General features: G+C 43.2%; 1 protein-coding gene across 1 annotated transcript; it reads right to left on the reverse strand.

Moving 5' to 3' along the window:
* Positions 1-31,412: 31,412 nt before the first annotated feature.
* Positions 31,413-108,647, reverse strand: LOC124612631 (tensin-4-like). Its single transcript, XM_047140969.1, has 6 exons — positions 108,481-108,647; positions 103,034-103,049; positions 98,419-98,571; positions 59,498-59,673; positions 40,307-40,478; positions 31,413-31,797 (listed from the first exon to the last, which is right to left on the reverse strand). The coding sequence occupies exons 1-6, from the start codon at positions 108,645-108,647 to the stop codon at positions 31,588-31,590; spliced, it is 894 nt and encodes a 297-aa protein (XP_046996925.1). The 3' UTR covers positions 31,413-31,587.
* Positions 108,648-144,179: the final 35,532 nt, after the last annotated feature.

Here is a 144,179-nt window from a genome sequence, read left to right on the forward strand (position 1 = left end):
ATCTATTTTCCGTGTCTTTAATGCTCAAATTTCCATTGCTCATACTCCTTTCTATCCCTTGAATCCACTGAATGCGCGGTCTTCCTCTGCACCGGCCATTTTCAGGTCTATATAATAATAATTTTGGGTATTCTATCTTGTACAATCCTCATTAAGTGTCAAAATGAAAAAAAAATTGGCGGCTTACTATCTCATATATTATGGTATCTTTCTTGACTCTGTTATTTCCCTGAAATGTCATTTGGTCTGTTTTCCAAACGGAAATCCATCTTTGTTCCACTAACATTTCTCCAGAGGAACTAGTTTTCTTGGGCGTTTCTCTTAAATACACACGCTTGTCCATTTCAAATCTCTGCCTGGAAGTTTCACTCCATTGCAACTAAGCAACTAAGGTGTAACCTGTTGTGTGTGTGTGTGTGTGTCTAGTGCAAGTCTTTTTAGTTAACGGCACTTCCGCGACTTACGCGTCGAGGAGGGTGATATGATGATGCAGACAACACACCACCCAATCCCCCAACAAGAAAATCTTCGACCCAGCCGGGAATCGAACCCGGGCCACACGCATGACATTTTGCCGCTCTGACCACTCATCTATGCAGGCTGTAAATTTCATGTGTAGGTATCTATCAACAAAAGCTTTTACACTGCCAAAACTAACTGTACTGCATGAGCTGATGTCGTATTGGTTTCAACATGAGCTCAGTAAGAAATGAAGGAAACGTGCTGTTGACCGTTTCATCGACAACGTAGGCACTAGCGATGGAGCGCGAGCTCCGATTGATTAAAGATTGTGGGAGGGAGACAGCTATGTCCCCTTTCGAAGGAATCATCCCAGCATTTGACTTTAATGACTCAAGAAAAATCAAAAAGCCAACTAATTCTGAGCTATACTTTTCTATTCAGTCACCGAGCGACTTTGTTTGACCATTTTATGCGGGTGTTGTTTGAAGCGTATACCAATATTTTTTGTAACGCTACGTACCTTATTCATGTGGAATGAAAAATTCCACAGCAGCTGAAAAGTTATTCTTCTTTTGCGCGCCACGAATTCCTCTAGTATGCCAACCTCTTCAGTTTGGAGTCCCTCTTGCAACATACGTCCTAAATTATTTGCTGGACGTACTCCAATCTCTGTCCCTATGTACAATTTTCACCGTCTGCAGCTCCCTCTAGCACCATGGATGCTATTCCCTGATGTCTTAACAGATGTCCTATCATCCTGTCCCTTCTTGTTGGTGTTTTCCATATATTCGTTTCCTCGCCGATATTGAGGAGAGCACCCTCATTCCCCACCTTATCAGTCCGTCAACATTGTCTGTAGCACCATATCCACAATGCTTCGATTCTTCTTCTTTTCCGATTTTCACAGTCTATAGACTATTACCATACAATGCGGTGATCCAAACATACATTCTCAGAAATTTCTTCCTCAAATTAAGGCCTATGTTTGATACTAATAGACTCCTCCTAGCCAGAAATGCGCTTTTTGTCAGTACTAGTCTCCTCTTTATGTCCTCCTTGCTCCGTCTGTCATGTGTTATTTTGCTTTATAGGTAGCAGAATTCCTTAACTTCGTTTCTTTCTTGATTTCAGATCCCTTAAGACCCGTTCTCAGTTGTGCTACTTCCCGTTACTTTCGTCTTTCTTCGATTTACTCTCAGTCCATATACTGTACTCATTACACTGATCATTCCATTCAGCAGACCCTTAAATTCTTCTTCAGTTCCATTGAGGCTAGCAACGTCATCAGTGAATCTCATCACAGATATTCTTTGAACTTGAATTTTGATTCAACTCTTGAGCCTTTCTTTTCTTCTGTCATTGCTTCTTAGATGTTCAGCTGAAACAGATCTTAGTCTTAAACTGTTATTTTTCTCTCTTGTGACTCTTGACTCTTGTACTTCTTGTGTATTAGCATCTTTCCCTATAGCATACCCCAGTCTTTCTCAAAATTTCGAATATTTTGCGTTTGACATTGTCGAACGCTTTTTCCAGGTCGACAAAACCTATTAGCGTGATTTGATTTTCTTTAGTCTTACTTCCATTATCAAACTCAACGTCAGATCTACCTGCCTGATGCCTTTACCTATCCTACAACCAAACTGATCATCTAACACATACTCAGTTTTCTTTCCAGTTGTTCTGTCAGTTGTTCTCAGAAACTTGGGTGCATGGGTTGTTAGCTGATTGTGCTATAACTCTTACACTTGTTGGATCTTGTAATCTTGGGAACTATTTGGATGATGTTTATTTGAAACTCAGATGGTATGTAGCCAGACTCATACATACTACACACAAAAGTGAATAGTCGTTTTGTTGCCACTTTACTGCAACGATTTTAGAAATTCTGTTGGAATGTTATCTATCCCTTATGACTTGTTCGATTGCAAGGTTGGTTGGTTGTTTTTGGGGAAGGAGACCAGACAGCGTGGTCATCGGTCTCATCGGATTAGGGAGGGATGGGGAAGGAAGTCGGCCGTGCCCTTTCAGAGGAACCATCCCGGCATTTGCCTGGAGTGATTTAGGGAAATCACTCGATTTCAAGGCTTCCAAAGCTCTTTTAAATTATGATTCAATAACTTGGTCTCCTATCTCGTATATATCGACAGCCGTTTCTGATTCTATCATGGTATCATACAGGTCTTCCTCCTAAAAGAGGCCTTCAATGTACTCTTTCCGCCTATACGTTTTCTCCTCTTCATTTAATAATGGAATTCCCATTGCACTCCTAATGTTACCAGCCTTGCTTTTAATTTCGCCTTAGTTTCCCTGCACTTCTTATTTAATTCATTTCTAAGAGTCTTGTATTTCTGTATTCCTGAATTTCTCTGAACATTTTTGTACGTCCTTGTTTCATCGATCAACTAAAGTATTTTTTCTCTTACCATGGTTTCTTCACAGTTATCTTCTTTGTATCTATGGTTTTTTTTCCAACTTATGTGACTGCCCATTTTAGAAATGTCTATTCCTCTTCAACTGACCTGCCTGCTAAGCTATTCCTTATTGCAGTGTCTGGATACTTAAAGAACTTCAAGCGTATCTGTCTTTAATTAGTACTTCAGTATCCCACTTCTCTATGCAACAATTTTTTGTCAGAGTGGAAAGGTGGAACGAGTACACTGAAGGCCTCTATGACCGGGAAGACTTGTCCGATGTGACAGAGGAAGAAACAGACAGGTGATTATGTATTTAAGAGAGCTTTGTAGGACTTAGATCAAATAAAGCAGAAGATAACATTCCACTAGAATTTCTAAAATCACTGGGGCAAGAGGCAAATAACAATTATTCACGTTATTGTGTATAATGCATGAATCTGGCTACATACTTCTGACTTTCTAAAAATTATCATCCACGCAATTCCGAAGGCTGCAAGAGCTGACAAGTACGAGAATTATCGCATAATCAGCTAAACAGCTCGTGCATTCAAGTTTGCTGACAAAAATAACACAGAAGAATTGAAAAAAACATTTAGGATGTGTTAGATGACGATCAGTTTTGCTTTAGGAAAGGTAAAGACACCGGAGGCAGTCTTGACGTTGTGGTTGTTAAAGGAAGCAAGACCAAGAAAAAAAATCAAGACACGTTTAGAGTATTTGCCGACCTGGAAACAGCGTTCAACAATGTAAAATGGTGCAAGATGTTCGGAATTCTGAGGAAACTAGGCATAAACTACAAGGAGAGACGGGTAATACAGAATAAGCACAAGAACCAAGAGGTAATAATAACTGCGTCATCCGAACAAGACACAGCCAGTGCAAACGCACCACAGGCGCAAATATGCGAGCTGATGCTAGTGCCATTGAGACTAACCACTTGCGCGAGTTCCACCAACGCAACAGGCAACGCTGAGGATGAAGATATCGACTTCGCCTCTGTCAATTGTCGGCCGAGTACAGACCACCAGTGACCAGACGATAAAGGACAGAAGCCATCTCGGAAGACAGACCAGCCCTCGCCCACTGGGTTATATAACTTAGACAGGGATCGTGGTTTAGTGAACTCCTGGAAGTTAATAGACAGTTGTTGTAAATTGCATTTGCTATGTACTGTTAAGATTTCCTCGTATTATTTGCACTTAGCCACTAATGACCTTTTTTGTGTTATATTACATGTAGTGTTGCAGACTCCATTATTGAACTAGTCACAAAGATAAGTGAACCATTTAACTCATTTGTGTGACTTTGTGAAAGAACCTTCTTTGTGAAAGATCATACCTATGTAATAGTGGGAGGGAGAAGTTGTCATAGTGGTGTACTGCACCAGAAGCCGTTTCACGAAGCCACAGCCCCGGCCTACCGTAACAACCGTGGCAACTCGACCTCCACAGCTGTAGCGACGAGACCGTTACAAAACTGACGACGAGTGTTTACGAAAACAGGAATGTAGTCTTTCGCCCCTACTGTTCAATCTGTACATCAAAGAAGCAATGACGGAAATAAAAGAAAGGTTCTGAAAGCCGAAATGAAATGCAAGGTGAATGATACGATCCGCTGATGACGTTGCTGTCCTGTTTGAAATTAAAGAAGTATTACGTGATCTGCTGAATGGAATGAAAAGTCTAATAAATACAGAATATGGATTGAGAGTAAATCTAAGAAAGACGAAAGTAATGAAAAGTAACAGATATGAGAACAGTGAAATACTTAACATCAGGATTGATGGTAACGAAGTTGATGAAGTTAAGGAATTATACTACCTAGGCAGCAAAAAAATCAGTGACAGACGGAATAAGGAGGACATCAGAAACAGTTTACTACAGTAAAAAGAGCATTGGGAGCCAATAAAATTCTACTAGTATGAAATATAGGACTTAATTCGAGGCAGAAATTTCTGAGAATGTACGTTTTGGGTACAGCACTGTATGGTAATGAAACAAGTAATGTGGGAAGCCCGGAACAGAACAGAATCTAAGCATTTGAGATGTGGTGCAACAGACGAATGTTGAAAATTATGTGGTATGATAAGGTAAGGAATGAGGAGGTTCTGTGTAGTACCGGTGAGGAAAGGAATATGTGCAACACAAGGAGATGAGACAGGATATAGGACATGTGTTAAACCGTCAGGGAATAACTTCCATAGCACTTGAGGGAGCTGTAGAGTGAAAAAGCTCTAGATAAAGACAGAGATGGGAATATATGCAGCAAATAAATGATTTAGGTTGCAAGTACTACTCTGAGATATAGAAGAGGAGAAATACGTGGCGGGCCGCATCAAACCAGTCACAAGACCGATCGCTCAAAAAAAAAAAAAAAAAAAAAAAAAAGCCTCTTAAAATCTGGCCTATTCTTCGTCACTACTATATTGTGATCTGAGTCTATATTTGCTCCTGCACTACAATCCAGTATTTGATGTCGGAATCTCTGCCTGACTATGATGTAATCTAAATGAAATTTTCTCGTATCCCCTGGCCTTTTGCAAGTACACCTCCTCCTCTTCTGATTCTTGAATATTGTTTATTACTAGCTGAAATTTACTGCAGAGGCCAATTAATCTTCCTTCTCTCTCACTGTTAGTATCGAGCCCACATTCTCCCAAAATCCTTTCATCTATCGTTCCCCTACAACCGCTTTCCAGTTTCCCATGACTTTCAGATTTTTATCTCTCTTATCGTAATGGATTACCCGCTCAGAATCCTCATATACTTTCTATATCTCTCCGTCGTCTGGTTGCGACGTCGGAATGTATATGTGAACCATTGTTGTCACTGTTGGTTTGCTGTAGATTCTAATGAGAGCAACACTATCAGTGAACTGTTCACAGTGAGTAACTCTCTGCCCTACCTTCCCATCCATAACGAATGATACTCCTATAATACCATTTTCTGCTGCTGTTGATAGTACCGTATACTCATCTGACCAGAAATCTTTGCCTTCTTTCCATTTTACTTCACTGACACACACTATATCTAGATTGAGGATTAACATTTCTTTTTTCAGATTTTCTGGCTTCCTTGCACGTTCAGACTTCTCACATTCCACGAACCATACTTGTAAAATGGTATCCTTTTGATGGTTAGTCAATGTTTTTCACATGGTCACCTCTTACTTAGCAGATCCCCACCTGGAGATCCGAATTGGGGACTAGTCCGCAATCTTTTGCCAATGGAGAGATGATCATGACATTTCTTCATTTAGGGGTCACATGTCCCATGCATATAAATAATGTGTCTTTAATGCAGTGATTTCCATTGCCTTCTGTATCCTCATGACGTTAATCATTGCTGATTGTTCCTCCTTTATGGGCAGTTTCCAACCCTAAGTGCAAGAGAGTTTCCTGAAGCACTGCCCACTCCTTCGCCCTCTTTCAGAACACCTTTGGCAAAATGAGGGAGACTTCTTATACCACAATTTTTGACTGCCGTTTCTGATGTCTTTTCTTGAACCTGCAGCAGAGTAATAACGTCATCCACATGCAACAGCCTCGTATTCGTACTAAAATGAAGAGAGGAATGTTTGTCGAAACGGTAACCTCACAAGTCGCCTTAAACTCAATAAATTTCGGAAGTGATAGTTATCGAGCAAGATACCATTGTCATGTATTAAAACCTGGCCTTCAGCTCGCTGGAAATTTCAATATAAATGTTCCGAAGAGGTAATTAAATAACGTGCATCTAGACTCAACAACAGACAGTACAGCTTGGGAAAGGGGAGAATATTGATAACTGGCGTACTAAGTAAACAAAGCTAGATTACCCACACTATGTTTAACAACCAATAAAATAAATAAATAATGACGTCATCAGTGATCTGATTGGTTTGATCTGGTCCGCCACAACTTCCCCACCTGTACCAACTTCTTTAGTCCAAGATTCGCTTCTGTACAATATTGTACTGCAGACGTACAATCTCAGAAATTTCTTCCTCAAATTAAGGCTGATGTTTGAAACTAGTAGGCTCTGTTAAGCCATGACTACCCTCTTTCTTTGACCTGATCTGCTTTCTGTGTCTTCCTTGTTCCATTCGTCACATGTAATTTTGCTTAAAAGGTAGCAGTATTCTTTCACTTCTTTTACTTTGTGGTTGTCAGTTTTGATGTAATTGTGTCACTGACCTCATTTCTGCTGCTTTCTATCACACTCATCTTTCTTCGGTTCACTATCAGCCCATATTCTGTTCTCACCTGACTGTTTATTTCGTTCTGTATGTCCTATAATTTTTTCTCGCTTCCATTGAGGGCAACAATATAATCAATGGCACTATTGAGGGACAAAAAGGAGACTGTATCAACAATATAAGAAGACCTCTGATGTTAGATTTGTAATGCATTACAAAGAATACAGCAAAATATTGAAGCCAGTAATCTAGAAATTGAATCAGGTTTATTATGAGAAAAATGAGACTTTGGTAACAAGTGCATGTGGTGTTGCAAACCGTTAACATGTCAATGAAGTTAGTCAAAGAGTGCTCATGTGCGCTGAGTCCTATCTTAAGTTATTTGTGTAATTAATCTCTTAGCAGCGGAACATTTCCAGACTGGCTCAAATATGCTGAAGTGAAGTCTCTTTACAAGAACAGGGATAAAGAGATACCGTCAAACTGTCTACCAATTTCACCTTTGCTTTCTCAAAAGTATCTGAAAAGGTTGTGTTCAAGTATCTTCTTAAACAGCTGACTGGAAATAATATATTGACCAAGTCACAGTTTGGATTTATTAAGGGTTGTGATATAGAGAAAGCTATTTACAATTAGAGTGAGAATGTACTTAATTCATTAGATAATAAATTAGAGACTACTAGCATTTTCTGTGACCTTTCAAAAGCCTTTGACTGTGTGAACCACAGCATTCTCTTAAGTAAATTAGATTATTATGGTGTCACTGGCAATGTTGCGAAATGGTTTCAGTCTTATCTATCTAATAGGAAAGAATGGGTGTCATTGGGAAGTACCTGTGCAGTAAGCAGTCAGTCTTCATCTGACTGGGAATTAATTTCATGTGGTGTTCCTCAAGGTTCATTCTTGGGTCCATTGCTTTTTCTTTCGTACATTGATGACCTCTCTCATCTGTTACATTGCCTGATGCCAAGTTTGTTTTTTTTGCAGATGATACAAACATTGCAATAAGTAGCAAGTCAAGTACACATTTAGGAACAGCTGCTAATCAAATTTTCACTGACATTAATAAATGGTTTAAAGCTAATTCATGGTCATTAAACTTTGAGAAGGTCCACTGCATGCAGTTCAGAACCTGTAAGAGATTTCCTTCCAGCATGTGTATAACATCAGCAGAATTGCAGATCGAAGACGCTGATAGATGAAATTTCTGGGATTTCAGCTCGATAATAAATTCTGTTGGGATGGGCATACCACAGAATTGCTTAATCGTCTAAACAAGTTTGTATTTGCAGTAGGATAGATGTCAGATGTGGGAGATATGAATATAAAAAACTTGCATACTTCGCTTACTTTCATTCTACTATGTCATATGGTATCATAGTCTGAGGCAAACTGTCAAACTGAGCAAACGTTTTAATGGGGCAAAAGTGTGTGATAAGAATCATTTGTGGTGTAAATTCAAGAACGTCATGTAGAAACCTTTTCAAAAGACTTTGTATTTTAACCAGTGCTTTTCAGTATATTTATTTCTTAATGAAATTTGTTCAAGTAATACATCTCAATTTCCAACCAATAGCTCAATACAAAGTATCAATACTAGGAAGAAGAATAATCTACATAAAAACCTAAAATCACTTACCTTGGTCCAAAAAGGGGTCCAGTATTCTGGAACATACATTTTCAATAAATTGCCTGCAACCATTAGAAATTTGATTTCACATAAAGGACGGTTTAAACAGAGTTTGAAAGACATTTTGATAGGCAACTAAATCTGCTCTATAGATGAATATCTTAACAGAGACAGTTCAGCCAGCTTAAGCAAAAAGTCTGTTAGATTTCAGTTTTGAGAGCACTTGGTCACAACAATCAAGATTAGGTACTTTGTGTATGATAAATTTATTAATAGTGCATAACAATGTTTCATTCTGACACTGTGTCGATTCTGTAAATATTAGCTGTTCCAGTTTGCCTCATTGTATTCACCTATTTCAACTGTCTCCTGACAAATTATCAGGTAATAAGTATTATAGTCAAATGCTTTATGTTTTTATGTTATACTATCAAACATGATCTACACCCACGAGAATCATCAAACTTTTTTACTCTATAGAACACTAAATGAATCTAATATAATCTTATGATTGATATTCGTTCACCCTAAAGCTTATTATCATTTTGGAAATTTCTTTTATTTCCATCGTTGCTGCTTCTTTGTTCTTATACGCGTGTTAAATTAATTGTCTTTTCCTACAGATTAGGCCTATTTTTATGAGAATTTCAAACACCTTGCTTCATTTTACATTATCGATCGCTTTTTATAGGCCAAAAAGTCATTCGAATACCTTCATTTTTCTTCAGTTTCGCTACCACTGCCAAAAACAAAGCCAGAACTGCCCCCCCACACACCTTTTTCTTTTCCTAAAGCGAAACTGGTCGACATGCAACACAACCTCAATTTCCTTTTCCATTTTACGATGTACTTCTGTATTCATGTCAGCAGCTTGGATGCATAAACTGTTAAGCTGACTGCACGATTGCTGAATAGAAAAATAAGTGATGGTTCGACGATGTAGTACATGAGATGGGGTCTCGCTGTGATGTAATCAAGCAACCTGCATACTATGAAAACTATGATACCATCTGTTATCGATCTCTTCACATGAATTCTGTAGAAATTTTGTATAAAAATTGATCTTTATAGCTTGTGAACTATCACTGAAAAATATTTTTAAGTGTTGTATCACTAAAATTAACTAAACCAATAGTACGTTGAGTTTGTAAAGCTATTTGCATGATTAGGAACGCAAAATTTATATGTAAATGTCAATTTATGTAAGAACAATATTAAATATTGTTGCTGAATAACTGTGACAATCACTAAATTATTTGAGTTACAAGTATACTAGAATCTTTGTCGTTCTTCTTACTCACTCTTTGTGGGAAGCGTTTTTGTGTGAAGGAATGTTAGAAAGACAATCGTAAAGTGTAGTCATGTTTAGTTGTTGAACCGTCTTGTGGAGTCTTTTGTGAAACGTATTCTGTGAACCAGTCTTCTACGAACTTTTGAATGCAGGAGATTCAATGAAGAAACTGTTTTATTTTGTAGTAAACAAACCGACAACTCTACGAACCTGGAAAAAGCATATTCAGTTGTGCAGCCAAATCTGCAGACAAGAGTAATAACTTTTAAAAGACGGCAACGAGGCCAGAAACAGAATCAACTGACTCATAAAAATTTTATTTACATTAGCGATCACGCATATCAGTTACTCTTAAATTTGACGAAAATCCGGAATTGGCTAGGTCATGATAGTTATTCGTCAATTTAAAGGCGCGTAACAACCAGTAGCTAAAAGTAACAAAGCAAGTTAAGTCTTTGTAACAGTGTAACATCCAGGTGTCGCTATTTCAGTGGCCAGCAGTGTAAATTTTGATATGTTGTTGTTGTTGCTGCTGCTGCTGCTGTTGTGGTCCACACTCCGAAGACTGGTTTGATGCAGCTATCCATGTTACTTTTTCCTGTGCAGGCCTCTTCATCAACGAGTAACTACTGCAACTGACATCTTTTGAATCTGCTTACTGTATACTTGTTCTCCAGCATCAACTTCTGCACCCCCCCCCCTCCCTCCCCCACTTTCAACCAATACTAAATTGATAATCCCTTGATGTGTCAGAGCGTGTCCGATTAACCTACATCATCTTCGACTCAGGTTGTGTCACAAAATCCATTTCTTCCCATATGTATTCCCATATGTATTCAGCATTCTCCTGTAGCACCACATATCTTCTATTCCTTTCTTATTTAAACGGTTTAGCGTCCATTTTCCATTTTCATACGTGGCTACATGCTTTCAGAAAAGACTTACTAGTGCTTTAATCTATAATCAATATTAACAAATTTCTTTCTTCCTCCAGGAATCCTTTTCTTGCCACTGCCATTCTACACTCTATATTATGTCTACTTCAGTGATCGTCCGTTATTCTGCTATTCAGGTAACATAACTCATCTACTACTTTATGTGTGTCAGTTCTTAATTAAATCTCTCAGCATTACCCGATGTAATTCGACTACATTCCATTATCCTTGTTTCGCTTATGTTGATGTTCTTCTTATATCCTCCTTTCAAGACACTGTCCATTGAACTGCTCTTCCAGGTTCTTTGCTGTCACTGACAGAATTACAGTGACATCGGCAAACATAAAAGATTTTATTTCTTTTCCCTAACCTTCAATTCCTTTTCCAACTTTTTCTTTCTTTTCTTTATCATACACTTAAGAGTCAAAGAAACTGCTACATCTGCCGAATATCGTGTAGGGCCACAGCGAGCACGCAGATGTGCCGCAAGACGACGTGGCAAAGACTCGACTAATGTCTGAAGTAGTGCAGGAGGGAACTGGAACCATGAATCCTGAAGGGTTGTTCATAAATCCATAAGACTACGAAGGGGTGTTGATCTCTTCTGAACAGTGCGTTGCAAGACATCTCAGATATTCTCAATAATGTTCATCTCGGGGGAGTTTGGCGGCTATTGGGAATGTTTAAACTCATAAGAGTGTTCCTGGAGCCTCTCTGTAGCACTTCTGGACATGTGGGGTGTCGCATTGTCCTGTATAATTGTCCAAGTCCGTAGGAATGCAGAGTGGACATGAATGGTTGCAGGTGATCAGACAGGATGCTTAATTACGCTTAACTTATCAGAGTCGTCTCTAGACGTATCAGGGGTTCCATATTACTCCACCTACACAAGCCACACACTATTACAGTGCCTGCAGCAGCTTGAAAAGTCCCCTGCTAAGATGCAGGGTCGATGGATTCATGAGGTTGTCTCCACACCCGTACACGTCCATCCACTCGATACAATTTGAAACGAGACTCGTCCGACCGCCAAGATGTTTCCAGTCATCAACAGTCCAATATCGGTGATGACGGGCCCAGGCGAGGCCTAAAGCTTTGTGTTGTGCAGTCATCAAGGGTACACGAGAGGGTCTTCGACTTCGAAAGCCCATATCGATCATGTTCCGCTGAATAGTTTGCACTTAAAGGCCCAGCATTGAAATCAGCAACAATTTGTGGAACGGTTGCACTTCCGTCACATTTAACGATTCTCTTCAGTTTTCGTTGGTCCCGTTCTTGCAGCGTCTTTTTCCAGCCACAGGCATGTCGGAGATTTGATGTTTTACCGGATTCCTGATGTTCAAGGCACACTCGTGAAATGGCCGTACGAGAAAATCCCCACTTCATCGCCACCTCAGAGATGCTGTGTCCCACCGCTCGTGCGTAGACTGTAACACCACGGTCACACTCACTTTAATCTTGATTAATTGCCACTGTATCAGCAGTAACCGATCTAACAAGTGCGACATTGTTGTCTTATGTAGGCATTGCCGGCATCAGCACCTTATTCTACCTGTTCACAGATCTCTGTACTTGAATAAGCATGTCCATACTAGTTTCTTTGGCACTTCGGTGTTTATCAGATGCTAAAAATGTACCATAAGTATTGATGGTAATGAATCGTAACTTGTGTCTGTGTAAAGGGGAAGGGGTCCCATATTATGCGACAGACGTCGTGCTCGGCGTCACTGGAATAAGCGGCGTCGGCATGGTGTTAGTCGGCTCTCGATACGAGCGCCTGCGGCTGGTAGCGAGACGAGACTCCTCAATGATTCAGGCTGCTCAAACACCCGACGATATCGATCACCGTAACCGTCACAGCAGCCCTGCACCTACAAACGTAGACCGCCCTCATTGCCTTGACGTTATGCCTCGCGCCAGAATCGAGATTACCAGGAATAGGGTTCTGTGTCACGTTTGTGATGAATAAAGTAATGTTTATATATGACGCTGTTCACGCAGTAGAAACTGGAAGAACAGCGGCACTAATATTCCTGTGTCGAGCACACATAATCACGGTGGTGAGAGCCAGCTGTTACACGGTAGGCGACATCCCGTAGATTCATTCGGAATGATTCCAGAGGTTCAGCCATAATTCGATGGGAATATTCACTGTAGATTTAGCTATCGTCCCTGTGTGTGAATAACACTCTTGTTTGTCCCAAAAGTTTTTGCAAGATTTAGAATACACTTCTTTCACATGAACATTATACGCAGGATGTTTGTATACGTGTGGTATATTTTCTTCCGGACATGTCCGAAAGAACGACACCACATATAAGATTAAGGTGAGAGCGAAGAGTTTGTCACTTCAGTGCAGGTGTGTCCACGTTCGAACTCTTGTGGAAATCGTCGAAATGCTACGAGTTACGAGGATAATTGGCAAGGGGCGCTACACAACAGCGTGTGGGTAAGTAATTTGGATCTGACGGGAGGCTTGCTAGGGTTGTCCGTGCAGTTGCGATGATCACCGTGTCTGGTAGGCGCAAAGGCCAGCGCATCTGTGTTTCGAATCCTGGCCCGGTAACAGATTTTCAGCTTCCTTAAATCAATGCCAATTAGCAGCTATTGCCACTAATTCCTTTTTGCCCAGAATGTTTCTTTTTCAACAGTGTTGAATTCGCCCTAGCCTGTGCCTACAGTTCTCAATAAAATGTTCGTAATTCTTTCTGAATATTGGCTTTCCTGAGCGTTTTTCTAGCTCAAGAAGCTCGCCGATCACTACTTCTCATGAAGGACCGATTTTGAGAAAACTCGCCACTGTGAGGGTGGAGAGATAACTTACATGTCGTACAGTAAACGGAACATATCGTATCTGGTCAAAAGCGTACGATAATGTCTCTATAATGCGGAATTAACCAGTAGATGTCAGGAGTATGAAAGGAGGCGGGAAGTATTGTAATAGGCAGTAACATCAGAATAGGTCGGCCAGAAGCGCCTACTGACTCTGAAAATAGACTCGTCCTTGGAGGTAACCAAAGTATCATGTCCAACAGGGATACTTCAACCTTCCTATAGCTGCAGAAGTCGACTGTTGGTGACATGACTGTGAAAGGGAAAGGCGAAGGAATAATCACAGATGAGCGAAAACGAGGCGGACTTCATGTGTTGGCAAACATGAACGATCGTGCACTGTGGAAAGTGGTTGTAAGAAAACCCCACGCAATCAGCGGCGGAATCAGTCGCAAGTTTCAAAGTGCCAGCAGCAGCCCAGCTACCACATCTAGCACAACGACTCAGTCGAAAAGAATGTGGTGCAGTGGTTGAGCAGATAAGCCACACATTTCTGCAGTCAGCTCTAACCAGTGCTTGAGTTGGTGCAAAGAGCGACGCTGCAGACTGTAGGTGACTGGAAACGAGTGATTCGGAGTGACGAATTAAGTTGTATTCTGCGACTACAAGATGGAAGAGTTTCGATTTGGAAAATGCCTGGAGAACATTAACTGCCCTCATTTGAAGTTTCGGAGGAGGTGGTGTTGCAGTATGGGGGTCTTTTTAGTGATTAACATGTTGTGTCCTTACTGCGCTTATGAGAACGCTACATGCGGGAAGAGATGGCCACATTTTACAGTGTTATTTACTGAGTATAGCAGCGGAACATTTCAGACGATGGATGATTGTATTAGCATGAGAAAATTTGTCAGGAAATGGTCTGTGGACAATGCAATGGACTTCCCTGTCCGAGTTCTGAGCTGATGGCCTGGTATTCCTCCATAGACATTCACACGCGTCCCTGAAAGTGCTCTTGTAGAGCTGGAGTCGTCATAAAGGTGAAAGGTAGAGGCACCCCATATTAAAATTCACTAAGCCTTCCTTCAGACAGTATAGGCAACGATGTCATCACAGTTCTGTCACACCGACCAAGTGTTCAACGCGTGGTGGTACCAAACCATCCAATGGAGAGAGCGATAAATGGCTGGTGCGAAGGGATACAAAAAACAATTATGGAACATGTTCTATGCTCAAGAATTATGACGTTTTTGGAAAATGAAGATCCCCTGTATGAAAATCAAAATGGATTCCGAAAACAGAGATCCTTCGAAACTCAGCACGCTCTGTTCCTCCATGAGATCCACAGCGCAGTGGACAACGGCGCTCAGGTTGATGCCGTGTTCCTTGACTTCGGGAAGGCGTTTGACACCGTCCCGCACCGGCGTTTAGTGAAAAAAATACCAACGTGTCGAATGTCGGAGCAGATTTGCGACTGGATTCAAGAGTTCCTTGTAGAAAGAACTCGACACGTCGCTCTTAACGGAACAAAGTCGACATATGTAAAAGTAATTTCCGGAGTACCTCAGGGGATTGTGATAGGACCATTACCGTTAACAATATGTATAAATAATCGCGTAGAAATCGTCGGCTGCTCTTGATGGCTGTTCGCAGATGATGCTGTTGTCTGTAAGAAAGTAGCAACGCCAGAAGATAGTACTGATTTGCAGAATGACCTCCAGACAATTGATAAATGGTGCAGGCTCTGCCAGCTGACCCTGAACTCTAATAAATGTAAGATATTGCGCATACATACGAAAAGATATACTATACTGCACAGTTACACTATTGGTGAACGAGCTGCTGGAAACAATATCCGCCATAAAATATCTAGGAGTAACTATCCAGGCCGACCTTATATGGAATGACAACGTAAAAGAAATAGTGTCAAAGTCAGATGCCAGACACAGGTTCACAGGATGAGTCTTCAGGAAATGTAACTCATCCAGGAAGGAAGTGGCTTATAAGGGGCTTGTTCGACAGATTTTTGTGTATTGTTCATCTATGTGGATTCCCTGCAAGGTAGGACTGATAGAAGAGACAGAGAAGGTCCAACAAGGAGCGGCGCGTTTCGTCTCGGGATCGTTTAGCCGAAGCGACAGCGTTACGGAAACGGTCAACAAACTCCATTGGCAGATGGTACAAGAGAGGCCTTTGCATCACGGAGAGATCTACTATTGAAATTTCGAGAGAGGACTTTCTGGGAAGAGTCGGAGAAAATACGTCTCACGCAATGACCTCGAGGAGAAAATTCGAGAAATTAGAGCCAGTGCAGTGGCTTACCGACATTCATTCTTCCCGAGCTCTATTCGCTAGTGGAACAGGGTTGTAGAGCTCAGTTAGTGGCACAAAAGTACCCTCCGCCACACACCATTAGGTGACTTGCGTAGTATGATGTGGATGTAGAAGAAAGATTGGCAACGAAAGACATCTAAAATTTTCTGCCAAATTATACTGTGAGCGCCAGCCTTGTATTCGGATACGAAACCTCATTAGAAGTGGGGTACCGGCAGAAATAAAGTTGTGACAATAAGTCATGAGTCGTGGCTGGATAGGTCAATAGGCAAGCGAATTGCCTGTCAAAAGCAAGCTTCCAACTTCGAGACCCGCTTGAGAACAAAATTTGAGTCTGTCAGGAAATTTCAAATCAGAGCAAACACCGTTGCACGGTGAAATACTCATTCTGGAGTTACGAAGTTTCTATTTTCAGCGCAGAATCTCAAGAACAAATTGCACCTGTCTCAAGTCCCCGATGATGCCCAAAAATACGTGCGCGACTCCTGTTACTACCTAAAAACATAAACGTAATGATCAGCCGGAAATGTAGTGAGGGAAAATGCCAAACAACATACGCCACAACAAATTTCTTTTACATATGATTTGCTTCTTTAAGAATGTATACGATAGGTTGTGTGTACAACGACGTGATGCAAGACCCAAAAGATTTAAGAAATGAAACTGCACAATAGCCACTCTCTATTGATAATAGTCAGTGTTTTCCCAAGTACGAAACACTACTCTGTAATGAGAAAGAGTAAGGAAATGGAACTTCTTAGCAGATTAAAACTGTGTGGCGGACCGGACTAGGGCCTGGAACCTTTGCCTTTCGCAGAGAAGTGCTCTGCCGACTGAACTTTCCGAGCACGGCTCGTGACTCTCCTCCCAACTTTACTTCTGCTAGTACCTCATGTTCTATCTTCCTTGTGCAACAGTCGCTGGCGTTACCCACTCTTGGCTGCTTAAATACAAAGACCTCCTTGCGCGAAACATTTCCGCAGTCTTAATCACGCTGCAACTTGGTGCAAAAATACGAGTGTGAGTCTATGGCATTATGTGGTCTTATCAAAATATATTTTTGGTGCTCCTGTGTAGATTGGTTCCGTGGACAGGAGACGAATGTCGCACAATCACTTTTCATACACAGTTATAGCTACAAGCACTAGAGCAGGGACACAGACGAAACAGGCTATTTCTGTTTCAATAAAACACCCATGTCAGCTGTACAGACATGTAGTCGGATCCTAGTTACGTCGGTAATAACTGACGTATACGTGGTATCTGTTCTTTCGAACATGTTCCAAAAGAACAGATATGATTTTGATCTGGAAGCCATTATGAATAAAGATACAAAGGAATCCATGAAATCAGCTGCCAGTAAGAACTGATTTATAGTAATGGGGCAAGTAGAAAATTTGTGCCGGATCGGGATACGAATCCAGGCCTCCCGCTTTCTATGCAGTTGTCCGAAAGAACAGACTCCACATATATATAATTCAGGTGATTATGGCAAATGATCCCTTCAGTGCAGATACACCCCAAACTGGAACAGTTATGTGAATCAGTGAGATACCGCGAATAATGAGGCTAACGGGCAAGGGCAGTACGTCAGTAGCGCATGATATAAATAGAAAATTTGGTTCTGACGAGAGGCGTGCTAGGTTTTTTCCGTGCTGTTGTGGTGTCCTTGGTGTCCTGATGGCGTCGTGGTCGGCGCAGCTGCCTCGTAAGCAGGAGACCCGGGTTTGAAACCCAGTCCGGCAGAAATTTTAAGCTTGCTCCCTTGACATTCGCCAGTGACCACTGGCAACTAACGTCCTTAATGCCTTTCTATCTTAGTAAGAGCCGCGCGCCAGAAATCTTTGTCTACAGTTGCCTTTGTCGATGTTGGTGCATCTTGCTGCCTCTTTGCTTGGTTCGTTGGTTGGCTGATTTGGGGCAGAGTACCAAAGAGCCACGTCATCGGCCTCGTCTGGTTAGGGAAGGATAGGGAAGAAAGTTGGTCGTGCCCTTTCGAAGTACCCGACCCGGAATTTGTCAGAAATGATTTAGGAAAATCACGGAAAGCGTAAATCAGGACTGCCGGACGTGGGTTTGAACCATCGTTCTCCCGAATGCAAGTCCAGTATGCTCACAACCGCACCACCTCGATCGGTTGGCCGCCTCCTTGGTTTGATGGACTACGATATTTAGCTTTTCCTGTAGATGGCAGAGAGCTGATATATTGATAGGCCAGACCTTTCCTTATGCACATCCTGAACATTACCGTCGGCTTCTAATTTGTCCCGAATGCGATAAAATTATTGCACGTGTGAGTGACTCAGATCCGTACACATTACGTCATTGCCGTTGTACCTCCATCATGTTTTCGTACTGCCAGTATCACTTGCTTTGTTCCAAAGACATTCTTTGCTGCACTGTCATCTGCTGGTAAACGTGCGCCATGATCTGTTGAGAAAAGAATGGACTACGCTACGGCGAAAAGTAGCAGTGTTGTGGCATTTTGTCTCACACAAATGAACTGTCAAAGGGAGTCTACATATTTCTGGGCACCTCTGTAGTTACAGTAAGAGGAAACTGTCATGTTCAAACCATATTCCATAATATTCAGATTGACAGAATAGCGGCGAGAAATTATACTACGTTGATAGACTAGTTCTTAGCGCCTTGGCTAAAGATAGTTTCTGTGTATGAAACCTCTGAAAGATTCATTAAGTGCTTAAATAACATGCAGTGTTCTAAGTAGTGCTTAAACTTACAGTAACCTGGCTACCGGTCACGTTGTTTGTTGCTCTAGGATAAACTTAATTGTTGTGAATATAGAAACACGGCCAACTAAAGATTTCGTTTCAAACTTGAAAGTGATATTTCTTGTGTCTTCTTGTGCACGGTGAGCATCCAGTCTGGTGACGCTGAGGTGGAAAAAGTCATGGGATGCCTCCTAATATCGTGTTGGACCTTCTTTTGCTCGGTTTATTTCAGCAACTCGATGTGGCATGGCCAAGTCGTTGGAAGTCCCCTGCAGAAATATTGAGTCATGCAGCCCCCAAAGTCGTCCATAACTGCGAAAGTGTTCCCGTTGTAGGATGTTGTGCAAGAAACGACCTCTCGATTGTGTCCCATAAATTGTCGATAGGATTCATTTCTGGTGATTTGGGTGGCCAAAACATTCCCCCGAAATGTCCAGAATGTTCTTGAAACCAATCGTGATCAACTGTGGCCCTGTGACGTGACATTGTTGTACGGAGTCCACCAATGGCTGCAAATGGTCCCCATAACCATTTCCAGTCAATGAACGGTTCAGTTGGACCAGAGGACCCAGTCGATTACACGGAAACACAGCCTACACCATTGTGGAGCTACTACTATCCTGCACAGTGCTTTGTTAACTACTTGGGCCAACGACTTGGTGGGATCTGCACCTAGAACCCCACCATCAGCTCTTGCCAACTGGAACATGGGCTCACTTGACCAGGCCACGGCTTTGCAGTCACTTAGAATCCAACCGATATGGTAACGAACCCAGGAGAGGCACTACTGGAATTTCAACCTGAGGCACTTCCATCGGTGATCTGCTACCATGGCCCATTAATGCCGAATTTCGCCACGCAGTCCTAACGAATATGTTCCTCGTAAGATCCTCATCGATTTCTGATGTTATTTCACGCATTTCTGCTTGCCTTTTAGCACTGCCAACTCTAAGCATACACCGTTGCTCTGGATCGTTAAGTGGAGGCCGTCGGTTATTGTTTGGCCGTGGTGAGAGGAAGTGCCTGAAAGTTTGCATTCTCGGCACATTTTTGACACTATGAATCTCGGATACTAAATTCCATAACGATATCCGAAGCAGAATTTCCCACGCGTCTAGTACCAATTACCCTTCCACAATCAAATTCTGTCAATTCCTGTCGTACTGCTATAATCACGTCGGAAACATTTTCAAACCAATCACCTGAGTAAAAATGATAGCTCCGCCAATGCACTGCCTTTTTGTACCTTTTGTACACAATACTACCTACATGTGTATATATGAATATCGCTATGTCATGACGTTTATCGCCTCAGTGTAAATGACAAATAATGGTCAGACGACAACCAGGCGTCGACTCGCCGCTCCACTGTTGCCGTGGAAATGGTATTGAACCTCTACAGGGTGTTACAAAAAGGTACGGCAAAACTCTCAGGAAACATTCCTCACACACAAATAAAGGAAAGATGTTATGTGGACATGTGTCCGGAAACGCTTAATTTCCATGTTAGAGCTCATTTTAGTTTCGTCAGTATGTACTGTACTTCCTCGATTCACCGTCATGATTTCATGCGGGATACTCTACCTGTGCTGCTAGAACATGTGCCTTGACAATTACGACACAACATGTGGTTCATGCACGATGGAGCTCCTGCACATTTCAGTCGAAGTGTTCGTACGCTTCTCAACAACAGATTCGGTGACCGATGGATTGGTAGAGGCGGACCAATTCCGTGGCCTCCACGCTCTCCTAACCTCAACCCTCTTGACTTCCATTTATGGGGGCATTTGAAAGCTCTTGTCTACGCAACCCCGGTACCAAATGTAGAGACTCTTCGTGCTCGTATTGTGGACGGCTGTGATACAATACGCCATTCTCCAGGGCTGCATCAGGGATTCCATGCGACGGAGGGTGGATGCATGTATCTTCGCTAACGGAGGACGTGTTGAACATTTCCTGTAACAAAGTGTTTCAAGTCACGCTGGTACGTTCTGTTGCTGTGTGTTTCCATTCCATGATTAATGTGATTTGAAGAGAAGTAATAAAATGAGCTCTAATATGGAAAGTAAGCGTTTCCGGACACATGTCCACATAACATATTTTCTTTCTTTGTGCGTGAGGAATGTTTCCTGAAAGTTCGGCCGTACCTTTTAGTAACACCCTGTATAATCCAGCTCCACCACCCATTGCAGTGGACAACCACCCCTGACCCGTACAGTCGGAAAACTGGCCATGAAATACCCGCTTCAGAACAGTTCAGATGTTGACACAAATCTTCGAGAATGGTAAAGATCAAAATCTGGTTTCCCTAGCCTGATGCATAGTGGTAGATATATTGTTGAAAACTTTCTGCTGTCGTACAAGAGACGCTTACACCCAACGAGTCCAATGATTTGGAACACTTTTGGCACTATTATATTACATGTTGCATACTTGGAAGTAATAAGTAATGCTTTATTACGATGTGGTGCTTCTGAAAGGCTGTCGGTGACATTGATGTTCAAAGTTTTTTTTTTTGTTTATTTACCCTTGTACCATTAATTGCTACAGCTAATCATATTTCTTCGGAAAGGAACAATAATAACAGTGAAAACCATAGTGATACAGTCGTGGTGATATATAATAACGAATGTTGACATAATTGTTTCTACCTTGGGACGTATTCTGAGGCCAGTAGCAAAATTTCCTGAAACAACTGCAAAATGCTTCTCTATCTCGTGAACACTGCATTTCTTTCCACTCCCAGTTCTTGTTTTCGAACCTATGTTGAAAGACGCATGCTTAAACTAAAAAAAATGCCTGAACGGCCATTATTTTTAAATGATGAGGTAAAATTTTCTGCTGGCACTATTAATAATGAAACTTATCTATCAGAACCTGGCGTTCATAAAACGTGCTTAGAGCAAGTCACTGCAATTATTTCACTATAATATGATAGACTTCACGTGAAATGCTGTCCAGCTGCCAGTGACGAAGAAGAATTATAAGTGTAATTACTCATATTGCTATTATTATATTGTTATTGATAAATATTTTTGTTCCTAGTTTCCGAAGAAGTGTGATTTGTTGTAGCGATACAAGATATAAGTATTTTGTGGAAAATGAGGAACGTCGGACGAGTAGTAACGCAGTTTTCTGCATAGTTGGTTGGTCTAACACTACAGCTCGACAGCTGGCATGTTTGTAAGATATTTGATATGCTCGTAAGGCTTTGAATATTTCTTCACAACTCTCGGGAGGAGCATCGTGTCTGGAATGGCATTTGTTAGTTCTAAGTACAGATCTGTACCACTGCCTTGCGAGAGGCAAGTAAAAGTGGTGAGCCGTTAGCAACATTTTTCTGTTGTCTGAGGGGAGACAGTCAATACGAGAAGTCACTCTTGAAGAGAAGGGAAAGATCTAGGATTGCCATACTATTACTTGAAAGCAGTTCAATCACATTTTTATACTTAATCGATTTCGTTACCAGTAATACAAAAGTGAAAGACGCCTATAGAGCTTCTACACACTATTAGCCAGGAAATGGGAAAAAGGTGTCGCTTCAAGTTCCATCGACCATAAGGTTATTAAAAAAGGAAGGCTTGTGCAGATCGAGTGATGGGTGAGAAAGGACATCAACCACGTCCTTTCCAAAATTTATCTCTAGATGGCCGCACAGAGAATACGGTCCTCACGAAAGCTGATATATAGCATCTGATGGAACGAATTAGTCGACATTGATATGGGGTGTGCCCATCCTTCGCTTTCATGATGGCTTTTCTGGGGACACTTTCAGTGACGTGTTTCAATGCTTGTGGGGACATGATAGCCCATTCTTTCCCACGACCAAAAACCAGAAAAGGCAGTGGTGTAGGACGCTGAGGGCTGGGACTAACTCGTCCCAACGGTGTTACATTGGATTCATGTCTCGACTCCGGACAGGCCACACCACTTCAGGAACGATACTGTCCACAAATCATTGCCTCGCAGTTTCTGGTTTACGGCAGTTGCATTGACGTTCTGATGCAGACACACATTGTCACCAAGCTGCTCCTGTGCTATTCGCAGCGAACAGTGTTATAAAGTCAATTCATATCCTTCCACGCTTGGTGTCTTCTTAAGGACTTTCAGGGGATGACACCTTGAGCTGGATAGCACCACCATACCATAACATCACTTACTCTGTATTCCACACTTCCGGCACTACACATGACGAAGTAGCGTTGTCAATGTATTCACCAACGCCAAACCCTTCCATCGGATTTACGTAGGATAACGCGTGATTCATCATTCAAAACTCTCTTTTCGAGTAAGCTATTGTCCAATAGTACCGCTCTTTACACCACTCGCAGTGTCGCACAGCTCTGGACTATATCCTGAGGGGTTATCTCCCCTCACTTTTAATTAATTCAAATCATTAATACGGGCGCATGTAACGCACTATTGTCCAAATAGGGAGGCACCAGTAGATTTACGCTGTTTAATATAGCGGGTTGACAATGACTGCTTACTGCTTGCTTCGGCATCTGGCGGCAGTGTGTAGTTAAAAGTGTCGGGTTTTCCTCTCTGTGGAGCTGTTTGTGTTGCCGCTGTCTGGTGAGACACACACACTGCTTGGAGAGTTACCACAGGGCAGGCTTAATGGGCTGCAGTTCACGGAAGGCAGAAGGGCTCAATTACAAGTACAATGGCGAGTTCGGTCACTGCTTTCACGTCACGAGGGAGGCCTGCGGAAGACCCATGCCACCCAGCAACGGACGGTATAGAGCTGTTCATGCACTACAACGCGCTGTTCCCAATCTTAGCTGCAGGGCAACAACTTTCAGACTTTATCCAACAACGTGCTGATGCCCTGGAAATTATTCCCCGTCGGGACAAACTTTTTTCGGAATTGCCGGTATGTGCATGCCGATTTTCAAATGTTCCGTTAATGTATGTAGCACAGTTTCCTGTCACATAAGATACTATCAGTATACTCAAAGCGGGAGGCCTCATAGCCGGCCGCGGTGGCCGAGCGGCTCTATGCGCTTCAGCCTGGAACCGAGCGACCGCTACGGTCGCAAGTTCTAATCCTGCCTCGGGCATGGATGTGTGTGATGTCCTTAGGTTAGTTAGGTTTCAGTAGTTCTAAGTTCTAGGGGACTGATGACCTCAGAAGTTAAGTCCCATAGTTCTCAGAGCCATTTAAACCGACAAACTCTGGAAGGTTGTAGGGGACATCAAAACAAATATTTTTCCCTAATGTCATTTTTTCGTATGAGGAGTATTTAAACCGGTGGAGGTCGTATTACGCTCTTCAGTTGTAGGCAACTGCTGCCTGCCAGTGTAGTAGTGCATTGTCTCTGTTTACTAACGGAGCGATACACCTGGAGTGAGTTCACTGATATGGTTGGTGCGTACTACGAAGCGCACCGCAACGGACGAGCTGCACAGCGGGTTTATCAACAACAATATCCTAATCGCAGTATCCCGCATCAAACGACCTTTGCTGCTGTGTACCAACGTCTGCGTGAGACCGGGTCATTTAGCAGATTACCTGCACAGGGACGCCGTCGCACGGTAAGAACACTGCAATTTCAGGAAGCTGTCTTGCAGCATGTGGAGCGAGATCCTTCAATCAGCACTCGTACAATTGCACGTAACATGGGGACGAATTAGACTAATGTAAGAACAGTCCTTCGAGAGCAATTGTTACGTTCATTTCGCTTACAGCGTGTCCACAACCTGGAACCAGTTGATAATCCACCCAGAGCACAGTTTTCGCAGTGGTACCTGGAACAGTGTGAAATGCATCCTACATTTCCATCCTCTGTGTTGTTTAGCAATGAAGCAACGTTCGGGCGTGATGGAGTCTTCAACATGCACAATGCGCATGTTTGGAGTGAGGATAACCCACATGCCACAGTTACTAGCACTCATCAAGTGCGGTTCTTCGTTAATGTGTGGGTCGGTGTTGCTGGGGACTTTAATTGGGCTGTATCTGCTACCTAGGCTATTAAATGGCAGGCACTATTACAATTTTATCGCCAGAGCATTGCCAGAATTGCTGGAAGACGTCCCGCTCCCTACAAGACAATGCATGTGGTTCCAACATGACGGGGCGCTGGCACATTTCAGTCGTCGTTCCCAGAAACGTGGATGGGCAGAGGTGGTCCTGTACCATGGCCTGCTCGATCCCCAGATATGCCCGCTCTGGACTTATTTGTGTGGGGAGAGATGCGCAACCTCGTTTACGCAACTCCTGTTGCATCAGAAGAGGAACTGGTTGCCCGGATAGTAGCAGCAGCAGGAACAATTCAGAATACTGCTGGGGTTTTTGTTCGTGTCAGACAAACATGATCCGACGGTGTAACCTTTGTTTACGTGTCAATGGAGGCATTTTCGAAAATGTACTGTAAATGAAATTGGGTTGTGTTAATGTGTTGTCTCTTGGCCATAAAAAATGAAAAAGTGTTTGTTGGTTTAGTTAATTTGCCGCCAGAGAAATCTTCCTCTACTGGTTTAAATATTCCTCATAGGAAAAAATGACATTAGGGAAAAATATTTGTTTTGATGTCCTCTACAACCTCCCAGAGTTTGTCGGTTTAAATAGTTTTCACCCTGTATAGTGAATTCCACCCTTCCCATCGACTTCGTCAACCGATCAGCAGTACTTATATGACTATAATTTGTAGGTGCTTAACTACACATAGGTTACCGTAGAGTATCTGAAGGGTAGTTCTGTGTCAGTCGTCATTCTTGTGCAGAAATTAATCACGCACAAGTAACATATTACCATACCACCACTGCATTTCTTGACGTTCTACCCCAACCTTCTAAACTCCATAAACACAGTTATTGTGCAAGCTGGACTACTGATAGCAATTTGGAAGTCACAAGATATTCGTTCCGTCGATTTCATGACACTTTTTCCATCGACCCTCAGCAAGCTCTACAGTCCCTGTCGGTCAGTACATTAGGTACGCCTTCTCCTAACTTTAGCTGCTGGTAAATCCGTCGCGTTTCCACTTCACAGTCACATTATCAACAGTCGACTTGGGTAGCTTTACAAAGGGTGCAATATCCCTGATGGATTTGTCACTCTGGTGACTTCCTGTACGACAAGTACCTGTTCAAAGCCATTGAGATCTCCTGATCAAACTGTTCTGCTGTTAATGCTTCTTTATTGATAATATTACCACTCTGTCTCTCTCTCTCTCTCTCTCTCTCTCTCTCTCTCTCTCTCTCTCACACACACACACACACACAGACACACACACACACACACACACACACACACACACACACAAACCTGTGGAAGATATCAGATGAAAGTTTCTCATATAAATCTCAAATGTATAAGCCTGACTTTTTTCTACTCACTGATTATTCGTACTAGCGTTTCTCTAAATGTCCCTTTCTGGAGTTACGGCCACGAAACAGCATTTTGAAGCAACGTGCATGTGAAAATTAGCTTCTTGAAAAGCTAGGCACAAGAATTGTAGCGGTCACAATAATCATTCTCAACACGATAGGAATACTCTAGCGGAAGAGCTCGTAATTTCTTCGAGATGATCAACTTCGTAGCTATGGTGGAGTTACAATATTCAATCACTTACAATAAAAAATTGTATTTACCACAACAAAATTCTTGAGAAGTTTATCTCCGTTTCCTTCCTCAACAGTATCTTGATTATTTCGTCAACACGTAAAACGTGTATCCGAAAGATAGATTAGACTCCAACAGAAATTAGTTCCATAGAGGTCCAAAACGAATCCTAATGCGAACTGGCAGGGACACGAGCAACCCATATCGGTGAATGTCAATGAGTGATCATATTTTCCTTACATCGTCAGATTCACGCACCTCGGCAGTCGAGTCATTTAAATATAACCTAAATTCGGTAGTTCGGTATGGCACGAGTATAGGGCAGTAGCTGATAGTGTTTTTGACTTTCCACTACCGACTTGAAAACCTACTCATGTTATATAGGCTGTACGGCTGTAACAATTAATGACCTTGCGAAGTAATACGGCTTCATTGTTTGCCAAATTTTCCGGACAACTAATTCGACAACGCAAATCTAAAAAATATCGTGTACCTCCCGGCTACAGACAGACTCTATCTTCTCGAGAATGTCACCAGAAAGGGAATAGCGATGTGATATTATTAAGAAACAATGGTCCCCATATGCAAAACGTCATAAAGAAATATATCACAGTATGTGACGTTGGGCAAGTTCAAAGGTCTAGCTTAGATCCGATTACGCATAAAACTTGTACTTGAATCTGAAAGACGTCGTAATCCGCGGTCTCCGTACATTAGCACAAAATAAAGTAATAAAAGACGGCAAAGACCCGCACTGGTGCAATGGTGCCACTCTGAGAATGTTGCGAAGACCGTGTCTACCGTACTCTCGTTGCAAAACAAACTACTGGGGAACTAATAGGGAAAACGTCATAGCAACTCCTACATAGTGATAGTGATGATGGACCTGTAGTTTAAAAACACTTTGTATCATTGGTTTTTCCATTTTGTAAACTCCATCAATGAAAATGCTTTCAATAATTTACATATTTTCGTATATGTTTTATATTTCTAGTTTAGAAATGGTTAGTTTGGTAGGAAAGAAAGTACGCACATGTCCACAAAAACATACGTTTATTACATCTGTTAAACAATGCTACAAACATTTTACAAGTTTAAACAAACAGTATCATGTCATATACAAAAGTTAAACAATTTCATTCACCTGTTTGTCGATCTTGGGCTATAAATTCTAGAGCTATCTGTTCGACTCCGAAATAAATAAAATATATCTATATACTTTCTTGCGCGAATATTTCCGTATTTTTGTAACGCGTTCCATGAACCGTTTCTTCCGGCACATTTGGTAATCACTACCTGTGAAGTACTTTGTACATCGCCGATCTATTTATCTATACGACCGAATTTTGTATACTCTTCTCGTTATCTTCCACTCTGAAGAAGGCGATAAAACACGACTGTTGCAAATAAAAATCCGAAGCAGTACGTTACGAGACGCAATAATTTTGTTACTCACATACATTATGTTCTGCGCGCTATACCCAATTTTTAGTAATTTAAGCAATAGCGATTGCAGTAAACTATGCCGATTTGTTTAAAAGCACCTGCTGAAGTACTTGTGACATGCTTGCAAGTCAGGGCGAAGAAGTTATACGAACATTAGCAAAGCAAACGTACTGACAATCTGAGTTTCCTTTTGTAACATTGTTTTCTTTAAGATGTCGTTCAAGAGTTCTTTTAAACGTATGAACACATTAACCACATAAACTCCAGGAGGAAAACACGAAACCTTATTACAAATGGTAAGAGCACACTGATTATGTCAACTGGAAGTGATTGTTAATACTGGCTGATACATTAATCGCACATTAATCTTACATGCTAATATTTGTTAAGAACGACAATCATTACATATGACACAATATTGTACAGTTACGGTTTCACAACAACAAATACACAGATATTATCAGCTTGGGGTTGTTTGTGTGTGCCAGCTTTCGGCATGGAAGAAGTAACACTGAATACACATGAGTTATTTTCGTGGATTTTAAGAAAACATGGGAATGGGAAGTAAATGGGGTACCCTGTCATACGACAAACGTGAAAAATTTCACACACGATTACATCAAATTATCACATTATTTTCGAATACATATAATCACATCGTATTACATTCAAACACGATGGTAACAGTACACGACTCTGTCTACGCCCGGGTGGCAATATGATGGTTTCTTGCAAACAACAGACATTGTTTACTGATGGAAAGAGCGCTGCGCTTATAGAGTTACTGTGCTTGTTGATTTACGAACTGACATACGAAGTTGTCCATGTAAGTTAAGTTTTCTTCCCTGAATACGGCTATCCCGTAGACCTCATTTAATGGATACCCTATTTTAGTGTTTTTCTTTTTGCAATGTAAGTTTGTTTTGGAAGTGCAACAAACATTGTCGAAGGAAGATACACTTTTCAAACCACCTGTTAATCAGGTATCTGTTTAAATTGTTCTGTCTTCTGGTTAAAAAAAAAAAAAAAAAAAAAAAGGATGATGTTTCATTCTGATCAGAAGTATGCTGAACTACATTCAATTTGTAAACAACATCAATGATATTGAAACTAGCTCATGGGGTAAAAACTGGTAAGAGGTGGCTGGTTCCTAGAGGTAGCGGTGGTGCTAGTTGAAGAGCATTGCGTAAAGTAACATTTCTTTGCGAAATGAATCACTGCACATTGCAAGCACGATTGCAGAGAACTAGTACTGGGTTTCTCTTGTCGAGGCCCAAAGAAACACTTGAAAGAAAATCCTGTAACACAGAATGTAACGTCACCCGCATTTCTGAACCACGCAGCGCGTTCGTACGTTAATAGAAATGGCATTTCACTGGGGGAAGTAGCAGGAATACTATGCGAGAAGTTTCAGCTGTGAATTGCGCACATACTGGCTCTGCTCTAAAGCGTGACGACATCGGAGAAAGGTTGCAGGGGAGCAAGTCATACGGAATGAGTGGTGAACAACGCTCTGTGCCAGTTGATAATACAGATAGGACGGTCCTTACTGCATATAAATACTGTAAATCCTTTCCTGGGATGATCTGAAGAAAAGAACGGAGAACAGTTTTGTGTTTCGAAGGAGGAACAGCGTCTTTAGCTCGACCAGGAGAGGCAGACCCCTGGCTTTTATGACAGCACTATGGGAAGCAAGGAATTGGAGGAATTAGCGAAATCAGTGTCAATAGGATTGTCGACTAACAGGTTTAACGTTTCCCAACGTATTAATCTCTTTGTTCGGGTTCGATTCCCAGCTGGGTCGGGGAATTCTGTCAACCCAGGAACTGTGTGTTGTGCTGTCCTCATCATCATACTTTCATCCTCATCGACTGCAGGTCACCGAAGTGGCGTCAAATTGAAAGACCAGCACCCGGCAAACGGTCTGCCCGACGGGGGACCCTAGCCATCCGAATAAATAAATTCTCTTTGCCAGAGAAGCAGTAAGATATGAAATGCGCTGTTTATATCAAGAACTTAAAATTTTCCCTCACTATCCTTCCAGGCACAGGTTTCAGATATACTTCAACGAGTCCTGAGTCTGTAAGAAGAAAGGAAACACAAATAGGGTCTATCGTTCCGGTAACATGAGGATCATTAGAATCAAAGGAAGGGAATCAGCAAGGAGGCTTGGAAATTATTTTTGGCAATTAAGAGGAAACCGAGAAAAACCTTCATCTAGGAGTCCGGACGAGGATTTGAACTGTCGTCCTCCTGCGTACGATTCCGGCGTTTCGCCACTTCGTCATCCAGTCATTCGGGCCACAGCTATATACTATGCAGATGTACATATGGGAAGGCCTTAAAGTATGTGAACGTATGTGCAAGGTAGAATTCACAGCTATTAAAGAATACAAGTCTTTGCCTACACAGTCTCGCGTCTGCTATCTTAATGTTACTGTCCACTTAATTGTAAACCTTCAGTCGCTTTTTGATTGACGTAATTAATGTCTTCGATGAATCTTAGCGCTGACACGCCTCCACAGTAAAATATTAGCTTATCGGAAATTTGCTTGAAACAATTTATCTACTAAATCTGTCTGAAGAGAGGGAGACATCTCACAGTGCTATTTACCGTGGTGCATTAAAGTGCGACCTAGCGTATAACTTCGGAAGCTCAACGCAGCCCCTCGCGGGAGATGCTGTCATACAGGGTAGTTAGAAACAGTCTGAAAAGGTTGTAAGGGATTTTAAAGACATGTTATGCTGAAAAATGATTGTTATGAAAAATTTCTATACGCCGCGCCGTTTCCGAGTTAGTAACCATTGAACTTAACCACTCAGACCGTTGTTCATGCAGATTCAAGAGGCTTGCGAGATACAATTTGTGTCAGTTGCCCTGATAAAGCGGATGACGGCGCACGAGACTGCTCACAACCTTCGGTTCGGGTTCGATACTAACCAGTGATGGGGAATTCAGTCTTGGAACGAAAATGCGTCGGATTAGTACATTTCTCCGCTATGCATATGACACGTAATCTCCGCTGATTGAGCAAAGTACACGAGTTCCTTATTCATATGAAGTCATACCATCCTAGGATTTGATACATCATGGAGTTTCAAACAGTACAGTCAGATACTTTTCTTTGAATTCCTGGTAACACGGAAGGTAGTCGGGTCCCTATGGCTTAATGTCTACGGTAAGCTTACGTACCCTAACAAATATCTGCAGGCAGACATCTGTATCCAGAGTGCTGGGGTTAGTGTCGTCCCACACGGTACACAGAGTGTCAAAGGAAGGAAGCTACGCGTCTCAACTTCAGCATTTACGAGAGTTAGCCACAAAAACAACAAATCATTTAAACAAAAATTTCAGTCCTTTTTTTTGTAACTAGTTTGGACTTACGTTAGTTTAAACGGCGTAATGTTCCTGAAAGATTTAGAAGTGTGGTGCGAAGTCTGCTTGCATAGATAGTTGAGCTGAAGGGCTAGGATAATACTCGTCGTAAAATGTCAAAGGAAGGGGTACTGTTCCTGATAGGACGTTTCAGGATAATTCTGATCAGATGGTCTGTGCAACGTCAAATAAATTAAGTTACACATCTGCAGAGCCGAAGTCCATCGTCAAACGTTGCTATATTTTCGTAAAACGACACAGCAAAACAATAGAATGCAGTTGTAGAGCCTCACACCTTCAAGATTACGTCCTGAAAAATCTTTCTTTCCTTCTCGGTTTCCAGAGCTGGTAGAGCTCGTGGTATATTAGCGATTTTGGCTGTCAGACACAAGCGGATATGAAGAGAACTGCGTCGTAGCGGACGTGGAACAGATGCTCCGAAGCAGCCACGGCGGCTACATCTTGAGCTCGGCCAGCATCTGCCGCAGGTCGGCCAGCGTGTTGTAGTCGCGGTCGCAGTCGCCGTCCGAGAAGTCTCGGCTCGAGTCGGACTTGCCCAGCGCGGGGCGGTACCTGCTGAGGGCCAGCGGCACGGGGAGCAGCTCGGGCATCACCGAGTGGTGCGTGATCAGCGACGCCAGGCTCGAGAACTCCTTCGTGAAGCCCTGCAAAACAACAGCGACACAACTTACAGGTTGGTCCTTACATACACTACTGGCCATTAAAATAGCTACAGCAAGAAGAAATGCAGATGATAAACGGGTATTCATTGGACAAATATATTATACTAGAATTGATATGTGATTACATTTTCACGCAATTTGGGTGCATAGATCCTGAGAAATCAGTACCCAAAACAACCTCTGGCCGTAATAACGGCGTTGATACGCCTGTGCATTGAGTCAAACGGAGCTTGGATGGAGTGTATTTGTACAGCTGCTCATGCAGCTTCAACACGATACCACAGTTCAAGATCAGTGACTGGCGTATTGTGACGAGCCAGTTGCTCGGCCACCATTGACCACACGTTTTCAATTGGTGAGAGATCTCGAGAACGTGCTGGCCAGGGCAGCAGTCGAACATTTTCTGTATCCAGAAAGGGCAGTACAGGACCTGCAACATGCGGTCGTGCAATATCCTGCTCAAATGTAGGGTTTCGCAGGGATTGAATGAATGGTAGAACCACGGGTCGTAACACATCCGAAATGTAACGTCCACAGTTCAAAGTGCCGTCAAAGCGAACAAGAGGTGATCGAGACGTGTAACCAATGGCACCCCATACCATCACGCCGGGTGATACGCCAGTATGGCGATGACCAATGCACGCTTCAGTGTGCGTTCACCGCGATGTCGCCAAACACGGATGCGACCATCACGATGCTGTCAACAGAACCTGGATTCATCCGAAAAAATGACGTTTTGCCATTCGTGCACCCAGGTTCGTCGTTGAGTACACCATCGCAGGCGCTCCTGTGATGCACCGTCAAGCGTAACCGCAGCCATGGTCTCCGAGCTGATAGTCCATGCTGCTGCAAACGTCGTCGATCTGTTAGTGCAGTTAGTGCAGTTCTCTTGCAAACGTCCCCATCTGTTGACTCAGGGATCGAGACGTGGCTGCACGATCCGTTACAGTCATGCGGATAAGATGCCAGTCATCTCGACTGCAAGTGATACGAGCCCGTTGGGATCCAGCACGGCGTTCCGTACTACGCTCCTGAACCCACTGATTCCATATTCTGGTAAGAGTCACTGGATCGCGACCAACGCGAGCAGCAATGTCGCGATACGATAAACCGCAATCGCGATAGGCTACAATCCGACCTTTTTCAAAGTCGGAAACGTGATGGTATGCATTTCTCCTCCGTACATGAGGCATCACAACGACGTTTCACCAGGCAACGCCGATCAACTGCTGTTTGTGTATGAGAAATCGGTTGGAAACTTTCCTCATGTCAGCACGTTGTAGGTGTCACCACCGGCGCCAACCTTGTGTGAATGCTGTGAAAAGCTAATCATTTGCATATCACAGCATCTTTTCTTGTCGGTTAAATTTCGCATCTGTAGCACGTCATCTTCATGGTGTAGCAATTTTAATGACCAATAGTGTATAAAGCGAGGACGTACAGCGTATGATGAAAACTTATGTGTATCATGGACATTCGGTGAAGACTAGCACTAGTTCTTTGCATCGAGTGCAGTGTTTTGCAGAGGCATTCACAATTGATCCGCTTGAGTTTCATGAAATTTCTGATGGTGGCGTCGCAATAAGTAGCCTTAGAAATGGCAGACGTAACGGTAGTTGCGTTCCAAGGAGAGAGCTGCCATTGAGTTTCTTCTGGTTCAAAACCATTGAATCTCAGATACTGATGGACGTTTGCAGATCATCTACGGAGATGTGGCAATGAACGAAAGCACGGTGAGTCATTGGGCGAAGCATGTGTCTTTAGCGCAACAAGGTAGCGCAAACATGTCCGAGCTCCAGTGTGCCAGCCGTCCGCACACAGTTGTGACTCCTGCAATGTTGGAACGTGCGGACATTTTCATTCGAGCTGGTTAGATTAGGTTAATTACTGATTCCATAGACCCATAAAAGAGGGAATCCTCCTGGGTGTGGAACATGTCAGATAAACACATTACAAAAATGTAATAAGAAAAACTTGAGTTTCATTAATTTTAATGATACTCAGTCAATAAACAGTAAAATTATGTACATGCATTAAATTTAAACTTCTAATATTTACAGGTTTAATACTTACATCTGCTTTCATTAAATCCATCATTCAGATATTTGCTGGTTTCTTTGCTATTACAACCAAGTATTGTCAAAAATTAAAGTAAATTATTGATTTCAGTGATCCTCAGTTAAGAACAGTCAGATTATGTACAAGATTTAATATTAATCTTCCACTATTTACACACTTATGACTTACATCTGCTTTCCATACATCCATCATTCACACAGTAGGTAGTTACTTGGCTGTTATAACCAAGTATTGTCAAAAATTAAAGTATAATAAATTTTCATTAAAATGGTCTACTGCACTTGTTGAGAAACTCATGGATGGAATAGAAGGAGTTGGCCACCAAAAATTCTTTTAAATTATGTTTAAATTGTGCCTTGTCTGAAACTAAACTCTTAATGGTTGCTGATAACTTATTGAAAATATGCGTTGCTGAATACTGGACTCCTTTCTGGGCAAGAGTAAGTGATTTTAAATCTGTATGTACATTGTTCTTATTCCTAGTATTGATACTGTGTACTAAGCACTTAGTTGGAAAAAGAGATGTATTATTTACAACAAACTTCATTAAGGAATAAATATACTGAGAAACTGTGGTTAATATGCCCAATTCTTTGAATAGGTTTCGACATGATGTTCTAGGATTTACACTGGTCATTACTTTTATTATACGCTCCTGTACTCTAAAAATTTTTTCTCTGTTTGTGGAGTTACCCCAAAATATGATTCCATATGACATAATGGAGTGAAAATAAGCAATATATGCCAGTTTCTTTATATTTGTACCTCCTATGCCTGATATCATTCGCATTGCAAACACAGACTTGTTTAAGCGCTTTAGCAGTTCGTTAGTATGTTTCTCCCAACTGAATTTATTATCAAGAATTTTACACTCTCAACTTCTTCTATTTCCATGCCATCATATTTTATACACACATCAGAAGGAAATCTCTTGGAAGTTCTGAACTGCATAAAGTGGCTTTTTTCAAAGTTTACTGACAGTGAATTGGCTATTAACCACTTATTAATGTCAGTAAAAATTTGATTAGCTGCCCTTTCTAAATTTATATTTGATTTACTAGTTATTGCAATGTTTGTATCATCTACAAATAAGACAAACTTGGCATCTGGTAATGTAACAGATGACAGGTCATTAACATATACAAGAAACAGTAGTGGACCTAGCATGGACCAATCAAACACCACGCTGCTCAACTGGACGTCTTGTTGGTACTGCTAAGACATTGGTCCGTCATTTGGCGTACTCAAAGGCGTGTACCCGTTAGGTTACTTTCCCCCTTACGAAAGAACATAGCCGGCCGCAGTGGCCGTGCGGTTAAAGGCGCTGCAGTCTGGAACCGTATGACCGCTGCGGTCGCAGGTTCGAATCCTGCCTCTGGCATGGATGTTTGTGATGTCCTTAGGTTAGTTAGGTTTAACTAGTTCTAAGTTCTAGGGGACTAATGACCTCAGCAGTCCCATAGTGCTCAGAGCCATTTGAACCAACCAAAGAACATAAAGCGCTATGACGGAATTGGTTGCGCGTTACGAAGCTAAGACAATTTTTGTCGAACGTCGTCACAGGCGATGAAACGGCAATCCATGAAGTGGCACCACACCACCTATTTTGATCCCCTCAGTAAGTTAAAGAAACGATTTTATTGTGTTCATCACCACAAAAGTGCGAACGAACTTCTCCTTCTCCGTGACAATGCGTGCCCTCACATGTGTTTGCGCACCCGAATGGAACTCACAAAACTTCATTGGACTGTTCTTCTTCATCCAACCTACAGCCCCGATTTCGCACCCTCCGACTTCCATCTGCGAAGGATGCACTCGGCGGGAATCAGTGCGTGGGTGATGGGGATGTTACTGATGCACTTCGATGTTAGCTGCGACTTCGACCAGTCCAGTGGTTCCATGCGGGCACAGAGGCTCTCCAAATAAGATGGCGTAAGGCTATCGTACTGAATGGAGATTATGTTGAAAATTAGGGTTTTGTACCAAAGGAGTGGGATAAAAGGCGTATTATAATCGTAAATAAAAACAACTTTGTTTCAGAAAAAAAATGAGTTGCATTACTTATTGAACGCTCGTCGTACGTCCATGCTCTGCAGATACCCGCTGTGCTTTCTCCCCCTCTCTCTGTTGGGTTAGAGCAGTGAATGGAAGTGGCTGGTCACAAGTCGTTCTGTGACCTACTTATCGCGGACGTGAAATTGCCAACTGCAGGGGGAGCTAAAGGAGGCCCCCTATGACGCTGACCGACAACAGTCAATACCGAGACCAATAGTTTTCGCAGTTATCCACATCCAACTGTCGGACAGCTTACATGCCTTCTGTAGATATCTTCTTGATGTTCAAAATGGTTCAAATGGCTCTGAGCACTATGGGACTTAACATCTGCTGTCATCAGTCCCCTAGAACTTAGAGCTACTCAAACCTAACTAACCTAAGGACATCACACACATCCATGCCCGAGGCAGGATTCGAACCTGCGACCGTAGCGGTCACGCGGTTCCAGACTGAAGCGCCTAGAACCGCACGGCCACACCGGCCGGCTCTTCTTGATGTGTTTACCCTCTTTTCAATGAATATTTGCATATGTTTAACTTTTTATTTAGGTCTCATGAACTTAGGTTCAGACAAACTTAATTATGTATACAGGGTGAAGTAAAATTCGCACACTCGGGCTTCGCAGCGCGACCCCTCACACGCCAACGATAAAAAAAGTGTCTCTCGCAAAATTTCGTCCGGCGAGTGCATCCGGCAGAAAAAGGACGTTAAAAACTGGCAATCTGCAACACTGTAACCATATGTATGGTAATTACCTTTGTCAGCACATGTAAACTATGCTACACAGTTGGTGCAGAGGATAGAGTTTTGGGTTAGCATGCAGGAGGGCGTGGGTTCGATCCTGCATTGGGGCACTTTTTTTTTTAATTTGCTAATTTCATTCTGACATTTCATACTGTAGTATACGCCATTTCTTACGTCACATGTATCCTAAATTTACAATATTTTGTAGCTCTGAACGTAACAAATACATGGTTAGACAAATAAGAAATAGACAGTTGAAGCAAATGACCTGTCATAGGACAGAATAGCTACAAAAACAATATCAATTTTGAGATGATAAAAATGCTCCTGTTCCATGTAATGCGCATTACCCCATTGACAGATTCATACCGACATCGCAAATTGTGAACTGTTCTGTTTTGAATTACACTGTGTCCCTAAAGGTAATAATAGACGTGATGTTTCCACAATTTCATAGATAGAATAATAATAATAACAATAATAATAATGCATTGGAATACGTGCTAAATAGCATGCGGCAACCAGACTTAGTCTTGAAAGGCATGGGACCATGGTAATAACAAATAGAAATAGTAACCGAGTTTGGACATTATTCGCAAAGCACCTGGGTAGTCCTATTGGCAACTGAAGGGCCTAACGAAATGTATGGACCTGAACGAGGCAAGAATAATAGATTCTACTGGTCTCTGGGACCATTGGAGGAGGTTACAAAGAAAACAGATTTCACATCTAGTGTATGGGGCAATTGTGAAATTACATGACATGAAAAGGGCTTCTTTCAAAGCTGACCAATTTTCCATTTCTACGATTGTAGTATGTGGTGCAAGTGTTTTCTAGAGGACTCACTGCAATCTCTGTTGGCGATTAAGATGCCAGATACCGGACCACCTGCACTACATTTAACAAAAAAAAACAGGCCTCTACCCAGGATCGAATCATCGACCCGATCGAATCGTCGACCTGCTGCATGCTAACCCAAAACTCTATCAACTGCACCAACTCTACAGCACGAAGGTTGTGTGCTGACTCAGGTAGTTACCATACATGTGGTTATTGCGTTGCCAGATTGCCAAGCTTTAACTTCATTTTTCGGCCCGATGTACTCGCCGGCCGAAATTTTGTGAGAGATCTTTTTATCGCTAGCATGTGAGGAGTTGTGCTGCGAAGCCGAGTGCGGAATTTCGCTTCACCCTTTATAGTTCAAAAAATGTTCAAATGTGTGTGAAATCTTATGGCACTTAACTGCTAAGTTCATCAGTCCCTAAGCTTACACACTACTTAACCTGAATTATCCTAAGGACAAACACGCCCACCCATGTCCGAGGGAGGACTCTAACCTCCGCCGGGACCACGTATAGTTCATCTGTAGGTTTTGATGAGTGAGTTTGCGAGTGTGAAAATATGTGACATAAATGGTTGTACCTCGACTGTATTTGATATAAATTCAACTTTACACATCCTCCTCTCTCTGAGAAAGGGGGTAGACAGACGGAAGGACAGACGAACAACAAAGCAATCCTAGGGAAGTCCCGCTTTTACCGCCAGCGGTACGGAAACCTAAAAATTAGTCTTCTTTGATACCAAATTTGGTTGAAATTCCTCCAAGCATCCCTGATTTACACATAAATGCCACTCCTTCTCACCACCAAACACAGCTTGACGTGTGCTTTGGGGTCTTATAGTAATTTTCTTCCAGGTTGGATGTTATCGTGTCACTTTCTATAACGTGAAAGCATGTTGCACCTGCAGGGGCTGTGATGACGTCGGCCGAGCACGGCCGTCCAGCTGGAAATCCAGCAGGACAGGCGATGCCGCGGTGCTCTGCGTACATCACAGTAGGGGAAAACTACTTTATTCACTACCACCGTCACTCCTAATTTGGGGGGGGGGCGGAAGGGGGGTGGTTTTTAACCCCACAGAGTTTCTCTCCAGACATTTAGTGATATGTGTACCAAGATTGGTTGAAATAGATTAAGTGGTTTAGGAGAGGATGTTGAATATACATAAATACACACACACATCCATTTTTATTACATATTAAGGTTAATGTGTTAAGATTAAGATGTGTTATTCACCCTCATTGATCAGCATAATGGTTCTTATTTGTTACAAAGTCCGTTTTACGACGTTTTGCCCTAAGTTTAGCATTTAAGACTGAGCTTTCAACAAAATACTTGCAGTTTTAAACTATTTCACAATCTTTTCTGCACACGTCTTTGACGAATTGTATATCATATAGCATTTGACAACAGACATGCACTGTTTTATCGGATTTCCAATTTTTGTTTCATACAACTGGTCATAAACACATCTACTCCCGTTACTCAAACGTAATGACACAGAAAGTACATGGGACGGAGCATTTGGGAAATCCACCAGCTGCAGATATGGGACAGCAACGGATTTATGCACTGCAACAACGATTTCGAGCATTTTCTTTCATCGACGGTTCTCCTATTCATTAACAAGGGTCAGTGCCATAGCACACATAATTTTCTGTGCCCCTTTTATTTTACCCACCCTGTATATCCTCAGGAGCTGGAAATTTGAGAGTAAATGCCGATGTATATTCGATTATATGCCATACGTTAATGAATATGGTGCTGTTTTAGTCTGTCACACTCTTCGACAGGGCCAGTCTGTGACGTCGACACCTACTGCGATCTACTCGTAGTTTCAACTGTTCCTAACCGTGGTCAAACATATTTGCCAGACACTCGCAGGCCATTCGTTCGTTCCTGACTCTTGCAAAAAGATGTTCACCGGGTGGGCGCGATGTAATCGTGCACTATCGTCTTGAAAACCCAAACGTCTGCCGAAATGTTGACTGGAGGGCTTCACAAAAGCTTGGACGACCCTTTCCGAATAGTATGCCACCTTCAAATTACCCCTGAAGGCGGAGAGGAGTTCTATATGCGTATATGAAATGGGCCCAAAATATGCTGACCTACTTCCCTGCTGAAGCTGTGAAACTGGATGCGTGACACATGCATCGGTACCTGACCATCTGCAAACACTTGTATCACCATCACCAGGCATCATAAGTCTACTGTACTTGTCGATGGAAAGAATATGGCACAATTTATCCAGATATCATCCCGAGTGCCACCTTGCACCATTATTTCTGGCCCTCCGGTTCGCAATAGATGTCTCTTTATGTATTTACATCATTAGTCTTTTGACTCGTTCAGTGTGACACACCAGAACTACCACTTCTACGTCAACCTCTTTTTTTCAGAGTTTCACTTACGCCCAACTTCCTCAATTATTTGTTGGATACAGTCCATGCTCTGTCCTCCCTTACGGCTTTTTCCCCTCTACGACTAGCTCTAATACCGTGGGAGCTATTACCTGACGTCTTAGGTCCTACCATCCTGCCCCTCGCTCTGCTCAGGGTTTTCCATATATGCCTTTCCTCACCTATTATAAAAAGATCCTTGTCGTTCTTTATCTTATCAGTCAACTTAGTTCTCAGCACTTTTCAGTAAAATTTCTCACTTACTAGTAGTTACTACACACTCTCTGGGTGTGGCAACTTTCACAGACGCCAGTGTAACTCCCTCACAACACACGAGGTTGAACATACGGTGTCACTGGGTGACTGTAGACCCACCTTGATCTTGTATCCCTTGGCGGTGCGCAGGATGAGGTAGTGCGCGATGCCGGACGGCTGGAAGTCCCTGGGGACGCGCAGCGACAGCGCGTAGCAGCCGGGCTTGCTGGTGCTCTCGCGCACCATGAACGCGCCCTCCGGTTCGTGGTCCAGCACCTCCAGAGCAGTCTCCCTGGACAAACAAAAATTTCATCACTACTGGATAAATCCTTGAGCGCAGTCCCTAAACCATATTAGAGAACGGGAAAGGAAATAAATCTGTATCTACATGTACATAAATATTCCGGAAGCCATTGTGTGGTGTATGGTGCCGGGTATCACGTAGCACTGTTAGACATTTCCTTCCGTGTTCTACTCGTAAACAGAGGAAAGGAGAAACGACGTTCTATAAGCCTCCTTTCGAGTTCTACGAGGGTTGGGAATGTAATAGTGGCAACTATTCATTTACAGCTCGTACAAAATATATACGTGTTTAAAAGTTTTACTGACCTTCAGAGTAGTCACCAGCACTGTGTATAACCCGTTGCGAGCGATGTGGAAGTCGTAGGATACCCTTAGCAGTGCCAGTTGAATTGACGGTTCGAGCGGGGCGTTCTGTTGCCCGACGAATTTATAGCAGTTCTGAAGCGAATGCCATCAAGTGTTTTCTTTAGTTTATAAATGAAGTTAAACTCACAAGGGCTTAAGTCATGGGAGTGTAGTAGGTGGTATAGCACTTAGCAACCCCATCAGTCAAACAAATCAGTAACAGCTTGCGCTGTACGTACTTTAGCAACGTCCTGCAAAATGATGGTCAGGTCCTGCAGAAAGTGTCATCACTTCTGTCTCTAAGCTGTTCGTAGGTTGTGTTCCAAAAATGAACAGCACAGAGCCAGAAGTGTTGCCTCTATCTGTAGGACCTGACCATCATTTTATAGGACAATGCTCAAGCACGTACAGTGCAAGCTGTTACTGATTTGTTTGACTGATAGGGATACTAAGCGCTATACCACCTACTAACTGCAACCTCTGACTTAAGCCCTTGTGAGTTCAACTCGATTTCTAAACTGAAGGAAAACACTTCACGCCTTACGCTTGGGAACTGCTACAAATTCGTCAGGCAATAGACCGCGCCGCTCGAACTGTCAACACAACTGGCACTGCTAACAAGGGAACCTCCCCATCGCACCCCCTCAGATTTAGTTATAAGTTGGCACAGTGGATAGGCCTTGAAAAACTGAACACAGATCAATCGAGAAAACAGGAAGAAGTTGTGTGGAACTACGAACAAAATAAATAAAATATACAAACTGAGTTGTTCATGCGCAAGATAGGCAACATCAAGGACAATGTGAGCTCAGGAGCGCCGTGGTCCCGTGCTTAGCGTGAGCAGCTGCGGAACGAGAGGTCCTTGGTTCAAGTCTTCCCTCGAATGAAAAGATTACTTTCTTTATTTTCGCAAAGCTATGATCTGTCCGTTCGTTCATTGACGTCTCTGTCCACTGTAATAAGTTTAGTGTATGTGTTTGGCGACCGCACCGCAAAACCGTGCGATTAGTAGACGAAAGGACGTGCCTATCCAATGGGAACCGAAAACATTTGATCACAAGGGCATAGGTCAACCGATTCCTCCACAGGAAAACACGTCATATTTTATACGACACTGGTGACGGCATGTGCGTCACATGACAGGAATATGTTGTCGACCCACCTAACTTGTACACTTGACGTATGGGTAAAAAGATTCTTCTACTTTGCCCGATTTAGGTTTTGTTGTGGATGTGATAATCATAAATAAAATAAATTAAACTTTTCACGTGATGGAAGACTTGAACCAAGGACCTCTCGTTCCGCAGCTGCTCACGCTAACCACGGGACCACGGCGTTCCTGATCTCACATTCTCCTTGATGTTGCCTATCTTGCGCATGGACTACTCAGTTTGTATATTTTGCTTATTTTTTTCATAGTTCCACACAACTTCTCCTGTTTTCTCGATTGATCTGTGTTCAGTTTTTCAAGGTCTATCCACTGTGCTAGCTTATAACTAAATCTGAGGGGGGTGCGATGGGGAGGTGACCACTCTGAAGGTCAGTAATACTTTTAAACACGTATCTACTTTGTACGAGCTATAAATAAATAGATGCCACTATTAAAGTCCCGACCCTGGTAGATTCACTTTTCTTTTTGTTTTTTGCATTACGTGTACATTGATGGTAGTAGAATCGTTTTGAAGTCGGTCTCAAATGCCGGTTTTCTAAGTTTCCGAAGTAGTGCCTCGCAATAATAACGTCTTCCTTCCTCGAAGGATTCCCATTAGAGTCCACGAAGCAGGTAAATAATACTTGCGTGCTGATGGAACCAACTGGTAACAAATCTACCAGCATGCTTCGGAATTCCTTCGTTGTCTTATTTTAATAGGATCTGGTGGGGATCCCAAACAGCACGCAGCACTCACGAATGGGTCGCACTAGTGTTCTTTATGCCGTCTCGTTTACAGATGAGGTTTACTTCTCCAAATCTCTCCCCATAAAAGGAAGTTGGCTATTCGCCTTCTCTTCTATGGGCCTGATGTGATTCTTCCATTTCATATCGCTTTTCAGTATTACGCCTATGTATGTGGGTGTGTCAAGCAAAACACCACTAAAACGATAGTCTAACGTTACAGGATCGATTTTCCTACTCATCCTCGCCAATTTTTTTCTAATTTAGAGCAAGCTGCCATTCATTATACCCATTATAAATTCTTTTTATGTCACACTGTGTCTTCCTACAGTCACTGAATGACGACACGTTCCGGTAAATCACGGCATTATCAGCAAGCGGTCATAAATTGTTGCTTACCCTGTCTGTTAGATCATTTATGTGTACAGAGAACAGGAGTGAACTATCACACTTCCCTGGGGAACGCCTGACGACACTTTTGCTTCTGATGAACACTCGCCGTGGATGACAACGTACTGGGGTCTGTTAAGAAGTATTCCAGGCACTCGTAGTATTCCAGTCACCCTGACATCGGGGAACCTAATCCATATCTTCGGACGTTCGTCAACAGTCGGCAGGGGGCCCTGTGTCAAACGCTTTCACGAAATCTCGGTATATGAATCTGCCTGTTGCCCTTCATGCATTAGGATATCAAGGTGAGTTCCAAACGAGCGGTGCTTTCTAAATCCATAGTTGAAGAGGATATGATTCTCCATACGGAATTATACAGAACACTGTTAGACTTACGTACAAACAGGACGCCTTTAGTAAGCGAAATTCCCTCACAATGACTGGGATCCTTCGTAAAGCCAGCTGTAACAAAGCATAGCACCTGGTAGGGAAGATACATGAGACAGGCGAAATACCCTCAGGCAATAAGAGGAATGTAATAGTTCGAAGTCGACATAAGGCAGAAGCTGACAGATGTGAATAACCATCAATTTAGTGAGTCGTGACACGAATCAGTTTGGGTTTCAAGAAGTTATACGACCACCTGCGGCAATGCTGACCCTACATTTTCAAATTATTGGAATACACTATTTCAAATACTGAGGTAGAGAACGAATAAAGTGAGTGAGCAATAGGTCACCTACAACTGACTGAGTTGTAAGAGTAGACGGACACTCAATGGAAGCAGTGGTTGAGAAAGGAGTAAGGTGGGATTATAACCTGTCCGCCTTGTTATTCCATATGTACGTTGAGTAAGGAAACGAAAGAGAAATTTGAGAAGGGAATTAGTTTAGGGTGAATAAATGAATACTTTCCGGTATGTAGACGATATTTCAGAGATGGCAAAGGGCTCTGAGGATCAGTTGAAAAGAATGAAAAAGTATCTTGAAAAGAGGTGAAAATTAACAAATCCAAAGCATGGATACTGGAAAGCCGTCGAATTAAATCAGGTAATGCTGAGGGATCTAGACTGGGATATATTAGAAATAGTAGGTGAGTTTTTGCTATTTCAACAAAAAATATCTAACGATGTAACAGGCCTACGTAGAGAGTGCAGATTAGGAAAATAACGTAAAGTATTTGTGAGGTAGAAACTGGTTGACGGTGAATATAAATTTAAGAATTAGGAAGTCATTTTGAAGATATCTGTCTGCGGTGTAGTGTTGCACAGAAATTAAACGCGGTTGATGATCAGCACAGATGAGAGGAACACAGAAGTCTGAAATGTGCTGTCGCAAAAAACTGCTAGACAATTTATGGGAAGAATGGATAACTTATTCTTGTGTGACTACTTAGTTTTAAGTAAAACTTGTAGAAATTTCTAAGAAAGCCTCTGTGTAGCGCTGAAGCTGCTACCGCTGACCGGTAGGCCTAGTGTGGTAACATTCAGGTCATATGAATAATTCAACATGTAGACAAAAGTATTGTGAGACGGCCTGGCCATACTCACAGGAAACTGCACTGTGCAGCGGCGACAGTCGAAATGGGCGGGACGGTGTCATCACACCAGTGCAAAAAACATGTTATGAACTACTTGACTGGGGGCTGGATAATAGTAAAACATACGTCCTGGAGCTGTATTAAAAACTGTGAATTCTGAGGCAGATTTCTATGCTAGATGATGTGTCGACTGGGCACCGCGAGCTGCAGCCAGGGGTTCAAGACTGGGGCAGGGCATCCGCCTCATCCTCTAAGTCCACCCTGTGGGACTTGGTGCCACAGTGCCGCCGACCTCTCATCTGCACCTGAGGCCGCCAAACTCTTGCCAGGGGGCACCGTTTCGTGTTCAATACTCTCAGTTTTCCCTCACCATTGCAGTGGACATGAGCTGGGCCTCAGTCGCCAGGGCGCAGGCAGTCAACAGTGGAGCTCCGTCGCAGCACGAGAAGATGAGCGTCGCTTACCTCTGGGCCTTGGCCGACTGTATCTCGAGGAGGCATGTTGGGGCACTTGTTGTTAATGTTGTATGTTAATCACGAGGCGTACGGTATTAATAGTAACCTCATACCTACTGTAGATGCTACACTAGTACTAAAGATACTAAAAGATCTGCACCAGTAGTCAGTCAGGTCTTGATAAAATTTGTAAGTGGTGCAGAGATTTACAACCTGTTAAACGTTCATAATCATCAAATTTTATACTTCAGCAAACGTAAAACCATACTATGATATGACTATAATACAAGTGAGTCACGAATGGATTCAGTTAACTCGCACGTAAATCAGAGTAAGAATTGCTATGGTCATGAAATGGAGTGATCACATAGATATAGTTGTAGATAAAGCAGATGGTAGACGAAAGTAAAGTATTAGCTACTTACGCCTATGTGTTAGTTCAAACCTGATTTTCTACGATTTCTGTCAAATGTATTGAAATAGTCAGGTATTTATGTCTACATATATAAGTTACAAACCGCAGCGAAGTATATGCCCAGAGGTACTTCGCATTTGTATCATATGTTGTGTAGTGTGGGAAGGATTATAACTGAAGTGCCTCTGTGCGTGCTGTAATTAATCTTACCCTGTCTCTGCGATCCCTACGCGAGGGATATGTGGGACGGTTGTGTTATATTGCTCGATTTTTCAAACACTAGCACTTGAAACACATGTAAGCTTTTATGTGATACTCTGCGTCTATCCCCAGGCACCCGCTACTTCAGGATTTCCGTCATTTCCTGCTGTGAGTCCTACAAAACTAAGGCTATTTTTGCTCCCCTAGTTCGTTTACATTTAATATCCCCCGTAACTCCTATGTGTTACAGACCCCACACATTTCAACAACAGTCCAATATGTGTTAATATTGTTCTATAAGCAACCGTGCTTGTACGCTGACTGCATTTTGCTGATATTCTACCATGAAATCGAGGCCTACCCGTTTGTTTAGCTACAACTGAGACTGCGATCATTCCATTTTATATACCAACAAAACGTTACACATACATATTTCTATAAGCTCTCTGACTGCACTTCGACCCATTTTTATTATTTTAATGGGATATTAATTTTAAGCTTTTTGTAAAGTGCAAAATTTTACAATTATATGTGAAGTGAATCAAATTGTTGATGTTTTGCACCATTAATTTATGTTGTTAACCGCCTTTTAGTTTAAAACATTAACTAACTACTTAGTGTGTGAGGAGCACAGCTAGCAGCCACGGTCCCATGTCTTTCGCTCAATAAAAAACGAGCTGAACTTAATCTCATTGGGTGATCTGGAGAACAATACGTCTGCACATCTTCTGTGGCATACTAGTAATGTTTTATACAGGCAAACCTTTCTACTGACACACACAGTTAGTTGAAATCTTATGAAAATCTCTACAGTAGTTTCTGAAATTCGTCATCACATACAAACAGAAAAAAGTTGCGGGTTTTTTTCGTTAAAAGTCATGCAATATGCACGAAATGTTTACAAATTATATTCACAAACATCCTATGTGAATCAGTGCATGTATCTACGAAAACCGTATCAATATCCCATTTGTAGTTCCTTATATTAGGCTTCACATATAAAGAGAAAAATACGACAAGGGACTTTAAATTAGTCGTATATAAATACATAGATGAGCAAACACAGCTCCCTTCTCCTAAACTGCACTGAAGCCTCACACTGCTTCAGTTACTCCAAGACTATCGGTTCGATTATACTGATCCTTTTTTTCCTGTATTTGTGTTATTTTGATTGTCTATGTTCTCTATAAACTATTTTATTTATGTGTATCTTACCTACGGCGGGAACAGTTGTTAATACCATTAATACATACCTTTTTTGTACGTATTCTCTTTTATAGTAGCAAATTCAATCTTTTACTCGGATTTTGCGTCGTCCTCCATATGTGGTACCTCTCTCTTTAATACTATTATCGTGCAATTTTTTTCTGTTTATTGTGTTTTTCAATGTAGATTGCTATACAACCTGTTAATTTGTTTTGTCATATTTACACATATCTTTCGTTGAGTAGACACACACATGTGCGCTTTATTTCCTGTTTAGTGCTAACGTTTTTTCTGGTTTGCTCCCTTTCTGTTTATTTACTGAATAACTGTAACATTGCCTGAGTTTATATTTACTGTATGTACCTCTCTATTTACAGCATCTTTTTTAATGACGTTGACTAGTATTGTATCTTGCAATGAGATTTTCACTCTGCAGCGGAGTGTGCGCTGATATGAAGCTTCCTGGCAGATTAAAACTGTGTGCCGGACCGAGACTCGAACTCGGGACCTTTGCCTGTCGCGGGCAAGTGCTCTACCATCTGAGATACCGAAGCACGACTCACGCCCCGTCCTCACAGCTTTACTACCACCAGTACCTCGTCTCTTAGTATTGTATCTTCTTTGACGATGATAGTTTAAGTCTTGCAAACCCAAAACAGATCAACGAAATAAATTAATACTGTGGAACATACACAGTTTTGTGCTCTTCAATTACATTCCACTGCCCCTACTATTAGCCGGTACCCGCAGCGCCTACAAATAGCATGCACGAGATTTTCGTATTTTTTCGCTTGCTACACGCAGAGTATTTGCCCTACAGAAAAAATGAACAGGTCCTATCTAGAGGAAATTCAGTGTATTTAAATTTTGTGCTAGGTTACGTTTTTTCTGGAGGCCACGGTTTTCGAGTAATTCACGAAAAACGTATTTGAAAGTCACTTTTGTACATTTCTCTTGAATCATTAAAAAACTACACCTTCTATCGAAAACGCATCCCAGTAAAAAAATTAATTACATTAAAGTTTCTACAAAAAGGTCCTGATCACTTTTTCTGTAGGACTAACAGTTTGCACACAATGAGTAACAGAACATGAAAATCTCGCATGTGGTATTTGAAAGTGTTGTGGGTTGCATAAAAGACAGCAGTAGCGACGGGTGAATCACGCTGAACATCAGGTTGTGCTACCAAGAAACGACAAAGCTCAGCTGACATGCAAGATTTTGTGGTTCGTTTAGCCCGTTCCATACAGTACTTGTTTTCAGATAACTATCATCTGTAAAATGTATGAGGTAATTATTGACATAAGTACCTTCCCTTTACCAACTGTATGCCTCGCATGTTACGCACGCGAGTGCATTTTAGGCAATGTTAAGTACGATGTGGAGTAGTCTCCAATATGGAGTGGAATTCGGTCACTGCAATTACCGAAGGTTGAAAGCGAGATGCAACTTGTGCAGTGCGTTGCAGTGCCGTGCTAGGCGCTAGACGCGATGGCCAAGACCAGACTAGCTGATGCAGCCTGCATAACACATGATGTACAACACGGAGGGAGACGCGGTGTTATACCGCCGGAATAATGCAGCGCGGCTGTGAGGGGAGTGGCGTGCGGTGCACGACGTGAGCAAAAGGCGTAAATAAACTCGGCGCACCCGAGGCAGCGCGGAGTCGGTCGCCTGTCGGGGCATCCCAGGTCAGGACACGAATGTGCTCGCACTTGCCGTGTCGAAGTTGTACGCTAGTTTTAAATTTAGTTCTGTGATGGTGGTGAAACAAGGTCTTCCCTACTAAGACGCAATCTTGAGAAGGTCGTGCTTCCATCGTAACATAGTGTCAATTTAAGTTCTTCGTTTCCAACCTCTACCATTTCCGTCTTCTGTGGTGTAAGACAAAAAGCCGAAAGGCGAACGTAAATACTGACAATTTTTCCGTAAGCTGCGGAGCTCTCCAACTTTAATCGCAAATTCGGAAGAAACAAGATTCTAGGGAAAAAATGTGATATTAGTTTAGTTCCGAGCACATCAGTTTCTGAATTTCCAGTACAACAAACTGCGCAGTGGAAAGACCTAAACATGTGGAGATTTAAAGAGTATGGAATGTTCGAATAACGCAGTGGTCCATTTTAAGACCATGCAAATCAACACCATTAGAGAACTATGATTTCGTCTTTATTTCAGGTCTCATGCAAGTAGCTCTACAGTAAAATGGTCATGTTTTCATCTTCTTCTATTAATCATTTACAGCTATTTCTTTGTAATAATTCTTCTTATCTGTTGCTGCTTTCACTTTTGGCGATGCTAGTACAATGCGTTTCATAGTATATCGTGACAAAGGCGTCATTAGATGTGAAAAGAGCTGCCAACTCACTTGTTGTTGTTGTGGTTTTCAGTCCTGAAACTGGTTTGATGCAGCTCTCCATGCTACTCTATCCTGTGCAAGTTTCTTCATCTCCCAGTAACTACTGCAACCTACATCCTTCTGAATCTGCTTAGTGTATTCATCTCTTGGTCTTCCTCTACGATTTTTACCCTCCACGCTGCCCTCCAATACTAAATTGGTGATCCCTTGATGCCTCAGAACATGTCCTACCAACCGATCTCTTCTTCTAGTCAAGTTGTGCCACAAATTTCTCTTCTCCACAATCCTATTCAATACCTCCTCATTAGTTATGTGACCTACCCATCTAATCTTCAGCATTCTTCTGTACCACCACATTTTGAAAGCTTCTATTCTCTTCTTGTCAAAACTATTTATCGTCCATGTTTCACTTCCATACATGGCTACACTCCATACAAATTCTTTCAGAAACGACTTCCTGACACTTCAATCTCTACTCGATGACAACAAGTTTCTCTTCTTCAGAAACGCTTTCCTTGTCATTGCCAGTCTACATTTTATATCCTCTCTACTTCGTCCATCATCAGTTATTTTGCTCCCCAAATAGCAAAACTCCTTTACTACTCTAAGTGTCTCATTTCCTAATCTAATTACCTCCGCATCACCCGACTTAATTCGACTACATTCCATTATCCTCGTTTTGCTTTTGTTGATGTTCATCTTATATCCTTTGCTGTCTCTGACAGAATTACACTGCCATCGGCAAACCTCTTAAGTTTTTATTTCTTCTCCATGGATTTTAATACCTACTCCGAATTTTTCTTTTGTTTCCTTCACTGCTTGCTCAATATACAGATTGAATAACGTCGGGGAGAGGCTACAACCCTGTCTCACTCCCTTTCCAACCACTGCTTCCCATTCGTGTCCCTTGACTCTTATAACTGCCATCTGGTTTCTGTACAAATTGTAAATAGCCATCCGCTCCCTGTATTTTACCCCTGCCACCTTCAGACTTTGAAAGAGAGTATTCCAGTCAACATTGTCAAAAGCTTTCTCTAAGTCTACAAACGCTAGAAACGTAGGTTTGCCTTTCCTTAATCTAGCTTCTAAGATAAGTCGTAGGGTCAGTATTGCCCCACGTTTCCAACATTTCTACAGAATCCAAACTGATCTTCCCCCAAGGTCGGCTTCTACTAATTTTTTCATTCGTCTGTAGAGAATTCGCGTTAGTATTTTTCAGCCGTGACTTATTAAATGATAGTTCTGTAATTTTCACTTCTGTCAACACGTGCTTTCTTTGGGATTGGAATTATTATATTCTTCTTGAAGTCTGAGGGTATTTCGCCTGTCTCATATATCTTGCTCACCAGATGGTAGAGTTTTGTCAGGACTGGCTCTCCCAAGGCCGTCAGTAGTTCTAATGGAATGTTGTCTACTCCCGAGGCCTTGTTTCGACTCAGGTCTTTCAGTGCTCTGTCAAACTCTTCACGCAGTATCACATCTCCCATTTCATCATCATCTACATCCTCTTCCATTTCCATAATATTGTCCTCAAGTACATCGCCCTTGTATAGACCCTCTATATACTCCTTCCATCTTTCTGCTTTTCCTTCTTTGCTTAGAACTGGGATTCCATCTGAGCTCTTGATATTCATACAAGTGGTTCTCTTTTCTCCAAAGGTTTCTTTAACTTTCCTGTAGGCAGTATCTATCTTACAACTGGTGAGATAAGCTTCTACATCCTTACATTTGTCCTCTAGCCATGCCTGCTTAGCCATTTTGCACTTCCTGTCGATCTCATTTTTGAGACGTTTGTATTCCTTTTTGCCAGCTTCATTTACTGCATTTTTATATTTTCTCCTTTCATCAATTAAGTTCAATATTTCTTCTGTTACCCAACGATTTCTAGCAGCTCTCGTCTTTTTACCTACTTTATCGTCTGTTGCCTTCAGTACTTCATCCCTCAAAGCTACTCATTCTTCTTCTACTGTATTTCTTTCCCCCATTCCTGTCAATTGTTCCCTTATGCTCTCCTTGAAACTCTGTACAACCTCTGGCTCTTTCAGTTTATCCAGGTCCCATCTCCTTAAATTCCCACCATTTTGCATTTTCTTCAGGTTTAATCTACAGTTCATAACCAATAGATTGTGGTCAGAGTCCACATCTGCCCCTGGAAATGTCTTACAATTTAAAACCTGGTTCCTAAATCTCTGTCTTACCATTATATAATCTATCTGATACCTTTTAGCATCTCCAGGGTTCTTCCATGTATACAACCTTCTTTCATGATTCTTAAACCAAGTATTAGCTATGATTAAGTTATGCTCTGCGCAAAATTCTACCAGGCGGCTTCCTCTTTCATTTCTTAGCCCCAATCCATATTCACCTACTATGTTTCCTTCTCTCCCTTTTCCTACTGACGAATTCCAGTCACCCATGACTATTAAATTTTCATCTCCCTTCACTACCTGAATAATTTCTTTTGTCTCGTCATACATTTCATCAATTTCTTCATCATCTCCAGAGCTAGTTGGCATATAAACTTGTACTACTGGCCCGCATCTCGTGGTCGTGCGGTAGCGTTCTCGCTTCCCACGCCCGGGTTCCCGGGTTCGATTCCCGGCGGGGTCAGGGATTTTCTCTGCCTCGTGATGGCTGGGTGTTGTGTGCTGTCCTTAGGTTAGTTAGGTTTAAGTAGTTCTAAGTTCTGGGGGACTGATGACCATAGATGTTAAGTGCCATAGTGCTCAGAGCCATTTTGTACTACTGTAGTAGGCGTGGGCTTCGTGTCTATCTTGGCCACAATAATGCGTTCACTATGCTGTTTGTAGTAGCTTACCCTTGCACCTATTTTTTATTCATTATTAAACCTACTCCTGCATTACCCCTATTTGATTTTGTATTTATAACCCTGTATTCGCCTGACCAAAAGTCTTGTTCCTCCTGCCACCGTACTTCACTAATTCCTACTATATCTAACTCTAACCTATCCATTTACCTTCTTAAATTTTCTAACCTACCTGCCCGATTAAGGGATCTGACATTCAACGCTCCTATCCGTAGAACGCCAGTTTTCTTTCTCCTGATAACGACGTCCTCTTGAGTAGTCCCCGCCCGGAGTTCCGAATTGGGGACTATTTTACCTGCGGAATATTTTACCCAAGAGGACGCCATCATCATTTAACCATACAGTAAAGCTGAATGCCCTCGGGAAAAATTACGGCCGTAGTTTCCCCTTGCTTTCAGCCGTTCGCGGTACCAGCACAGCAAGGCCGTTTTGGTTAGGTTACAAGGCCACATCAGTCAATCATCCAGACTGTTGCCCCTGCAACTACTGAAAATTCTGTCGATTACAAATGCATTTCATGCCTTATCTGTGTAAAGGATTTTAAAATTATATAGTTCTCATATCGACCGAGATCTCTTAACTTAAATACTTTTTTCCATAATAGAACCTTGAACAAAACACGACCATTTTTTTTCTTTTTTGGTCAATGACAAACATTAACTTGTAGGTTTCTTCAGTATACTGATTGTAATCTCCCCACGGAAAATTACCCTCTACCACGCAATAATTAATAATGGTCAATCAAATCATCCACATTTATTTACGTTTGAAAAGTATCTGATCAGATTTTCTAGTAATATATGCGCCGACATCTCGTCGACGCCAAGGTATTTTTCTAGTACGTTAATTCTTTGGGACAACAGAGGTACAGATATGTATGCTCCATGGTTATTATAGTGGGAGAAAGGAACAGCTTCGGAAGTATCGGTTGGAAGATTTTCGGATTGCTAAAAGAGATTTATTTACTCTTCTTCGCGCTAAAGCGAGCTAGGAAAGTTTGTGCCGCTAGCGTGATAGATAAAGAGAAAGAAAAACCTGTAAAAGAAAATTACATGAGACTTGGAACCAACAGAAAACGGAACATGTACGAAAATGGATTCAATATACAATTTTCCTCAGAAATAAGGTTTGTGACCATTTTATTCTAGAGTGAATGATGAATGAGTTCTCTGTCTGAATCACTGATGATTGTCTGGGCCCTGTAACTAATTGGGAAATTTCAGCTGTGACGAAGAGAGCCTGCAATCTCTGAGTTTTTATAAATCGTCCAAAAAGGCTTCGTCCACATCTGAAATTTTAGATCTGTCGTAAACTGAACGAATTGTTCAAACGATCGATTTTCCAAACTGAATGCAGCGCTTAATAATAATAACAAATGTAAAGATCTTTTCCAGCAAGCCAGCCGCTGAACATTAAGACGAAGGGCTCCACCAGAGATTCTACTAGGCTGATTTCACGTAAATAATATAGTTAAACTGTACACAGATAAAGGACAGAGAGAGAGAGAGAGAGAGAGAGAGAGAGAGAGAGAGCGAATGAAATTCGAGAAATTACTGAGAATCCTCCATCAGCATAATTGTTTGTCTGTCTTTTCACGGATCAGCCTAATAAGAAAACACGAAGCACTGACTTTATGGTACCGATTTATGTGTGAGGGTGAAAGAGCGATAAAGGCGACAGATACACTTCTGTACAGACAAAACATTACACCAAGTTAGCGGCAAGCTGCATTCATATAGACTTTCATCATTTACAGAGTAGAATTCATTATAATGGCCAATCCGTGACAGGACACGTTTTTGGACGTTGTTAAAATAATTTTGTTCTCTGTTTCATGTAAACTACGACGAGACAACTTAACTTGGAAAAGAGAAGAAATACTCGCAGCCAAATTAAGTATCTACAAATAAAAGCAGCACGCTGGGCCCCTGCCCACGTTAGGCAAAATTTTACCGCCTGACTCTTGTAGCACCATCACCGTCAGAGGTTGGAGTTCCACCGCCACACCTCCAAAGTGAATTGCAGTGACGTAGCCACTGCCCTGCGGAAATCCACCGCCTCACCAACACAGCCAGACCGCAATAGAGCGGTGATGCTGTATTGTAATATATCACCCCGGACTAATAAAAAAATAAAAAAAAAAAAAAAACAGCAGATAAAAAGGCCGGATCTGTAATTTTTTATTAAAGCTTGCTAGTATTGAGGAGACGTAGTTTGATTGACCTGCCCTATTTGCATTTACCTGTAGTTTGATTGACCTGCCCTATTTGCATTTACCTGTATATACTATAATAATATACTATAATAAAGTAGCCACAGAAGTATTCTTGTGTGAAGGGAGATATATACATTTTGACGATAGAACATTTATATGGCTTTAACTAGGGCAATGTTTAAGATGAGTCAAGTAGAGCAGAGCAACACGCAACAGCCTTCAGCTGTTATTGTAGAACCGATCGCTACAGATAGCGCGATAGAACGCCCTGTAGACACGGCTGGAGATGTAACAGCAAGTACGCAACATGGATTAGATCCATTGGTCATTATCATGAGGCAGATGCAGATGTTAACTGAGACCATGAATAATATGAATACGAAATTAGCCTCAGTTACTGAGGGGCAAGAAAATCTAAAAATTGACATTAACGCGAAGTTCGCCTCAGTTAATGAGGGGCAGGAAAATCTGAAAGCTGAGATTAAGCAGCAGTTACACGACAGTTTTTCCGAATTAGAGTAGCGGATAGAGACGAAGACAAAGGAACTTAAAGATCAGGCCGAAGAGACGGAACGAAAATTAACTGCACAAATAGAATTGGTGAAAGCTCAATGTGAGGAATCTACTCACCGCGTACGTGTAGAAATGAAGGAGTATGTGGCGATTAAGATAGATACCGTACGCGAACAGATGGAAATGGTTCCGCAGTTAGTACAAAAGCAAGATGCCATGTCATGTGCAGTTGCGCAACTTCCTGAATTGGCACGTACGCAGACGAACCTAAAGGAAAGTGTGGAACATCTGAAAGAACGTCAAGAAAATAAAGGACAGGGAGAGAGAGAGAGAGAGAGAGAGAGAGAGAGAGAGAGAGCGAATGAAATTCGAGAAATTATTCAGAATCCTCCATTAGCATAATTGTTTGTCTGTCTTTTCACGGATCAGCCTAATAAGAAAACACAAAGCCCTGACTTTATGGTACCGATTTATGTGTGAGGGTGAAAGAGCGATAAAGGCGACAGATACACTTCTGTACAGACAAAACATTACACCAAGTTAGCGGCAAGCTGCATTCATATAGACTTTCATCATTTACAGAGTAGAATTCATTATATGATGACAACGCGCAGTTTGTGTTTTTCAGCGCTGAATATGAGATTTTTCTACTCCAAGTAGAGGCAAGAGAAGAAGCCATCCCAATAATTTTTTGTCTTTTAGTGTTGTGATTGTTCTAAGTGTTAAAAATGGCGCTAAGCACTATGGGACTAAGGTCATCAGTCCCCTACACTTAGAATTACTTAAACCTAACTAACCTAAGGACATCACATACATACATGCCCGATGCAGGATTTGCGATTATAGCAGTAGCGCGGTTTCAGACTGAAGCGCCTAGAACAGCTCGACCACAGCGGCCGGCTGACTACGTGGAGCTTTGTATAATCCTTAGAGCGTGTTTATCGTGAATTCTTAGACGCAGTTTCGTTGCAGTGTTCTTAACCGGCTACACGTATACGGCGTGAGTTTGCTAGATGTGGACAAACTACATGTCTGAAACCATTAGGAGCAAGAAGAGTCTTATCGCGCCCAGAAAAGAACAACACGACTCAACTAAAAAGAGCAATACTTCAGAAAACGTGACTTAAATAATTGTAAAAAGCTTTTATTGAGATAGTATAAGCTATCGTTTAATACCAAGTTAGTATTGTTTCAGCAAATTCCATTATATTTCCGTGCACGTTGCGGTGTTTCATACGTATTTTTCAGTGACAAACTAAGAAATGACAATTTTTTTTAAGTAAAACCCACTTGAATTTGAACACTGTAGAACTTAACCCCGATGGGGTCTGCAACGTCAGAATTGCCTCTCTTGTGCCTTTACCTTTTCTAAAGCCAAACCTATCGTCATCAAACACATGCTCAATTTTCTTTTCCATTCTTCTATATATCATTCTTGTCATCAACTTGGATACTTTACGTGTTAAGCTCATTGTGCGACAATTACCGCACTTGTCAGCTCTTGCAGTCTTCGGAATGGTATGGATGATATTTTTCCGAAAGTCTGATGGTATGTCGCCAAGTTCATACATTCTACACATCAACCTGAATATTCTGTTTGTTGCCACTTTCCACAATGATGTTAAAATTTTGGTACAGTGTTACCTATCCCTTCTCCCTCATTTGATCTTAAGTCCTCCAAAGCTGTTGCAAATTCCGATTCTAATACTGGATCTCCTATCTCTTCTAAATCGACTCCTGTTTCTTCTTCCATCACATCAGACAAATCTTCCCCTTCATAGAGGCATTAAAATCCAGTGTTCGATTTCGGAATCTCTGTCTGACCATGGTGTAATCTAACTGCAACCTGCCTGTACCACCCGGCCTTTTCGAAGTATACCACCTCATCTTGTGCTTCTTGAAAAGAGAATTCGCTATTAATAGTTGAAATTTTTTACAGAACTCAATTAATCTTTCCCCTCTCTCATTCCTTGTGCCAAGCCCATTTTCACCTGTAACCTCTTCTTCTGCTCTTTCCCTTACAACTGCAATCCAGTCTCCCATTATTATTACATATTCATCAACCTTTACGTACTGTATTGACCTTATATCCACATATACGTTCTCTCTCTCTTCATCTTCAGCTTGGGACGTTGGCATATATATACCTGAACTATCGTTGTCGATGCTGCTTTGCTGCCGATTCTGATAAGAACAACCCTGTCAGTGCATTGTTCACAGCAACACGCTCTCTGCTCTATCTTTCTATTCATAACGAATCCTATTCCCGTTATACCACTTTCTGCTGCTACTCATATTAGCCTGTACTCATCGGACAAGAATTCCTGTCTTCTTTTCATTTCACTTCACTGATTCCTACTATATCTAGACTGAGCTTTTGCATTTCCCTTCTCAGATTATCTCGCTTCCCTACCACATTGAAGCTTCTGTCATTTCACGCCCCGACTGGTAGAACGCTGTCCTTTCCTTTGTTATTCAATCTTTTTCTCATGATCACCTCCCCCTTGCCAGTCCCCTCCTTGAGAACCGAATGGGTGGCTACTCTGGAATCTTTCGCTAATTAAGAGATCATCATTACACCTTTTCAATTACAGGCCATATGTCCTTTGGATACATGTTACATGCCTTTAATGTAGTTGTTTCCATTACCTTCTGCATCCTCATGCCGCTGACAATTGTTGGTTCTTTCGCCTTTAGGGGCAGGTTCCCACCTTAAGGACAAGAGAGTACCCTGAGCCTCTGTCCGCTCGTCCGTCCTCTTTGACAAGGACATTGGCAGAATGTGGGCGACATCCTATGCCGGATGTCTTCGGCCAACAACGCTGATTTTTAATCAGAATTTAAGCTACAGCTTGTATCGAACCTGGGACGGAGGACGTTTCGGTTACCAACCAATCACGCTACCCCTAGACCACATTCGCAAAATGCGGAAGTACAAAAATTCTTAAAGTGATCCGTGGACGGCGCTGGAGCCAAGGCAGGAGTCAAGGCAGGCACGTTCACAATACTTACACCAGAATGCTAACTCGGAAGAATAGCCAGTATTGCACACAGTATGGGCGTTCCAGCGAATTGGGTACCACACACGACCCAAGCTGGACGACCAATAAGCCAATTTAGAGGAGCGACCCCACAGAGAAGAGAGAATAACGTCTTTCTGGTAAGCACACACGCAACAATACCTAAGGCAAATGCCGTAGCTACATTACAGCACACGGATGGTGCAGAAATAAATAGACTGAAGGCCGAAAGGAAAAGCTGGAACATGGTGGTATGGTGGAGTGTGCTGACGAACTCAGAAAACCAGGAGATATTCGGTCATCCATGCTTTAAACGTCATTAACAAAGCCCATATAGCACAAATAACCTGCGTTCTATAGCTATATTTTCAGCGATGCAACTAACAAGGACCGAGGTGGAACCTATGATGCTCCATTTCCAGTGTTTGGGGATGATTACGATCTTCAACGCCGTCAGCAACTAGATGTGATGGACACTTTTGAGATTACTGCTCCCTCATCCTCACCTTCGCTGATGGGAAGACGTTGGTGCCATCCAACAGCACTCTCTGCAGGCCTCACTGAAAGTCCCTGGTGAGCTGATCAACCATCATTCTGGGGTCTGCTGACCCATCCTCAACTCCCAGGCAATGCCTATGCCAACGATGTAAACGCCATGTAAGTCGGTGAGCAGAACTGCAGTCCACCAGACTGTTTCCGGCGGTATGGGTCGACGACTGTTTATGACATAGCATCTGTCATCTCAGGTGCCGCTGCCATATAGACACTGTGGGGTGATCGGGTGTCACTATGTAATGCGCTGACGAGCACTCTGGTAGCTGGTTTGGTCACCGCCGATCGGGGAAAGACGAAACTGTACTTTTAATAATAAATGTGTAAACTGGTAGCAATGTTCACTTAACGCTTTTGTGCGTCAGACACCGCCTCACCACCGCAATCCACATGATGCCACCCTGACGACTACAGGGGCCACTCTAGCCATCCAGCCCTCTTCACAAATCTGTTTCCTTCAAAAATCGTCAGTGAAATTTAGGATGTGCTTCTGAAATTTTATCCAGTGTCACCGAATTTTTCATTTCAAGCTCTTTTACCACTGGGATTTTTCTTGAAAATGGGTGTAAATCAGTTTCAACGTCGAAACTTCCTGGCAGATTAAAACTGTGTGCTGAACCGAGGCTCGAACGCCGGACCTTTGCCTTTCACAGGCAAGTGCTCTACTATCTGAGCTACCCAAGCGTGACTCACGCCCCGTCCTCACAGCTTTACTTCTACCAGTATCTCGTCTCCTACCTTCCAAACTTTACGGAAGCTCTGGCAGAAGTAAAGATGTGAGGACTGGGCGTGAGTCGTGCTTGGGTAGCTCAGATGGTAGAGCACTTGCCCACGAAAGGCAAAGGTCCCGAGTTCGAGTCTCGGTCCGGCACACAGTTATAATGTGCCAGGAAGTTTCATATCAGCGTACACTGCGCTTCAGAGTGAAAATCTCATTCCAGTATAAACGTCGTTTGAAAATATTTTTTGAGTACTTGAATCAAAAGATGAGGGTTATCTGTATAGTTTAAGATAGTTCTTCATCAGGGGTGTGTGTACCGATTTGGTGTGAAGTGAGAGAATATTGCGAGAAAGTCTTACCTGGGCATGCCGGTGCGGAACCAGGGCTCCCTCATCTCCAGGGGCTGGTGGCGCGGCGAGGTGGCGGGAGTCCCCTTGTCCGGCGTGCAGTCCGCATGGCAGGGGCAGACGCTACCGCTACGGGAAGTCGCACACGGCCGCTTCGGCGAAGACGTCACGCTGTGAAAGGAGGGGTACTGCAGTCAGCGGGCGCGTAGTGCTCTCACTACCACGAACAATCAAAGTTTAAATTATCAGGTCGAAAAAATAAAGCTATGTAATCCATTATTTGTTTGCTTGCAGTCATAAGTCTTTTAAATCTGGCTTAAACTGGAGCGAATGGAAACCGACACAAGCGAACGGGCATTCGCCGACAATTCGACAATGCTGACTATCACTTGCTTGTGTCTACGAGGATGCGTGCACGCTAGAGCAACGGAAGTAAAACGGGACAAATAGCGTAGCCTATGGAGTCTAAGTTACTGTCTTTTGCCGCTAATGATCGGCACACAGGATACAACACATACGAGGGGCGTTCAGAAAGTAAGTTCCGATCGGTCGCGAAATGGAAACGACTATGAAAATCCGATAAAGCTTTGCACAGATGTGTTGGGTAGTGTCTCTAGTATAACCCCAGTTAGCATCACGTCGCTCTTCTCATTTCTGAGCTCGCAGTGAGTGCGTAAAGATGTCTAGAAAATAGTGTCTGCCGCCAAGTACGATGGCCTGGTGAGAAATTTTGGCTGAAGCTATGCAGCTAACATTACATAACTGTCGTGCTGTTTCTTCTTCAAGACAATTCTCAGCCGCATTCTGCAGGGGCAATGAAGATGCTCCTGCATCGTTTTCAAATGGAAATGTGAGATTACCCACAATACAGTCCGCAATTGTCTCCCCCTGAGTTTCATCTCTGGTCACATGAACCGCTGTCTTTGAAGACAACATTTTGACACAGACAACGAGGTGTAGGCCAGCGTGGAGAATTGGCGGAAAGCACTGGCGGCTGCCTTCTATGATGAGGCTATTGAAAAGTTGGTACAACGTTATGACAAAAGTCTAAGTCAGAACGGCGACTACGTAGAGAAGTAGCTGAAAGGTGTAGCTAATTGTTACAAGTAAAACATTTATGATGTTCACTGTGGTTTCAATTTGGCAATCAATCGGAGCTTACTTTCTGAACAGGCCTCGTATATAAGGGGCAGTCGAATGAAAACGAGACATAAGAAAACAAGGAAGTGAACTCTTTATTAATTCTTAAGCAATCTCCGTAACTCTTAATACATTCATTCAACTGTGAGACAACATGGTCAGTGCACTGATGGAAAAGTGTTTGCAGATGCCTACGGAACCACGATTCAACTCAGGTGTGCATCTCCGTCTGAAGTAAACCGACAGCTACGAATGTGTTTCTTCAGCGCTCCAAAAATATGAAAATCGCTCCGGGAGAGATCGGAATTGTATGGAGGATGGATAAGGGCGTCCCAGTGAAACTTTTGTAGCTCACTTGAAACAGCCATAGAGAAATATGTGCCAGTATTTTGTTGGTAGGTTATCTCCCCATGCGATTTCCATATTTTTGGAGCCCTGAAAAAATGACCGTGGTTACCGATTTGCCTCGGACGAAGAGATGCACGCCTGAGTAAAACCGTGGTTCTGTAGGCAACCGCAAACTTTTCCCATACATCGAGCGTCTTGTGTCACAGTTATGGTGACTGCTTTCGAAATAATGAAGAGTTAACATACCTTTTTCAATATGCCTCGTTTTCATTTAACTGCCCGTTACAGCTACGATGCAAAATTTCGATATTTGGATCGGATTAATTTACATGGTGAGTGCGCTATTTTTGACAAAGTAGGCAAAATGACGTAGAAAAATAAGAATTTGAGTGTCTGGATTCGTACGTTCAGCGTGACATGCACTTAACGCCGAATGACAACTCCTGGTTTCTTTAGCATTACTGCGAAGTTTTTAACACATATCGGCTGACTCTTTTCTCTGCTTCTCATTATAAGTGAGGAGGAAATTTAAAAGCAGAATATTGATTATTGACGATCAACATAGCTTTCAAAGTCTATTTATTAACAACTGGAGACATTTACATTACTGATTGTTTTACATTTCAATATGTGTTGTATACACCACTGATGTTTAAAATGTGTTTACACCTTGTATGTGTCTTCACAATGCAATGCCCTTCAGACATGCATGCGTATCTAAAGGAACATGCATTGTCACTGACGGTTGCAGCAGGTTCGACGATAACATAACGGTCAATGACGAATCTATACCTCGACGGTCTAAAATGCGATATAACATATGTATCCTTGTGCGAGAAGCACAAACTGTGCGAGCATAACGGTTGTGACTACTTTACATAAGGAGTTTTGGATCGGAATTGCTGGCGTGCTCAGACAGCGAAAGTGGTTGTGCGACCGCTCGCGATAAGCGGAAAATTCGGGTTAGAGACCTAGTCGATCACAAATGTTCGTATGTCACAACCAGCTTACGTCAATGAACAGTCACAGAATGCCAGTCTATATCTCACATAGTTTCTGATGTCTGCAATGACAGGCAAAGCTCTTAAGGATTTTATTAAATTACGTGTAACGTCAACAAAATGATTAATGAAATATTAAATATAAGAACACCCTATCATATAGCCTACCTGATAAAATCTGCTATAGAAAATGAACCAGAATTTCAACGAGAAACTTCTAGAGGTTGTTCACGGATACCTCTCTAGTAGTTTGGTGTAAGGGAAACTTGGTCATCAGCGACTGGTTACAGATTAATGATGAATTAAGAATCATTCAGTTTGTTACCGCAATCACCCTTGTTTTTGGGAAAATACCTTCGCAACAGTGAAGAGGCCTGTAATATGCAATAATGAAAATACACAACTCAACAAAGAGTAATTCAAAATCCATCAGTTGAATAAATACTGTGATGTGGTTGCTGTCTGTGCGGCGAATGGTCAGCACAGTGCCATTCTGCACCTCTTCCATTACGTTCAGTGAAGCCATACAAGTGCTGCATATCGGCCAACTCTTCATAAGTAAACCTAGCCACAGTAATCCTTTGTACTACTGTTGACGCATAACTAACACTGCGGGAAAACAAACTCATAGACAGAACCGAGCAGTAAGAAGCGTAAACCTGAGTGTAATGAATTCAAGAGGATATTGCTGTTGTCGACAGCAGATACCGGGGGAGAATGGAAACAAACAGTAAATACGGTAGACATTTTCAATGTTGGCCTTTTTTTTCAGTGCAGTAGATAAGTGTGGGCAAGAAGCCAAACGAAATGAAATATATCTGTAACGAGCCGCCGGGAACGGTGGTTCCCTTATATGAAAATACTAAGATGGTGTACCTGAGCAACCTATGGGAGTTTGTCGGTGTGGTTCTGTGTCACCCTATATACTTTGTTTGAGGCAGATAGTGTGATTCCCGGTAACACTTGCTCGTTGCTGTTGTTGCTGCTGTGGTCTTCAGTCGTCAGTCTGAAGACTGGTTTGATTCAGCTCTCCATGCTGCTGTATCCTGTGCGATCCTCCATCTCAGAATAGCTGCTGCAACTTAAACCCTTCTGAATCTGCTTACTGTATTCCTCTCTTGGTCTCTCTCTACAGTTTTTACCCCTCTTCCCCCCCCCCCCCCCCACATACACACACACACATCTACCCTCCAGCACGCTGGTGACACCTTGGCGTCGCAGAACGTGTCCTACCAACCGACACCTTCTTGCAGCCACAATTTTTTTCTCCCTAATTGTATTCAGTACCTACTCATTAATTACGTGATCTACACACCTAATTTTCAGCATTCTCCTGTAGCGCCACATTCCGATAGTTTCTATTCTCCTTTTGTCTCTAAACTGTTTATTGTCCATGTTTCACTTCCACAAATGGTTACACTAGATACAAATGCTTTAAGGAAAAATTTACTAATACTTAAATCTATATTCGATGTTAAGAAATTTCTTTTCTTCAGAAACGTTTTCTTGTTATTGGCAACCTACCTCTTATACCCTGTCTACTTTGTCCATCATCACACATTCTGCTGCTCAGATAACGAAATTAATCTACTACTTTAAGTGTCTCGTTTTGTAATATGATTCCGTCAGCGTCACCTGATTTAATAAGACTACATTCTATTATTCTTGTTTCGGTTTTGTCGATGTTCATCTTACATCATTATTTCAGGAAGCTGTCATTCCGTTCAACTACTATTTCAGTTCTGCCTCTGACAGAATTCCAATGTCATCGGAAGCCTCAGTTTTCATTTCTTCTCCCTGCATTTTAGGTCCGACAATACATTTTTCTTTGCCTTCCTTCATTGCTAGCTCAGTGTAGTGATTGAGTAACATCGGCGACAGCCTACGAACCCTGTCTCACTCTCTTCTTAACCACTGTTCCCTTTAAGCTCCTCGACTCACAACTGTCGTCTGCTTTCTGTACAAGATATAAATAGCCTTTCTGTCTTGAAGACGGCAGTGCCTAGAGGGTTCTCAAAAGCATACTGCATTGCCGCCGGCATCGCATCCCGTTGTTGCACATCAGCCAAGACTTCATTTGCGAGTCAGATGCCAACACCAACGTGCTGACCGACACACTGTGGTCAACTTCAAGACGGAGACCGACACTGTGGACGAGAATCACATCTGCCGATTCTAGAAGCAGCTGCCCACATCCCTGGCAGCCAGGTCAGAAGAAGATAATCAACCGATTGCAGAGGAAGAAGTAGCTGCGCAACTCCCGTCTCTGAACGCCAAGTGAGCAGTAGGCAGTGATGGGGTCAACAACCACAAGCTGAAGAACGTACCAGAGGTGTCCATCGGCCACTAGCCGATATCTTCAATCAGATACTTCGATCGGGGGTTTATCCCTCCACATAAAAACATGCGGAAATGGTGGTTAACTCGAAAATCGGCAAGGACCCACGTCAGGCCAATCTGCTTGTTTCTGTCCCTATCGAATGTGTTCGAGGGGCTGTACGTGAAGATGCTGAACACGTCCCTTAATGGAGTGTCATACAAGACGGTTTGGAATGCGGAGCGGCCACCACACCTCTCGCCTGCTGCTGTGAAAGAAGAAACAACCTTGGGGAGGCGATTCTCGATGTGACAAGGGCATTTGACACCGTGCGGCAAGATGGCCTCGTGAGCTGACTGTACTCGAGATACCAGTATCACACGGGGGTCGTCCTTCGCTCCTACCTCTCTGGGAGGAGTTCCCGCACGAGAGCCGACGACAGGTCGTCCACATAGCTGGGGATACCCGCAAGGGTGCCGTGAGGGTCGGTGCTCGGCCTCTTGCTGTACTTCCTGTACACTGAAGATGCACCGCGTTTGGCGAGCGTAGAATTGGCACCTTATGTCAACGATACTACTACACTATGTGATCAAAAGTATCAGGTCACCTGGCTGAAAACAACTTACAACTTCGTGCCGCCCTCCATCGATAATTCGGGAATTCAGTATGGTGTTGGCCCACCCTTAGCCTTGACAACAGTTTCTATTCTCGCAGTCATACGTTCAATCAGCAGGTGGAAGGTTTCTTGGGGAATGGCAGCCCATTCTTCACGGAGTGCTGCACTGAGGAGAGGTACCGATGTCGGTCGATGAGGTCTGGCAAGAAGTAGGCGTTCCAAAACACCCCACAGGTGTTCTGTAGGATTCACGTCAGGACTCTGTGCAGGTCTGTCCATTACAGATATGTTACTGTCGTGTAACCACTTCGCCACAGGCCGTGCATTATGAACAGGTGCTCGATCGTGTTCAAAGATACAATGGCCATGCCCGAATTGCTCTTAAACAGTGGGAAGCAAAAAGATACTTTAAACACCAGTGTAGGCCTGTGCTGTGATAGTGCCACGCAAAAAAACAATGGGTGCAGGGCCCCTCCATGAGAAACACAACCACACCACTACACCTCGGTTTCCGAATTTTACTGTAGGCACTTCACATGTTGGCAGATGACGTTCACCTTGCCATCGGATCGCCACGTTGTGTACCGTGAATTCGTCACTCCACAAAACTTTATTCCACTGTTAGATCGTCCAATGTTTACGCTCCTTACATCAAGCGAGGCGTCGTTTGGCATTTACCGGCGTGATGGATGGCTTATGAGCAGCCGCTCGACCATCAAATCCTCCCGCTTAACTGTCACAGCAATTGCAGCGGATCGTGATGCAGTTTGGAATTCCTGTGTGGTCGTCTGGTTAGAATACTGCCTATTACACCTTACGACCCTCTTCAATTATCGGCAGTCTGTCAGTCAACAGACGAGGTCGGCCTGTACGCTTTTGTGCTTCAAGGTTCCACTTCACTATCACCTCGGAATCTGTGGACCTATGGATGTTTAGGAGTGTGGATATCTCGCGTAGAGACGTATGACACAAATGAATCCCAATCACCTGACCACGTTCGAAGTCAGTAAGTTCCGCGGAGCGCCTCATTCTGCTCTCTCACCATGTCTAATGACTACTGAGGTCGTTGATATGGAGTACCTGGCAGCAGGTGGCAGATGTTTTTAGGGGTGTCCGGATACTTTTGATCACATAGTGTGTGTTCAGCCGCAGCATGAACGTTGAGACAATGAGACGCCGGTTACAACTCGGGTGCGACGCATAGGGAGCCTGGATGACGAAGTGGCGATATAAATACAGTGCCCCCCCCCCCCCCCCCCCCAGAGCCAGGCAGTAGTCTTTACCAGAAGGACCCTGCCACCATATCTGCTGCCTGTCAACATCATGGGAGGCCTCATCCCTTGGACGAAGGCCGCAAAATATCTGGTGTGACCCTCGGCCAAAGGCTGACATTGTTTCAGCATATACGTGACAGTAAAAGCAGAGTAATGCGTCTCCGCGCTCTATACCCGTCCGCGAGACATAACACTGGTCAGACCACTGCTAGAATACGCGGCTGTGGTGTGCGGAAAGGCCGCTGCAGAGAGTGCATAACCAAGTTATGCAACTAGCTCTGCTACTCAAAGAGAGGTGTATCCTGCACCTGTGGGACAGAATCCGACTAACCGCTCGCGCCTTCTACGAGAAGTCGAGTCAACCCCGCAATCAGCTCGTCCGGAAACTATGCCACCAACAACACCGCAGCCCGAGAACACACTGGCCGGATCTGCTGCGAGAATAATATTCCCTGAAGTAACATGAGGACAACCCACCTCCATATTACCTGAAGCCAACCTTGTTCGAATGCATCGCCTCAGGCCATATTGCATATGAACTCTTATAAAAAGAATTTAGTGTCACTATGTTGCTTGTCAGTTAAACAAAAATTTAGATGTGAAAGAAGTTAATAAATGAATATTGTCTATACCTCGTTCCATCAGCTAAAATTAAGCTTTATTAATTACTAAGCGAGGTGTGGGTGTGAACACTATGGCTCCCACGCCCGCCCTGTTAACCGTGCGATCTAACGCAAAGCTTTCCGGGCGGGAAGGCGTGCCGGTACCCTGCACGAATCCGTCCGGCGGATTAGTGTTTAGGTCATGTGTGCCGGTCAGTCTGTAGATGGTTTTTAAGGCGGTTTTCAATATGCCTAGGCGAATGCAGGTTGGTTCCCCTTATTCCGCCTCAGTTGCACTATGTCGGCGATTGCTGCGCAAACACTTTCTCCTCGTACACCATAATTACACAACCACACCCGTTTAGTGTTAGACGTCCCAGGGGAGGGGGGGGGGGGGGGCGGGGAGGGGAGGTGTCCACTGGGGGCCGAACCGCACAAGAACCCTGGGTTCGATGTGGGGCGACGGTGGGGTACGTGGACTGCTGTAGCCTGTTGTTGGGTTCTGTACCACTGTGGGCTACGTCGGGGACAAAGCCTTTCCGTCGTTTCTAGTTCCCCAGTTCAATACAATACAATAAAATGCAATGGCCCTCACAGTCAGCAACGTCGTATTGAATGCAGTTGTGCGACTGGTGCAAAACGTAAGCTTCACGTTTTCCATTCGGATATCGTCAGGTAACAACAGCGCCTAACTAACGTGGTACATCCGCATTGGATCTCGTTTCAATAAAAATAGTGACATCTCACGCCGCCATTCAGAGTAAAATCGGTATTTCGTATATCAGGTTCCAATTGCTTTTTTTTTTTACAAATTGTACCTCACACTTTTGTTGCATATTGAAATTACCGTATGTTATGCGTCCAGCATCATTCCTTATGCTAAATTATCTCGTCCCAGGCACATTTAGGATAAGCAAAAGAGTCTAGGTGTGGTTTTCGCAAAGATTTAAAAAATATCACGTATTTTCTGTCGTGTACAAGTAATATTTAACGTTTATAGCTGAAAAATTATGTCAAAACACTATCCTTTTTTTCTTTTTCTAACTGTGTATTGTTCTCCTGCGTGACACTGTCTAGCTCTTCCATAGAAGAGCGACAAGACTTTGAAGGAGTTTACGCGTATTGGTTGATTGTTGTGTACCTGATACTGTTCGTTTTCGGAACTTATTCCATCTTGAATAAATGCTTCCAGAAGTTATTTCCCTATCAGCTTTGTATTCAAACTCAACGACTTCCTCTGTCGCCATCGTCACGAGATTACAGTAAGCCGTTAGGTACTCTGTTTACCTACGTCACGAAAGTTCCACTGCTACCAGATATTATGTTGATGTGTATGACTGAAGAAACAATTGGCCAGCTAAATGAAATAAATAAACAATTTTTGTTGTTGTTGAACAACAGACAGAGAAGAATTTTTAAATGAACACACAAACATTTGACTGTATTATTGTTTATTTAATTACGACCTAGGTTTGTACTAGTGTCACGTGAGTGAGTTTATGTCATTAATATACATTGCAGGATATCAAGCTCAAAATTGGCTATAAATTAAGAAACATATTGGCTCCCCACGAAATGCCAGATGTAAAATTATCATCTTGTAAAAATATCAATAAATACTAGTCGAAGCACTGTGTATTTAGTAAAAACAGATCTAGTTAGTATATAAAAGAGGAACACATGTCCTTGAGTCGCAATGGTTTCGAAATCAAAGAGTATGTACTCTCTGCTTTCACTATCATTACGACTCAAGGACATGTGTTCAGATCACACTCTTTGATTTCACTGTCGTTACGACTCAAGAATGTGTGTTGATCTTTTATACACTACGTAAGCCTGTTTTTACTAAATATGACGTTCTCCCAATATTATTTATTGACCTTTTTCAAAATGATGATTTTACATCTCTCATTTCGTGGAGAGCAAATATTTTTCTTAATTTATGGCCAATTTTGAGCTTGATGTTCTGCGATGTATGTTAATGACATAAACACAGTCAGTTGAAAATTGCATAGAAGGCCTAAACCCATCTCGTAATTAAATAAACAACAATATAGTCAAATAGCGGTGTGTTCATTAAGAAATAAATGAAGTAACTAAAGACTACTAAAATCATCTGAAGACGACGACAGAGTAAGTAGTAGAAACTTTTAGGTTGATCACAAATCTGACGCGGAATGAACTCGGAGATATTCATTCAAGAATGCCGCCTCATAAAACTACGTTGTCATGTGTGTTATAATACTTGTGGAATGGATCGTTTACGAGTGCGCATTTTGCGCACTTGCCAGATCCAAATTTGTTATGTTCAGTGGTTTTGAGGGCTCTTTGCCACTTCTCGTAACCACTCACTGACTTCGTGATTTAATAAAGTGGAGCAAAACGTATGAAAAAGCCCATTTTGCTCATGTTTCATTTTAACGTTACTGCATGTCTCAATAAGGTACGAATATTTTATTTGTCACGAGGTAATAAAATATCACTGAAGTGGACTTGTCGTGTCCATGAAAATAATTTGTCGAAACTCATCCTGATGTTATTCAACTTATCATGTAATGAGTTCTACATAGTTAAAGCTCTAAAGAGAAAACAGAGGTAACCTTGAAGTCTCTTGTGTATTATTATTCTATCTGGGGATATTTAGTTTTGACAATCATTAATTATAACTTTCTTTAAGCAACGTAGAACCTGTACTTTGGATAAGAGTTTTCGTCGGTGATCTACTTCACTAATCGTATTTAATAAGGAAATCCTACATTAAGGCCTAACAGCATACAATGCTATACACATATTCTGTTCTGCTAACGCAAATGCACACTATAGCTGGTCTCCACTCGAGAACGTGAAAAATTGATATATCGCTTATTGTATGTGTACTAAGTGCATGTAATTTATGCTTCACGAAAACGCAATAATTTCAACCCAGGCGTAGAGGAAAAGTTGTTAAAAGTCCAAAAACGGGACGCCAAGAAAAGGAGATTCTGTCAGTGGAGCAAGTGCATGTAATTGAAAAAGTTACTTGTGTCTAGTTCAGTTAGAATATCTCACAGTTCTACACTGTAATTTTAAATGAGTTTGCTAGTAGTGTCGCTGTAGTTAGGATTTTGAATAGTTTGAGACTGTAACATCGTGTAGCGTAACAAACAAGCTAGGCGATTCGAGATTTTTTTTTCTGAATCAATTACTGATATACCAGGTATTACTCAGAGACAATAAATAGTATTTCAGTGCTATAATTAATTGTTCATTTGAGAATAAGTGCTGCTTTTGGGAATTTTAACCAAATTAGATGGTAAAGACCACAACTCAGAATTTAAACACGGATCCCAACACTGATATGACAGCAGAAACAATCCTACAGACAAACGGCAACGTGGCGTTCGCTAGTCAGCCGTCCAGTCCTTTAGCCGCCTTATGCAGAAAGCTAGAAACGGCATCCGCGCTGATGCCCATGGTACTTATAGATGTCGGGGAATTTACGAAAACACACGATGATTTGGCATAATGAAATATCAAACTAGCAAGACGCTATTGCATCTGGCATTAATGAACTTTCATCCAAACACGATTCATCAGGTAAGGAGCTATTGGATGAGATAGCCACAACCAAAATAGCACTTTCTGGTATACCAGAAACGGTACAAAGACTATCTACTGAAGAAGAAGTTAAACAGAAAAAGACGGAGTTGTTGGAGACAGTTCACCAGGTGTCAGTGAAAGTAAATTATCTCCTGCTGAGAAAGATAGGATCATAAACGACGAGTTTGAATTAAAGAGAAATTTGCTAGCGGACGAATTTGCTCCTTAGACGTCGACCAAAGATGAACAAATTTCACATGGCTGATGCTGAGAATCACAAAGCAATTTTAGATTTGACTGCAAATGACTTAAGTACAAAATTGTTCTGACACCCCGGTCTATAGTAAGTTGCGAAAAGCAAATGAGAAACTAAGTAATGACCTTCACCTATGGCATAGCTCTGGCTGTGAACAGTTCGGAGAAAAGATTAAAGAATTAGTCAAACTGAAGGATATCGTTCAGGATGACAGATCAAGGACACCGCATTTGGAGGAAGACCATCTTTCCTAACTGACACAGAGCAAAATGTTAAGTGTACCAACAAACGCGCCAGGTGTTGTATCAAGCAGCTCGCCATATAATGCAGGATTGGCGCCACTCTTTACAATGATGATGATGATGACGATGATGATGCTGATGATGATGGAGGAAAACTTAATAAAACATCGACAATTTTCAGTTTTCGTGACAGATAAGAAAAACGTGCATCCCGTTTTTTCTACAAAGGCATTTCAAGGACATATACTGTGATCGTATGCACAGAGACTTATATTCGTAACAGGCTTCATCCGAGGAGAAGCTGTTCTATGGGCTATGGAAGTAGCTGAATATTGCTTGAACGTATGACAAGTTCGAGAAAGCGTTACTGGCAAAATACTGGTTGGTGGGTGTGCAAGAACGATTACGCAAAGAAGTTTTCAATGGCAAACAATTCCAGTTGTAGGAGAGGAGCCTCCAGAAATACCTCGAAAAATATTTAAATGGCACTAGGTGTTGGGACAATCCGGTGTCGCAACAACGTTGCCTATTCATATTCACCAGGAACTGCTAAAACATTTCTGAATCTAACAGAAAGTAATTCATTCTGTCTTAGATTGATTTGATCTAATATGCAAAGATTAGAAAGTGTCGTTTCAGAATGAGAAATATAACAACGCTAAACATAAGAATCGCAATGCTGGCAAAACGTATCAAGCTAAACACCACAGTCAGCAGAGTATGAACGGGGAAGCCTGTAGCAGTGATAATAGCAACAGGAATCACAACAAAAATTAGTTAACCATAGAAAGTATACAGGGTACAATCACCAGGTTATCTCAACCTGAATAACAATCTTCAGTGGAAAAACCAACCCAAGGAATATAGTCCAAGCTTTAAGTGCCAAGGTCTGAGTGAGGACAAGAATGCGATGGACAACGGAATTCGACAGTCCGTTTCCAATCAGAAAGTCTGATTTCAGCGGCACATAGCCCCGAACGATTTCTCGAAGAATGGGGTATAATCCGACAACAATCCATCCAGTTAGTAAGATCCGACAATGGGTGCGCCATTAGGGAGGAATATTATACTCTAACACCTCGAACTTTCATAGCATGAATAGCATTGTATCACCAGCCACAGTGAATACACACATAGGAAATATTTCCACTGTCGTTATTTTAGACAAAGGGGCTGCAATGAGCATGACATGCAATGGCCTGTATAGTATGGTAAGTGAGACTATAGATGTGCCCATCTCACTTATTAGTAATTGCCACCTGTTGAGAACAACTGGCATCAGACTAAGGAACGTGAATAGCAGGCCCATATACCTGTGATAATATGAAGTATAGCAACATTTTGCACATTCATAATAGCTAATTCCTTGATTGTGGACTGTACTCTCGGATTTGATATTGTGCTTGGTAAGACACAAATAGACCTCTCCAGAGGAAACAGTACATTTGTAACTGATAGAAGAAAGGTAGTATGTGAACTTGTCAAAACAAAGCTTGGGCAGGAAGAACTGAATTCATAGGCAAGGAGGATCATAAACAAAACCCACAGCAACTGGCCTTAATTTAGTCATGAAAATTACAAACACTGTAGCAGAAACATATTATTTAAATAAGAATCAACACGCAGATTTGTTAAGTATGTATTTTGCTACAGTACAACTACGTGTCTGAGGAGAAAATATGAGTAATAGAAGGATAGAAATGCCACCTAAAAGTAACTCCTCATGATCTGTTTGGCCACCCATCTTACCCCATTATAGAACCATCTGGGAGTCCACATTACAGCCCACTGTTAGCTCCAATGACACCTGCAGGCAACATCCGACTGGTGATAGACGCTAGGGCTCTTAACTAGCTAGTTACATCTTTGACAACATATAACTTCTGTTGCCTCAGATGCATACTTCAGGCAAGCACCCTTAGATTAAGCATCATGTAGATATATAGCATTTACTTATGCACGTCGCTTATACCAATTTAAAGTACTTCGGACTTCATGTGAGTGCAAGCGCGAGAACAAGAAGCATAAGTGCGAAGGAGAAAATACGCCCACCAAACCATTTCTCCCAAAGGCAGAACAACGATTTTGATGTTGTCTTGTTACTGTTTTATTAAGTTCCGAACATATGTCTTGAAGTCCACCTAGCAGGTTCTATGTAATGCTATAACAAAAGATATCTATGTTCATTTAAAGAGCTGTCAGTTTCAGCAACAAATGCTAAAAATCACTAGTGCGCATCAGAAAACTCGAGTTATTGTCTTCTATAATTTGGGAAAACCCTCTGCTCCATTTATTTATTCGTTCTGGATCAATTTTTGGTGGCCTTCCTTAGCTGCCTGCCTGTACAGAATTACTATTTCCGAAAACAGCCTCATACTTTTCCTCGGACCCTACAGTGCTCTTCGGATTTGAGTATACAGTAAATATTTCGTTTATAATACCCAGTAAACTGAGCACACAATATGCCCCTCATTAAAACTCTGTGCTACTCGTTTCCCAGCCAAGGGTTAGTGAGCATCTCGTGAGTGGGAGCATAGGCACTCATCGATCTGAATTAACCCCATGCGTTCTACTTCCTGATGTGAATGTTAACCTTCTCTCCTGCACAATAACTGGCGTCGCTCACCACTGACAGATTCCGTTCGTCATTCTGTCGATGGCTGTGCAAATTTTAGCTATCATATCTGAAGAAACACTCTTCCCTCTGGCTTCACGGTCACAGATTTGCATCTTCAGCGTCAGTATTTTTTTTATTTTGTGGCCACGGTTGTGGATGTCGTGGTGCCGATATTAACTTGCGCGTAAGGATTAGCCTATAAACAAAATTGTGCGCTTTGACAACTGAAGAATTATTGCATGTGTCTGCCTCCGCGGTGGTTTGCGTCTTCAGGTTTGACACGTTTCTCTTGTCGGCTGCCTTCGCTGTGGGTGTTATGAAGTTGGTATTTATAGTCAAAGATGGGCTAATCCAGACCACTGTGAGCATATTTTGTTACATTAACTAAAGGGCTGGTTGTCATTCATGACAGCCCTCGTTCGTTGACCGAAACTGAATTTTGCTTGTGTACAACGCTGCCCTGCTCTCCTCATTTTTTTTTTTAGTCCTCTACGTGCATCAGCAGTTCGCTCTACTGGAATATGCCTGTGCGGTTTTGGAGTCTTTTGTGAAGGCAATGATATCACAAGCTATAACTCTTACTGTGTAGCGTAATAATATGTAAATTGTTTGTTTCCATTTCACGTTGCTATAATTTTTATAAAATTCAGGCTTACTGTGCCAAAGTATGCAAAATTGCGTTTTTTAGTGAAAGTTTCACAGGGTTTAGTAAGATCTTCTGGCGTGTGATTTGTTGTTATGCACTTTTAATGATTACCCTGCGTATGTTCTAGATCTGAAGGAAGCAAGGGATGTTTGAGCTACACTCAAGCTGGTAGCCTTATGTCAACAGTCCATTACTAATCAAATACTTTCGTTCTCAGCTCTTTTGTGATTTATTATTTTGTAAATTGTGAACTTCCTTAATATTCATTTTCTTTTTCTTTATGAAATATAGAAAGCTCACGCGAGTAAAATCTTAAATTTCCCTTGAATGATCTGAAGTGTTATTCCAATTGTCAGAATGGTTCAAATGTCTCTGAGCACTATGGGACTTAACTGCTGAGGTCATCAGTCCCCTAGAACTTAGAACTACTTAAACCTAACTAACCTAAGGACATCACACACATCCATGCCTGAGGCAGGATTCAAACCTGCGACCGTTGCCGTCGCGCGGTTCCAGACTGTAGCGTCTAGAACCGCTCCGCCACACCGGCCGGCGCAATATGTATGACATCCATATAATGTTTAGTTCTTGTGCAATAAGTAATTGAAAGTGTTCCCGGACTTTATGTACACCCTGTACTTGGGAACTAATTTTTCCCACTTCCTACCTAATCGTATGGGACTGAAAAGAAAAAAAAACTGTTACAAAAAATAAGAGCAGGGAATGGGTGAAGGTAGTAGCCGTAATAGGCTTTATGTTCAGCCTTATAATTCCACTGAAAGAATACGTAATTCAATCACTCAACCCTATACGCACGCCGGAACACAGTTTTTTCAGCAAAATTTTATGGTCGAGGTGAAAGTGAAAGATGCATAGAATTTTAAATTTTCATACGTCGCCAAACGAGAAACTGGAAAAAAAATTGTTGTAAGTTCCTACGGGATCAAATTGCTGGGGTCACTGGTCCTAGGCTTACACACTACTTAATCTAACTTTAACTTACGCTAAGGACAACACACACACACCCATGTCCGAGGAGGACTCGAATCTCCGACGGGTGGACACGCTCCTACCGTGGCAAGGCGCCACAAAGCGCTCGGCTACCCCGCGCGTTAACAAACTGGATTCGCAAAATTACTGATATTGTCAATTTATACCTGGTAATATACATACTAACACAAATTATGTACATAAAAATGGAAAGGTTGTTAGAAGCCGACCTCTGAAAAGATCACTTTGAATTCTGAAAAAAAAAGTAATAATACACAAGGAAATTCTGGCAATGGACAGAAGAAATGCAGACCTGGACTTACACAGGAGTTAGACAGAAATATGAAAATATTGCGAGAAATGCATGCTTGAACGTAAATGCATATGGTAGCCAAGTCTGCATGTTGCGCTGTTTTATCTGACCACGAGCAGAACCTTAGCAGCGTCCTCAGTACGTGGAAAGTGTCGGTCGTGGTCACATGTTCTGTGTAGCTATGTCGGAGGTAAAAATGAAAATGCCGTGTGGCTAGGGCCTCCCGTCGGGTAGATCGTTCGCCTGGTGCGAGTCTTTCGAGCTGACGGCACTTCGGCGACTTGCGTGTCGATGGGGATGAAATGATGATGATAATAAGGACAACACAACTCCTAGTCCCTGAGCGGAGAAACTCTCCGACCCAGCCGGGAATCGAACCCGGGCCGTTAGTTATGACATTCCGTTGCGCTGACCATTCAGACAGTAGGGATGGACATGTCGAAGGCAAGTGCATTCGAATATCATCAAATTGATGGTGCTCTTATGGTTAGTTAATCCGTAACCAAGGACGCCCATCTGTGGTTCAAGAGAGCACGGTATAGAATATTTATACCACATACACGAAGGCGAAAAAGTATCATCCGCTAAGTCACGAGGCGAAGTTTTTGTCGGTTGACCGTGACAGACGGTCATTGTAGAGTATTGTGAAGAAAAATGAGAGGACGACAGCTGCTAACGTCACTGCTGAAGTGAATGTCGCACTCGCGAACCCTATCACTACCAAAACAAAACGAAGGGAGTTCAGTAAGCAGGGAATAGTAGGGTGAGCTGGGTTGCCGAAACACTTATCACTGATGCATAAACCAGTGATAGGAAACGTCGTGCGATAAAACGTGAGCTATGGAGAAATGGAAGAAAATCATTTGAGTCTTGTTTCACACTGTTACTAACTATCTGACGTCACAAGAGTGAATATGGTGGGTGTCCTGTGACTATTTGGACAGCCATATTCCGTGGACCCCACAGTTGCTTTGTAAGGCCACATTACTACCAAGGATTATGCGACTCTTTGTGGTTGACCAGGTCCATCCTAGAGTATAATATTTTCCCCCAATGGTCACAGGTACTGTTCACAGAGTTCGCACCGTCCACGAGTGGTTTTGTGAGCACGATGATCAATTGTGACTTCTCCCCTGGCAGCCACAGTCACTAGATTGCAATATTATTGACCTTTCCTGATCTACGCTGTAGAGAAGAGTGCGTCATCGCTATTCACCTCAATCATCGTTACGTGAATTTATCACTATACAGCAGGCAGAACGCTATAAAATTCCCTTGAAGACCCTACAGGATCTGTATTATCCATTCAGAGACGACTGGAAGATGTTCTGAATGCGAACGGGCTTCCTACAATGTATTGGGCAAGGTAAAGTATAATTTTTTTGGTCTTTCCAAATTTTTATACAACCCCTGTAGAATTATTTTGTCGATTAAGAGGAACCTTCTGACACTGTTGACTGGAATACGCCTAAAATCTGAAGTTACCAGGAATATACCTGCAACAGGCACAGAAATCAAACTGCAAATAACATTCAAATGACTTGAAAGCGAAGCAGTGGTTAAGAACAGAACGATGCAAAATTACAGCCTGTCTCGCAAGTTATTCCATCTTACATTCAGGAAGTAGTAATGTATATAAAGGGAAATTTGGAAGGGAAATTAAAGTTCATTGAGAATAAATAACATTGAGATCTGTAGATTACATTGCAGTTCTGTCTAAGACTGAAAAGGTCCTGAAAGAGCAGTTACGTGAAATTCACAGTGTTCTGGAAGAAACAATAAGATGAAGATAGGTAAAAGTAAAAGAAGGGTAATGGAATGTATTCGGATTTTATGTGGTGCTGAGGGAATGAGATTATGGAATGAGATCCTAAGAGTAATAGATGTGTTGCTGTCTGGGCAGCAAAATAAATGACGAACGCCGAAGAATAGAGGATACAAAATGCAGATTTGCAATAGCGAGATAAGCGTTTCTGAAAAAGAGAAATGGTTACCATCGAATAAATATTTAGGTGTTAGTAGCACTTTTCTGAAGATATTTGTGAGAAGAGGACTTTTGTTGTGACGTGAAACTGTAACTATAAATAAATCAGTCTACAAGAGAATGTAAGCTGTTTAAATGTGGTTTTACGGAAAAATGGTAGAAAAATGGACTGCGCAGTTGTTGTCTGGACAGGAAAAAGCTCGCCCCCCACAGCGTAGGGAATTGCATCGAATCTACTTAGCGGAGCCAAGTACGGATGGGCGGCGTTTCAAATGCCCTTTCGACGACCCAGACATACACTGTCCCATCACATTAATGTGACTCCCTGCCACAAGCCTTAATAACCACCTTTTGCAGCGCGGACCGCCGCGATACGTGCAAGAAGGAAGTCAGTGAGGTTCTGGATGGTGCTGCTTTGAATATGCCGGCTCTAGTGCCGTGGCCAGGAGTTCTAGGTTTATCAGTTGAGGATCCGTGGGGATAATCTTGATTGGATTTAGATTCGAGGAGTTAGGTGGCCAAGGGGTACAGTAAGTTCTTTCTGGTGCGCTTCGAACCACGTACGTACACTGTGGGCTGAGTTACACGATGCGTTGACGTTGGTAGTATCCTTCTGCCGAGGAAATATAAATTGCATGTAGGGCCGGACATGGTTCCAAAGGATTGATACATACATCTTTTGATCTACTGTGCCTTTCAGAATGACGAAATCACCCAGGAAACGTCACGAAAACATTTCATCTTCCGTCCTAGATGATGATGATGATTTAGTTGAGGGGGCGCTCGACATCATGGTTATCAGCGTCCTGACGAAAGTCAACATGAACTCTCATGCGTGGGGACGAAGCCTGTCCCCACATGCGGAGCAGTTTATAACGCACTAAAGTCTGCCGCCGTTTCCTACCAGTTTGGGGATGAGGCCTGATAGTTCACGAAATTTCATCACTACTGTAACACTGGTATCGGTATCTGCGAGGATGGTGGGCAGATCTCCAGCGAGACCGAGGGCTGCCCTAATATCAGTATACAGGACACACAGAGCCACAATATGCTGAACTGAAAGCAACACGCCACAAACTTCACAGAATGGTGGATCCCCCCGCCGGGGGAGGAAGCCGTGTGTGAAAGGGCTATCCCCGATCCACAGTCTGATAAGAAAAACCTCCTTCCACCGGCGAGGCTGAAACGAAGTCCGCCAAGGCTTTATGGTCGATTTGAGCGAACGCGGTTTGAAACCTGCAACCATTCTGTCTCCCACTGACGCATGATATAGCTGTCAGAAAACGAGACTGTGTACCACAAAATATTACTGCAGTAGTTGGACCATTATGGAGTAAGAGGAGTAGCTTATAATTGGTTCGCCTCTTACTTTATGAACAGAAAGCAGAAGGTAATTCTCTGCAATATTAAGAGTGGTAGTGTTCAGTCCCAATGGGGCACTGTTAAGTGGGGCGTTCCCCAAGGGTCGGTGCTGGGGCCACTGCCGTTTCTTATTTATATAAATGATATGCCTTCTAGTATTACAGGTGATTCAAAAATATTTCTGTTTGCTGATGAGACCAGCTTGGTAGTGAAGGGTCTTGTGTGTAATATTGAAACAGGATCAAATAATGTAGTTTACGAAATAAGTTCGTGGCTTGTGGAAAATAATTTGATGCTAAATCACAGTAAGACTCAGTTTTTACAGTTCCTAACTCACAATTCAACAAGAACCGATATTTTAATCAGACAGAATGGGCAAATTATAAGCGAGACGGAACAGTTCAAGTTCCTAGGCGTTCGGATAGATAGTAAGCTGTTGTGGAAAGCCCATGTCCAGGATCTTGTTCAGAAACTAAATGCTGCTTTATTTACCATCAGAACAGTATCTGAAATAAGTGACAGTTCAACACGAAAAGTAGTCTACTTCGCACATTTTCATACACTTATGCCGGCCGAAGTGGCCGTGCGGTTCTAGGCGCTGCAGTCTGGAACCGAGCGACCGCTACGGTAGCAGGCTCGAATCCTGCCTCGGGCATGGATGTGTGTGATGTTCTTAGGTTAGTTAATTTTAATTAGTTCTAAGTTCTAGGCGACTGATGACCTCAGAAGTTGAGTCGCATAGTGCTCAGAGCCATTTGAACCATTTGAACCATACACTTATGTCGTCGTCGTTGTTGTTGTTGTTGTGGTCTTCAGTCCTGAGACTGGTTTGATGCAGCTCTCCATACTACTCTATCCTGTGCAAGCTTCTTCACCTCCCAGTACCTACTGCAACCTACATCCTTCTGAATCTGCTTAGTGTATTCATCTCTTGGTCTCCCTCTACAATTTTTACCCTCCACGCTGCCCTCCAATACTAAATTGGTGATCCCTCGATATCTCAGAACATGTCCTACCAACCGGTCCCTTCTTCTAGCCAAGTTGTGCCACAATATCCTCTTCTCCCCAATTCTCTTCAATACCTCCTCATTAGTTATGTGATCAACCCATCTAATCTTCTGCATTCTTCTGTAGCACCACATTTCGAAAGCTTCTATTCTCTTCTTGTCTAAACTATTTATCGTCCACGTTTCACTTCCATACATGGCTACACTCCATACAAATACTTTGAGAAACGACTTCCTGACACTTAATTCAATACTCGATGTTAACAAATTTCTCTTCTTAAGAAACGCTTTCCTTGCCATTGACAGTCTACATTTTATATCCTCTCTATTTCGACCATCATCAGTTATTTTGCTCCCTAAATAGCAAAACTACTTTACTACTTTAAGTGTGTCATTTCCTAATCTAATTCCCTCAGCATCACCCGAATTAATTCGACTACATTCCATTATCCTCGTTTTGCTTTTGTTGATGTTCATCTTATACCCTCCTTTCAAGACACTGTCCATTCCGTTCAATTGCTCTTCTAAGTCCTTTACTGTCTCTGACAGAATTACAATGTCATCGGCGAACCTCAAAGTTTTTATTTCTTCTCCATGGATTTTAATACCTACTCCGAACTTTTCTTTTGTTTGCTTTATTGCTTGCTCAATATACAGATTGAATAACATCGGGGATAGGCTACAACCCTGTCTCACTCCAGTCCCAACCACGGCTTCCCTTTCATACCCCTCGACTCTTATAACTGCCATCTGCTTTCTGTACAAATTGTAAATAGCTTTTCGCTCTCTGTATTTTACCCCTCCACCTTCAGAATTTGAAAGAGAGTATTCCAATCAACATTGTCAAAAGCTTTCTCTAAGTCTACAAATGCTAGAAACGTAGGTTTGCCTTTCCTTAATCTTTCTTCTAATTTGAGTCGTAGGGTCAGTATTGCCTCACGAGTTCCAACATTTCTACGGAATCCAAACTGATCCTCCCCGATGTCGGCTTCTATCAGTTTTTCCATTCGTCTGTAAAGAATTCGCGTTAGTATTTTGCAGCTGTGACTGATTAACTGATAGTTCGGTAATTTTCACATCTGTCAGCACCTGCGTTCTTTGGGATTGGGATTATTATATTCTTCTTGAAGTCTGAGGGTATTTCGCCTGTCTCATACATCTTGCTCACCAGATGGTAGAGCTTAGTCAGGACCGGCTCTCCCAAGGTTGTCAGTAGTTGTAATGGAATGTTGTCTACTCTGGGGACTTTGTTTCGACTCAGATCTTTCAGTGCTCTGTCAAACTCTTCACGCAATATCATATCTCCCATTTCATCTTCATCTACATCCTCTTCCATTTCCATAATATTGTCCTCAAGTACATCGCCGTTGTACAGGTCCTCTATATACTTCTTCCACCTTTCTGCTTTCCATTCTTTTCTTAGAACTGGGTTTCCATCAAAGCTCTTGATATTCATGCAAGTGGTTCTCCTTTCTCCAAAGGTCTCTTTAATTTTCCTGTAGGCAGTATCTGTCTTACGCGTAGTGAGGTAAGCCTCTACGTCCTTACATTTGTCCTCTAGCCATCCCTGCTTAGCCATTTTGCACTTCCTGACGATATTTTTGAGACGTTTGTATTCCTTTTTGCCTGCGTCATTTACTGCATTTTTATATTTTCTCCTTTCATCAATTAAATTCAATATTTCATCTGTTACCCAAGGGTTTCTACTAGCCCTCGTCTTTATACCTACTTTATCCTCTGCTGCCTTCACTATTTCATCCCTCAAAGCCACCCATTCTTCTTCTACTGTATTTCTTTCCCCCATTCCTGTCAATTGTTCCCTTATGCTCTCCCTGAAACTCTGTACAATGTCTGGTTCTTTCAGTTTATCCAGGTCCCATCTCCTTAAATTCCCACCTTTTTGCAGTTTCTTCAGTTTTAATCTACAGTTCATAACCAATAGATTGTGGTCAGAGTCCACATCTGCCCCTGGAAATGTCTTACAATTTAAAACCTGGTTCCTAAATCTCTGTCTTACCATTATATAATCTATCTGATACCTTTTAGTATCTCCAGGGTTCTTCCATGTATACAGCCTTCTTTCATGATTCTTAAACCAGGTATTAGCTATGATTAAGTTATGCTCTGCGCAAAATTCTACCAGGCGGCTTCCTCTTTCATTTCTTAGCCCAAATCCATATTCACCTACTATGTTTCCTTCTCTCCCTTTTCCTACTGACGAATTCCAGTCACCCATGACTATTAAATTTTCATCTCCCTTCACTACCTGAATAATTTCTTTTATCTCATCATACATTTCATCAATTTCTTCATCATCTGCAGAGCTAGTTGGCATATAAACTTGTACTACTGTAGTAGGCGTGGGCTTCGTGTCTATCTTGGCCACAATAATGCGTTCACTATGCGGTTTGTAGTAGCTTACCTTTACACCTATTTTTTTATTCATTATTAAACGTACTCCTGCATTACCCCTATTCGATTTTGTATTTATAGCCCTTTATTCACCTGACCAGAAGTCTTGTTCCTCCTGCCACCGAACTTCACTAATTCCCACTATATCTAACTTTAACCTATCCATTTCCCTTTTAAATTTTCTAGCCTACCTGCCCGATTAAGGGATCTGCCGTTCCACGCTCCGATCCGTAGAACGCCAGTTTTCTTTTTCCTGATAACGACGTCCTCCTGAGTAGTCCCCGCCCGGAGATCCGAATGGGGGACTATTTTATTTCCGGAATATTTTACCCAAGAGGACGCCATCATCATTTAATCATACAGTAAAGCTGCATACCCTCGGGAAAAATTACTGCTGTAGTTTCCCCTTGCTTTCAGCTGTTCGCAGTGCCAGAACAGCAAGGCCATTTTGGTTAGTGTTACAAGGCCAGACCAGTCAATGATCCAGACCGTTGCCCTTGCAACTACTGAAAAGGCTGCTGCCCCTCTTCAGGAACCACACGTTTGTCTGGCCTCTCAAGAGATACCCCTCCGTTGTGGTTGCACCTACGGTACGGCTATCTGTATCGTTGAGGCACGCAAGCCGCCCCACCAACGGCAAGTTCCATGGTTCATTGGGGGGGGGGGGGGGGGGGAGGGGACTTATGTAGTATGGTATTATTTTTTGGAGTAATTCTTCTGATTCAAAAAGGGTATTTTTGGCTCAAAAACGGGCTGTTCGACCTATATGTGATGTAAGTTCGAGAACCTCTTGTCGACCACTATTCAATAGCCTGGGAATTCTGACACTGCCCACACAGTATATATTTTCTTTAATGTCGTTTGCTGTTAGCAATATTTGCCTATTCCCAAGAGTTAGCAGCTTTCACTCAGTTAATACTAGACAGAAATCAAATCTGCATCTGGAATGCACTTCCTTGACTCTTGTGCAGAAAGGAGTGCAGTATTCTGCTGCATCCATTTTCAATAAACTACCACAAGAACTCAAAAATCTTAGCAGTAGCCCAAACTCTTTTAAGTCCAAACTGAAGAGTTTCCTCATGGCTCACTCCTTCTATTCTGTCGAGGAGCTCCTGGAAGAGCTAAAAATTAAGCGGGTTCCAGTGTTACATTGTTGATTTTCTTTATTTAAACTTAAGACTTATCGCCTGAATATGTTTTTTATATTTCATTTTATCTGTTTCTACTATCGTGTTATAATTCCATGTATTGACTCGTTCCATGACCATGGAGACTTCTCCTTAATTTGGTCCCACGGAATAATAAATAAATAAATAAATAATAATAATGGGGTGCAACGCGATGGGACATTGATGAACAGCACCACCTCAACATGCTTCCTTGGCAGCCTTGTCAGCCATGTCGTTACCCTGTATCCCAACGTGGTCAGGTACCCAGCCAGAGATCACCTCCTTGCCACGATGTTGGAGCCGCTGTATGGAGTTATGGATGTGCTGAATCAGCGGGTCTACCGGATACATCTGGTGAAGTGCTTGCAGTGCACTAAGAGAGTAGGAACAGACAAGAGAACTCCTATGGTGGTGTCTGTGAACCCTATACAGTGCCATCAGAATTCCATATAACTCCACATCATAATTTGTAAATTGTTCGGGAAGACGCACAGAACAACCGAGAGCATTCTCCTGTTGGGATCCACCTGTATCAATAACCATAAAACTATAGTACATACTTAAAATAGACGAAAACAAAGTCGTAAAAACCACTTCTGGAGTACAACTTCTCGTGTACTGCGTCAAGCTTAAAATCACTTTGGGCCTCTGAAGACACCAAGGCGGCAGTGCATTCCATCCCTGGGCGTGTATTTTCGTGCCCGAGAGATTCAGATCCTTGAGACAGTCTATATCACGTATACCAAATGGCTGGGTCGCTTGGGACCCATTCCTGAACAGTCGTTCAAAGGTGGGTTTGATCACTTAACTAAATGCCAATGACTGAGGTGACGCAGAGATTTTCAGCGCTTGTCGAGCCAAAAGGATACGTCGCCGCATCCAGAGGGGTGATTCACCAGCCTCTGCACACAGACTCTGAACTGGGTTGGTCCGAAAGGCTCCAGTCGATGTCCGAATGCCCTCATCGTGGACAGCATCTAACATCCGGAGGTAGGAAGCACGGGCCGATCCGTCGACCACACTGCCATAGTCTAGGCGTGATCGAACAAATACCCTATAAAACGGGAGGAGCCGTGACCTGTCAGCTCCCCATGCTTTTCCGCCTGTTCCGTCGTAGAACCTTCCGGCGATTGTTGCAGGGTGTTTGCATTCAGACATTTCAGGCCGATGGAGCATAAAACGTAATTCTTATGAAATGCCCACCTGTCGTCATTAAGTGGGCGTGCAGTTGTGGTACTGGCATACAAACTCCAGCCTTCGTCGCTTATGAACAGCAGTCAGTGTGGGTGTATGAACAACGCGCCTGCTGCAGAAGCCCATACGCAGCAACGCTCGCAGTACGGTCGTTGAATAGAGCCTGTTGGTAGGTTCATTGTTTATCTGGGCTGTCAGTTGATCAACAGTAACACGTCTACTCGCCCGTAGACATCTGCACTGCCGTCATTCATTCCTGTCATCTATGGTCTGTGGTCCGTAACAGTTGCCTCAGAGCCCGTTTTGGATAGCGTCATTGCCTTGCAAGGTATACTTTAACTACGGTGTCAAGCCAACAGTTTACAAACTTAGCAGGTTTGGAAATGGTTCCATCCTTGGCCCGAAAGGCAATGATATGGACGCCAGATAAATAGCTCCGTTTCCCCACTACGACAATGACTGCACGGTTGATCGCGTTCCCTTGGCACGCTCTATATTCCGTCCACTGCTAGTGCTGCCATTTACCGTCAGTCAATGGTGATCACATTAATGTGATCACATTAATGTGACTGGGCCGTGTAGTTTTTCAGTGATTTCCAAAGATCGTTCAATACGAATGCTGAGATGGTTCAGTTTACTGAACACGATTGTAAATGGCGAGGAAGAAGTCATGGATACGGAACGTGATGGTGGTGCGTCCCATAAATATCGCCTGAGTTTTAGAAGTAAAGACCTTCAGGAGCCATTGGTTGCACCAGGGGGTAAACTGACTGAGGTGGATTTGGAGGGATCGCTGGGATGTCTGGAGAGTAGGATAAAGAGCGAGGAAAGCGGTTTCATTAGCCTACTGATGGAGGAGGACTGGTTGAGGTGAGGAGAGCAATTAGCAGTGTAAAGGAGATAAAGGAGAGTAATGGTGGATAAATGTTAAGCTACGCCCTACACCGCCTCCTGTACACGTAGAAATCGCTACCCTATGACTTTTGTCAGTTTTGCCATCCCCTCTTTCTCTCTCTCTCTCTCTGGTATATGTACCACTTCGCTCTGTTTATGTTGAGGGAAATTTATATTATTTCCTTTCATCATGTAAGCTGAGGACGAGTTCCTTGACTTACAGGTAATTTTAAGCCCTTGAACTTAATTTTGTATGCCACTTCACAGCTTGAAACGTCCTCTATTGATGCAAATAAGCTTGATTGGCATTGAAATTCACTTAAATAAACCACCTACGTTTTGAGTATAGAAGCCGCGAAAAATTATACTAATAGAGGTTATTTCAAAGCACAGCACTCATACTTTTTCGAGCTGTTGACAGCGATCCTTCAGTATGTACTTTTATTTGAAGGGCTACCTCCTCGCGATTTACTCGCAGACGGCTTGAGTGCCATTTATTTCGCAACTCACTGACAGGAAAGGAGCCTACCTCGCCACAGTCCATCCATCAGAGTGCAGACAGGCATTGTGAATCCAGCTGATTCAGTAGCCATTCCTTTCCGCTTCGCCTTAAGATGTGGGCCTACCGGGAGCTACTCCATTCTGCAATAATTCACAGAACTCTCCGCGAATTGCGGTCACACCGCCGTCTTCCAGTGTTAAGATTCCTGGGAATCGTTATCCATCACTTAGGACGCTCATGCTGCGAAAGAGGAAACTGCATGGGAGAATATCATCGAGACACAACGACCTCAAACAGCCTTCTGAGCTGTGTGTTACTGTCATTCCACGAGTAACTATTTTAAGGACCCCCTCTTCTTGGTAAAAGTAGTTATTACAAACAAGTTTATCGTCATTGTTAAATCGACCAGCACAATAAACAAATGAGAAACTTTTATTAAAAAGACAGTACTTATAATGTCAAAACTGATTTCTTCTAGTACGCTACGTCGTGATTTCTGTCTGAATTCTAAATGACATTAAAACTGAGGTAAAGAGATGGTGGTTTCAGAAGGTGGTTGAAAGAAAATTCGAAGGCTTCAAAAAAAATTAAAGAACTGAATTGAGCCAGCTAAATGGTAAACATATACAAGTATGGAAACTGACAAACCAGCATTTAACAAATCATTATCTTTTTACTCAAACAAGGTATTAGTAACTTTTAAAAATGGTTCAAATGGCTCTGAGCACTGTGTGACTTAACTGCTGAGGTCATAAGTCCCCTAGAACTTAGAACTACTTAAACCTAACCAACCTAATGACATCACACACATCCATGCCCGAGGCAGGATTCGAACCTGCGACCGTAGCATTAGCGCGGTTCCAGACTGAAGTGCCTAGAACCACTCGGCCACATCGGCCGGATAACTTTTAACTGTCTAAGATTTTCTCCTTACTTACTCCTTTTCACAGATAATGGGAGATAGATTTCCTGATATGTCGAAATTTACTTTTTCCCTGAAATGCTGATTTGGCAATCTTCCCTTCAAAGTTTCTTCAATAAATTCGTGTACGTGACGACTATATGCTGTGGTGCAACATGAATTTGACAACAGGCGTAACACTGCTACAATTAATTGTATGAAGAAGAAGAAAGTACAGTTAAGTAAGTACACTCCTGGAAATGGAAAAAAGAACACATTGACACCGGTGTGTCAGACCCACCATACTTGCTCCGGACACTGCGAGAGGGCTGTACAGGCAATGATCACACGCACGGCACAGCGGACACACCAGGAACCGCGGTGTTGGCCGTCGAATGGCGCTAGCTGCGCAGCATTTGTGCACCGCCGCCGTCAGTGTCAGCCAGTTTGCCGTGGCATACGGAGCTCCATCGCAGTCTTTAACACTGGTAGCATGCCGCGACAGCGTGGACGTGAACCGTATGTGCAGTTGACGGACTTTGAGCGAGGGCGTATAGTGGGCATGCGGGAGGCCGGGTAGACGTACCGCCGAATTGCTCAACACGTGGGGCGTGAGGTCTCCACAGTACATCGATGTTGTCGCCAGTGGTCGGCGGAAGGTGCACGTGCCCGTCGACCTGGGACCGGACCGCAGCGACGCACGGATGCACGCCAAGACCGTAGGATCCTACGCAGTGCCGTAGGGGACCGCACCGCCACTTCCCAGCAAATTAGGGACACTGTTGCTCCTGGGGTATCGGCGAGGACCATTCGCAACCGTCTCCATGAAGCTGGGCTACGGTCCCGCACACCGTTAGGCCGTCTTCCGCTCACGCCCCAACATCGTGCAGCCCGCCTCCAGTGGTGTCGCGACAGGCGTGAATGGAGGGACGAATGGAGACGTGTCGTCTTCAGCGATGAGAGTCGCTTCTGCCTTGGTGCCAATGATGGTCGTATGCGTGTTTGGCGCCGTGCAGGTGAGCGCCACAATCAGGACTGCATACGACCGAGGCACACAGGGCCAACACCCGGCATCATGGTGTGGGGAGCGATCTCCTACACTGGCCGTACATCACTGGTGATCGTCGAGGGGACACTGAATAGTGCACGGTACATCCAAACCGTCATCGAACCCATCGTTCTACCATTCCTAGACCGGCAAGGGAACTTGCTGTTCCAACAGGACAATGCACGTCCGCATGTATCCCGTGCCACCCAACGTGCTCTAGAAGGTGTAAGTCAACTACCCTGGCCAGCAAGATTTCCGGATCTGTCCCCCATTGAGCATGTTTGGGACTGGATGAAGCGTCGTCTCACGCGGTCTGCACGTCCAGCACGAACGCTGGTCCAACTGAGGCGCCAGGTGGAAATGGCATGGCAAGCCGTTCCACAGGACTACATCCAGCATCTCTACGATCGTCTCCATGGGAGAATAGCAGCCTGCATTGCTGCGAAAGGTGGATATACACTGTACTAGTGCCGACATTGTGCATGCTCTGTTGCCTGTGTCTATGTGCCTGTGGTTCTGTCAGTGTGATCATGTGATGTATCTGACCCCAGGAATGTGTCAATAAAGTTCCCCTTCCTGGGACAATGAATTCACGGTGTTCTTATTTCAATTTCCAGGAGTGTACTTAAGGCGTAACACATCTGAAAAACAACATCTACAATTTTTACATGTTACTGAGTAAATAACACCCAAAGAGGATGACGCAGAAGTAGTAATATATGGTTGGTAAAAAAAAGGGCAGATTAGAGAATGAAGGCTTTTACGACCGGATGATACAGCTGCTGGTAAATCTTTCGGGGTATAAGACTCTGGTCCACGAAACTCTCCTGTTCCTAACGTTTCGTCCAGAACCGCGATGGGTATCTTCAGAGGCGTTGCCAACTAGTAGACAAGACTTAACGGAATAGCAACGTCTCTGAAGATGTCCAGCGTATTTCTGTACGAAACGTTCGAAACAGATGAGTTTTGTGGATAACGACCTCATACTCCAATACGTTTACAGCAGTAAATGGTACATTATTACCAATAGTATTCTGTAACAACATTATCGTCGTTGTTGTTATCAGTATGAAGACTGTTTTTCTGCTACTGTCAACATGCGTTTCCGTAACTGCATACGTATACCAATGTACATTCGTTGGACCCTGTTTACTAGTAACAAGCGTAGTTATACCTCTACAGTATACCACCCCCTTCCTCCTGCTATTACTGTCCATTCTGAAATTAACGAAGTTCTTTTGGTGTCCAATTTACAATTTACGTGACTGACCCTATATACAGTGCCCTATAAAAAAAAGTGAAGCACGCTGAAGACAAGGTCGCATGTCAATGTAACATCTTACATGTAGACACCATCGGCAGGTAGAATTGACACCAGATGACATTAGCTTTGTTACCAGGCCAGGCAGGGTACACAAGAGGCGTTAACAGCGTGAGATGTTGAGTGAGCACAGTGAAGGACATGGAGACGCCACATACGAGGTGGAATCCAAAATTTTCGGGACTGGTGCTGCCATCTGGAAAGTAGGAGTAGTAGATCTTTGCACTGGTAGGTGGCGAGAGCTGCATATGCGGAGTGCGGAGTGGCATTCAGCTGGGAGGATGTGTTGCGTGTCCGCAGTGATTTCCGTAATACTATGTGTTACGTGTGTGGCGTTTTTATCATGGAGTCGCGAACAGAACAGTGCGTGTATATCAAATTCTGTGCGCATCTCGGGAAAAGTGCTACCGAGACCGTTGCAATGATTCAACAAGTGTGCGCCGCACGCGTATGTTTGGGTGGCATGCCCGGTTCAGGGCCGGCCATACAGATGTCAAAGATGATGCTCACACTAGAAGGCCCATTAGCCGCACATTGTCGCCACACCTCAACAATTGGTTCGTGCGGATCGACGAACCATTCAAGACCTTGCACGTGAAGTGGGTATTGGTTATGGGACATGTCGTCGAATGTTGACTGATGAATTCGGCATGCATCATGTCGCCGAAAAATTTGTGCCAAGGATCGTGACTGCCGATCAGAAGGCACAGCGTATTGAATTGTGCACCGACCTTCGTCAGACCACATCTGGTGATCCAACCATCTTGTCAAGAGCTGGATTTACGGTTATGACCCAGAGACAAGGCAACAATCGTCCCAGTGGAAGAGCTTGGACTCTCCAAGACCCAAAAAAAAAGAGACAAGTGAAGAGCAAAGTGAAGAGCATGATCATCGTTTTCTTTGATACCAAGGGAATTGAGAACAAAGAATTCCTCCCACCCAACCAGACAGTGAATTCCACGTACTACTGTGACTTTTGTGACGCCTCCCTGAAAACGTGAGGTGACGACGGCCCGAACTTTGGCGTCACGGGAATAGGCTGCTGCATCACGACAACGCGCCCTCTCACATGTCCTTGCTCACCAGGACCTTTTTGGCAAAAAAACATGGCGGCTGTACCCCACCCACTGTACTTGTCAGATTTGTCAACTTGCAGCTTCCAAAAACTGAAACTTAAGTTGAAAGGCCGTCGGTTCGACACTCTAGAGACGATTCAAGAAGTATCGTTGGTGGTGATAAACACCCTCAAAGAACAGGACTTCCAGCAAACGTTTGACCAGTGGCAGAAGCGCTGGGACCGGTGTGTATGTGCGGATGGGAACTCCTTCGAGGGTGATGGTGACCATTAGTCCAAAGGTAAGATTTTCAACAGATGGCAGCACCAGTCCCAAAAATTTTGGATAGCACCTCGTACTTGTTGAGACAACGTTGTCAGCTGTATTTACAAGGGACGTCATAGTGGGTCCGCATTTGGCTCGCTAGTAGATGCGTGCAGTATCCAAATTTGTGCGGCATTTGAATGTGCAGTGGCCTGATACCGTACTGCTCGATAATGTGAAGGCAGGTCTACTCAGCATCAAGCTACTGGCCGACCTTATCAGGGAGCATCACCATATTGTGCACCAAGCACTTCGGAACCCTTTCACATTTACAGCTGTCAGCTGAGAGCAAGTAATGGACTTCCTGCTACGTCCTGTGTCATCGCAGATCGTTAGTCTGAGACTAGCAACAGCTGCACCAGGCTTTCACCGTCCCATGCGTACGCTGCCGTTAACACGAGAACACAGTCTGCTGCGTTTGGAGTAGTGCCGATACTGGGAGGCGTGGACTGCTGACAGGTGGCAAAGTATTGTGTTCAGCAATGAACCACAGTTCTGGATTAGCCCGCATGAGCATCGTTGATCAGTATGGCAGTGACCCCGGGAGAGTTCCAAGTGTTTGAATGTTTTGGAGAGGCACCGTAGTGTTACTCCTGGCGTGATAGAGTGGGTGCCCATCGAGTATTACTTGATGTTACGGCAGGAATTGATTAAGGAAACTCTGACGGCATAGTGGTATGTCACGGATATTGTGACTCATCACATGTGAGCCGTGGCGCGGCTGGCGCCAGTGTTCTCGCACTTAGAATGGCATCGCTGCCATCGATTATAGGGTTACAACAATCTTTGCCTTCCGCTATTAAGGCCGGTGGTCGGGTGGTTAACGAGGAGAGAACAGAGACAGCGGAGTCGATATTCGCAGGGTCGGAGGTGGATTGCCGAAAGTTTACCGTGAGGCTATGGTACGACGCCTGTACGCTATGCGCAGGGTCAGCAAGAGATCCCGGCAGTGACTTGATGGGACCTCGGGTTTGGTATCGCGGTGGTGCACTGTTGTGTTTTGGGGTTTTTCTGATGCGAGGGCATGTATAGGTTCTTGTTACTGGCCATTGAAATTGAGATGTGTCTATGGCGTGACGGAGGAAATGTGTGATGCTCGCCGCTGTTGAATGTGAAAACGCTTCGTCTGCCTTGTGTTTGTGCAGGAAATTATGTGAAGTAAATAGCTGATACCACGGCGACGTCTTGCTCTCACGCGTTGTTGAATATATTTCGGAATTACTGAATGGTGAAGATATCCCACGTGTAAAGCAAATGAAGCCATTTGCGCCAAACTAAGGTACTGTTTTATTCTGCTTAAATCTGTGTCAGTTATATGTACATTTGTATGCCCTTTTTTTAGTTGCAGAAGTTATAGAAGTGTGTAAACAGAGAGCTATGTGGAAAGGGATGTAAAGTTGAAACCCTTCCGATAAGTGAATACACTCGAACTCTGTATTACTAAAGGTGCCTTTCGATACCAGCACCTACCTTGGGTAATAAGTGTTATTCTGAGGTTGTCATGGTACTGTAAGTAATTATTATAGACAAAATTGTTTATTCTGATTATACTAAACTGGAGATGTAAGGTCGGTTGTGTGCCGCTGTAAATTACTATTCTCTCCTCTGTGTGGTAACCTAGCATTGTCAGGGGCTTCTATCATTATCCCTGTCATATTTCGAGTTTTGTATTCGCGGGTTTGCTTAAGCTGACACTGTTGAGTTGTAAGACCTATAAACAGGTAAGTCCAACTGAGTATTCTATGAGCTCAAGACGATATTCTATTACGTGGTACCTTAGTTTGTAATAGGTTAGATAGTTCTGTGAAGTAGTCGTTTATATTTTGTTAGTGTGACACGCGTTGTGCCTTTTCATGTTAATTGTTTTTAAGAAGCTACAAATGACTCGTTGTATGTTGCAGGTAGCTGAAACTGACGTGTTCACGGGGGTCGCGTCCTGACGGGGTTGATAGAGGCCCTTTTTACTACGGCACATCCGGCTATCCTCCTTCAGTACATTTGTCTCGCTTATATCGTTACTACGTTTGTCGAGTGGAATTAGGGCTTACTGTAATCACCTTATATGTTAAAGTTAAGTATCTCCCCTGCCAGGGTGCGAACCCTCGTGGATATAGTCGTATTCTCATCTGTAAAGATTGATAGTGTTATTCATTTGTTCTCGTCACATGTATGTTTATTTATCTTGTTACATTTGATGTCAGTAAAATGTAAGTGTTAGCGAGGTCCGAATTGGGACATTGTATTCCCCTCTTGTGGAAACAAATTTAAGTGATTTTATTCCTTTTTTAAGTAGCCTTTATATGCGAGCATTTTGCCACCATGTTTTGTGTTATTATGCCTTCCACGTTAATTAAAATTACAATAAAGGTAAATTTGGCAACGGAGTGTTTCGTGTATTTATTAGTTGCTGAGTGGATCCCAAGTTTAGTGCAGGAAGTCTACCAACGTGCTACCCCTTATTCGATGGTATCGTGGTACCATTTTTCAACTGGACAGTGCTCGTTCACATAGGGCACGTGACTTTGAGCTGTCTGCATGAATTTGAGGTATTTCCATTTCCAGCAAGATTCCAGATGGGGCAGGCGTAGGACGAGACTGCATCAAGAGAGAATACAACGACTTACTTCCAAACTTTATCTGTGGCGGTCTTGCCCACTCGTCTCGTATAGCTTGCCTGATGGATGCTGCGTTCTTGGAATGCTATACAACAGTTCAAGCAAATAATGTTAATAGTTTTACTTCAGTAAAGCAGATTGACAATACTTAACTTTGTATTTAGGACAAGTGTCGCAAGCGATGGGCGACATGCAAACAGTAATGTTCTTTGCTATAGACAAAATCCAAACAAGCAATGGATATGGATCACAAAAAACTGATATCGTAGCACACACTGCCAGGCCGTGCTAATACTCCACTAATGTCCGGCCGAGGCCGGCAGGAGCGGAGCTTATACGAGTATCCACTTCTTGCAGAGGTCGCTCCTGCCGTGGCGCGGTCCTTGTCAGTGGGCTATTGGCTGACGTTGCCATACCGCCTTCTCTGGCCTTTCATTCTACCTCCTCGTTCCGGCGCTTGTGGTTACGTCAGAATATCATCAGCGCATCCATCCAGGCCAGAAGGGGTGCAGTGCCATTCCGAAATGTAGGCTCAAACAATCAAATTTTTTGCACCTTCAAGTCGATATTGAAATACACTACCGGCCTTCAAAATTGCTAGACCAAGAAGAAATGCAGATGATAAACGGGTATTCATTGGACAAATATATTATACTAAAACTGTCATGTGATTACATTTTCACGCAATTTGGGTGCATAGATCCTGAGAAATCAGTAGCCAGAACAACCACCTCTGGCCGTAATAACGGCCTTGATACGCCTGGGCATTGAGTCAAACAGAGCTTGGATGCCGTGCACAGGTACAGCTGCCCATGCAGCTTCAACACTATACCACAGTTCATCAAGAGTAGTGCCTGGCGTTCTGTGACAAGCCAGTTGCTCGGCCACCATTGACCAGACGTTTTCAATTGGTGAGAGATCTGGAGAATGTACTGGCCAGGGCAGCAGTCGAACATTTCCCGTATCCAGAAAGGCCCGTACAAGACCTGCAACATGCGGTCGTGCATTATCCTGCTGAAATGTAGGGTATCACAGAGGTCGAATGAAGGGTAAAGCCAAGTGTCGTAACAGATCTGAAATGTAACGTCCACTGTTCAAAGTGTCAATGCGAACAAGAGGTCACTGAGACGCGTAACCAATGGCACCCCATACAATCACGCCGGGTGATACGCCAGTACGGCGATGACGGATACACTCTTCCAATGTGGGTTCACCGCGATGTCACCAAACACGGATGCGACATTCATGATGACGTAAATGGATTCATCCGAAAAAATGACGTTCTGCCATTCGTGCACCCAGATTCGTCGTTGAGTACACCATCGCAGGCGCTCCTGTCTGTGATGCAGCGTCAAAGGTAACCGCAGCCATGGTCTCCGAGCTGATAGTCCATGCTGCTGAAAACGTCGTCGGACTGTTCATGCAGATGGTTGTCGTCTTCCAAACGTTCCTATCTGTTGGCTCAGGGATTGAGACGTGGCTGCACGATCCGTTACAGCCATGCGGATAAGATGCCTGTCACCTCGACTGCTAGTGAGGTAGTTGGGATCCAGCACGGCGTTCCGTATTACCCTCCTGAATCCACCGATTCTATATTCTGCTAACAGTCATTGGATCTCGACCAAGGCGAGCGGCAATGTCGCGATACGATAAACCGCAATCGCGATAGGCTACATCGGAAACGTGATGGTACGCATTTCTTCCCTTACACGAGGAATCACAACAACGTTTCACCCGGCAATGCCGGTCAACTGCTGTTTGTATATGAGAAATCGGTTGGAAACTTTCTTCATGTCAGCACGTTATAGGTGTCGCCACCGGCGCCAGCCTTGTGTGAATGCCCTGAAAAGCTAATCATTTGCATATCACAGCATCTTCTTCCTGTCGGTTAAATTTCGCGTCTTTAGCACGTCATCTTCGTGGTGTAGCAATTTTAATCGCCAGTAGTGTAACATCACTGTCTGGACCTGTGAAGTTTCACTTCATTTTTTCTTCTTTTTCTGGGTGCCTCTTTTTTCACACATCGTATTTCCGCAATACGAGACAGTGTCAGAGCACGGTGCACGTCGTCTGAATGAGCCAAATTTTCCAGATAACCTTAGGCAAAAATCAAGTGCACATTTGGAACTACGGTGGCAAAACGACTCTCAGAGGCGGGCGTGTGGAAGTATGTGCACTTAAGCTAACTCGCCCTGGCCATTACCAGATATGCAAAAGAGCATAGTCACTTATCAAATTAGCTGGTTTGAGCAGAACGGTCAAAGGTGGGCAAACTTTACATTCCTGTCCATGGCTGGTTACGTTTGCAGTGAATTTCCTGTGATGTTGTATTATTAATTCAGCTACGTTAAAAGCAGCGTAATGCATTTAATTTGTTAAGATAACAAGTTCAACTGTAGTAAGAATTTAATTTTTCATTCTCACTGTAGTCCGAGCTGATATTTACTGTTCCACTGTGCATGTTAGAATAAAAGGTCATTCGTGCCCTCTGTACTTTAGCATAAATTGAAACATGAGGCCTTTAAATTAACCTCTCCTAATGTAGAGAGAGCATCACTGGAAAAAATGATGTAAGAGAAATCATAAATAAATTTTAAACACTTTCTTTCTCAAATCACAGTTCTTAGAGCAGGTGTTCGGAATTCCTCCCTTAAAGTTACAAATTTGACGTCGTCAAAGAAGTTAACGACACCGTCATTTTTAGTTCTTATGTCAAATTAGGATCAAAACGCTAAGGCTACATATTTAAGAGACAAGCACTATAATTTGTTTTTCAGTTTTTTCAAAGCCAGACACTGACTGATAAAATAGGCTCGTCTTCATTTCTGTAAAAACAACATTCACAGCAGTAGCATGTACTGCGTCAAAAATGCCACTTTTTCTTAGCAAACTGAATATCTTTTCGTTTATTAAATGAAATGAACAGCATCAGGTTAACACCAACAACTTCGACAACTTTGTAGATGTTTTAAATCTCCGTCTTTGTTTGGTGCCTTTAATTTCATTTATACGACTGGTGTTCTCATCTTATAGGTTCTTAACTTCCGAACTTCCCGGCAAGCTTATGCATCTCGTTTGTTCTTTTGCATCTCTCATATTTCATGTTTAGAAACACAAAGTGCTCACTCGCTTTACTTCTGTATTTGTCTTTATGCTAACAAGAACTTTTTGAGCCACAAGGCCCGATTGAAAATCATAATACCGCTATTAATTATTAGATAGCCGTTTCTCGTTGTGATGTTAAAATTCTACTTCTGCTCTATGGCGTATGTGTACTGGAAAGAGCCGATAAACTAGGTGCGACAATAAAGTAATGAGACTAATGTGAAAAAAAATGTTGTTTACCGTCTTAGTAAAGTTTGGTGTTGTCCCCTTCAAAGTACTTCCCTTCTCATTGCACACACTTTTTCCAGCGTTTCTGCCATTGATGGTAACATTTCTGGAACCCATCTTCTGTAAAATCCTCCCAGACCCTCGTCACGGTTTTTTGGACATCTTGTGTTGTTTGAAAATGGTGTCTCTTGACCGCCGTTTTGACTCTTGGAAATAGAAAAAAAGAGCACGGAGCGATATCTGGTGAATAAAGAGGCTGTGGTAGTACTGAAATTTGTTTTGAGGTTAAAAATTGCTGTACCGACAGTAGTATGGGATGGTGCATTATCGTGATGCAGAATACAATTATCAGCAATGTTGACAAGGACCCGGAGAACTCTTTTACGAAGTCTTTCTAAAATTTCTTTGTAGTACTATTGGTTAACTGTTTGCTCAGCAAGCACCCACTGTTTATGAACAATTCCCTTGGAATCAAAGGAGCACACAAGCATGCATTTCACTTTTGACTTTGACATGCGAGCCTTTTTCGTTCTGGGTGATCCCTTTGAGCACCATTGCGGACTTTGGCGTTTTGTCTCTGTATCGTACTGAAAAAATCAACTTTCATCACCAGTGATAACATCGCTCAACAATTTTGGGTTGATTTCAGTTTGTTCTACCATATCGGCTGCCACATTTTTCCGTGTTTCTCGCTGTTGTGAAGTGAGACTTTTTGGGACCATTTTTGCACAAATCTTTCTCATACAAAGATCTTCAGTTATTATTAGACGAATCATTTCTCGTTTGATGTACAGTTCTTCTGAAATCATTTTCATGGATAATATTCGATCAAATCGTACTTCACGCACCCTGGCCAAGCTGGCATCCGTCCGTGTGGTTGATGGTCATCCACTGTGGTCTTCATCTTCAACATTCGTTCTGCCTTCACTAAACATTTTATGCTAACGAAAAGTTTGAGATCTTGACATAATATTCTCTCCAAAAGCCTTCTGAAGCTTACCATAAGGCATCGCAGAGTTTTCACCCAATTTAATTAAAAAAGAAATGGCATACCGTTGCGCAATATTATGCGGTTCCATTTACAAGACGAGAGAGACACACAAACACGTGTTAAATTATTACCGCACAACTCACCACTGAGCAGTTGCATCGATGTGCCGCTTGGACTACAAGCAGCTTATAGCCCAAGGTCAAAGATATTGTGCCTACGCAAGCCTGCAGGGTTACCACATCTTGCAAAGAAAATCAGTCTCATTACTTTATAGGAGCACCTCGTACATATTCTGTTTAGCAAAACACAGTAGGTTAGTTGAAGCTACTAACGTAACTAACTGGGTAGATTTGGAGAAACTGTTGGAAGCTCGGAATACATGATTTCAAGGCTTTACTACATTTTATTGTGTGTTTTCTTGTATCTGAGCTATTAGCAACGTCTAACGATCAAATATGTTAAGAATTAGATATCGATCACCTATAGTGAAAACAAAAGTAGATACGATATTTTGTAAAAAGAAGCCGAATCTATTATTCTAAATTAAGGTTTCTGGAAGTGCAGTTCAGGTCGGCTTCGGCCCTTTTTTTCCAGCCGGGATTACTTGCGCTACTTCTCGCCATCTCGAGAGGCAGGTGTCGTGTCAACACATGAAATACGGATAAAAGATGTAAATTTAATATTTTGTGGTAACAGTTCCCTATTTAGCTACAAATGTCGCGTTCTCTCGAATGTGGAGGGTCGTTAGGGTGACCTGAGTTGAGTGATTAATAGTCTCGCTTCAGCCGCTCTGCACACTCTTCAGCCGTCACGTCACCCAGTCAGCACGATCTGTAGCACGAGAACGCACTCATTTAGCAGGCTATAGTGAACAACCTACCTGTACTGGTCGCCTTAGGTATCTGCCTTCCAATGCTATCTCGTGTTCTTGTATTTCTTTTTCCTTATGACCTCCTTTACCATCTAACCAGGCGACCTCCAATTCCCTCTTGTCCTTCTTCAATGGGAATGATACATCAAGATCTATGACCACCTGTCATCAGTCACATTACATGTCCATACCAGGCAAGCTGCTGTTTTCCTATTCCATCTATGAAGCTTTCTTAGGTCTTTGTCATTTGTTACGTGGTCTCTACGAAATACATAGGCTGTATCAAAAAGAAGCATTCGATTCGGCACGTCCATATTTCAGAAACTAAAGTGCGCGTCATTTATGTTGGCGGCCGAGTTTAGGTTCGTTCTGCGCATCTGACGTCACAAAACACAGTCAGCCAATGAACAGAAAACGACGTTGCCAGATCTCGACTCCAGTGCATAGCATGGACGAGTGTCTTCAGTATTAGAAACGTTCAGTCATAAATAAAGTAATAGAACAAAAGCAATGTCTTGATAGCAGACTTTCTTTTATAGAAAGTTTGGAAAAAGCGTTCTTTATACCAATTGCTTCATATTTTATTAATTAATTAAACCAAACAAGCAATAAGACTCGTAATTCAGGCGATAGGAAGCAAAGGTGTTTGTATCAATCTCACGAACCGCTTTTTCACACTAAAGAAGAGCGGTAATTGTTTATTTCCTATTGTACTTCGACGAAGCGTGAGTAATTCATAGTTATATCAAAAGTGTTTGTCAGTATTTTTCGTGCGTGTTAGAGCCCTCATGGCATCCTGCCGGCGGTCGAGCCGCGATAGCGTAACGGTTAAGGTGTTTGGCTTCTATGTGAGAGGTTATGAGTTCAAACCTTGTGCGGTGCTTAATATCTCCATTATTTAAAAACAATATCGAAGTGCCTTACTTCACGAATTATATTCGTTTGAATGCAATTTTTTGAAATTTCTAGTGCTTTGTCTCTTCATTAACCCTTTCGCTGCTGCAGACACGTGCTCCCCGCATTCCGCACTCTGCGCAATTTTGTCATCACTACACTGCTCGCCTGTGCAGACACATGGTGTTCCCACTGCTTTGACACACTTATCATTCGATTTCACAAAAACTATTTGGCCCAAAAATTTGATTTTTGCACGTCTTCTTGACTGATACGTTCCCCTCATAAATGACTTAATTTTGTTTCTATGTTCAACGCAGTTACTACGCAGCATTAAATGTAGTAAACCACTGCACGAAATTTTGAAGACCTTGCAGATGTAGAAGTCCATAGCGTATACTTTCCGTATGGTCGATTTTAGTTGCCACAATGTTGAGAATGAAATGTGGACAAGATACCTAAATTTCATATAAAATTTACTGTATAACAATATCTCATTTAAGTACCACATAGGTGTCATATGTAATATTGAGAAATATTCCGTCTTTCGCGACTGTAACAAAAGTTTTATTTACACTGAGCACGTTTGGCTTTATTTTAAAGCACTTCAATCAATCAAAAGAAAGTAGACAAAATACATTAAACAAAACTGTGGACTTACAAAAACATTACGACTTGAATATACTGTCTATCAGTGAAGTGCTCTGAGCTATGTCAAATATAATTTTTGTGTGTCGCACACACAAACAACATTTATTTGCTAAAACACTGATCAGCAACACAAATGTTGAATATTGTGTTGCCGCAGCACAAAACTACGAAAGGTGACTTGGCAATGGAGGAGACAAAATACTGTCCACTGAAGATGCTTCAAAAGAGAAAAACGCGTCTGGTCTAAATAAGTCGCTTATTACAGTTGCAGAAGAGGAATTTATTTCAGTACCATTGGTAAAACTGCGACTGTGGAACAAAAACAAGAAAGAGAACATGAGTACCATTGTGTATGTGCCATACCTTTCATTGATTGAAGAGGTTTAAAATAAAGCCAAACGCGTCCGGTGTAAATAAAACTTTTATTACAGTCGCGAAGGACTGAATATTTCTCAATATAGCATACGACACCTATGTGGTACTTAAATTAAATGAGATATTGTTATACAGTAAATTTTATATGAAATTTAAGTATCTTGTCCACATTTCATTCTCAACATTGTGGCAACTAAAATCGACCATACGGAAATATACGCTATGGACTTCTACCTCTGCAAACTCTTCAAAATTTCGTGCAATGGTTTACTACATTTAATGCTGCATAATAACTGCGTTGAACATCGAAACAATATTAAGTCATTTATGGGGGGAAGGTATCAGTCAAGAAGACATGTAAAAATCTAATTTTTGGGCCAAATAGTTTTTGTGGAATCGAATGATAAGTGTGTCAAAGCAGTGGGAACACCACGTGTCTGCACAGGCGAGCAATGCAGTGACAAAATCGCGCACGGCGCGGAATGCAGGGAGCACGTCTTTGTAACGGCGAAAGGGTTAATGCGGCCGTGGTGGCTTTACTTCATGAACTGCGCGCTCCCACCTAAACGTAAGCTTGCAAACTAGCTATACTATGGCGCTGCTTCTATTTGCGCGTGCGTCGTGTGCAACTGGCAACGCAGCACTCTCCCGCGTCTGGCCGGGCATGCGCGAGCCGCCAAGATAAAAGAATTCAACTATAAAACACATATACAATGAATTTTATTGTTGACGAACAGGAAACTCACAAAGCTTTTTTCTTGGCTTTTCAAGGCTGTTCAATATGACCCCCTTGAGATGCACGGCATATGTCAATGCGGTATTGAAACTGTTTCACAGTGCACCGAGACTGTCTTGAGTTACAGCGTCCACAGCTGCTGATATGCGATGTCTCAGTTCATTCATTGTTGTTAGTAACGGAGGCACATAAAGACACTTTGATAAAACCCTACAAGAAGTAATTACATACAGTCAGGTCCAGTGACCTTGGCGGCCAGTAATATAACGCTCAATCAGTTGATCCAGTGCGACCTATCCATCGTTCAGTAACCCTTTGATTCAAAAATTCGCGCGCTTCCAGATGTCAGTGTGGTGGCATATCGAGATATGCGTTTCCTGTTACAGTGTTATCGGCAAAGAAAAATGGACCAATCACCTTTTCCAGTGAAACTGCACAAAACATATTAAATTTTGGAGAGTCTCAAGTTGTACAACTTCATGTGGTTGTTCCGTATCCCATATTCTCACATTATGACGGTACACCTTCGCATTTAAGTGGGATGTTGCCTCGCCACTAAGCTCTCTGCTGTAGGAAGTTCCACACCATACCTATTACAAAAGTCACACCGAACAGTTATTACTGACCCGCACTAGGCAAAACGTAGAACAAAAAACGCTTTCTGTTGTCCCGTCACCATTTTTACTAGAACTGAAGTGGGCGCTTACTGCTGCTACCTAGCCGAAATCATGCAAAACTCAAGCGTTTGCTGTTTCCAACAGTACGTTGTTCACGCACATAATAGTTACGATTTCTTTTTTAAATAGGATGCTTCTTTATGATACATCCTGTATTCTGCACTGTATCATGAGACAGTACATTTCTAAAACTATCATTTTATTTCATATTATCTTTTTTATTTTTACAGTAAGCTTCCAGAACTCTGATCCCTAGGTTGTTGTAGGTTCTACAGTACTTCTATCGAGTATTCTCTTCACATACCCCCTTATCTTAGATGACCATAACAGAATATATAGCTTATCGTTTGATGTTTTCGCATGAACTACTCGTTGCTGTATTTCCCAGTTACTTGTTCCGTCCTTCAAAAAGTTGTGCTAGCCATCAACTACGTACATCAAAAAAAGTTTTGCATTACCTTGGTTCCCATAACTTCTGAAGATAGAAGTTCACTGTGTATACTGTATCACAGACACAGTCCCTTTGACTGCTAGAGATGTCACTAAACCAGCCCAAAGATGTCAACAACCATGATTGAGCAGCGCCTATTAGATGGAGGCGGTTCAACAGCCGATCAGTTCCAGTCATTCCACCAGGAAGGAGGTACTCGGCTCGTGTTGTCTGCCATGCCTAGACGGTCAATACCACAGTTCGATAGCGTCCGCATTGTTACTTTGTGCCAGGAAGGGCTCGCTCAGGCCGTCCAAGGGATACTACTGCAGTGGATGACCACTACCTAAGGATTATGGCTCGGAGGAACCCAGACAGCAACGCCAACATGTTGAATAATGCTTTTCGTGCAGCCACAGGACGTGTTACGACTCAAGCGGTGCGCAATGTGCTGCATGATGCGCAACTTGACTCCCGACGTCCATGGCGAGGTCCATCTTTGCAACCACACCTTGCAGCGCGGTACAGATGTGCCCAACAACATGCCGAATAGACCGCTCAAGACTTATATCACGTTCTCTTCAACGATGAGTGTCGTGTACGCCTTCAACCAGACAATCGTGGGAGACGTGTTTGGAGGCAAGCCGGTCAGGCTGAACGCATTAGACACAGTGTCCAGGGAGTGCAGCAAGGTGGAGGTTCCCTGCTGTTTTGGGGTGGCATTATGTGGAGCCGATGTACGCCACTGGTGGTCATGGAAGGCGCCGTGACGCCTGCACGATACGTGAATGCCATCTTCCGACCGCTAGTGCAACCATATCGACAGCATATTGGCGAGCATTCGTCTTCATTGACAATTATTCCCGCCCCCATCGTGCACATCTTGTTAATGACTTCCTTTAGGATAACGAAATCGCTCGACTGGAGTGGCCAGCATGTTCTCCAGACATGAACCCTATCGAACATGCATGGGATAGATGGACGACGTGACCAACCAACCACTCTGAGGGATCTACGCCGAATCGCTGTTGAGGAGTGGGGACAATATGGGCCAACAGTGCCTTGATGAACTTGTGGTTAGTATGACGCGACGAATACAGGCATGCATCGATGCAAGAGGACGTGCTACTGGGTATTAGAGGTACCGTTGTGTACAGCAGTCTGGACCACCACCTCTTAAGGTCTCTGTATGGTGGTACAATATGCAATGTGTGGTTTTCATGAGCAATAAAAAGGGCGGAAGTGATATTTATGTTGATCTGCAGTCCAATTTTCTGTGAAGGTTCCGTAACTCTCGGAACTGAGATGATACAAAACTTCTGTGTATTGTATTTACTACATTTTCTCCAATGCATAGGTATTCACTCTTTCGAAAATTTGCTCTCAGTTGCCACTTATATTCTTCTAATAATTTTGTTAACATAAAGCAGATATGATCCTTTTCACAAGCCACCTCTACCTGATCATCAGCAAACAGCAAGGCGAACGTACGTTGATCCTTTGTTATCTGAATGCCAACTCCTGCACATTTCGCATTCTGCAAGGATAAGGCTTCCTTGATGTATATTTTTAACTGTGGGAGGCAATCAGCTTTCCTGCCTTTATACTTCTGTAATTTTGCAAGGCTGAGAAGAAATTTATTCTCCACTTAGAATAGAAACTCTACAAACCCGTATAGGCTGCATATACTTTTGACATACGTCTTTCAGAGCCTACTCTCCCCTCAAGACTTCAAACAGTTTCTTCAATGGAACTGTCATACGCCTTCTCGAGATCTATGAGCACTGAATGGCTACTCATATTCCTTTCCAATGTCTTTGCAATTAGTTGTCATAATGCAAAATTTTTGTCGGTACAAGATCTCACCTTCCGGAGCCCACTTTGCTCCTCAGTGTCCTTAACACACCCCCCATCCAGACTTTTAGGATTATAAAACTTCATGAAGTCCCGTGAAAGAGCCTCCCCAATGCTATATACGAGGTGTGATACAAACGTAAGGTGAATTTTTTTTTAATTCTACGGGCTTTATACATCTCATTTTCAAACTTTTCCTATCTTGTTGGTACATGCGTTCCTACTGTTTGTTTTCATTTTCAGCTGAAGGATTATTTAGTTTATTGTTGATTGTCGAAATGGTTGTATGTTCTTCCGAGTCCTTGGCGAATTTTTACTTTTGAGAAACACGGATTGAAGAATTTCCATTAAATTTTGCTTGAAAAAGAGAATAAAGTGCAGCACTGCATTCGAAATGTAGACTGTGGCTTCTGATGAATTTACTATGGGTAAGACAAGGGTTTACGAGTGGTTTAAACGTTTCCAAGAGCGTCGCGAAGGCGCTGGAGGGTACAACGTCGACCCCGGACAACCAAGATCATCATTTTCTAAAGAAAATATGGAAGAAGAAAAGAAAATGGTTCTGGAAAATCGTCGAATCAGCGTCAGAGAGGTTGCTGATAAAGTCGGCATATCCTCTAGCTCATGCCTACGAATTTTTTCGGATGTATTGCGCATTAAACTCGTAGTAGTTTATTCTAAAATTGTTTAATTTCGACCAAAAACGACGTCGCATAGACATCGCTGAGGAATATCTGAATAGAGTCGATATGGTTCGAGAACGTCTGAAGAACGTTGTAACATGTGACGAAACTAGGGAAAGCGGGTATCATGTTGAAACCAAGGCCCTATCGTCCCAACGAAAACTGCCTGAAGGGCCAAAAGCGAAAAGAAACTCTTCAAGTTCGATCACAAGGTTCTTCTCATTCTTTTCTTCGATCAGAATGGGATTGTGCAACATGAGTTCCTGCCTTACGGTCGATCGTCAGTAAGGAATACCAACTGTAAGTTGTAATGCGCCATCTGCATGAAGCAATTCGAAGAAAACTATCAGACAACTACTCGTGGAATTGCATCACGTTAATGCTAGCGCTCACACCTGAATCCTTATCCTGATTTTTTTGCAAAAAACAAAACCGTTATGTTGCCTCTGACACTGCACAGCCGTACATGCCTCCCTGCGACTTCTTTCTATTCCCGGGGTGCAGTGTCCCTTTTGCGATGTTTAAGAATAATGCGTGCGAAGTGTGTATAAAAGTACTGAATAAGACCAAACAGGCCAAACTGAAAGTCAGCTTTAAAAAAAAAAATTACAAAAGATATAACGTCAATACTACGATAGGGAAAGACAATAACGATGATAAACTTTTCTATCTTTGTATAACTATAGAAGATGGAAAAAAATAAGTTATTACTCGCACTCCTGCTGTTTCTGATTCTGATGTCACCATTGTTAAATAGATACTGTGGGTAGCGTTGAACGCTAGCGGATGTTCTTTTTGATCTTTCGACTAGGCGATAAAAAAGGTGTGTATCAGGTTATCGATGAAAATATATGTGTAAAGGTCGAGTTCAAATGCGAGTGCAAATGTTTCATTTTGAAAAGTATTTCTGAACGAAATTAATGTAGTTTTGTACAAAGTGTCATATGCCATTGTTACAAACATCTGCGGAACAGAATATTGGTATCTTCTTTTGCTAGAATTTTACAGCTCTCCAAATTTCTGTAAAAATACATATACTAAATCTTACGGCTTCTCGTTTGCATAAATGCCTCACTACTGCAGTAAATGACAATTTCGTCCACAAAATGTTTCAATATAGTATCTACAAACTGTATGCCAAAATTAAGTACTATATTTCAGTGGGTTGTGAAGAAAAGGTACGTGAAGTTTACTAAATGTAAGTCACAGGAAACCTGAATCAAACGTTTGTAGTAGCCAGTAACTTATCTGGGTGAACTAGTGTAAGCCACATGCATTCTCAAAATGGCTCTGAGCACAATGCGACTTAACTTCTGAGGTCATCAGTCGCCTAGAACTTAGAACTACTTAAACCTAACGAACCTAAGGACTAACTGCGGCCGGCCATGAATTCTCCTCTTCATCCTCAAGCATTGTGTTCTTTGCTTGTCCTCTTAGTTCGGCCGGAGTGGCTGAGCGGTTCTAGGCGATACAGTCTGGAATCGCGCGACCGCTACGGTCGCTGGTTCAAATCCTGCCTCGGGCAGGTTAGTTAGGTTTAAGTAGTTCTAAGTTCTAGGGGACTGGTGACCTCAGAAGTTAAGTCCCATAGTGCTCAGAGCCATTTTTTTGTCCTCTTAGGTTAATCTACTTTTCAAACTAACTAACAACAATGCCAGCTGCATAAATTCTCCCGTTATCGAATTCCTTCAATATCGACTGCATGAAAGCTCCTATATCAAATCCTAGTCTCTGTAGAGTCCGACGTGTGCCGAGATTAGCACACTTGAAACCTAAACCATCATCATACGCTGCAGTAATCAGTTATGGAAACAAATGGGGCATGGTTTCCCGATCAGAGAGTTGTAAATATCATTAGGATTTTGAGTTCTTCCATGGAAACACTTTCGTAGATATTCTAGATCTGTTAAACACCGAAATATTTCCCGCATTGTGACTGAAGGAAAACATTCCCCTAATTAATAATATGAGGAACTACAAAACAAAGGGGTATGGCCCTTTGCGAGCTTTTGTTAATTACTACTTTTATCACACATAGGAGGGTAATTTGAACGTAATACTGAAGAACTGAAATATCAGTAACTATTTAGTAAATGAAAGGGAAATAAAACATTTTTCACTATTTTCGTCGCTTTCGCGTACGTCCCCACCCAAGATCATACCAAGTGTAAATTTATGAAACCCGAATTTGGGTGCAATAGGTACACGTCTATTTTGAAACTGATAAACAATATTTTGTTTAAAATAATCTCAAGTGCTATTTATACATGTCTCCTACCTCTCTGGCAGGCTATGAATGCCACCCCAAAGAAACAGATATTCTTTAAAGGCGAACCAGCCAGCGAGCCGTTTTCGTACACTTTCATATGAATTGAGGCGTTGTTCAGCGAGAGCACGTCCCACTGATGCAAAGAAATGATAATCGGACGGAGCCAAGTCCGAAGAATAAGCCACATGCCCTAGTATCTCCCAATTGTATGCATCTATCGTTTCCCTGACCTGTATTGCAGTGTGTGATGGGTCATTATCATGGAGAATATGACTGTGTTGCCTTTTTTCCATATTAGAGACGTTTTTCACGTAGTGAACGATTTAAATCGATCATTTGCTGTTGATGAGTATTAACGGTTTCACAAGCTCATAATATATGACACCATTCTGCGCCCATCAGACAGCTTCTTCCGAAAGCGATTTGGTCTTGCGATGGATGTCGTTGGTTTGCCTGCATTCACCCATGATTTACAACGCTTGGGATTCTCAAAATATATCCATTTTCCATCATCTGACACTATTAGATGGAGAAACGGCTTTCTTTTGTATCTGGTGAGCGGCATATCACAAGTGGTCTTTCAATTTGTTTGCTGTCTTTCATTCAGTTCATGGGAACCCTTTTTCCTACTTCTGCACCTTTCCCACAGCTTTCAACCAAGGAGTAACGGCTTTCTGCGTTATATTCAATTGCGAGAGTTTCTGTTGAGTTTGAGTATCATCTTCATCCAATAAGCCCTGCAATTCATTGTCTTCGGACTTTTTCCGTAGTTACCCGCGCTCGTCGTTTCTCACGTCAAAATCATCACTTCTGAATTTTTTTAACCACTCGAAATACTGTTTTCCCAAGACCATGTTCGCCGAAAGCTTGGACAAGCATTCGATGTGATTCTGCAACAGTTAAAAAAGCCAAAGCTGCCCGCAAATTGTAGTTCGTAGGCAAAAACACGACTTGTCTACGGGTTTGCAACATACTGATGCGTGGAACTTTGATTGCAGTGTGTTGAAATTCGTCGTCAGCCGTTATAGGAAGCAGATAGCGCTGCAGACCCGGTGTAACGGGCCCTACACTGGCTAGCACGATTTATAGGGAAATTCCGGTTTCATACTCCTACAGCTGGTATAGGTATGTCGTATAGGCAGTCAAAATTGGCTCGCCAGTGTAAAGCGTGTTACGAAAGTGCTGCGACTTACCCCGTCTTGTCAACAGGTGGCGTGCCGGTTCGCGGTGGCGGTTGAGGCGGTGGCGACTGAGGTAGCGGAGGCAGGGGCGGCTGACTCGTGTCGTGTGGGGCGGGGGGCGCAGTCGGCAATGCGGGAGAGGCGGGCGCGGGGGCGGAGGGCGGCGCGGGGTGAGGCGCGGCGTTCCAGCAGGGCGGGTCGTCGTCGAGTGGTAGCTTGCGCGAGATGAGCGGTCCGCCGCCCACCACGCCGCCCACGTCGCCCCCGCCGCCCCCCGGCGCGTCCCCGCCTCCGCCGTCGTTGGGGGTGGGCAGGCAGTCGAGGCGCTTGACGAGCGGCGGCTTGTCGGCGAGGCGGCGGCAAGAGTTGAGCTCGGTGGGCGAGTTGTCCTCGTCGCTGCTGGCGGCGCCGTGCTCCAGCGGCGCGGGCATGTGCGCCGGCCTCGGCACCTGCGCCTGCGGCTGCACCTGCGGCTGGGGGGCCTCCATGGGGCGTCGACCGATCTGACAACACAACACAACACGTCTCCAGTCGGACAAGTGCGAGCGATACAGCAGCATACAGTGACCTGGTTGTTCAGTTACGTTGTGTACAACTGTAAGGACAGGTGGGCTACAGAGGGGTGCGGCAACTGTCGTCATAGGAAAGCTGGGCGGGAGCAGAAGGTAACACCCGAAAGAGAAGTTTTGCCTGCATTTCTCCAAACGAGACAAGACATTAGAAATATTACAGTAAGAAACAGACTCTAGCTCAAACAATGGCAGAAACGATGGCGACGGAGCCGGAACTAGGCGGCGTATGCAGTGCGTCCCCTAGTGAAGTGGCTCGAAGCGCGAATGGGCTGAGTCACTGCCACCGGTCTTCCCTATGTCGCGGGGGCAGAGAGCTCTCGTGGTACCGACCCCTGCAGGAGGCGTGGCTCAGCGGGCGCGCACCATTCGTTCCGCCAGAACCCGAGCGACCGCTGTCGGCGCAGAACGGAAACTTGCAATTGCGTTATCAATACAACGATTCACAGTTAGGCGGGAGTATCTATACGTGATACCGCAAGTTACGTATTCAGTATAATATGACATTGTCAAACTGAAGTTCACAATCTATTTGAAAAATAATCTTATCCACGAAAATCTTCATAATACTTTGTTGGGTTATGACAACCGTTCTCACAAATTACTCAACAGAACCAGTGCCTTCCTACGAAGGTAACATCTCAAATCGTTGTCTGTCCCTTCACAGTTCTGATCGATGTGTGACGCAAATTCTTCATGATGACCTCCGTTCCACCAACACTACATACGATCCAAGAACTCGTGAATGCACCTGAGCTGTGGTAAAAATTGCTGTTTTGAAGAGCGCGCCGCAGCGCGTTGTGTGAAGCATTAGCCCCCCGTTTCTGGCGGTGGCGCCGCTGTGGAAATCGAAGCTTTGGTGTCTCTCTCTGGTGGGAAAGGGGAAAGGTTGCCTGTTCACGTGCATTTAAGGAGCGCTATCAGCTCGGCGGTTGGTCAGTCGTGGCGAGTCTGGTCAGTTGGTCAGCCGGGTCAGTGTGGGGCAGTCAGTGTCTGCTGTCGTCCGGAGTGCTAGTACGCGTTAGGCCGCCAGTGTGCTCGAGTTTGTTCAGGCAATGGTCATTGGCGGTTGGATCCATCGGTTGGTCACTGAGATACAAGATGACTTGACCGCCTAGAGCTTCGGCGCACGTGAGGTCCCCACGTGAGTCCAGTGTGCCGCGCCGTGTAAAAAACGGGTAGTGGCTTCGCGGTCGACACGAGAGAAACAGGAGTCAAACCACGACATCGGGCTGGCCGGTGCGAGCTGGGACGCCGTGAGACGGGCGTGCCTTCCTGCGTCCGTTGAAGCGGTTGGCAGCGGACGGTTCGGGAGAGCGTTGGGGGTGCTGCGCCAGGTCTTCGCCAGAAATCGCGGTTTATTAGAAGGTAAATGATTGGAGATATGTTGTTTCATTTACTTGTTAAATTCTACTTGTTTTCTTGGTGAGGTCACCAGCCACTTTGTTTTGGGGTCGTCCCACCATTCTAATCCGTTTGTCCACCCGCGGGAAGGTGTTTATTTATGAATTGGGTGGTCCGTTTTTCCCTTGTGGTGTAGGGGCGGGTTAGAGCAATCTGCGGTTCGGGTTGTTCAGTTATCCCCCTGTCAATCTGCCATACGTTAATATCTGCCTCTGTCATGTCTGTCGGATTCCGTGTTAATGAATTTATTGCTTAAGATGTAAAGGCTGAATTCCTGAAATATGTTTTTATCTTGCCTATCATCTGGAGAGGCGGTGTATGTGTAATGAAGAACATGTTTGTACATTTTATGTAAGATTGCATTTCATGGGTTTTATTTAAATGGTCATTTTAGTTTATAAAGTTGCCACCCTTCCACCGTAAGAGTTTTCTTTAAAAAGAAGTTGCACTTTCGGTGGCAAGTATTGTTTTTTTTAGTGTGAGTGTTTTGTACCATTTCCATCCCTCCTACGGGGTGCATGGTTCATATGTTTGCGTGAGTTGTTAAAATTTTTAGTTTAAAGTAACCTGGTGTGTTGCAGATTTGCACCAGTGTAGTCTTTCACAGGTTGTTGTGAGCGATCGTGACTACGTCCGTGTTAAAAGGGAGCGGCAATGTTCTCAGCCCGGAAGCTCATACTGTCAAAAAAAAAAAAAGGTGTTATTTCCGCCTCTGAATAAATTATAACTTGATATTTAGAGGGTGTTTTCTGATTATAATTTTAAATCTTTTTTTTCTTTTTCAACGGAAAGAAAGGGTTATTAGGAATAAATTTTCCATTTGTTGAAAGAAATTTGTTTTCATCAGTTACTCACTGGCAATTACTTCAACGCTCACATAGTGTGATTAAATGTGTTAATGTTCTTGATGAATCGCTAGTAAATAAAGTAAATTCTTTAAGAAAAGCTGTTGAATGTAAATTCACGGTTCAGCAAAACTGATTTGTATTGCTTGGACACTTGCCACACGACACGCTGATGTTTAGTGACGAGGTACATCTTCATCTGCCTGAGTGCGTAAATAAGCGAACCTGCCGGCTGCGATGTCTGATGTATCTTGGATTCTCCACTTCATTATATTTACAGTTTGACCGCTGTATGCAACACTCCATTCTCTGTACGCCGATTGGCTTAAGTCCCTTGCGCTTTAATTTGCCTAATGACGATATGGCTATGTTTCTTTGTCATTTTTATCTTAATGCCGTAAGCTGGCATTAAAAAATGGATATTGAGTCACCACATTACTTCTTACGTTACTCTGAAGATGCCTCACAAGGGCGAAACGCATCATTGCCAATAAATGGATAAAACAATTTGTAACCAAGACTGTCTTATTTCAAGAAACAGAACTGTGTGAGCGCGGCCCCCTCCCCCTTATTCAGAACGTGTAACTGTTTGGTGCATATTTCACATGGTCTGGAATGAGGAGCATTGCTTCTTTCTTTCTTTTCTTTCTTCAGGGAAACTAACATCCTGTAACTGTGGATTCTGATAACTTTTTTTGTCTGATTTTCAACATTCTGCAACATTTTCAACAATTGTGTAGCTTTAGCGCTAGAGCGCCACGATGGCGGGAAACCTCGACTTGTTACCGATGTCCTTGAGGGAAAATATTCCGTGCCCTATTTAGCCTCATCCAACCAATTTTTATACGGATATCGAATATTAATTGTTGACACCATCGTTCAAGGAACTTTACTAATTTGAAGGAGAATATTCATAGGCAATATCCCGCATACCTATCGCCGTGTTCGAAATAATATGTACGTAATTTCCCCAGTATCATTTTTTCAAGACATGCAGTTTGAACTGTTTGGTTATATAGAAACACAAAAATGAATTAAAGCGACTAATGTATATATACATTTTTTTTCATTTAGTGACCTTCCAAGTCAGCAAGCATGGTTTGCCGGATCTGGTACGAGTAACATACCGGCTTCGCAATCTGTGGATCAGGCCATGAATCACACCATGCGGAAAAGCCACATATTAACCTACAGGCACTCGCTGTACGACATCAGTGATTTATGAATGCAGTGGTAGGGCTTTAGTTTTCCGGAAACAGTATGCGAAGCATACTGTCCTGAGTGTCTGATGAGTCAGTTCAAGTTCTCAACGGTTAATGCAACATATACTGGTCGACCTACTTAGCATCGTGTTGTCAAGCGTTAGAATCGATCAGCCAATATGCATCATGATAAATGGGCTGCTCCCGATAGATTGCGGTTGTCACACTGTCCTCAGATAACGTATGTAGCAGCGTATATATTACTAACATGACGCCTACACAATCATAAAAGCGGATGTATACCAGTACCGTTCCAGGATGTCGAAATAATTGTCACTGGAACATGTCAATGGACATATGTCACAAACCACTCTCCAGGCTGGAACTCATCCGAAAGCAGCCGCCAGAATGAATATTTCACTCTGTAGCAGCAAGTGGTCTCTTATGAAGCAGCCTAGCAGACTAAAGTTCACGCTTAGCTATCCAGGTACGGACTCACGATCCGACCTCACATATTTTCTTCTGAGATATAGCTCTCCTACTTTCCGAACTTCACAGTAATTTTCCTGTGTGCTTTGTGGGACTGGCGATGTTGCAGATTCGAATCCTAATCAGGCACACAGTTTGTCTCTCGCGAAGTCTCAAACTAACGATCACAGTGCTGCAGAAGCGTGAAAACTGAAGCACCATGACCTGTGATATAATGATCCTGGCCTGTGAAGCACTGGAGCTGACGAAACCGGCGTTGTCCAGATATTTACTTATTGCAACCTTCTGTCAGTCCTGCCCCTCTCTCCTCTCTCTACGTGCATCCCTTCCTCCGTTTCTCTGTCCGTTCCTTCCTCCACTTCTATCCGTCCGTCCCACCCCCTTCCCTCTCTCCACTTCCTCCACCCCCTTTCTCTGACATTCCCATAATCACCCCCACCCCATATTAATGAGAGGTGCGAAAGTAATCTGCAAGACACATGGCTTATAGCGTATCAGAAATTCCACGAGAATTCCAATGCCAACAATGTTTATCGCAGACGGTGTCAGCACATCGTAAAGTGCCTTTTTACTTAAGAAAAAGAATGTGAAAAGTGGTGCTGAATAATTCCCACAATGTCGGAAAGGTAATAAATTTTGGGTGGGGGTGGGGGGGGGGGGAATTACTAAGGGAGTCCAACAGGCTTCAGTTTTGTGTCCAGTCCTGTCTCTTGTATATGTGAATAACATTCCACCTAAAATTCAACAAACAGATTTGCTACTTTTTGCAGACAATGCTTGTGTCATAGTTAGAGAGGATGCAAGAGAAGAAACTGTTAACAATAGTTTACAAAGAACTGTTAACTGGTTCTCTGTAAATGTACTACCCCAAAGTTTGAGAAATAAGTTATATTCAGTTCTGTACCACAAATAGTCAAACCAACAACTGATTTGGTACATGAACAAGAGTCGATAAATACGGCAGAATGCTCCAAATTTTTGCGTGGTGTGTAAATGAAAACTTGAACTGAAAAAAACATTACTAAGCTGCTCAAACAGTTAAGCCCAGTTGTTTTCGCTCTTCTTGTAATACACAGCCTTTGAAAGAAACTAACCAACCACATGACATATTTTGCGGGTTTCGACTCGTTAAATTTTTGCGGAATAAATTTCTGCTGCAACTCAGCAAAGCCTTATTGGGCGAATGACAGTCTGCAGATCGCCGCCGGTTGGAACGTGGGAAATCAGAGTCCTACTTTCATCACGAGGGTACGGAGAAACATGCACTGCTTAGGCTTCATCAATCGACGGCCGAAATCAGATCCACTACCATCCCATGAACTCTGGCCACTCTGTGTGTGCGTCATGAACCTACAGTAGGTAACAGTCTGGACAATCCGCATGGCAAGAAAAGTGCTGTTTATTTACTACGATGAAAACAAAATGAGACCAAGAGTTTATGAGCTTCATAGTTAACGCTCAGCTACTGTGATCTTAATTATTTCTAGCGAAACAGCCAATTTTTCAATTGAGATGCACTGAGTCCGATATTGGTAATGCTCACGCAAGAAAAAAACAATGCGGGCTAAAACTGAATGACAGGAGAGGATAAATTGTTAATCTCAGTTCCATCGACTGAACACTAATATTTAGTCGAGATCATCTCAGTAACGACATTTCAATCAGCGTGATATGCCCTAGACATGCACTGACAGACCAGGTTGGTGTTCTAGTGGTAAAGAGCACGTCGAGAGATGGAGAGGCCGTGGGAGCTAATCCTAGTAGGACCACAGAAGCTTTCAGTCCGTCTTTAAAATAGTCTTCACCTCCCGATGAAGAGTCTCCAGGAATGACACGTGGTTCGGATCCCACGTTAAACCGTAGGTTCTCTTTCCTCGGTTGGATAACTGTGTTGGTTTAGGAACAAGCAAGTTTCCCAATTAGCGTGCAGTTTAAACAGTTGAGCTCTGCCATTGATCCACAGAAAAGAAAATTATTTTCGTTATCATTATTATTGTTACTATGACATACGTCATAGTCACGTATCATGGACTTGTTCGCTACATGAAAATCTATAATTTTACACCAACATTTTTGAAACCATGTTTTATGCCAGCAGAATGAAACGTATGTTAGAAATAAATAATAACAGGAAAACTACACTTTATGATCGAGTAGACGTACAACTTAAACAAAAGATCTTCAGGCGATGAATCTACTGAAACGAGTATCTTATGTATACAACTGACGAAAAAGTAACACCGAGTATGTTACATTCCACATGGCGCACTTTCAGACTGAGCAAGTTAGCACACGGTTAATTAGCATTTACTTGCTTTATAATTCAAATCTAGTCAACATGTGGATTGTTGCAACTACAACCTTTGCTCAGTTATTAACCGGGAATAGATATTGGTGAAAGGGTCAAATCTTTGTTGGAGGCAATATGAAGTAATTGACAACAAACGTTTTGGAGCCTCGGGCTTGCTAATTACATTCAACTACTTCTGAAGAACTGGTTATCCTGTTGATTACAAACAGTTTTCAGAGCAGTTTATTTATCACCATATTGATGAAAGGTAACACACAGTACGTACAAGAACCAAGAGCGAACAGTAAGAATGGAAGACCAAGAATGAGGTGCTCCAATGAAAAATGGCGTATGGCAAAGGTCCTTTGCACCTACAGTTGGACTTGTCCATTTAAAAAATAGTGAAGGAAATTAATAATGGTTCAGAAGTGTTACTAAAGATTAGGGTATAAAAATATCTGTAATAAAATATGACGGTGATAGTCATACGATCAGTGGAAGAATGGAATAAAATGTCTACTGAGTGTAAAACGTGCACGGAGAGCAAAACTAAGAAATGTTTAGAATAATGATGCTGCCGCCATTTGACTGTAATAGCTCTTATTTTATTGTTTTACCGTCAAATTTCGGCCTTAGACCATTTCCAAGTACAAAAACTTAGTAATACGACAAAAGACATCATACTAGTATGAAATACAAGGACTTATAACTAAGTTATTTATTAGAAAGTGGCTTAAGGTGAGATATGGATTATACAACAATAAAACTAAAGTTATTACAGTCAAGTGGCGGCAGTATCATTCAAACAATTTACTGTGATGGCGGCTCCAGCCACCATAAAAAATTATAAAAAGAAGAAAGAGGAATTGCTGAGTAGCAGCATAATTGATCGCCAAACTGCCTTAATTTGAGAAATTTCTGCGAAGCTACGTTCTGAGCACAGCACTGAATGGAAGTGGATTATAATCCGTGATAACACTGGAAAAAAAGGGAATCGATCTGCATGCAAAGGGTGTTAAAAGTTACGTTAACTTGAAAGGTAAGGAATCAGGCATTTCACAGAAACTGCGATTAAACAGATATGTAGAAAATAATCATGAGGTTGTGGGAGAGACAGCTTCCTGGTACTATTGCTAAAATTGAAAGGGACGACACAGACTGTAACACATGAAGCAAATAATTTATTCTGATTATTATGTGATTAATTTTGATTATTTGAGTGTAAGCTATAAGCGCTGTTTTCAGAGTGGAAGAAACTGAGCCGAGAAAAAAAAAAAAAAAGCTTTGTAAGTGGAATTGAGGCCGCATGAATAAGCATGTAGATTCATTAGAAATTTTCATTGTGATGTCATTGGATGGTTTTCAGTCGACTGTGATTTGGTTTTATCGATCTGTGATGCCTTGGCTGCAGGCCAAGGGTCTGATTGGGGCATCTCTCGCTTCCTTGTTCTTTGGAGGATTTTACGAGAGTTTTAAGAGCCCCCTTTGTGTTGGATTTTGGAGTGGTGTAATATTTTGTATATATTGTTGAAGTTCTGTAATTAATCATTATATATATATATATATATATATATATATATATATATATATATATATATATATATATATAAAGCCAACAAAAGATGTTTTGCGAATGATTAAATAAGAAATAGCAATAAAGGTAATTAACGTGTGTACTTTTTACTGACTATGAAGAAATAAAGAATACAGTTTCAATATCCAATCAAAACTTAAATTTACAATCATTGCTCAGTTGCAAGTGATTATTAGGGCCTTATAAATAAAAGTGGACTAGAAACAGTCAATGGACCTGGTATTTTCATAGTCAATGCACAATAACTGCTACTAGTCTATTATGTAGAATGAATTGAGGAAGAATATTTACAGTTGTAAAGAAGACATCAGTATGACATACCGGACATTGTAAGAAGATCATTTATGCCACCTGAATTTCTGAGGTTTAGCTCTCTATAATGCTTAATTACTTCTCTTTAATCTGGGCGTACTGTTGATTGAATTAAAATCAACGGGCATTAAGAGAATCAATATCTTCGGTTGTATCTCAAATCAAACCTGATGCTGAGCTTCGCCAACTTAAACTCCTGAGAGTATCATCGCCGTCTAACACAAAGTTTCGCCAGAGTTTACAAGCAACGGCAACTTGATTACCAGTTTAAACCAGGACGCGGCATGGGCTTCCAGAAACAACACGGCACTCCTTTATTTGTAGTCATTAGCGCTAATTAAACACCAGACGTTTAATTGAGCGTTACTTAATTTAACGACGTACTTGGCTTGCACTTTATGGTTGCGACTTAATTAGGCCTTTGCCCGAGGATACTTTATTCTAATGGCTTCGTTTCTCTCGGCCGAGTGAAACCGTATCTCGGGGGCGGCGGTGAAACCATATCCGACGGGTGGAGGTGCCCTTCGCCGTCATTCTTCTCTGCTTTATACTCGAGACACCAGGTTGAGTTTGCTGCGCGGGTTGCAGCCGTCGCAGGCGAAGTCGCATTCGCTAGCGCACCCGCGCGGCTGTGCTGACGAATGTTTTCGCGGCGGTTGCTGTGGGCCGGGTGCTCGGCAGCGCAGTCACGCGGACTGTTCGCGAACTCCTCTGCCGCTTAAAGGGGAGCGACCCTCACACAGCGGCCGCGTCTGCTTGAGAGCCACGCGCCTCCTGTAGTTGATACTCGGGCTTGAAGTTCGCGGCCGCTCGCCGCCATCTGAGCCAGCAAAGCGACGCGCCAGTGAGCTAAGTATACACGCGCGCATGTGCCACCCGGCTGCGTTAACTCAATGCGGGAGAAACTGCGACAACTGTTCGTTGTATGCGCCACACACACGTAAAGCGTCACAGGTCCCGCTAGACCTCACAGAAGATTCTGCAGCAATGCGCGAAAGTTTACACTGTAGACGTATACTGTACAACAGAATTAACCCCGTGACTACCAAAACGACGTATGTGTCCAACGGTAGGTCATCAGAGAATTCGTTGTATGTTATTACTACGTATCGTTGTCCCGCTGGTAAATGGAAGCCCGCTAATGGTTGGCAGAAGACTACATCACTCTCCTCAAGCTCCAGTGATAACCCTCGTCTGCGTATTGCCACATACAATTACACTGAAGAGCCAAAGGAACTGGTACACCTGCCTAATATCCCCCTTCCCCCCCTCCCCCAGAGGGGGGGGGGACGCAGAAGTGCCGCAACACGACGTGACCTTGACACGAGTAATGCCAGAAATAGTCCTGGAAGGAACTGACACCCTGTACCCTGCAGGGCTATCCACGAATTCGTAATAGTATGATGGGCTTTTGAACAGCATCCCAGATATGTTCAATAATGTTTATGTCTGGTGCGTATGGTGGACAGCGGAAGTCTTTAAAGTCAGAAGAGAGTTCCTGGAGCCACTCTGTAGCAGGTTTGGACGTCTGGGGTGTCGCAGTGTCCTGCTGGAATTTCCCAAGTCCATTGGAGTGCACAATGGACGTGAATGGATGCAGGTGGTCAGACAGGATGCTTACGCACGTTTTACCTGTCAGAGTGGTATCTAGACGTATCAGGAGCCCCATATCGCTGCAACTACACATTCCCCACACTATTACAGAGACTCCACCAGCTTGAACACTCCCCTGCTGACATGCAGAGTCCATGGATTCATGAGGTTGTCTCCATACCCGTACACGTCCATACCCTCGATACGGTTTGAAACGAGACTCGTCCGGCCAGACAACATGTTTCCAGTCATCAATAGTCCAATGTCGGTGTTGACGGGCCCATGCGAAGCGTAAACCTTTGTATCGTGCTGTCATCAAGGATCCACTAGTGGGCCTTCCGCTCTGAAAGCCCATATCGATGATGTTTCGTTGAATGGTTTGCACGCTGACACTTGCTGATGGGCCACCACTGAAGTCCGCAGCAATTTGCGTAAGAGTTGCACTTCTGTCACGCTGAACGATTCTCTTCAGTCGTTGTCGGTCCCGTTCTTCCATAATCTTTTTCGGGTCGCTGCGATGTCGGAGATTTGATGTTTTAGCGGATTCCTGACATGAATTGGTCGTACGGGAAAATCCCCATTTCATCGCTACTTAGGAGATGCTGTGTCCCATAGCGCGTGCTCCGACTGTAACACCATATTCAAATCAAATGTTGATAACCTGCCATTGTAGCAGCAGTAACCAATCTAGCTACTGCCCCGCACAGTTGCTTTATATAGGCGTTGCCGACCGCAGCTCTGTGTTCAACCTGTTTACATATCTCTGTATTTGAATACGCAGGCCTACCAGTTTCTTTGGTGCTACAGTGCAGTTCACAGCTGCAGATAAGCAACTCAATTACCGGCCTCGCAAAGCGGGTTGCCTTTGCGCCTTACCGGACACACCGCGTCAATGACTTGGACCCACGAATTGACGCTTGCCATACCACAAACGAAGCCCATATTGAGCACCTGTAGCGTGTTTTACATACTTGGAGACATGCTTTACCCTTCGATGTATGTCTGTTTTCAATATGTCTTATAGTTTCTGCGTAGTCATCTTCCTTAAACGCTGGAGGTACTTCTGAATAGGCCTTTATGTCCTGAGCCCCTATCGCCCTCGGAAAGCGAAACGACGGGAAGTATTCTTTTCATATTGTTACTTCTGGCTGAGTCATTAATTAAAGTAACCACACATCGTTTTTGAAGTAAAATTGTTAGTCGCAAGGGTTAAGGATCACATTTCCCAAACCCCTGTAATTGTCTCCCATTGAGTGGCAGAGGTTTGAAACGTGGCTCAAAGGTGCTTACAGTCGTCCTGTACAATGTTGGAAATGGTTGGGGTTCTACGATGTCATCGTCGGGCGTGAAGACCCTTCAAAGAGCAAAGTGTCGTTACACGCGAAAGAAAAAGGCCGGAGTTTAGTAGTTCATGTAGTGGGTTAATTATGTCATATTGTACCCTAACTGCTCCACAGCTCCGCTCAACGCCATGGTGGTGTTGGGAATGTCGCCACACTAACTCCGACTCACATTTAAGCTCTTGTTCTGACACCTCCGTGACGCAGGTCAGGACCTCGACGTCCGGCGTTTCAATCACGCTGTTTTCTTATGAGTAGCCGAGGAAAACCGCCTGATATCAAAGCAGGGCGTCGCTATTTTGATCTCCATCGTGGCGGCGTCATGAGGACGGCTGAAATGAACTCACAGGCGTTAACGCCGAACAATTACGCGTCTAATGTAATTGCTTGAAAATGATGAGAAATATATATTTTCAACGTCTAGACTTTAAGCAATAGGTACCTCTATCATTTTTTTGTTGTTTGTGTTACGCTACTAAAACCTGTTTCGTTAGCCTGTCTTCTGTCAGACCTAACACCTCGTCTGTTCGCAACATTCAGTCAAGTCACTGGACAAGACTACCGTCTGGTTCAAATGGCTCTGAGCACTATGGGACTCAACTGCTGTGGTCATAAGTCCCCTAGAACGTAGAACTACTTAAACCTAACTAACCTAAGGACATCACACACATCCATGCCCGAGGCAGGATTCGAACCTGCGACCGTAGCGGTCGTGCGGTTCCAGACTGTAGACTACCGTCTGTTGAACCATTTGTACCGGAGGGACAATGCTTAGCACACTACACCTCTAAGGGTGCCTAAGGCTACTCTCGCCGCTGCGAGGCAGAATAATCGTTAGCTAATGTCCCGCACGCCATTTTCGTCTGTGGATACAAAAATTTTAGTTTTCCGGCTGAACTGTGATGGGTTCGATGAAGTAACGTGCAGTGGCAACCATCCATCGGCGGAACGGCAGCGACGAATTACAACAAACCAGCACCCTGGATACACAAGGAACAGCATCGACATGTAATGTCGCAGAATAGGACAATATTTAATGAAAAGTAAGATTCCGATGAACCCGATACTAGGTCGTAAAGTTTACGCGAAATTACGTAATTGGAAGAGCTTTTATTGTGACATTATCAGATTACTGTATTAGCGAAATTAAGTCAACTTGAGATATATCGAGGACAAATAAGATGAATTTTAATTAATTTATAAATATATCGAACCACAAATTCAGAATATGCCAAAATCAATGTAAAGTAAGTAAAAGTCCAATTAATCGTCAACAAAATTCGTAAGAAGAAAAATAATAGTAATTATGATACAGCTACTGTGAAGTCACAGCATCTACGTTAAGAACAAAACCCAGTACGTATTTATAGAACGTTTAATGAAAGTAATTAAAAAACTGTTATGAATACATATTTCAAGTAATTTTTTTCTGAATAATGTAATATTTCCACATTGTAACTAATTAAAAAACTTCGCAACTATTTGTAAAGCCAGATTCCATAATCAGTTTCGTAAAAGTTTTGAAATTTTAACAGTACACTTAAATAACTGCTTGAAATAGTGCACAACAGATTTTTGCTATTGTTGGATACTAAATAAGCAGCAACAGCAATAGCCCTGGTACCGTAGTCCTACGTCATGTTTTAAGCACTAACGCATAAATCATTTATTTGACGCGACATAGGCAGCCTGGCATATTTTGAGTGAACTCGGATACTGTTTGAAGTCGAGGAAATGCAACGAAGCTGAGATACTCACCTTACTCAAAGTCGACGATTATTAGCAAGTTAAGTATTTGAAATGTATCCAAGAAAGCTGGTTATGTTTTAGTCACGACTAATTTAAAAGCTAGGTACCTGGTCCGACTATCCTGCTTCCTGTACTTCCCACTCATTGTAAATGATGTTTCTGCTGTTGCCTGCCACCGACAGCTTTCCAGGATGGCCGAAGTTTTGAGAAAGAAACTTGTTACTATAAGCTCGGTGGCGAAAGTAAGTATCACGCGGTTGTTAAAGTTTGCAAAGGAATTCGGCGTAGCAAGTAAATCGGTCACTCTGGATGTTACTGTAAGTTGCAAAAGATCGTGGAGAAGTATGAGGACGTGCAGCCACAACCCGAATTGCTTGAAGGTGTAGACATGTATGGTGAGGACAAATCCTTCGAAAATATGGTTTCCGAGCGCTCAAAAAATAAATAAATAATTACGAAAATAAAATAAATATCAGCGTTTCAGATGAATCACGACAAGGCAGCTGACAAATGCATCGAAATCCAGCATCAAACTGCCTACCGTGAAAGTGCCATCTTTTAACGGTGACGTAAGGCCATTCACTCAATTAGGAGATACATTTGTCAATCTCGTCGTCGTAAAAAAATTTTGCTTAGTTCATCAACAGGTGAAGCACACTGTCTAATTTCTCATCTTCTCGTGAGTAGCACTAACTTTAAGATATACTTTGATTTGCTCTGCAACAGATACAACAATACTCGACTGACTGCTTTGATACATTTAAAGAAAATGCAGCCTTCATAAGCTATCGGAGGATCAGGAATATACGACTGTATAGTAGTTCGGATCCATTCAGACTGCAACGAATGATGACACGAGCTGGACAATCAGTTATTATTCACCTTAAGTAAGTGTTCAAAAATCAAAATACACGTATTGGCCATTTAGCTTACATGGAGCACGGGCCACTAGCTTTTAACATCCGACCACTATGTTCTAGCCATTTACCACCTTGTGTCTTGTAAATCCGTTACTCACCTCTCAGTTCTTCGTTCTTTAAGTGATCCCTCGCAATGATATCCTTTGCACTTCACACAGATATAATTTCCGTGGCCATATACATGTTTCCTTTTCCTTTGGTAATTACATGGTTCTGAGCCATTTATTTACTCGAACTACACTACCATATTAAAGAATGCCGTTGCTTCACTAATATCTCTCATACATCGTCTTGCAGTTGCCGACAAGGCAACTAATTCTTTTCACAATGCAGCCCTCTAGGAATGATTGGAAGGGGAATTTGGCGTTCTAGGATCTTCTAGAAACTCCCAAGAGGATATGAAGTAGAGATAAAGTTGGTGTGGATTTTCTGAGGGACAACACTCCTTCTAATGGCAGAGAATTGCCTGTGTTCTAATCTATTATCGCCAGATTATCTTTATTATTGTTTGATACCTTTGGAAGACAAAGCATTAACTGCACCGTAAAAAACCGAGCGGGGTGGCGCAGTGGTTAGACACTGGACTCGCATTCGGGAGGACGACGGTTCAATCCCGCGTCCGGCCATCCTGATTTAGGTTTTCCGTGATTTCCCTAAATCACTCCAGGCAAATGCCGGGATGGTCCCTCTGAAAGGGCACGGCCGACTTCCTTCCCCATCCTTCCCTAATCCGATGAGACCGATGACCGCGCTGTCTGGTCTCCTTCCCCAAACCAACCAACCATCGTAAAAATACTCCACCATGGTGGGAACACTTCAAAGGCATTATTGAATACGAAAAGAGTTCGCATTTAAAGGAATTGTGGGGTGAATGAAGGACTAACAAGGGTGTGACGACCCCCACACACGTGCTAGGGGCGGGAACTAAGCGGGCATAGCCAACGGATAACCCGTGTGACATCACTCTCGCTACGCTAACGTCACCCACTTATCTATCCACATAGGTGTAGGAGCTACACGCACAACTGGTGGCGTCGCAACTTAAAATTTCGCTACCACCAGGTGTCTGTCGCTTTTTGCGCTCATGTTTTCTGGCGAACACGAGTTCCCTATGAAACTTCGCAACATTCAAGATAAAAGCGACCCCGCGTCAATACTATTGCCGCAAACTGTGCTGCACGGGAACGTGGCGTAGCGACTAGATTGCTGGCTGTCGCCAGTTGAAACCCAACCACGAGCAGTTATTGGTTATTCAGTAATCTTTAAAGTTATCGATATTTATTATGTTTGTGTATTCTGGAAAGTACGATGTCTGTACAAATTACAGCACGGTCCGTCTGGGAGATCAGTTCTCTTCCACCTATACGCTGGTGTTCGTAATAAACGTGCTGTTAGCGCTCCACTGACAATCCTGCTCTCGTATTTTATTATGATTACGACGTGACAATCTGCATATTCAATCTCAGAATACATTTCATTTAAAATAAAAAAAAATCTCCTGTACCCTCGTCGGAGATTTAGGAGGAATGATCCTGAGATGATTTTCCCCTTACGAGAATTATCTGTTAGTACCAAACTTCGGACAACAACAAAAATGGAAAACATCCCTCTCAGCGCCACCTTGCTCGTGTGAAAAAGCGTGACCCGTAAGCTGTGTAGTCTCATGAGAGAGATACCGCTGCATCTGCTTGACTTTTTCAAAATGCAGCTTCATTCTTACAGGCTTACCAGAGACGATCTTGGAAAACAGTGCGCAACACGTGAATGATACCGCGTATGGTGCTGCACACAATGAGAGCATTGCGATTCAAACCTCTATCTGGAATATTTTCTTTGCGTGTCAGCCGGTGCTGTAAATCGCTTAAACGAAATTCTGGCATATTCACTTCAGAAAGACCGATATCCCTGTCCACTTCAAGCCAGACCTTTAGTTTTGATCTCAGATAATGAATTTTACACATCGTGTATGAATATCATCGACTGATTAGATATTTGGGCTCTTTTAAAATGAGTGCAGTTGAGCAAAATGAATTAAATTGTGAGAAAAATAGGTACGAGCTGTAGGAAAAGACGGATATAATGAAATATGTATAAGAACTGAGAGGAAACAAATGTGATAACAAAAGAGAAATGATTAGATTCGGCCTGTCTCCCATAGTTTTGAGAGAAACACCCATACCTCAGAACACTCAAGTGTAAATTTTACATAAACGGTTGCTTTTGCATGCGTACAAAATGCAGCTCCTGCGGGGTTTGCAGCCGAACAATATGCCCACACCTGCTGAGATTGCCGGCCGGAGTGGCCGTGCGGTTCTGGGCGCTACAGTCTGGAGGCGCGTGACCGCTACGGTCGCAGGTTCGAATCCTGCCTCGGGCATGGATGTGTGTGATGTCCTTAGGTTAGTTAGGTTTAAGTTCTAGGGGACTGATGACCACAGCAGTTAAGTCCCATAGTGCTCAGAGCCATTTGAACCATTTTGAACCTGCTGAGATTGCCAGGGACCTGCCGTAACGTATGTATGCAGGTAATGACCAATTTTATCAAGTATTTTTTTTCCAATGAAGCGAGTTTTCACATCTCCTAGAAGGTAAACAGGCATAATGTCGAAATATGGGTAACGAAGAAACTACGTATCGTGTTACAGAAGATGGACAGCTTAATGAACAACACAACTATTGGACAATTAATTTTAACCGAGCTTACCATTAAGGCTATATTTCACCCGAACATGCTGGAACATTACGTTGAATCTCATTCACGGCAAGTTTGACTATGGATAGACTTTCAACAATATAGTGCGCCACCACACTAGAGTTATCTATTCGCCAGTTCTTGGTTGAAAATTTTCCGGACAAACGGAGACGGACCAACAACGCGGTCACCACGTTCACCAGACATACCCCTCTCGATTTTTGAGTGTGGTTACGTAACGGATAAAATGCTCGGTTCAGCAGTTCGTGATGGTCAAGCTCTTGCTCCACGAATACGAGACGCTCTACAGATGGCAACGGCAGAGATGTTGGCAAGCACATGGGGAGAAATCGAGTATCGTCATCATAGACAACACACGGAGCACATGTAGAAGTGCATCTATAAAAAGCTTTTACAAGTTAAGCTATCATATCCATCAAATCGCATAAGTGTGTTGAGATTAGTTCCTTCGAAATAATTTTTGGAATCAGGGAAACGCCTTATGCTCTTTCTGTAAATGTAGAATGTACCAACATATGTAGAATGCATAAACAAAAAAAAAAAATTCAACTACTATTACGAAAAAGGTACGTGTGCTTGTGTGGTTAATAAGGTTACGATAATACGATGTTCGATATATCATGACGTCGAAGCAGCTGTCAAAGTTAAAATACTCGTGAATTATCCACATCTTAGGCATATCAAAAAACTAAACTGAAGGTGATGCCTCACCCTAAACAGTATATTCGAGGAAGAGGTGCTACCCCAGACCCAGGGAGACATGCTGTTTTAAATACCCACACTCCATATTAAATCGGAGCGTTTTCGAATTTCCGACAGAAATAACGCGAAACTTCCGCCTCCGGAGTAATCGCTGCGTGACTACCACTAACCTCTAAAGTACGACGGCGAGGACTGTATCGCAGCAGATAACCTGTATATGAAGTGACAACGTGACGTGCGTACAGTATTTCTCCTCTTCGACTTCAAGCGGAAATTCCACTGCATATTGACTGAATGACACTGGTCGGAAGTAGTTCAACTGCTGCCAAGTTAGATAAAGAACTTCTCGTCCAATAAATGAATCTGCTTCAGCGTTGAAGTACTACTCTAGCCGGATACCTCTTGGCCCTAAGAGGATCGACGATTATTTATGTTTTCGACGGCAAAAACGAGAGAGAACTAGAGTGTGCTCGTGTTGGAGATGATCTGGGTTCATACATTTCGGGGTTTTACTTAAATTGCTCGAGGGGGGAACTGTTCCTTCTGTAAGGCTGCGATATTATGTTTATAGTGACCTGGCCGCATGCTCCAAAGTCCTACTGCAAATTGAGGTCAGTGATATGGGTCTGTAATTCAATGGGTTACTCCTATTTCCTTTCTTGAATATTGGTGTGACCTGTGCCACTTTCCAGTCTTTAGGAAGACGTTCATTTACAGGAAAAACCGGGAAAAACTGCAGTTGTTACACCAAAACAAGAGACATGTTCACGCAACACTCTTAACTTCTCGTTACGAGACAGCGAAAGGTAGGTAGAGAAAATTTCTGAAGTAACTGTGAGATCTGTTTGACTCATAATTTGCATTTCTCACATCTCTGTCTCACTCTCCCTTACTCTCCCACTGTCTCATTGATGAGGCAAAATTGTTTGTCTCCGCGCTTTCCTTACAATGGAATACAATAGGGATTCTGCATCGCACGGTTTCTATAAGTTCTGAGTAGGCGTCCAGTGATATGTGCCACTACATGTCTACGTACAGGTCAGGCAGTTTCCTTAAATTAGTAGCTTGCGAGGTCATACCAGGCAAAATTTCTGGTCAGGACATCACCTTGAGTTCTTCATCATGATCTTCAAACCAATGTAACACCAAACTAGTCTTTTTACTCGGGCAAATATCCTGCTGGAAGATTCCACCACCGTTGGGGAAAACATTAATCGTGAAGGGATGTACGTGATCCGTAATGAAGTTCACGTAGGCCACAAGTGTCGTAGTGCCTTCATTTACTACAACAGGATTACATAGGACCCTAGACGCATCTCATAACACTGCTCCAAGCAGCCTTCGTCCGTGGCGTTGCGTGTGTTTTGTGACCGCCCCGATGACAGCGTATCCAAATAGTATCGTGGACGTGATGTAACGTGGTGTCACCGCCAGACACCACACTTGCTAGGTGGTAGCTTTTAAATCGGCCGCGGTCCGGTAGTATACGACGGACCCGCATGTCGCCACTGTCAGTAATTGCAGACCGAGCGCCGCCACACGGCAGGTCTAAAGAGACTTACTAGCACTCGCCCCAGTTGTACGGACGACTTAGCTAGCGATGCAACACTGACGAAGCCTCGTTTATTTGCAGAGAAGATAGTTACAATAGCCTTCAGCTAAGTCAATGGCTACGACCTAGCAAGGCGCCATAGCAATTGATAGTTATCGTATGAAGCATGTCTCATCAAGAACGATGTATACAAATGATGGATTAAAGTTAAGTATTCCAGAAGCTACGTACTTTTCTTTATAGCATTCATTACGTATCCTGTTTCAGACCTCACGCCATCCTGCGTGAGCTTATAGCGTGCATTTCGGCCTTCCCTAGCTATATAACATAACAAAAGCATGATTCATCCTGCCAGGTGACATGTTTCCTTTGCTCCTTCTTAAATTTTGATCATCCCGTGCCCATTACAACTGAAGATGCTGTCTGGTCAGCAAGTGAACACGTAGGGGTTATCTATCGCCGAACAGTTCTGCTTGCACCATTACTGTGCTCTGTAGTCAGATGTGCAACAGATTGCCGCTTATCCTCCTTTATAGACCGGGCAAGCCACTAACTTCGAGATTCCTTGATGAGGCGTGGAACTCTAACACATTGTTGCCTACTCGTGGTTTCACTATCCCCCTACCACTTTCCACAGATGCTCACAATAATTGTGCGTGAACACATTACCATCGTCGTCCTTTTCGACATGCTTATTTTCTGTTGCCAGGCCATAAGACTCCGCCGTTTGTGAAAGTAGCCTGCGTCATTATACACTACTGGCCATCAAAATTGCTACACCAAGAAGAAATGCAGATGATAAATGGTTATTATTGGACAGATATATTATACTAGAACTGACATGTGGTTACATTTTCACGCACTTTTGGTGCATAGATCCTGAGAAATCAGTACCCAGAAGAACCACCTCTGGCCGTAATAACGGGCATTCAGTCAAACAGAGCTTGGATGGCGTGTACAGCTACAGCTGCCCATGCAGCTTCAGCACGATACAACAGTTCATCAAGAGTAGTGACTGGCGTATTGTGACGAGCCAGTTGCTCGGCTGTCATAGACCAGACATTTTCAATTGGTGAGAGATTAGGAGAATGTGCTGGCCAGGGCAGCAGTCGAACATTTTCTGTATACGGAAAGGCCCGTACAGGACCTGCAACATGCGGTCGTGAACTATCATGCTGAAATGTAGGGTTTCGCAGGGATCGAATGAAGGGTAGAGCCACGGGTCGTAGCACATCTGAAATGTAGCGTCCAAAGTGCCGTCAAAGCGAACAAGAGATGACCGAGACGTGTAACCAATGGCACCCCATACCATCATGCCTGGTGATACACCAGTATGGCGATGACGAATACACGCTTACAATGTGCGTTCACCGCGATGTCGCCAAACACGAATGCGACCATCATGATGCTGTAAAAATAACCTGGATTCATCCGAAAAAATGACGTTTTGCCATTCGTGCAGCCAGGTTCGTCGTTGAGTACACCATCACAGGTGCTCCTGTCTGTGATGCAGCTTCAAGGGCAACCGTAGCCATGGTCTCCGAGCTGATAGTCCATGCTGCTGCAAACGTCGTCGAACTGTTGATGCAGATGGTTGTTGTCTTGCAAACGTCCCCATCTGTTGACTCAGGGATCGAGACGTGGCTGCACGATCCGTTACAGCCATGCGGATAAGATGCCTGTCATCTCGACGTCTCGAGCCCGTTGGGATCCAGCACGGCGTTCCGTATTACCCTCCTGAACCCACGGATTCCATATTCTGCTAACAGTCATTGGATCTCGACCAACGCGAGCGGCAATGTCGCGATACGATAAACCGCAATCGCGATAGGCTACTATCCGACCTTTATCAAAGTCGGAAACGTGATGGTACGCATTTTTCCTCCTTACACGAGGCATCACAACAACGTTTCACCAGGCAACGCTGGTCAACCGTTGTTTGTGTATGAGAAATGGGTTGGAAACTTTCCTCATGGCAGCACGTTGTAGGTGTCGCCACCGGCGCCAACCTTGTGTGAATGCTCTGAAAAGCTAATAATTTGCATAGCACAGCATCTTCTTCCTGTCGGTTAAATTTCACGTCTGTAGCATGTCATCTTCGTGGTGTAGCAATTTTAATGGCCAATAGTGTGCTTCCTCATTTGCGGTCGGTTTAGTAGCTAGACTGATTCCTCATTCGTCTGCACTCCGCCAATGGTCTTTCCTTATCGTGACCTATGCGGGAAACGTCATCATATGGCATTCAATCTTGAGGTGCTCATCAGTGTATGTAACTGGAAGGTCAATTTGACTGTGAAGGTAATCTAAACACGTCAATTTCGCATAAAACATTTTCTGTTCCCAGCTTCCGTATTCAATTATGTAAACAGTGGTAACAAAATGCCTAGAATCCCATTGTCATGTCACTTGATTGGTTACCGCTCTGCTATAGAAAGAGCGCGCCATCATGTTTTACTAATTAAGAAAGCGAAAAAATAAGCATAGTGGCACTGCAGTTACTAGCAGAATAAATAGCTCACTGCAACTGAATGATTAGGTTTGTGTTCTCAAGAAATTTTTTATTCACTATTATACTGAAACTGCGTCTTGAAGAAAGAATAGCTTAATGCTTCGCTTTTGGGTAAGAACAGATGGACAGAGCAGGTTATAGTCTGTTCCACATGGTGGTTCTGTAATACGCCCGTATCACATTTCTCCCTATCATATGCGTTCAGTTCAGCAGTCGGGTTCCAACTACGTCGAGTAATGTGAAGAATAACATTTGTAACCGCTGCCCTAAAAATATCAGCGGGCGCAAAATTTCCGTTCGAAAGTAATACAGTCGAGAATTGGTACGCGAATCAGGTAAATCCGCCGTGAGCGCTGAGGCACTCATCCCATTGACGCACCAAGTTGAAGATTTCCTTTTGGTAAAATACCATGTCATGCTGCGAGAGGAAGTCCATTACTGCCTGCTGCCTGTCCTACCCCGACAGGATTTGTCAACCCTTCCAAGTCCTAATTAAGTGTTGTAAGACGTGACGATCGCATGGGGAAACAGTCATAGGGCGAGTGCTCGAATGTCTCCTCCTTTAGATGACGCAACTTCTGGGTTAAAACGTTTGCGATATGGGGACGTGCGTTACCATGAAGCGGTAGAACCCCTTGTAGCACACCACTGCACAACGGTGGTTTTCGACAGTTGTGTACCCCATGCACATTCTTCATTACCCAATTATCTGCCGGTGTTTGTCCTTCGGCAACCGAGAAAAGAAGAACATCTCGTTGGTTCCCTTTGGACACAACTGGTAACAACGTCGTCTTCACGTTTCAGCATTTACCGCACTTCGGGTAGACACGAATGTCACCCTAATTCCTTGCCTACATGTCGGTGCTTATATACCCGTATCAGTGTCGCACTACCCTGCATATATGCTGCAGGCACGCCCTCAAAGAGAAACACTTTGAACGTCCCTTCAGGTGACGTTGTTACTAGTATTCAGTACCACATGACTAATGACAAAATCGCTTGCCTGTGATCCGACAACGTTTCTTTCATGATCATAATGACATACTGAAGAAGGCAATGAAATGTAATTGTGATTTATCATTGCGGCTACTGTCTGTCTGTCTGTCTCTCTCTCTCTCTCTCTCTCTCTCTCTCTCTCTCTCTTTCATACACACACACACACACACACACACACACACACACACACACACACACACACAAGTAGCTACTACACATTTACTGTTGCTGCTTGTTATCAAAAGGAATTGTAAAATCACTATTCTCAGAGAAAATGTAAATTTTCTTCACAATTAAAGTCAAATTTATTGTAAAGTTAGATATTTCTTTTCAAAATGAGAGCACTGAATAATAATGACGTGGTGTCGGTACCAGGTGAGTACAAAGTAATGACCGCGTTACATGATGAAGATCACTGTCCCCGAACGCGATTAGCTTTTAATTCGCTGCGTTGCGAGCGAAATTAGAGTTCAATTGCTCGTAATTTCCATAATCGACAAACTACCTGCAAATAGGCCCCGTTATTGCGTTACCAGCCGCTTTTCTGGCGCATGATCACAGCCACTTTTGTCTTCCGGAGCGGCAAATTCGCATTAATTACGAGGGTTTCGAATGGGTATTCACAGTTGTCTCTGTTCCTTTCACGTTCTTTTCAGTAGAACTATATTATTATCATTAGAGTGTGGTGTAGGTTATCTACTGATATTCTGTAAGTATCGTAAATTATCGTCTCATTACGGCGTGAGATAAAAAAAAACTTCATCAGATGGGAGTCTTAGCATACAAAAACCATGAATTGTTTTAAGATTATCGTATTGTAAATACGTATACATTAATTGTTCGCGGTAATTGGTGACTTATTACTGAATTATTTGGGTTTTATTTTTTGTTTCTGACAGACTTATCGCAAACCCTTTCAAGACAGGAACGAGCGAAGGAAGGTTAGTGTCTGTTGCAATGATGGAACAGGAGAGTCGTTATTGTACAAGTAACATTGAAAATATGGGCAAACGCCTGAACGTTGTTAAAGGGTGATCCGGCGTAACCACAGACAACTTTAACAGAATCTCTGGCCAGGTACGAAACCCGACCCCTTGAATATGAAGCGAGAGGTTCAACACGCGTGCAGCCCACTTCGTCGAGTACTATTAACCTTTGTCGATAGGTACTTTCTACACTTAAACGGGGCCAACAATGCAATGCCTGAGTTCGCGAATAAAAGCTAGACATTGCACGTTTTGGGACTTCAAATTTATCATTACTGTTTCCTTACACGCTCACTTGTATTCTCGAAGGCGGTAGAACTTTAGGTATCGACGTTGAGCAGAGCGTGATGCTTTCTATTGTAGCAGTATGCATAACAATGCGAATAATTTCTGTATATCTACTATGAAGATGTCCGATAAGAGAGTCTTACTATCAGGTCGTTTCTTAGTGACAGCAGTTTTAAAGTTGTATTTATTAATGCAACAGTCATTACGCTAATCCTAAAGCTAAACTTACTTAGACAGCGATTAACTGTCAGTTCTCATTTGCTAACGATACAAGAGAATTGTCGTAGGCGATGTTGGTATATTGACACCCAGTGTTCCTTAAAAGTGATTTAACAAGTCACTTAAACCTATTAAGAACATATCAAACAGATCTCGTGACGGTACAAATGCAGACAATTCGTGTGATATTGTCGGCTCTCAGTGGAGCATTCAGTTGCTTCAAATGTTTTTACAACGTTCAGATCAGCGCTGGGTTCAATCTTCGAATCTCTAGCAGTTACCACGAGCAGGACATTTGTGCTTGGCTGCTGTCAACATAATTTATGAGACGATACATGAAAGACGGTGACGTAATTTAAAAGCACTCTCCTACGACCAATAAAGTCATGAAAGTGAAATTGGTAACAAATGAGTTCTGCACATCGACCCGTATTTCTTTTGGTATAATCTTAAACGCCCAATAAATAACGGCCTATACATACAACTCTAAGGGCAAAGGGACAAAATCCACGAATATATTTCAGCGTCAAGGAGCAAAACAATAGGTCATACGTGCACAGTTGCGAATAATTACAACGAAAGTCGCAAAAACAAATAATACGCACAGTGTTTGTTGACAGTTAAGTCATGTGCCGCTCATACGTCGATACAGGTAGACGTGCACGTATTGGGCGGTAGCGTAAATTACAAACCCTTCCATTGTCCAGTGATAACTGTTCATTCCTCGAATTTCCTCTGTATGTTTTTCGCACGGAGCAGTGATGCGTGTATTACTGAAACTCTAATAATGCTGGACTATACATGACGGATATCAACAAGTGTCTGCGAGTCCCTCATTCAAAAATTGTTAGTGAAAATCTTATGGTTCAAATGGCTCAGAGCACTATGGGACTTAACATCTGTGGTCATCAGTCCCCTAGAACTTAGAACTACTTAAACCTAACTAACCTAAGGACATCACAAACATCCATGCCAGAGGCAGGATTCGAACCTGCAACCGTAGCAGTCGCGCGGTTCCGGACTGAGCGCCTAGACCACCGCGGCCGGCGAAAATCTTATGTGCCACGAGGTGATGTTGAGTTTTCTTTCATCATACATTGCTCATGGCAACGTAACGGTACGTACTTCACAGATATTCGCGTAAACTGCTTTGAACATTCGGTATCGATGGCAACTGCCCATGAAAATATATTTTATCGTAAACATTTCGTGTGCACGTTTACTGTGCGTTGAATGGTCTTCACAACCATACTGAATTTAAGTGATGAGTAGCGTTTATCGGGCATCACGTCACGAATATTTCAGTCATTATTTATATGTGATAAACTTGGTTCATTCCCTTAAACAGGGGAATTACATTCTGAAAATAAGGTAGGAGATTTCGAGTAAGTTATGAAATATGTATATTTTCTTAGCGAGATTTGTCACATAAAACAGAACTGTACCCGTGTAAATATTTGTTATTAGTGACAGCATTTATACTTACCACTTTAGCGCATCTTATACGGGGCAATCACTGCGACCGGTGAAAGGTTAAAAGCTTCTCTGCACCTGACGTCGATTTCAGTACATTCACGCAACAGATTCTCCTGACAACTACGGTAATTCTCGAAGCTGATAACAGGCAAGTTGTTGCTTCCTGCTATTCTCTTGGCCCCGAATCAAAATACCCTCGCCACAGCTACCCGTCACGTAGGTACTGAAGCACTACATGGCGTCAGAGAGCGCCGACGACGCGCATCAGTGTGCCGGCGTCGCAGCGCGCCGTGTCGTGGCGTGACGTAGACGCTGCGCTGCTCTCGCAGACGACGTCCGGCGTCGGCGGGCGCTGGGGCGCTACTGACGTGGCCGCGACCCCGCGGGGCTGCCACCACGTGGCGGCGGCGGGGCGCGCATGCGCAGAAAGAGGGTGACAGCCGACTGTCGCGCACAGCTGATCCGCCACCAGTGCCCAGCTCTGTACGGGACAACAGCTCACGCGGCGAACAGTGGCCGCGCTGGAATGGTACTCCGCGAAAGATTCCTTTTTACTCTTTTTACACTACTGCGCATCTGACCTGCTCTACTTTATTTATAACTGATCTACGTGTAAATCTGTTACCTGAAACCTAAGCAAGGCTGTAACATTTAATTTTGTTTAATAACTATTATTTCGTTTGGTATCGGAAAAAAATGAGCATTAATTACTAAGACAACAATCCTTACTTTCTAAATTTATTAACATACTACACTACTGGCCATAAAAATTGCTACACCACGAAGATGACGTGCTACAGACGCGAAATTTAACCGACAGGAAGAAGATGCTGTGATAAGCAAATGACTAGCTTTTCAGAGCATTCACACAAGGTTAGCGCCGGTGGCGACACCTACAACGTGCTGACACGAGGAAAGTTTCCAACCGATTTCTCATACACAAACAGCAATTGACCAGCGTTGCCTAGTGAAACGTTGTTGTGATGCCTCGTGCAAGGAGCAGAAACGCGTACCATCACGTTTCCGACTTGGTAAAGGTCGGATTGTAGCCTATCGCGATTGCGGTTTATCGTATCGCGACATTGCCGCTCGCGCTGGTCGAGATCCAATGACTGTTAGCAGAATATGGAATCTGTGGGTTCAGGAGGGTAATACGGAACGCCGTGCTGGATCCTAACGGCCTCGTATCACTAGCAGTCGATATGACAGGCATCTTATCCGCATGGCTGTAACGGATCGTACAGCCACGTCTCGATCCCTGAGCCAACAGATGGGGACGTTTGCAAGACAACACCATCTGCACGAACAGCTCGACGACGTTTACAGTAGCATGAACTATCGGCTCGGAGACCATGGCTGCGGTTACCCTTGACGCTGCATCACAGACAGGAGCGCATGCGATGGTGTACTCAACGACGAACCTGGATGCACGAATGGCAAAACGTCATTTTTTCTGATGAATCCAGGTTCTGTTTACAGCATCATGATGGTGGCATCCTTTTTTGGCGACATCGCGGTGAACGCACATTGGAAGCGTGTATTCGTCATCGCAATACTGGCGTATCACCCGGCGTGATGGTATGGGCTGCCATTGGCTACACACCTCGGTCTCCTCTTGTCCGCATTGACGACACTGTGAACAGTGTACGTTGCATTTCAGATGTGTTACGGCCCGTGTCTCTACACTTCATTCGATCCCTGCGAAACCCTACATTGCAGGTCCTGTACGGGCCTTTCTGGATACAGAAAATGTTCAGCTGCTGCCCTGGCCAGCACATTCTCCAGATCTCTCACCAATTGAAAACGTCTGGTCAATGGGGGCCGAGCAACTGGCGTGTCACAATATGCCGGTCACTACCCTTGATGAACTGTGGTATCGTGTTGAAGCTGCATGGGCAGCTGTTCCTGTACACGCCATCCAAGTTCTGTTTGACTCAATGCCCAGGCGCATCAAGGCCGTTATTACGGCCAGAGGTGGTTGTTCTGGGTACTGATTTCTCAGGATCTATGCACCCAAATTTGCGTGAATATGTAATCATATGTCAGTTCTAGTTTAATATGTTTGTGCAATGAATACCCGTTTTCTCATCTGCATTTCTTTTTGGTGTAGCAATTTTAATGGCCGGTAGCAATGTGCACATATACAGATGGCGGTAGTAACACTTACACAAGGTATTAAAGGCAGTCCGTAGGCAGACCTATCATTTGTGTATTAAACCTAGAAACGACAAAGAGTCTTCGTCCCGCCGTAGCCCTCAGTAGTTCACAACCCCACAACAGACCCCAGCAGTCCACTTACCCCACCGCCGCCGCACACCGAACCCAGGGTTATTACGCGGTTCGGCCCCAGTAGAACGCCCACCCGCTCCCCTCTCCCAGGGAACGTCTCATACCAGACGAGTGTAGCCCCATATGTTTGCGTGGTAGAGTAAGTATGATGTACGCGTACGTTACGGCAGTGTTTGTGCAATAATCACCGACATAGTGTAACTGATGCGGAATAAGTGGAATCAGGCCGCATTCGTCGAAGTAGATGGAAGACCTCCTTAATAATCATTTACAGGCTGCGCAGCACACCGAACTTCGACACTAATCCGCCGGGCGGATTCGTGCCAGCGACCGGCGCGTCTTCCCGCTCGGGATGCAGCGCGTTACACCGCGCGGCTAGCCGGGCGGGTGAGCTGTTATTTGCAGTAAGGTCATACAGGTGTAAAGGTTTCCGGTGTGAGCATTCCCGCACGACGGTAATTAACAGACTTTGAACACGAAATGGTAGTTGGAGCTAGACGCATGAGACATTCCATTTCGGATGTCGTTAAGAAATTCAATACTCCAAGATGCAGCGTCGAAGTGTGCCGAGAATACCAAATTTTAGGCATTATATTCAGCCACCGACAACACACTGGTAGGCGGCCTTTACTTAACGACAGAGATCAGCTGCACTCGCATAGAGTTGCCAGTACTAATAGACCAGCAAAACTGAGTGAAATAAACGCAGAAATCAATGTGGGACGAACAACGAACGTATCCGTTAGGACAGTGCGGCGAAATTTGCCGTTAATGGGCTATCGCATTAGACGACCGAATCGAGTCCCTTCGCTAACAGCACGAAATCGCCTGCAGCGCTTCTCCTGGGCTCGTGATCGTATCGGTTGGGTCCTAGACGACTAGAAAACCGTGAGCTGGTCAGATGAGCACCAATTTCAGTTTGTCAGAGTTGGTAATAGGGTTCGAGGGTGGGACAGACCTCGGGAAACCATAGACCCAAGTTGTCAACAAGGCGTTATGCAGGTTAGTGCTGCCTCCATGATGGTGTAGGCTGTGTTTCCAGGAAATGGACTGGGTTCTCTGGTCAGATTGAACCGATCATTTAAATCGTTGAGTCCGGCTATATGGAGACCATTTGCCGCCATTCCTGGACTTCATGTTCCCAAACATGTTCGTGATTGATCTGTGGAACAGTCTGAACAATACGAGCGAATGATGTAGTCATCCAGGTACCCGGATGTCCAGTCGAACATTTATGGGACATAATCGAGAGCTCAGATCGTGGACTACACCCTGCACCGGCAATACTTTCGCAATTATGGACAGCTATAGAGGAATCATGGCTCAATATTTCTGCAGAGGACTTCCGACGACTTGTTCAGTTGCTACACTACGCGTGGCAAAAGGAGATTCGTCACGATATTGAGAGGTATCCCACGACCTTTTTCATCTCAGGTGTAAGTTTCGGTCCTACCTGAACAGCAATTATAGGGGGTAGTCAGATGAATACCGAACGCCCGCCACAGTGGTATCATCGAACGGTTCCGTTCAAAAGTAACCACCACATGCATTATGACATTTATTACACCGGGAGACGATACGATCAGTTCCTGTTCCGTAGAAAGCTGTCGGCCGCTGACGAACCCACAACCACCCCCAGTCCTGCACTTCCTCGTCGGATTGAAACCCGGCGCCTACGTGTGTCTGCCTTCAAGTCCATCCCGCAGCATTCCTGGGCATTTTGCTCTATGGCGCGTCACCGTTTCTGCGAAGTGTCTTCATAGCGCGCTGCTTTGATTGTAGTTCCACGCACGAGGAACTCAACGAGCAGAGGAAGCATCCTGTTGCACGATGACGCCCGCCCCCACACTGCCAGTAGCACGAAGGCTACGCTTCAGCGATCTCGTTCGGAAACACTGCAACCTCCTCTGTTCATCCACCATATTTCAAGGTGTGGGTTTCACATTTACGGCGATCTGGAGAAAATAAGTCGCTGACGTCGGTTTCAGTCGGATGAAGGCGTGTAAAAATGGGTGCAGTTGTGGAACAGCCAGTGACCACGTTCTAGGAAACAGGCATTGATCTAGTCTCCTAGTGGGGTGCATATCTTAAACATTATGGTGATTGCGTTTGACTGGAACGCTTTCACGATCCCGTGGTGGCGGGTATTTGGTTTTCATTTGACCCCTCCCGTAATTCAAAAATAGATACCAGCAGGTTTACGCCAGGTGGCACTAGTAAAGATTTTCTGCAATCTGGTAGGACGTAAGTCAAGATCAGGCTGAATCAAATGTGGCAACCTCTGCACTTTTAAAAGTTTCCTAGGATACGTGAAACGTTTTGTGCTGCTATCAACTCCGTAGTCCTCCGTGGCTGCAGTTGCCCCCATGACTCCAGTAATGGCGTTTGTTGCAACAGTGGTGAGTGCTCCCATCTTGTTTTCCTTTAGTCGCTGTACAGCAACAAATCGAGAATGGCTACTCCGGAGGCCGCAGAAGTAACTCAGGCCACACTCCATCCCTATTCACATCGCCACATGCGGCTCAAAATACGTCCAGAATGCGATCCTCACCTATATAGATTTCTTTATTGGGTGTTAGTGTTATTCCTCTCTTGTCTTTGGAGATAGTGTTCCATATATCTCCTGGACGCAGTCTCTTTCGTGTTGTATAATATACACCACTTTTATCCGTCCAGTATGTTGTATGCTGTTTCATCTATTATTTCAGCAGAAATAATAGCTGACGCCTGTGAAATCAATACAGTGCTGAACAATAGGATCACCATTAAGACGACGTCCTATTCTGTTGACGTCTTCTAATAAAATGGATCATACGCATCGTAGGTGGGATGTACATCATTTGAAGTTTTTCCCTCACAGTAGGAAAAAAATCAAACAGTTCTATTGTTAAACTTCCTGGCTGATTAAAACTGTGTGCCCGACCGAGACTCGAACTCGAGACCTTTGCCTTTCGCGGGCAAGTGCTCTACCATCTGAGCTACCGAAGCACGACTCACGCCCGGTACTCACTGCTTTACTTCTGCCAGTATATCGTCTCCTACCTTCCAAACTTTACAGAAGCTCTCCTGCGAACCATGCAGAACTAGCACTCCTGAAAGAAAAGATATTGCGGAGACATGGCTTAGCCACAGCCTGGGGGATGTTTCCAGAATGAGATTTTCACTCTGCAGCGGAGTGTGCGCTGATATGTAAAGTTTTGGAAGGTAGGAGACGAGATACTGGCAGAAGTAAAGCTGTGAGTACCGGGTCTGAGTCGTGCTTCGGTAGCTCAGATGGTTGCCGGCACGGTAGCCCAGCGTGCTCGGTCAGAGGGTTAGCCGCCCTCTGTAATAAGAAAACTGAGTTAATGGATCAACAACGAACTTAAAAGGGTGTCTTACGACGTCCGCCCCGATCATATACAACGAAAGAAAACGAACAAAATGCAATAAAAAAATAAAAAGATGGTAGAGCACTTGCCCGCGAAAGGCAAAGGTCCCGAGTTCGAGTCTCGGTCGGGCACACAGTTTTAATCTGCCAGGAAGTTTCATATCAGCGCACACCCCGCTGCAGAGTGCAAATCTCATTCTGAGTTCTATTGTCCCTGCATCTCTGCCATGCTTTTTACATGAAGTGATTTCCTTCTTGGCTTCTGAACTTTGCCCGAACATTTCTATCCTACTTTCCGTGTGACTTCTTCGAAACAAGCAGTATACTCCCTTCATCTTGGTCAGAAGGTCTAAGGGATATGATCGTAATATTTTGGGAATTAAAACTGAGGGACACATTCTTAATATTATAGGAACAGCTTTTGTAGAACTGATCCAGTAAATCTCAGGCACGTTGCGCAGAGATAGTTTAATCTAGATTACCATACACCTCCACCCACTTACAGCGTTAATTACCGTAGAAGCAAGTGCATTTCAGTGATACACTTTCATGGTTTATAGAGCCAGTCGGAACTACATGAGGATATATTGTGACCTCTCTCCATTGTTGGTCTTAAGTCTATCTCACCTCTTGAGATGTACGTGTATTTCGCTGCTCTTCGCGTAAACATGTGGGCGCACTGTGAGTTACTTCCATTGTTGGTCATAAATACAACTTATTTCACTGTTCTTGGCGTAAAAGGTGAGCGCCTAGTGGATTGTGAAATCCACAAATCCTGTGGGCATATTTCTATTTACCTTGCCTTTTTTGTTCAGGGTTGTAAATTCACTGTTCCAGATGTCCCATGTGATCTGAAATGGTTGAAGACGAAACAAAAAGTTATTATACTCTTTGCTTATGATAACTTAGCACAGAACGAAAACATATTGCTCCACTTCAGTACAGCTTCGTGTGTTATCAACCAACTACTGCTCTCACTACCCTGTTAGTGATTGGCATAATTCTACGTCCACCTTCAACTGAGGCGGCTACATTTATTATGGTGGCTTGTAACATCTTTCTTGTGACATCAACCGGTCTTGAAATCAGTATTACAAGATGTCTTACGAGTCATATGATCATTTCCAATTTCCAGCGACACCGAAGGACAATTTTCAGTATAATACGGGGACCATAAATATTATAGGTCCTGTTCGAATGTAGATCATGTTACATTATGTTGGTTAAACCAGTCTAAGAACGCATAGAAACGAAAAATCAAGACACACTACAGAAATATCAAAATCAAAGTGAAGCTGGGGTCGATTTATGAGGAGGAAAGTGGTCAAGATGGCAGAAGAGTCGTCCAGAGGCGACAGTGAGGCGGTGGTAACTGTAACATTTTTTCTGAAGGTTGCATTTACCTGCTAGGAGAGAAAGTGAAAGAAGAAGATGAAAAATGACTGTAATAGCAACAGATCAACAAATAATAGTAGCTGATCTTAAGTCACTCTTTCTGATCGTATATTAATTGCTGTTGTAATAAAATTTACTGCTCCTAGAATAGACGAAACATTTACTAAGTGTAATGAGGAAAGGTATATTATGAATTATTTCTGTGCGTCGAACCATGGTCAGGCATCAGCATAAGCTGCGAATAAGTGCTAACGTGCCCCATCAACGAGTTAACGTCATAGCCACAGGTACGTGATCTGCAGCCGTGCTTCGTCGTACAGACAGCAGCGTGGAGACGGGCACATGTCGCGCACCTCGAACGCTTCTGTGGAATAGCGGGAACCTTAACTGTCTCCGCTCTCGTAGACAACCCGTCGGGCACTTTGGTGAGGATAGCGGATTGCTTGGTCCAGGACGTTGCATTTAGTGAAGGCCTTGGTCATCCACCATGGATCAACCAAGACTGTGGCAGATGTCCATGCGTCGGCTAGGGGCTGTACGAATGCGCCATGCATCGTCGGTGTGAGGAGGGCAGCTTGCAGATCATACACAACTGACTCTTCTTGGGGGGGGGGGACCCCTGGCAGGACGCCAGTCTGCTACTAATCAGGGATGTCTCAGTAGGCAGCAACAGTAGACCTCGGCTATCGTTTGCATCAAGTTGGCTGGGTTTCGGGCTGAAGTCGGCAAGTAGTTAGCAGGTGGACCGCCATTGCGGCTTTTGCTCTTCTGCTAGCGTCGCTCGGAGGATGTGCGTAATGACTATAATGGTGCCCTGTCCTCTGCTAGTCGGCGGTATGCCGTACTGACATTCCAACTGGCACATTGTCCCCGAGCTGGCCTCCTTGGCTCCGAGCTAGCCATGTAGAACTTCAAGAAATGTTGGAATGTACATCGAAATCATTCCGTGATGCAACAATTACAGAGGAGTTAACTGAGCCGTGTGTGGCTCGTGTTCTCACCATCATGCATTTTACACCCTGTTATTAACGTACTTCCGCCCTACTACGTTAATTTAAATTACTACTGTCACTGAGTTGCTGCTTTGCCTGACCGTGACCGGCTCTAGCAGTGTGTATCGATATATCCCCTCTCGTAGTATCTCTGCCCGACTGCTGTTACTTTCCGGTCGTTGTTTATCGTAAGCCATTTCGCGTTGGGAGTTCTGGTCTGCCAGTCAGTTGGAACGCGTCTGGAGCGCAGTCCGGACCTGCCAGTCGGGGAGTTGCAATGCGGCACTTGTGCACTAGGGTTAGAACAGCAGTGAGGCCTGCGTCAGCATGGCTCGACCGACCATTGCTGCCACGTATCACTTGAGCCGGGCCACGGTCTTCGTGGATCGTCGGCCGGTCGTCCTACCGGAGGACGCGTTTTGGCTCGCCGATCGTTCATGAGTCGGCTGTGTGTGTGTGTGTGCATCGACTCCCGATTTGTCTTCGTGCGTGATTAGTTACTGTTGGGTATCGTTCAGGTCTTCGTGCAAGTGTTTGTCACTTGCGTGTGTAGTTGGCGTTATGTGCACTGACGACTATTTTAGGTGTTGTCAGCCTTCTGAGAGGAGTCGGTCGATTCCTGCGCACCAGGGTAGCTATCTCCTGCAGTGTAGTCGGCTGGGTCCGCTGGCGGTCCCTGCGCAGTGTCGGAGCGCGTGTGGAGCTGTCTGATCGCTACGAGCTTTGTGGTCCACCGACCCAGGACGTCAAAGTTGAGTAGTGGTTTCAACTACCCAAGCCACGTTCATTCAAGTTGTGTGGTTCGCTTCGGTGGTTCGCTGTTGGGGAGGTTTTCTTGTGAGCAGCACCGAGTGTTTCTATTGCTGAAATTTAGCCGCCATGCGGTGGAATTAACTATATTGGTTGACTGCAATTCGAGTGCAATAGCGGAATTTTCTGCCTTGTGGCCGTTAGTGTTCTGGTTACCTGCCCTGGCCACTAACGTAATTTCAGGTAGCGTCCTTTCCTCACCTGTTGTCGCTCTCCAACATGGTGTGTAATTTTGACAGCTAATACAGACGTCAATGTGGATTATAATGTTCGTAACCTTTTCCGTTTGAGTTCTCACGTACTGATTGATGGGGAGCAAGTCGTTGTGTCGGTCGGTCCGTGGCTCTCCCCTGTTTGGGTTCCGACGGATCAAGTGTAGTTGGGCTCAACACCTGTCTCACGTAAGTGAGCGAGGGCAGACCGACCTGCCTGGAGGCTTCTGAGTGCCGTTGTCATTATTGTCTTTCCCACCGGTGTTTAATTATTTGTTTTCAGCTATTTAAAATTTAGGGCTTATGGTTATATTTTTAAAGTTTTGGATAAATAATTGTGGGCTTTCAGCCTTGCAAACTTATTCTTAAAATTTCTTGTTTTTAAACATTACGGCCTTCTCCTTATGGTAACATATTTTAAAATTTTGAAACTTAATTGTGGCATTCAGCCATTTGTATTGCACCTTGCATATGTTTGTTCTATCTACTTTGCTTTGAGGCTTTCCACCTATCTGCGATATATGTTTGTTTAATTACTTTATTTGCTATTTTAATTGAATTTTTACCTTGTTGGTTTTTAAGATTTCTTGTTTGGAGGCCTTCATCTGTGAAAGAGCTGCATTTGGTAAAGGTTCTGCTGTGCGCCGCTTTGGTTGTAAAGGTGTTATTAAATCACAATAAACTGCAATTAGAAGGTGAAACTGCCCCCAACCTTATTTGGCCCTTTCTCCAATACTAATCACCTGTTCTACCCAGCGGGTTTAGCGGACGTTTCAGTAACACGTATAAGTGAAGATATTTCTATCTGTGACTGAAGTCGGCGTACAGAAAAAAATTACATCTGTATCAGACTAATAATTAGAGCCATTCCAAGCTTCATGTTTTTAGGTTTGTTAGTACCTCTAAGTGCATGTGGCAACAGCAAGACATTAATGTTTATCAAGACACACTCAGGACACTGTCTTGATTCAGAGTAATTGCAGGATCAAAACGAACGCCACAAATATTAATGTCTGTTTTGCCCTGGGCTTGAAGTACAGAAGTGTGAACGCAGAAGGGTTGTCTATACTCACAGACGTAGTCCACTTAGTGGTGCAGTACTATCATACAGGAACATCAGGCAGTAATGTCTGTGACATGTTTGTAGGAAGACGCACAGAAAAAAAGTTCAGAGAACAACGTTAGTCAAGAGAATGCCGGCGCC

This window comes from Schistocerca americana, chromosome 1 (assembly GCF_021461395.2).
Source record: "Schistocerca americana isolate TAMUIC-IGC-003095 chromosome 1, iqSchAmer2.1, whole genome shotgun sequence".
NCBI lineage: Eukaryota > Metazoa > Arthropoda > Insecta > Orthoptera > Acrididae > Schistocerca > Schistocerca americana.

Excerpts from the sequence above, each read along its gene's own strand:
- LOC124612631 (XM_047140969.1), bottom strand. The coding sequence starts at position 108,647 with ATGGAGGCCCCCCAGCCGCAGGTGCAGCCGCAGGCGCAGGTGCCGAGG. Across the intron at positions 40,479-59,497 it reads TTCCGCACCGGCATGCCCAG|GGAGACTGCTCTGGAGGTGC; the intron begins GTAAGACTTTCT and ends TTGTTTGTCCAG. Across the intron at positions 31,798-40,306 it reads CCAAGGGATACAAGATCAAG|GGCTTCACGAAGGAGTTCTC; the intron begins GTGGGTCTACAG and ends GTTGTTTTGCAG.